The 144,179-nt window shown below is 38.6% G+C and overlaps 4 protein-coding genes across 4 annotated transcripts; all 4 read right to left on the bottom strand.

The window, feature by feature from the left end:
- Nucleotides 1-7,681: 7,681 nt before the first annotated feature.
- On the bottom strand, nt 7,682-22,418 carry LOC309572843 (coagulation factor XI-like; the record flags this gene model as incomplete). The annotated part of the gene is made up of 14 exons (XM_082281324.1): nt 7,682-7,837; nt 9,058-9,197; nt 10,475-10,570; nt 10,877-11,052; nt 11,429-11,603; nt 11,948-12,063; nt 12,193-12,352; nt 12,433-12,542; nt 13,352-13,511; nt 16,433-16,542; nt 17,102-17,261; nt 18,807-18,910; nt 19,576-19,738; nt 22,361-22,418. 14 exons carry the CDS (start codon nt 22,416-22,418, stop codon nt 7,682-7,684), a joined length of 1,884 nt encoding a protein of 627 aa, XP_082137450.1.
- A 5,924-nt stretch (nt 22,419-28,342) lies between these two features.
- On the bottom strand, nt 28,343-42,412 carry CYP4V2 (cytochrome P450 family 4 subfamily V member 2). The gene is made up of 11 exons (XM_082282624.1): nt 42,150-42,412; nt 39,748-39,860; nt 39,098-39,183; nt 37,405-37,595; nt 36,931-37,000; nt 35,813-35,939; nt 33,958-34,149; nt 32,081-32,183; nt 31,608-31,742; nt 31,263-31,442; nt 28,343-29,682 (listed from the first exon to the last, which is right to left on the bottom strand). The coding sequence occupies exons 1-11, from the start codon at nt 42,361-42,363 to the stop codon at nt 29,507-29,509; spliced, it is 1,587 nt and encodes a 528-aa protein (XP_082138750.1). The 5' UTR covers nt 42,364-42,412; the 3' UTR covers nt 28,343-29,506.
- Nucleotides 42,413-50,099: 7,687 nt separating this feature from the next.
- Nucleotides 50,100-75,558, bottom strand: FAM149A (family with sequence similarity 149 member A; the record flags this gene model as incomplete). Its single annotated transcript, XM_082282576.1, has 14 exons — nt 50,100-50,173; nt 51,040-51,121; nt 51,508-51,636; nt 52,311-52,431; nt 52,745-52,963; nt 53,170-53,273; nt 54,384-54,538; nt 55,949-56,139; nt 57,553-57,729; nt 57,887-58,012; nt 58,794-58,936; nt 60,439-60,571; nt 61,527-61,637; nt 75,299-75,558. The coding sequence occupies 14 exons, from the start codon at nt 75,556-75,558 to the stop codon at nt 50,100-50,102; spliced, it is 2,025 nt and encodes a 674-aa protein (XP_082138702.1).
- A 4,316-nt stretch (nt 75,559-79,874) lies between these two features.
- TLR3 (toll like receptor 3) lies at nt 79,875-113,961 on the bottom strand. The gene is made up of 5 exons (XM_082281778.1): nt 113,940-113,961; nt 85,739-86,187; nt 84,335-84,526; nt 80,919-82,744; nt 79,875-80,149 (listed from the first exon to the last, which is right to left on the bottom strand). Exons 2-5 carry the CDS (start codon nt 86,180-86,182, stop codon nt 79,921-79,923), a joined length of 2,691 nt encoding a protein of 896 aa, XP_082137904.1. The 5' UTR covers nt 86,183-86,187; nt 113,940-113,961; the 3' UTR covers nt 79,875-79,920.
- Between the last annotated feature and the right edge of the window lie 30,218 nt (nt 113,962-144,179).

Here is a 144,179-nt window from a genome sequence, read left to right as displayed (position 1 = left end):
TACATACAGCAACTATCACATACTCAGTCCTTAACTGAGAGAAGTACGATGTTGATGCTGGGTATTCCAAAGATCCTCTTGAAATTATCTTTTATGCATTTTATCATGGTGTGTTTCTCTTCGCTTACCAGTCAAGTTTGAACAATGCCCCCCAGCCCTGATACCCCAGCATGCTGTTGTTTGTTTAACAGTGGTTCTCTTTGGCCTTTACCACACTCAGTTTCCCATCACTCAAGCCAAAAACAGGTCAGGCAGCAGTCACTGCTTAGTTTAGCACTTCACAGTGTTAAACTAAGCCCCAGCCAGCTCAGGCTGAGGCACAGACAAGTGCTGGGTCCCTGCATAACCAGGTCAGTGCAAAGCCTGGTGCTTCCTCATGCTAGTGGCAAAAATCACATTGAACAGGACAATTAACTCATATCTTTATATTAGTCATATTTAGGCCTGTTTTATCTTCTCATTTGCCTTTGTTCCTTTCACTTTGTTATGATTTTATATGGAGGAGACTTCTAAACAAAAACAACAACTCTTGAAGCAGGGAAGAAAACGAAGTCCATAATAAAAAATTCTGTTGCTTGGAGGAGAATGAGAACCAGTTAAAGAATGGGCAAGCAAAACAAATAGACAAATATTCAAAAAGACATATGTACAGGAAAAAAAATGAAACCTATGATTTTGTATTGCTTTTCACAATCATAGGCGGCAGCTGGAAGGTCCAGTCCACCACCTGTGCAAGGCAGGGCCAGTTACACCATGGTGTAACCTAGCCCTAAATACTTCCAGTGATGGAAGCTCCACAATATCCTCAACTTCCCCCTATCCACTGCTTCATTCTCTTTACCCCAAACAGTTTTTCTCAGCATCCTTCTTGGTATAACTTGAATTCACATGTTCTTTAATTCACAAATAGCTCTAAATCTTTGGTTTGTTCATTGATGCATAGAAAGAGCATTTCTTTCTTCCTGCGTGAGCAGTCTAAGTTTTACTAAGATCAACAGCCACTTTGAAATGATAGAGCTGTAGTAGAAGAGCAAGATATTATTTATTCTTCTGCTCAAGAACATGTGGTACCTGGGACATTGTTCTGCATGGTTCCCTTTGGTTGTGCTCAGAGGTAATGCTGGACACTAATAATTCAGATTATCATCTCTTCCCAATACTGAGCAATTTATCCATTTCAGAATATCTCACTACAGGTTTTTCCAGATATGAAAATCAGACAAAGAAATTTTTAACAGATGGGTATGGTTTTGGTGGTAAGAACCATTCATACATTATTAAAGTTCAGTCTATATTTGTTTCAAGTTTATAAGGCACAGTAGTGTGTGAGGGCCAGGCTCACACAAAGCTCCCCCAGCTATTTCCCTCAACCCCATCGCCCAAGCTCCTTGATTCAGGGCCAGACAACTGCACTGAGTCCAAGTTGGCCTCAAGCCAAGCCCCCCAGAGAAAGCAGATGTGCTCAGGGCCCTGACTGTTTCTTTCAGTGGTTTTATGCATATTTATTAACATGTGAAATACTGTGGGGTTCCATTGGCAGGGAGCTGTGGGCAAATGGCTTTTTTTTAACTTGATTTTGTCAGCCTTCATGTCCTGCTGTCTTTTAATGTTCCTGTGCCAAGAAGAAATGTGGAGCTAAACATGTCTGATGCCTTTGAATTCTACAAGTTCCACAAATGAAGATGGAAATTTAATTATTTATTTTTACATATCAGCTATAGAAATAAAAATATCCTTTTAGATGTTCATTTTCTCATCATAGCCATTAAACAGAAGACAAATTAAAGCTAAAGCGCCACCTAGTGACAAGTTATTGAAAGTTATTTTAGAAGACATTAAAAAGTTGCTCTTTTTCCCTGAAATTTTTGTGAAAGTTAAAGAAATCAGAGGTTTACTGAGAGCCATAAAAACATTTCTGGAAATAAGTATATAAAAGAAGTTTATATATATAAAGTATATAAACTTACTGGAAATAAGTATACAACCTCTTTATTCCATTTCTTTCCTGCGTTTATAGTAATTCTAGTGCTTACACCTGTCCATTCTGCCAATATTAAAGTTTGAAGTTCAAAGTTTTGGATTGTGTGGATTCATTCAGTATTTATCAAATAAATGTTTTATTAACTGTTCAGCTGAGTTCTTCCAACAATAGGGTTCAGAAAATTAGTTGGGATCAGTCAGTATTATGGCTCCAAGTCATCTGTCAAAACAGACACATCCGAGGAAGACAAGAAGAGAGAAGCAGCTCCTTTGTCACTCCCCTTGTACATTTTCCCCCTGTCCTCCATGGGATGACACTGCTCCTCCCTCCTTCCCCAGTCACACTGAGCAAATGTTGAGTGTGACTTGTTCCCTACTCAACATGTTGGGCACAAGGTCAAAACCAAAATACTCGTGCCTGAATTTCTTAAATAGTGAACCATGCACAGGAAAAGGAAATCACAGCAGAGAAACATAGAAGATTCAGACGTTATGGATGATGTTTCCTTAAGAAGCACCTTTCCATTAGCAGCACTCAACTAACAGGAATCATTCAAAAAATGATGCTGTGCTAAGGGACAGGCAACACAGTAAACTTCAGGAAGGCTACATCACCCAATAACACCTCAGAACAGATTTGTTTAGATCTCCTGTGATACTTAAAACCATACCATCCTCCAAATCACCGTATTTGACTTCAGGGACAAAAATAAGCAAAGAGGTTATTGGGAAACAAAATCTACCAGATGGTACAGTCAGCAGAAATGGGAGTGGAAGTACAGATATGGGGCTGACAATCGAATCTGGTACCTCAAAGTAGAGCAGCAAATCATAGCACAGTTGTGTGATGATAAGCTCAGATCTGAGCACAGTACAGTCATGTCTGGGCAATGCTTCACTTCAGATGATTCTACAACTTCCTAGCACAGAAAGACTTCCTGTACCACACACATCATTTAATTTTCAGGTCCTGAGGTACAGTTTTGTGGGCATGGAAAGGATGCCTAGGTGTTCCATCCTATTTTCAGTTCCAGGTGCCCAGATGTGTATCTACTGTTTAGGTTGGTCTTTCTTCAAGAAACTGATTCTTGTTTTGTTTGTTCCAACTCACTTTTTTAGTTCCTATCAACTCCCCTTAATCTCTTGCATGCCCTGTGCATTCAGTCCTCTTCCTTTGGTATTATTGTTCCCACACACACACCTCTCTAACCCTTACAAATAAACAAGCCAACAAAAATATGGGAACTGACTCAATATTTGCTGACATCACATTGTGATGGGAAAAGAGTATCAAAAACTTAAGGAGTAACTGCAGAAAATTTCAAAAAAAAAAAGGCAAAACAACAGAAACCAACCAACCAACCAAAACCAAAACCCATCACAATATCAAGGAAACCCCAAACTCCACTGCATACGACATGAAAAAATTTCTTGTGGTGTGCAACAATCCACAGTAATTCTAACACATCTATACATATCTGTAATGTGATTTACAACACAAAGACCACAGGAAAAACAATCAATTTACTACTCCAGGAAATGCTTCACTATAAATATGTAGTATTGCATATCTGCTATTATTGCTCAGAAGCAAAATAATGTTGCCTCCTATTTGAAGTAGAAATGTGTTTTGAATGTATTTTATGCAGATATTTCACTTAAAAAAAAAGCACCTAGCAATAATTTTTCAAAGAATCCTCCATACATACTGGAAATTAGGCAGAGAATAAGTATTCACAGTTCTCCTACTATGAGGAATGCCACTGTGAGTTATTTTAATTCCATCCAGTTTGCTATTTTTCAGCATTGGAGATTCATTTTTCATTACAGCAGAAAAATAATTTTTCACAGAACAAATTAAACTTACACTAAGAGGTTACACCAAATTGTTCCACTCCCATCTGCTGGGAAAGCAGAGGAAATGGGCTTACTAGGTGACCTCTCTAGATCTCCACTGCAAGGGTTTTAAATTCTCCCAGCAAGAAGAAATGAGAGGCTTTACTTCTTGTTCACAGCTCAGGTCATTTTCAAGAAGTCATACTTCAACCTCAGACCTTAGGCAAAGCACCAGTAGTGGTAGGAAACACTGCATTGCTAGTTTAATGGGAAACTGGGTGGTTCTTTTGTTTACAATTTTATTAAAATTATTACAGAGAAGGCTATTACAAGTTAGAAGAGTCCACTTGAGAAGCAAAAGAATATGACTTTATTTTATGACAAGTTAGTTGTTCTCCAGACTGTCACAGCATATATGAAGTGTTTCATCGGTGCCTGAACAAGCCTGAAAATTTCTGGGATCAGGGATCTTGTTTGTACAAAAAAATCACACCAGACTAATGCTGCCATTCAATACATCAATAATGGCACTTGCCCCTACCAAAATTTCTACCTATCTATTGCAAGTAAGATTATGAGATTTATTGACATTCAGGACAACCAGAGACACTTGCCATCAATCAAAATAACAACTAAAGCACTGATGTATATCTTCTGTTCCGAAACAAAATGAGGAAGATTTAAAGTATAAGACAAGGCTTTTCTTAAATGAGATTGAGATAGGTTTTTTGGTTGTTGGCTTTTTAAAAATTACTTTTCCCCAGGGAGATAGAGGAGAAGTGAGAATCAATAAAGGTCATAAACTGCCTCTCATTTAGTGCAAGTTACCTCTTGATACCAGAAAATCCAAGCGACATAACACTCAATAATACCAATACACTTCTATGTATGACTCTAAAGGTCTCAATGAATTACATATCACACAGGTGTATAAACCCACATAAAGGCCAGACATTCCCTCATGTAGTTCATCTTAAACAAAGTCATAAGGACTTCATATAGGCACCATGAACTCCTGAATTCTCCACATACTCCTGGTACTCACTTCTAGCCATCAGGAATTTATTACAGATGGACCAACAACTAATGCGAAACATCACTGAAGAATACCTACTCTAGGTGAAAATATATTGGAATAAGGTATTTTATCTGGTCAACAGCTACTCATTAAGGATGTCTGCAGCCATTGAGATCACTTATCCTTTCCAAAGGAACAGCTGAGTTTCCTTTGGCATATTGCTGTCACCTGGTATACCTCTGAGAAACAAAACATGGAGCTACAGAGGTCTACAGAGCACTGCTGAGCTGCCATTCCTCTTTGTTACTGCAATACTTACAACCTGAAAAGTTATAGCACAAAAAAACAAACAAACAAAAAGGAGGGAAGGAAAAAAGAAAAAAAAAAAAACCCACAATATATTTTTTGTGCATTTCAAAAAGCAGATGACAGCATTATTATGAGAAAGTATTAAAGGTTGTCAGATTGACATTACATATACTCTTTAGCCTACACAGTTTGAGTATTGGCAGACAAGTATTTTGGACGGTCTCCTGATGATTCTTGTTTAGAGAGCTTCAGCCTCTGCTTTCGTACTGAAGCAATTCCTTTTTTTCCTTCAGCAACTCTTTTCCAGCTGTCTTCATTCCTTTCCCATGGGGACAGAACCACACTTGAATGCCAAGAATCTTTCTCTTTTTATCCCTGTTTTCTATTTTTTCTTTCTCAGTCCCTTATTTAAATCTCTAGGTTTTTGACAGCATATCTGAGGTTTGCTGTTATTTTAAACCAGCTGTGGATTAAACAGAGCTTGAAAAGGACATCGGCCCCCACCTTTATCTCCTGTTCTGCTTCTGCAGTGTTGGCAAAAATCCCAGCACAGTGATATGCCTTCCCTCTCACCCTTGGCCCAATTCCCCCAACACACACCAGACTTTTCCTGTTGGCTCTCTGAACAGCCATGGCCTGCATTAAGGACTCCCAATGCATGAGAACTTTGGTACTGTACACCCCCAGTGACTCCAGCCCAGGTCACCAGGAGTCCACTATGGGGCAGAGGGAAGGTAGAACCTCTCTTTCCCCAGGTGTACCTGCAACAGCAGCATTACCTCTACCCTACTGCTAAGTTTGCACTGTTTTCATTCCTTCTCTGAATTCTGATTCTCTACAAATAAACAAACTTACTAAATCAACTCCCCAGCCTTTGAATACAGCTTTGGGAATTCAGGTTTGTTGACTGCAGTCAGTTTAGTACTGCACACCCTGACGCAGATAGGAGTATAAGCTTGTAGTGTGGAATTATATTTTTTTCCTCAGTATTATTTACAAAGAAAGCATAAAAAAATTAAAGACAAAAGTAATTTTCAGCAGCTTGATTCTTTTCTCCCATAAATTTGATGTTTAATTCCTAAGTTTCATGACCTCATTTACTTGCAGAGCTGCTCCTGCTGTTTACCTCCCAGTGTGGTGTAGGGCAATTATGAATAGCACTCTGGAACATATTTGCAGCAATTATGGTAATGTAGATTATTAGGAAACAAGTTCATAAAGTTTGGCAAAGATGGTGCTACTACTCTACTCTCCTTTCTGATGCAGTCTGAAATGCTGCTTCTTATTATGGGAAAGTAATTAATTTCTGACTCCTGTTTCTCACACTAGTATTAATTTTAGCTGTGAAATATGTTTGCTACCTGACACAAAGTAACAAGAAATGATAAAAGGAAATAAGGAGAAATAGGAAAAGGATAAAATTGTTTCTTTAATCAAGGAGATTTAGGTATTTGGAATTAAAAATATATTGTGTTACAGACCAATGGTATGATGTCTCTAAAAGGGGAATTCCTTTTTTTTATTTCCTGGATATTCTTCCTCAAGAGAGGTAGACCCCCATTATCGTTCTTATCACAAAATTTTCCACAGCAATTAGAATAATGTAAGTGAAAGACAGCTCATTGGGAGCAATGGGTTAAAAGCAGAAGAATGCTGGGGATTGTAAACACACTCAAGTGACCTTGCAGCTGGGAAATGCAAAAAGTCTGGACAGTAACAACATAGAAAAAGATATACTTTATGCCTTCTGCTGTTTACATTCTGTGTGCCTTGAGAACTACCTATGTGTATAGATAACATAGGTGCTTGGTAACTTGGACGCACCTTAAGGGACAGGTGTGAGCTCCCTGCCTTGGTCCTGAGAAGATCAAAGCCCAGTGAAGATCACAGCATGATGGTAAAGCATGCATGTGCAAACCCTAGGCAGGCAGCTGGGAACAGCAGGGCAGGATCTTCGAGCATGAACTGGGCGTGGTGGTGTCTGCATCCACGTGTGTCCCTCTGCCAAGACCTCTGGGTTTATTTTCTTGGTTAGTACTGACACTTCTTTGGTTAATTCCCTAAGGAAACTAGGTTTATGCAACTGTTTATACATCTCCATGCCTCAGCTTCCCTTCCCCCAGCCCTTTAGTAAGTTTTAAGTGGTTTGCCCATTTTAACTACATTCAGACAAGGGAGGGAAATTTCTTTTAGCTGTGTTGCAGCCTCCTAAGACAAGAAGTAGTACCCAGCTTCCAGGTCCATACATGTCCTGCTACCTCCTTCACTCCCATTTTGTGCTAGCAAGGACAGAAGTCATCCATGGCTCAGCTGTATTTTTTCCTGCCAAATCAGTGATCACAGAATTTATTGTTATTACTGTTTTTTATTTAGTAAAAGGAAAACTCTTTCATTCCTGCTTTTCTGCATTTTAAAACAAGTATTTTACACTCCAGGCTAACAAAAACACCCTTTAAAAAACACTAATACACTTTATCACATTGCTCTGAGGGTTGTTATTCCATAGCATCATGTTGAGTGAGTCAGTTAATGCTCATACTATGTAGTTTTTTCCAGAATCCAGTCTGAATACTCAGCAACTTTGGTGTAGACTCCTGGCTGCCTGGGGCGAGCACACCCTTCGCCCCAGCTGGTGATGCCCACCAGATACCACACCTCCTCGTGCCTGCATGACAGTGGCCCTCCTGAATCTCCCTGTGTCACAGGAAAAAAAGAGCATGCAAGGAAGAGGCCTCATCAGTATTTCTATCACAAAGAAAGCCTTGAATAAAATCAGCATCATTCACTGTTACCACCAGCATAACAGTCTATACTTCAATCACTTTCACTTACGACTAATTAAGAGAGGACTGAAGCAGGTTTTCTGATCTACCAGTAAATTGGTTTCTAAATAGTCATTGCAAACAATTTCCACTTCCCTTGAAGGTTCAAAACGACTGGCTTTTTTTGTTTTCTTTTTATTATTATTATTAACTTATCTAAATACAGTGATTTAAAATCCAATGAAAACTATGTGTGCAAGTAAGAAAAACAGCCAATTTGGCAGCATTTTTTCTCATGACCTTGTTTTTAGTATCTCAGTTCTCTACATGCCTTATCTTGTTTGAGTGACTCTGTCACACTCAGGATAAAACACCTTTGTGTTTTCTTTTCCTATTCCTAAGCAATCTTTCTGAACATAAGATTCTTTAGAGAAGCTGTTATGGGTTGTTAGGACAATAGGAAGTGTATTATTTTTTAAAAGAACATCTTCATGTTCTGTTATGCTGTATCAAATAAAGAAAGCATAATTGGCATAGAGGAAAAATTACTTCCCAACTCCAAGTATTTTTATTCCTAACCACTCATAGCAATAATAATATTTCAGCATACAAATATTAATGCTATTGTGACATTTTCAATTCTAATTACGAACAGAACAGTTTGGACAGTTTGTTTTTAGCCTTCTATTCCCCATGCATTTTAATAGCATTGCTAGCACCCTCCCTTCTGGTTTGTACACAGTGGATGCTTTAAAATAAGATTTTATGTACTGTATTTCATGCCAAGAAATAAAAAAAAAAAAGGAAATCTGCTCTTATTGGAGAAATGCTTCAAGATACTATACTTGCACTCTCTGGATTTCTGATAGTCTGAAGGAACACTGTTTTGCTCCCTAAATGGATATCTATATATCCACACTCAGAGTTTCCTATCCATGGAATCTACCCCTAAAGATTCCAATGTCATTTAAGAAATATTTTCCATATTCCTGGTTTTCTGTGCTTTTGACAACCTAAAGGGACAAGTTAATCAAGAGCTCTGTTGATAATCATACTTTTTTAATAATAGTAAGTAATAATAATTATAGTATTCATTTATATATTTGAACATATGGTTGGAATATACAACTATGCACTACTGTTTGTCATTACCTTACAAGCATCCCTTCCACCTTCATCATAGCCAGCACAGATCACTTTATCACCTATTCTGCGCTTTCGGTACCTTGCCTGGCATTCCTCTTTTGACATGAAGGGAACAGGAGCCTTCTGAAGAATATCTTGTACCCGACCTACATAAAAGTCAATATGAGCAGAGAAATGTTTGATTCTAGCAAAATAAAGGTTAAAATTCGACTCTGGAAATCCCCATATGTTGATACTACAAAGTGGGAGGTCACTGTTTCTAGAGTGTTAATAGGTGTTCATGACACCGATTTTCCTTTCTTCGTGTTAGCAAACAATGTGAATTGTCTTCTAATTTAAATGCTTTTATAATGCCATCTTCTTTTTCATGACTGGAAAAGCTTCAAAACTCCCTTGTGATTTACAATGAATCGTCATATATGAACGGCTCTCAGGACATTGGCCCTTGGAGCATTGCTTTGTGTTAGTAACTATTATTTCCTAGTAAATTGTTGCAATAGGTTTGGAATCTCCCAGTTGCCAAATCTGTGCTGCTCTCTATCCTAGTTGTTTTTAAGATGGAGAAATTTGCACATAGACTAAACAAGAGTATTTGAGGGCAGCCTTTTCTCTAGTAATTAACAGAAGAAATTTTTCTATACAGTATCTGCCTAAGTTTGTTAGACTTCACATTGAACTATAATTTCAGATAGGCAAGTGTATAAAGGAAAAGGTGTATATACATCTATATAAACATATAAAAATTACACACAAAAATATAAACAAATAAATAGGTGTAAAACCAGAGCTTGATAATTAAGAGCTTTTTGGCCTACCTCCATATAAAATCAGAGGAGTTCAAATCTCATCTACTATCAAAACACAGGTCATTGGCATGGTCTATAATCAATCTTCAGAATAATAAAAGCAATATACTTCAATCTCCAATTTATAAAGTCATATGAATACAGTCACATAAAAAAAATCATGGGTTATGTGCAGACTATAATTCAAAACAGTTCAGTGGTAGGTTTATTGCCTTTCTTAGGCAAAATAAAAAAGAGCGTGCAAAACCCAGATATGTACTGGGGTTTGCTAGTAGATTAAGCTAGAATCTAAGGAAAAATATTTGCGTGTTGTACAAGATATATTTAAGATTGAATTGTCAGGTATTTCAAACTATTGAACCAATTTATAAAATTAATTATTGCATCAGAGCACTGAGCTATTTAAGGCTAATTTCATACATCTTTCATTTATGTTTTATGATGTCTTAATAGAAATCAATTCGAATAAAAAATTATATTAAAGTACTGTCTAGAAAGAATAATGGTAGCTAAGAACAGAGCAGAATTTTCTCTTTTTAAAGAGGAGGTTTCTTTTGTCAAACACATTAATTTTAAAAATACAAAATTTCACTGTTTAAAAAAATATTTGTCTGTACCTTTTTCTTTTCTGTAACCCCATCCAATTACCCAACAGTCAGTATAAAATGTGTTAGTGTCTTCTTTTGACGGCAGGCAGATAGGTAGCTGAAGATCTAAAGTATGAGAGAAAATATTAGTTTGACCAGCAGAGACAACCACAACAGTAAGGTTTTGTGGGCACCCACATGAGCCCTGATGACAGCCTCCATGTTATGCTTTGTCCCTTACACTATGTATCATTCCCATCACCTAAATTAAAGCCACTCATTTTATTTTCGAAGCCAACAGAATAGATTCTCCTCAAACCCCAGTAACTGCATATAAAAGGAAGCTAGCCCAGGTGTCACGCACTGCCACAGCACTGCCAGCCCTGTGTCATCCTGCACGTTTTCAGAATTCCTCTGCAATACACTACATACCAGTAAAATTCATAGGCTTATCAAGTTTCAACAAAGCAATGTCATATCCAGTCTGTGCGTATTCATACTGAGAGTGAACAATAATCTCTTCCACTTTGAAGAAGGGCGTATCCTCATTTATTTCTGATTGTCTTAAAATACCAGCATAAACACGCCAAATGTTGGGATTCTCTAGACTGAGGGAAAAAGACAAACAGTCAGTCTGTGACTAAATAGCCTAATGCAGTATTACAGTAAGAAAATAGCTCATATCGCATGAGAATGTCTAGGGTTCTGTAAGTAACTTGTCTACTTTAGAATTTCACCTTCTAGATTCATTAAAATAATTTAGCGTCAGCAGTACAATACTATGCTACAAAGGGATAAAGTATGGAGTTCCAGTTACATTAGGAAACAATAGTCTACCTGAAAATTTCACCTTTTTTGTTACATTAAAGCAGTTCATCTAATTCTAGTTCTCATTGTTATTATCCTGAAAGGTACATCTCAATTTATCTTGCATGCTGGGTTAACCTTTTGGGGCTTATTTGTACATTTACATTTAGGCCTCACCTCGTGACACAGTGAGCAGCTGTGAGGATCCACCGGTTGCTGATGATGGAGCCCCCACATAGGTGTCTCTGTCGAGACAACTTGGCATGCAAGCTGACCTGCCACGGCCATTCACCAGGGGAAGAGTCTGTCCCACCAACGATCCTAATAGTTCTTGCAGAATGCTGCATACACACTACAGAAATAATCTAAAACAGAGCTCAAAGACAACTTGCACTCACCAATGAAAAATGAAGATGAGACTACTGGTGACCACTGAATATGTGCCACCCATTGCGAAGAAGGTGATACATGATACATTTTTCATGATTTATGATCATAAAGTCTATTAAAACCAGATTCACAGTGCTATTCTGGGGTTTACAAGGTGAAGATCTGACTGACTTCACTTTTCCAGAACACTCTAACTTTACAAGATCACCTACTGGGACAATGCAACCACTTTACAAAAACATGGTTTGGCCTCCTACTGAAATCAGGGAAGCACTGGCTATTTTTCATGAAAGAAGTTTTACTTACCAGTACTGGCTTTTTTTTTGCATAATCTTAGTGAGTATCCAGAGATACTTCCTGGCCCATGTACTATTTTTACTGGAGATCCATTTGAGGACATTCTTAGGTGACACTCACACTTTCTGGTAATGAATTAATGCAAACACTTAGTTTGTATTTTTTTCACTGAAGAGCACATACATTACTCCCTCACCACATCTCTGGAATGATTATTTCAGCAATCTTTGAACATTTTAAAAAATATATCTCACCCTTCCTCATTGCATGAACCTTGGAGGAGAGAATAGGAAAAAAATTGGCAGCGGATCATGTCTGTGCAAACCTGCTGACAGGCTCTGTGTCCTTTAGTATAAGTGACATTAAGTCCATCTCCCAAAAAATCCATATGCATGTAAGTGCGAGAATTGCAGGCTGTAAGAATGATTGCATTCAAAGCATCAGAAAGTTATTAATCAGATTAAATTTTTTTTTAATTGTAATTTATTGTTTACCAGGTAAAGATCTTCTGCAATTTAGGAGGCCAAAGCCTGATACGGCATTTTCTTGTGATATAAGTGCTTCTGGAATTCCACTTGTTGATGTCTTCAGAAGGCAAAGATTTCTAAAAGTAAATATTTTTTAAAATAACTAAACCTGTTATATAACACCATAAAAATAATTGTTTAGGTACAGGTAAAAGAAGATTCTTTCCTAAATACACTCTTTTCTCCCAAGTCTCAATCTGTAGAAATATTTCATATGAAAATGCATTCACTAAGTTCACTAGTTCACACAAAATTGAGGCAGTTTTTATAGTGCTGTGAAATGCCATACAGCTTACCAAACCTACTAAAGGTTTTACAGTATTCATACATATAGAGAAGAGGTGATTTTAGATGATGCATGCCATCTCAGCTTTGCTTTTCCCTGAAATTGCTGTGAAATTTTATTCTTCTCATTTGTGTGGAATATTGATTTTTAACTATTCTCACTACTGTGTATGAAAGAAGGAAGCCAAATAGAAATATTTTTAAACCCATTAACCTAACTGAAAAATCTTTTCAGGTAAATAAGTTCACCCTGCCAGGAAACCAGATGGCTCTTTTGATAATGTCATAAAATTCAGCCTTAAGTCTTTAAAACAATCTGGAGGCTCACTGTACTTTTGACGTGTATAATTCTTTTCAGATTAAGACCAGATAAGCAACCACAATACAAAAGCCCTGATCACATTGGAAAACAGTTGAAATGCCCACAGGAAATTATAAATTTATGAGCAAAAACCATAGAAACCTGTGTTTTACTGAAAATAGCTTTTCAACATAAATTTACATACTTATAAGAAATCTGTGTTTAAAAAAAAGACTGTGTTTTTAAAAAACAAATTTTAAAAAATCTATATAGATAATTGCATTTAATTGTCATAGTCACCTTTGAGATTCTATTTGCCATTTCCTGGTAAAAAATGTAAAGAACAAGCACTTTGGAAAATATGTACAAATAGTTTGGCAGACAGAAATATCAGGAGTGAAAAAACTTGTAATATTAATTCCTGAAAACTCGTGATCTTCAAAAATGTCCATTTGACAATCTGTATAAAACAAGAACAAAATAACAAAATTCCAGACTTTAGTATGCCATCAGAATATTGAGATTTACAGATTGCTCATTTCTATCTTTATTCCTGTTTTCCTTCTCTGATTGATCAATTGGAAAGATAACACAACATTTTAACCAAAAACTATTTCTCAAGAATATTTTTGAATATGTAAAGTCATAGAGAGAACTACTGAAGAGGGATAAGGTTCATATAGAGGAAAAACTACATGTTACAATAGAGATTTGCTAATCTAACAGGGAAAGGTTTAAATTAATTTTTAATGGGTATATCAGGTTCATAGGAAGACTAGAAAAAATATAAGGTGATGTTCTTCTTAACATTTCTTTTACTATTTGAAAAGTAGGCACAGTAAGTAGGAATGCTGCCCCCTGACATGGCCAAAATAACACAACAGAGGCTTGTCAGGATATTTCACACAACCAGACTATGGATATAGAAGTTACAGGAAGTATTAGCATGTTTAAAAAGAGATAAATGAGTTTCCTTCTCCAAAGATATACTTGAAGTCCTGGTTTGAATCCTACTGCGAGAACTTAAAAAGAAAAAAATGGAAGCATCAGTACAGAGGATGTTTCCTGAACTTACCAAGCTGCAGAGATAGTAAAAAATAGTGAAATGATCCAAAAGATAGGATTTGGTGGCAGCAGAGAATGTGAGCTCTTGAGAAAGTACAGCAACAAAATCAGTACTGCCCAGTGTGTTATAGAAACATACGGGGAATATCTTACTACGAAAGGGAAACTAACAAGAGGCAGAGCTAAATGTGACTCCTGTTAACCTGATGAGGTTTTCAAAAAACATAGGCAAAAAGTACAATACTGGGCAGTAATTATACAATAAGAACAGTAAAAAAATATAATCAGAAATCTGGAAAATTAGAGTCAATTAACTCTGGCAGTTAGTAGGTAAGATCCTATGTTAAGAGGAAACAGCATTCAGGAGAATGGATAGTTCCTAAAGGAAATTATATTTAAAGCATAAATGTGGATCAGAAACTTTAGGGAAGCAAACCTATGATCTCAAGGATCATGTTCAGAGATCATTTGCTCAATATCCAGTGATCCCAAGGAAGGTACTTTGCAAAGGGCAGAAATATAGACAAATTGCTATGAATGTGTAATAGCATATGTGCACAAGGATGAAGTCAGAGAGGCAAAGGCACAAAATGAAAGGCCACATAGAAAGGAATAAACTAAACAAGGCCAGAAAAAAACCTCAAACAAATGTTGAAATAAACCCATTTCAGATATTGACAAAACAAGGCAGAAGATGTTACTGAGTTTTTATGACTACATTCTACAGATCTCTGTCTGGACAGGTATAGCTGATCTGTTTTAGATTAGGACAGGTGACCTCCCTAGATGACCTCTTGATCCACTAGTGCTGTCGAGGCTTCTGTGATCACAAAATTTATTTCTTCTCTCTCTTGCCTGCTCTTGCCTCTTTCACAAGACACAGAAAGTAGGGAAACAGGCAGGAACAAGATTGATTTTCTCATGTTGTCATGGTTTAACCCCAGCCAACAACCAAGCCCCATGCAGCCACTCACTCTCCCCCACCAGTAAGATCAGAGAGAGAAACAGAAAGGTAAAAACAGAGAACTTGTGGTTTCAGGTAAAGACAGTTTTATAGGAAAATCCCATGTTGGGCACCAAAAAGGACTTTGGTGTGTTGACCTTGGCTAGCTGCCAGGTGTCCAGCAACTCGCTCTATCATTCCTCCTTCCCAGCTGGACAGGAGAGGGAAAATGAGACGGAAAATGATTCATAGGCTGAAATAAGGCAAAAGCAAAAGCTTGCACACACATAAGCCAAGAGGAAAAACCCAATAATTTTATTCTCTACTTCCCATCAGCAATTGATATCCATCCACTTCCTGGGAAGTAGGGCATCAGCATGCATAGTGGTTGCTCCAGAAGGCAAACACCATAAACACCTCCTTTCCTTAGCTTTTATAGCTGAGCTGACATCATGTGATCTGGAATGTCCCTGTGGGAAATTTGGGTCAGCTGACCTGGTTGTATTCCCTCACAGGATCTTGTCCACCCCCAAACTATTGATGGGAAGAATGCTGGGGAGAGAGCACTGATGCTGTGCCAGTGCTGCCCAGCAGTAAACCCAAGCACAGATTTGAGAAAGAAATATACTGATATAGTCTCTACAAAAAGTGATTTATAAAGGAAACCTAGATTATCTGTGAGATAAAATAAGGCTATATGAAAGCAGAATAACATCATCATCATTAAGAAGGGAACATATCACACAGTAAAACAAAGTGGAGATAGATTTAAGAAAAAAGAAAAAACTAGAAAAAAGTGAAAGATGTTTCAACTGAGAACAAGAAGGTTTAATACACACTGTTTGATTCTAGACTCTTGAGAATTTTGTCTGAGTAATGATTGCAGGAACAAGCACTGACTTTTTGCTTTCATGGCAAATCACCCACAAAATGCATAATATATCCCTTCCTATTAGCCAGCTGTATTAGAAAGCTGCAGATCTCCATTAAAAATTTTCAAGTGCATACACAGTATACAAACAGAGTGTAGAAAGCTTTATATTTCCCCTGATCTTTGAATTTGATGGGCTTATATCTTCCAGTTTTGTATCCATGATACAAAGATAACGTACAATATCATGAAGCTAATCTTATGAAAGAATTCTTTAGATCTTTAAAGAAGGGAACTATTTCTGTAAGACAAATGATAACATGAAAAAAAAAAAAAAATAGATGAACCTCCTTTGTCCCTGAGTGTAGTAACTATATTTTAAGAATAAGATTATATTGGAATTATTCTACATAATGAAACATTTATACATGTCAGTGATAGACTGCATTTCAGGATACATGACCCTTAAAACTAAACAGAATCAGAGATTTTAAATAGTTACCTAATTCAGAAAGCTGGCATGGCTTTAAAGAGAATCCAGACACAACCTCATCAAGCATCTTTATGCTGGCTGGAGTTCCAATACTGGTATGTTTCAAGAAGCATTTTTTCCTGAATGACAAAAAGTAAAGAAAGTGGTAAGAAAACAGGGCTTCTTCCTTGGATTAAATCACCTTCCTGAACCCAGAAATCCTGCCATTGTGCATGGTCTGGCCATGGGCCAGAACAATCTCCAACCTCCAGAGCAAACTTCAAATTATGAACAGAGCTAGCTGAACAATGTTTAACTTGCAAAATTGAGGAGATTAAGAGCTCAAAAATAGGTCTCATAAAATGAAATCATTTCTGTGGATGCTCTGATGATGCTATTTTCAGAACAATAATCAGAGCAAGATTGAACATAGCAAAAATGCAGCACAGCTACCAATATAATTTGCATTTCAGTCTCTTCAGAGGATTTTAGTTTTTTTCAGGGCTGTAATAATCAAGTTTGTCTTTCTCACCAATGGACAAATGAAAGTCAATTTACTATTGATATTTTCCTACCTGCAAGTGTGAACAAACATTGCAAGGAGGAATAAATTGAATATTCTTGCACCTTAGACTGCCCTGAGATTTATTCTACTTAGGCATAGGGTTGTCCAGAGAAATGAATCCAACCTGTATTTACCAAAAGCTTGCATTGTGAAATGTTTCAGAGGCATATGTAAAAAAATGACAACGGTTGTCATTGGTACATCTTTTTTGACACTCTTGATAGCTGTCAGCCATTGAGATATCAAAAATATTCCCTTCCATATCCAGTCCTACATGGACATCTGGGCTGCAAGCTGTGGAGAAAGAGAGACCAAGTTCTAAAAATGTACTTCTATTCTTTTCTCCATCCCATGCCCCAAATTGCCCAAAAGATAGCAGTTTGTATGACACAGCCCTCATAATCCAGATGCCATGTCCCACACTCACTTCAGTTACATCATACTTTATACATAGATCTAGCACCAAATCAGAAATGCAGGCCTGGTGTAGTACCTCATGGCAAGGGGAACAACTGGCAGACTTTGTCAGTGCCTCTGCCTACATGAGAGAGGGGCTCTGACCATTGTGGCTGACTGAGACCAGAATGACATTCACCAAAGCAAGAACTCAGAATCAATACTAAAATATATTTTCCCAGTTCCAAATTCATAGAGCAGTTTAAATGGCAAAGTCTGTCCTCATAAGCTACAGACATGTCCCATTTGAGACAGAATATTACATTTACACTCCACAGAGGGAGGATTGCAACTGTGGGGGTTGAAATGCAGGTCATTGGGGTCTCCACAGAACAAGAGTCAGCCAATGATTGGAGGCATTTTTAAACATGTGTGGATAGATTTTCATTTTAGTCGGATTCTAGTGTAATTCCAGTGATATTAATTAGTCTAAACAGCATAAAGAATAACATTCCACTGAAATCTCTTTTTCTAGTCCAAGATACTCAGAAATACAAACATGAAGGTTTATTGGCAGGAAAGAGCTTTGAAAGGGCCAGACTGCTCTGAAGGGCAAGTGGCAAGCAAAAGCAAGCACTGCTTACTTGATAATAGCTACAGTGGAGAACCTGCAGAAAAACCCATTTAGTCCTGCCATGCTGAGATGCTATACCAATACAACTGAAGAACTAGTCTGACATCCATAAGACACTATTTGTCCTCAAAGGCAGGAAACAAATACTATATTCTTCCTTATTCTATTTTTCTAAAGTACATGCTATGCTTAAAGTTGATCTCCTTTTAATGACATCATCATGACAGTGCAAGTTTAAAACATATATAAATTAACACATTTAATGGGCTCTTAATATGCCTGGTGATAATTCACAGGTATGGCATGCTGACATTAAGGCTTCATGTAAAGCACACATACCCTAAAAATGCAGCTGCTAAAAAATTATTACACAGAATCACAAAAGTACTAGCATCACTTTGTGACAATGCACTTTTGCTGTGTTGAGCATCTGCACCTCAGGGGTCACACATGCCACTTATATGAGCCACTTTCTGGAGCAGAACTGTAGTAGTAAATTAATCTTTAGAACTGGAGTCAGCAGTTAAAGCATGGGCTGCCATCTGCCTCTAGCAAAAGATACAGTGACTGCAGGAGCATGATTTCCCTGTTACTTCATGTGGGGAACCTGGATGGTGGATAGGTGGGCCTGAAGAGTAAAACCAGTAGAGTTTTTGTCACCTATGTTTGAAAGCAGTCTGGCAAAGAGCACACAAATCACTTCTTGGCTGCTTCCCTGATTCTATTCCTCTTTTTAAAATGCTAATTTTTTAACAGCTGCTACACAATGCAGAGCATAAAATACAGGCATGTGAATAACCATATCTTACCACTAATTTGGTTACACTGTTTTAAGGAATGTCCAGAGATAGCTCCTTCCATATTCACTTTCGGCAGCATTTCTGTATCGCTGTCTTTTAAATAGCAGGAGAACCTGTGTTTTAAAATGCAGCAATTCACAGCTTTTGCAGTACAACACAGACTTTCATAATTGTTTCTCAGGTGAAATGCAGCTGTCCAATACACCTCAACATGAACTTTTTGACAAGTGTGATTGGAAGAAAAATAGGGTCAAGCCTTACACGCTTGGTTGGCACTGGTGACAGGTGACAATACTTCGTGTTTGTGGGAGCTCCAAGAGGTCTCAATAAAATGAGAAACAGAGACCGGGCTTGGAGGACAGAAATGCACTGGGCATAGAGAGGAAATACAGCCTCATTCTCTCAGGCTACTGAAATTCTAAATTGTGAGAAAAATATGCTAAATAGAAAGGATGAGGAACAGTATGGGAGACCATCGGAGATGCGAAATTATTCACATTGTCCCTCAACAATAAATACATGGCATAGAGGAGGGAGTGCAGAGTCAGTTCTCTTTCCTTGAAAGGGCTGGTGTGTGTGTGAAAATTTGGGCATTGTCAAATTTAACCTTTTGAATTCAAGCAATTACTCTTAGATCACCAGTTTTAGACATACATGACATTGTTTTCCATGGCAACCCTGTACCTCTCCCTGCGTGGCTGTGTTCTGTCAAAATGTTACCACGTTTCTAAATTATCACAGGAGACCAGCAAAAGACACAAGGACATTAACCTTCTACCTTTTTGCAGGATCTTTAGTCCATGTTGCTGGCAAGTAGGTGAAGAGCAGACAGGTAGGATGGTAAGTACACACTACTTGGCAGTAATTGGCAGTCGGTGTAAAAACTGTAGTGAGGTCTCCTCCTTGGAAGAATGTATTTTCATAGATCTGAGTCACACATTCTGACATGGAATAACAAAGTGTGTCAATTGTTAGAGATAGGAACACCCAGTTCACCAGGAGACGATGAAGCCACTGCTCCTCTTTGTCACTGACCTTGCTTTTAAAACAGGCTTTTTTCAGGAAAAGTGGATAAGGGAGGGTCAGTAGCACAGTTCTTCTGAGAGCCTCATCTTTTCACTCTAGCAGAAATAATACTGTCTAGGGTGTCTCCCTCTGTTCCCTGTCTCATACCCAATGCTGAACCAAGGTAAAAACCCAAGAAGCTGGATGGGCCACAAGGCAGATCTGCATAGCAGAGAGGGAAGGTACCTTCTCATGGAAGATCTCAGGAACAGCAGAAGCCTCTTCTGAGAGAGACCAATATAGACCATCATTATGAGGAAAACCAGGAAGAGGAAGTGCAGAGACCGAAAGGAGTTAGAAAGTTGTATGTAAAGACAATCCTACTTTTTAGGGATGCTCTGAGGTCAGAGTCACAGGTGGTGCCACTCTGCACAGTCTCAATGGCTCCCAGCATTTCATAGACCTTCAGCTCTCTCACACTGCACCTTGAACCCCACAAACCTTCTTCAAAATGAAGAAAACACTGTTACAGGAATAACATCTCAGGAACAGTCTAGAATAAAAATGAGTTCTACTACTACGTTGCATCTGCAGGAATTCTTGGCTCCGAATGACATACTGAACTCTGTAATGGCAACCACTCACGCTGCAGAGCTGTGCAGCAGAGGTACCTAAGCAGCAACCTGCTCCCATCTTTCAAAATGAAGGCACTTGTAAGATCACAGAATCACAGAATATGCTGAGTTGGAAGGGATCCACAAGGATTATTGAGTTTAACACCTGGCCCTGCACAGGACCATCCCCAAGACCATGTGCCCAAGAGTGTTGTTCAAACACTTTTTGAACTTTGTCAGGCTTGGTGCTGTGACCACTTCCCTGGGGAGCCTGTTCCAGTGCCCAACCACCCTCTGGGTGAAGAACCTTTCTCTAATATCTGACCTAAACCTCCCCTGACACAGCTTCAGGCTTTTGGTCCTGTCAGTCTCAAGGCTCCAAGCGGTCTTGAATATCCGTTGTAGTAGAGAAGCAGGGTAGTTTGTCAAAGGACTCTAAGATCTCTATATTAAAACATACAAGAGAGCTGTCTTTACACAGGAGACCCTCTCTCATCTTGAACTTGCCCTCCAAAAGGAGTAGCAAACCAATAAGATGGCTATTTTTATCCCTTCATCTACAAAAGTGCTTTTTCTTGGAAGAAAGATAAAGAGAAAATAATGTATTTTTACAGACTGGGAGGAAACCCAACCGAAAACATTGTATCTAGTGGCTTAATCTGTTACTATAGAGTGATCATCCTGTATCAAGTGATATTTAAAATAAAAACAAATGGAAATATCATTTTTGTGGATGGAATTCATTTTACAGTTTTAAAATACTACAAGTGGATCTTATTTGTTAATATGATTATAAACTATACTTTGGCAATTCAATGTTTCCTGCACACAGGTATAATATATACTCTTTTTGTTGTTGTTTAAAGGACTAAGTAAGGAATTACTAGGCATATCTGCTAGATGTGCTAATATCTTTCAAAGGTTAATTCCTTATTAGCAAAAAATTAGACTTTATAAACATGTAAGTTCTCTGGTATATATATACTTTCAAGCTCTTTCTCTAAAAAATTGTATTTATTATTCTCAGAGGCGTTTCTTTGTCCAGCTTTGTCATTAACAGAAAAAAAATTTCTATTCTTAGAATATTCTAAGTGAATTCTAAAGCTAAAAGAAAAGAATATTGCAATTATTTGCTGTATCAGATATTTTGGATCCTATTTATCTTCTTCTAGCATAAATTAACACCAAAAAAATTACTTATGCTGTAAAACTATGCACCATGTAAAACTGTGCTACTTCTGAACATTTTAATTTAATAAAAAATATTTTCTAGGCCTCAGAAATTTTCCAAGATTTTAGTTTTGCTGAGATTTAAAGCCAGCTAAAAATACTACATTTATCTATTAGATTTTGCTAAAAAGCTGTTACCTAATTGTTCTCTGAGAAAACAGTTAAAACATTACTGAACTTATACTTGTGTTAGGCCTTAGTTATAATTTATCAGGAAAGGGAATTTCAGAGAAGTGCAATGCAATTTTTGTAGTTTAACTTGTGCTAGCAGAACAAAGTAAATCATTAACACAGAATGAAAGACATACACTACACTTGACCTCCTGCACCCCAATCAGCCACAAAGGGCTTCCTTCCCCAGCTGCTACTTAGGCTACTAATCTTGCCACTGGGCACAGAACATGGAGCATCACACCAATTTCACGGTTACAATGTGGATGCAGTCTCAGTCCTATAGAGAAAACTTCCTGTGGCATGGTCCCATGTGTGCTGAGGGGGGTGACAGCATGGGGCGTGGCGGGACAGTGCCAGCAAAGCCCCATTAGAAAGTTCCCTGTCAGACAACAGGGTTATGCCAGTTACCCGAACTTAACTAAGCTCAATAAGCAGAACAAACAGCTCTCTCAGGAGCAGACTGCAGTTACTAATCTTCTCCCCTTCTACAAGAGTTGCTTTACACTGTGTGTAAATCACAGGAATTATACATTAACTTACCGCTGTAAACTGAAGCAAGTAAGAAAATGAAATAAAAAGTCCGATAAATCCAATGCATCCTAAAAGCCACAAAATCGTTCTTTAGAATATGTTTAATAAAGGGTGCATAATTAGTTTTATAAAGCACTGCTAAGCTTAATGCTGATTTACACTTGTACTGTTTCACCATTAATTCAAAATTACATTGAAAATTATGATTGCAGCTGTGATATGCTGTTTTGGCATACCTTTTAACAGCAGAAAATTCATTCTTGCTCAGACTGGGAACAATATTCCATTGAAACGACATTACTAATACTGACTCTCCATACAGATTAGTAGATACTGTTATCAATATAGCAAACAAATGACTCACACTCACTACTTCATATGCTATATGAATTCTAAACTATTTTTCACATGCAAAAACTTAAGCTGTGAACTAAATTAACCACAATACACAAGCCATAAATACTCAAACTTACACTGTCTTGTTGCTATGAAAACCTTTCACTGAATACCAGCCACAATAATGATTACATACCTGAACACATAGTAGGTCTGGAAGCATGGATAAGGTTTGCACTCAACTAAAAAAAAAAAAAGTCAACTCTTTGTGTTAAATATTACTGCCTGCAATGCTAACTCATCTCTGTGTTTACTTTGAATGAGTGCTCTTTTTGTCAATATTGTTACTGACCTTGGGACACATTTTCAGAACATCCATCATCCACACTGCACTGGAACTGGTCCTGTATAGCTACGCGTCTGCAACACAGTCTCTCTTTTCTCCCCTATAAAATGATGGTAATATTTTAAACCCCTGGGAAAATTTTCACCTTTACGTCAAATTGCAGAATTTTCATCGTTCCTGAAAGCAATCACAAAACCTACTCATATCTGAATATTTACAAACAAAGCAAGCTGAACTTAGCATTTTTTGTGTTGCTCAGCATGTACTAGCATTCAATTAAAATAATTGTTTTGCCTCTGTGTGTGTGTGTACATTTCAATTGGTGGGACAAAGGGATTAGAACATTTGTCCAAGAACTTAGTTTCTTCACTTTTTGTTTCTCATTTGGGCTTTCCATTTCAGATATTGGGCAGTTATTCCAGTCTTTTACTGTTTAAAAAAAAACACAAGCAAACAAACCAAAAAAAAAAATCTCCAATCATGCACTTTTGGAAAAATAACGTATACCATTCAAAAAAGTAGAAAAACAGAGCAGATTGACCATAAATTTTATGTGTCAAGATCATGTGTGTCATTCATGCAACATGTATTCATACCCACATTCATCAGAAGCTTTTGTAAGATTTCATTTCTATAATCCATTATTATCTATATTTTAGAATTTTTTCTCAGGAAGGGGTATCTTCTGGTGATGGGTGTATATTTCCGAAGCAAACTAGTGGGAAAAAAAAAAAAAAGAAAAAATACTTCTTTAAAGTGTCAGTTCTCAAATTTAGATATCATACTCTTTCTAAAAGCAAACATCATTTTAATTACATCTGTAAGGGCATCAGTTGGATTGGATGGTGAAGCTCAGAAATAAGGCAGAAATGCTATTCAAAGAGAATCATAATGAGCATGCTCACTTTGGAAAATAAATGCATTTTCTTTCACTGGGCCTGCTATTCACATGATGTGCTCCCATTTACACTGCTGTGCTGTTGCTCAAACCAATAAAAATGTACTTCTGTACAGAGAAAAAAATTTATTATGGACTCTATGCTGATGAGTGAGTTATTGTTTATTATAGGAGAAATTACAAAATATGCTGAGACAAATTCTCAGCTGGTATAAGTTCCCTAAGCCCCTCTGAAGTCCAGAGATTACATGATTTAAACTAGCAGTAGAGGTAGAAATTTAAAGTGCATAGAATGCCAAAACCATCTAATGCTCCTTAGGCTCATGAGGGCTCCACATATAAGGTTACTGTTGGCCTTAATTCCCTCATTGTATCAATTTAGCTATCAATATTCTAAATATTAGCTAAATCGGGATGTATTTAGGTAATTCATTAATTCAGATACCAGAAAGAAAACATTTTTATAAATGGAAACATTTTTGATGATCCAAGTTCAAAGTTTATTTGAATCATCTAAAATACAATGGAGAGCTTGCTTCTGTTTGACTCTGCTTCATTTTGACTTGGTAGTGAAAAGAACCAAAACCTGCTTCAGCCTAAGCAAGTTCTTTATGATTACATCTCCCTGGCAGTGCAATTGCCTACTCTCTTGATACTGCTTTCTGCTGATTTCCTCTGTGATCCATGCACTAATCTCTTTCATCCGCAAAGGTGGCAGGACTTACTGAACTGTTTCACCTCAGGAAATGAATGACTGGATTCTAGCCTGATTTAGGTTCTAATTCTGCCTGGCAGAACCAAATCCCACATTTCTTATGGCAATTCTATTCAAAAAACAGCTTCAGCATGGAAGAGGATCTACTCTGTGATGAGACAACACCTGCTGGTTGTGATGTGGAGCAAGAGGAGAACTTTCTCAGAGGAAATGAGGGAAGGAAGGCACCAGTATGGTGGGAACAACCCACATTCTCATTTTGATTTGGCTTTGTGGACACCTTTCCATCTGAATGAGGATACTATAATAATTCAATGAACCTGAATGTTCCAGTAGGAAAAAAGCAACCAACCAAAAAATATGCTGAAGAAGTTCATGGCTATCATTATGTATATGACAAAGGACAGAGAGAAATAAAATACCAAATGCTGCTAAAACAAACTCTAAATCTAAATCTTGATATTTTCTTCTTACAATCAACAATCTACAGCTTTTTCATCTGAGTCACAATGCCATTATCTGAGTGAAGAATCCACTATCTCACTAGGGCAGAATCTTCTGTTTGACTTGATACCATCAAAATGTCTGCAAAAAGATGAATAATTTACTGATTTGTGAAAAGTGCAGCATTGTGTATTGTATCAAAATGAAACAGTTTACTAGTTTCATGTCCTGCAATTACATGTCAACAATAGTCTTCCTGGAAATGCAGCCCAGAAAAAACTGCAAATCAGATGTCAAATAAGAAATCAATGCAAACCAAATTCAGGATCATATTAAAAATAATAGAAGACAGTTGCAAATACTAAACAACAAATAGCTGCTAAGTCTGTTATTTCAGAGGTCTTCTTTGATTTTTCTCTTATAATCAGATTTGCCTTTTTTTTTAATAGATGGAGAATCACATTACTGCCCATGGCCTTACTTTCTGTAGCTAAACCACCTGATGCTGGTTATCATTAGATATTAGAGAAGACAGAATGTTTCAACGTATACTGAAGGGTCCCAGTATCTTGATCAAGGCTTGTAAACTGTCAAACAGTAACCCTTGAGCAAGTTGTATGTGTCCCTCAATTACTAGCCTGGAGTGAAGTCATTTGAGCATATGCCAAATGCTGAGTCTTTTGCTAACTGATAACTTTTGCCTTTCTTTGCTCAAAATATTTTGCAATTTCAATGAACACTTTATATCTCCACAAGTTATACTCCAGGCATCAAATAGAAAAGTCCATTTGTTGAACAAAAGATGGAGTTACACTTAGCAGAGTATACCTGAGACTCCCATTTTAAGAAGACTCTCAGATGTATGTATTGGTTTGGTTTAGAAAGTGAGTTAATTTAGTTTTTAATCTTTTAATCCATGCAGACTATTAAGGTCATCTTCTAAATATGACCTGAGTATAAACTGAGGTACTTCTATACTGGGAGTTTTGCCAGGGAGTGGCACTGATACTCTTTTAGGAAGAAAATTGGGGTAGGATTCTCTGAAGGCTCTTTGAGTCTTTTAGCTGCTGGAAGAGGACATGACGTGAGCTCAAATACGGCAAAATGATCTGTTTGTAGCAGTGTACTAACATTTATATATATGAGGTTTTGTCTTTTTCAACATGAGGATTAAATTCAGGAAGGCAGGTGGATACTTAGTAAGCACCACTATTCCACCTCCTGCATGTGTCCCAAACATGCAGATTTCAGAGGCCAAAAAGCAGTTTGTGTCAAGGTAGCTGGAAACTTCTACTGCCTCTGAGGCACCCACAGTTGCTCTCAAGCAGAACCTCCCACCAGAGGGAGGTCACACATTGTTTGTTGTCACTGTACCTCCTAACAGCTGTAAACCATGATCCAGAAACACTCACACACTCCATTTCTGTTATCCCAGTAGAAAGCTGTGTCCTTTCTGACACCATACAAAAAGGATCTTTACAGAAGGTGTAATATTTTGCTCTAGAGTTCAGCTGCTATGTTAATACCATCAGCAGATACCTAAAACACAGGAAAAAAAATCACAAACAGCTAATATGCACATTTTTTATTATGCACAGTTTTTATTACACAATATTTTATTGTCCCATTATTTTATCAGGAAACCTGGCAAGGCTGTGCTACATTCCTCAGTCCTACAGGAAACCCGCACACACACACACACAAAACCCCAAAACAAAGAAACAAAAACCCAGAAAAAAATAACAAAAAAAAGCCCCACACCCAGAGGGTTGTTGCTGATCACTACCAAATGATTACTACATATCACATGATTTAACCTAATAAAAGCACACTACACAGTGCTAGGTATTTAACAGCTACCCTGCAGGCACAAAGTTCCCTGTATGTTTGGTACTGTTTTCCCCAATATTTATTTCCTTAGCAGCCTCAGATTGCTTCAGAACAAATTTTCACAACAGAAGATAAGAGATCACTGCCATTTCAGAATACAAAGATTACAGGATTACATTAGTGCTCATCTTGGCAGAGATACTTTGTGCATCACTAAATAGGGACTTTTCACTTTGGCAACCCTGTGCCAGCAGTTGAGCCCATGCACTTTTCATAATGAGTTTCTTATTATAGTTTTATCCAGTTTTTGTCTCAATTATTTTCTTGCTCATTTTGGAGAGTATAAGGAAATTATATGAGATATACACACATTAGGTGAGAAGAGCATGGTACAAAAGCAAAGTGCAAGAAAAAATATTGGTCAGTGTAGATAGAAGTCATAAAAATTATCTTATGGAAAAAATTGTTTCCATTTGGTCTATTTACAAACCTTTTCCACAAAACATACCCCACAAAAGAAAAGGAAGTAATATTAGTTTTCATTTGTCTTGAAAGTCCTCAACTTAAGAACATAGCTTATGACATGAGGTACTTCTCCAGGTTTCAACTACATGCCAAATCTCCTGGCAAACATATTCTGGATGCCAATCTTGTTTACCTTGAAAGTTCACACTGCCAAGTACCCAAAAGCATGAAATAATTCCTTAACTTAGAGTCTCTTTGGAAAACATGTCATTTGTATTGTATGCATTAACATATGAAGATGATCTCAAAAGTTATCTCATTATAAAGAAGACAATGTTTACATTCAGCCCTGTAAACTGAAATTCTTGTTATTATACAGCAGTGAAACCTATCTTTGAAAAAGAAGGCTGAAGAATGCAAGTATTACTATTGTTAAAGACATTTTTTTCTTAATGGTAAAATAAAGGTAGCAATTATAGACTATTTGCAAGCTCTGTGATTTCATTTACGTAAACTAATCAGTTAAATAGTTTCTTTTTAGAAGATCCTCAGAAAATGGTAAAAAATAGGCTTATCAGAATATAAAGAATTGGTCAGGTTCAAGGAAACCTCTAATTTACTTGTGAAACATAGAAATTATTTTCTCTTTATTAAGATATTATGCAAAGTACAGCAGTATCCCAGGTATTAAATGACTAAGTGTTGTTAAAAGGGCACATGGAAACAGACAAAAGAAAGAATCTGTAAATTTCAGCAAAACCAGTAAGGACAGATTACTCCTTTCTTATTTTGTAACACATTAATCATTAGAGTGGACCAGTCTATGTTGGTTGTATCAGCTCTGACCTCCAGTTTCTCATCCAGTTCCCCTATGCAGGTTGCCCACAGCCCAAGAACAACCTAAAGACAACAACACACCAAAAGCCCTCACCACCAAGTGGCAAGAACAGCTAAAGACACAAGTGTGGTTATCGGTGGGCACCCCTCTCTGTACAGCACCAGGCATCGTGCTGGAGCAACTCATTACCAGCCAAAAGGAGCCCCAAAGCATAGGGCACAAGTAAAGGCCAGACCAGCTAGAGGACCTCAGCTTGGTCTAGCACCACCTTTTTCTTCAGAGCTTGCAAAAATCATGGAGAGGCCATTGTCCAGATGGCCTGTAGCAGTTTTTGACCTGTGCTGAAGGTACAATCAGACAGAAACTTTCACAGGCACCTCATTCCATCACTGAAATTCCTCTTCAACATCAATTATCAAAAAACTCTGTATGTTGCCTTCAGGGCAGTAGAAGGCAAGAGAACACTGGCTCATCGTGTCAGCTTTAGCACAGTAAAATCTAGTTGATTGATCATTGTAGAGGAACTCATGCTAAGAAGTAATTATCTATCAGTCATTCACCTGCACACAGGCACGCAATTTCAACAGATACAATTTCAGTCCACATTGAGGCATAGTAGAAGTTTATTCTTAAAGTATGTAATAATAGAGTGCTTCTGTCATTATGAAATCCTGTGTAATTTGCACACTGTCTAGTCCCTGCTATGGTTATACAGATTAATGCTTTTGGTACAGTTTGCTAAAAAATAATTCAGAGCGCTCCCTTCTTAAGAATTACTGTAAATGTTTACCAAGGAGAAGTGAAATTATCAGAGATTTTTGCTTGGTCTTTACAGAGGCAGTCATCACCAAAAAAAGGAAAAATATTGTGCCAAGAGGAAGAATGATCACTTGTATCTTTCAGAACCAAAGAAACCTGAAAATCTTACAAATACTTGAGACTTCCAGTTACCTGGAAAATGCTATGGCATGTAAGCTAATCACTTCACCACAGGCATTGCTGTTGTTATTACCACAGTTTAAGTTTTTGTGGCCCTGTGGCAATAGAATTGTTTCATCTTTGCAGATAAGGCACAAAAATTTAAGGTTTGAAGACTTGCATTTCAAAGATTAACAAGACATTCACAAGCACTACAAAACTAGAGCAATTAGGACTATTACTACATCTTCTTTAATTAAACAGTAACAAATAGTTTTAACAAATTGCTGGACTGACATCAAAATATTTGATTTTAAAATATATCTCAGCCTAAATAGATTGAAAACTTTCAGAAGTAAACTCTTTCATTCTGATCCAGCATTTGGTCTCCGCTTCAGTTTAATCCAGATGCCATTATTTGGACGAAGAATCAATTCTCCAGATAAACCAAGCTCTTCTGGCTTTTGACATGATTCCACCCAAAAGCGCCTCAGGATGAGGGCTAGAATAGTTTTCTCCTCCATTTGTGCAAAGCGCTGACCTATGAGTTACAGGGCAGACAAAAAAAATAGTTATTGTCAGGCTGCATCAACTCTTGCCACACCTGCATGCTCACAGGACTTAAGAACAGAACTAGCTTTAGGCCAAAATCGAGTTCATATGGACACAACTAGCACTAGCAGTTTTCTCTGCCTGAAAACTCTGGCCTTCTTGGAAGGATACACAGCACATCCTCTTTCCCATAGTACAAAGAACTCAAACAGCAATGTGGAAACAGTCAACACTTCGTACGGAACTACTACAAAACACAGCCTGGTCATGTCTCTTGGATGGACTACGCAGGGGGCATGGATGGCACACCAGAGCAGAAGATGCAGCACAGGGACAGTGGGGAGAGAAAAATCTCATGGTTCCATATATGTAGAGAGGAGCAAAGGAGATGCAATTGCAACAGAATGACAGACAGACCTTCCTTCAATGGTCATTAAGCCTCACACAGACTGATGATTTGGTAGCACAGAGGGCAAAGTTCGATTTGCACTTCAGCATAGGTGAAGGAGGAAACATGAGAACAGAGAAAAGTGAGGGAAACTAAACCAAGTGCCACAACCCAGGCAGTTCACAAAAACTAAAAAATGGAGACAGGACACAAATGCAGTGCTCAGAAGTTTTTATGTTCTCCCCTCTGTATCATATACATAGATGGAAGTCCCTACATACAGATACACGACGCACTTCTGCAATGATATTAATGAGCCACCTCTCCTGCACATCATCCTGCATACTCAGGAACTAGCTAGACATGGTATATTAAATTCGATTTCTCTTTAGAACAAGGAAAGACCTAGTTTACTGCTCTTATGGAAAAGGGCACCTGCTACCAATGAGACAAATCAAAACAAATAAATCCCATCCCCCAAAAACAGAAACGAAACCAAACAAACAAAACCAAAGAAACCAAAAGAAGTAATATTTCCCATTCTTGTAAGTGGCATGATAACCTTTGGATGTTCCCCATCTGCATTTAAAATCAGTGTAGGGAACAGTCGTTTCACAAGTTCTACAATATAAACAACAATGCCTCTACTTGGAGCGCACATAAATGCCAAGTGTCTCAGTGGCATCTGAAATGCTAATGAGTTCTGGGATAACAGTGAAAACACCAAACCAACTACAGTGTCAGAAATAGGGAAAGACTACATCAGTTGCAGATTACATGCTTGGGACATCCAGCTCAGATCATGAGAGAGACAGATGAGGTGTTTCCAGAGCAAAGCAGGTACAGGACATGTGTCTTCTCTCATTCTGTGTTGCTGACACTAAGGATGAAAAATTTGGAAGCAATCATGTCCTAACACAGGAGCCCAATAACATGCTTCCAGGCTGCAGAGGCAGTGAGGAAGAAATATCAGCAAGATAGACACTGGTCCCTAGGAAGAAAGGAAATCTCTTGGAAGAAACAAATCTAGTAGTTAAAATACTAGGCTTGCAGGGCACACAGTGCCCAGAATTCAGGGACTGGGAGTGAGGAAGAACACTATACCAACAGTACTTGTTGCTGTCTCAGTTACCACATCCAAAAGAAGAACTGTTACAAGGGCTTCCTCTTCAGATACGCACCAATGCAGTTCCTGGGACCAGCTGAGAAGGGCACATAAGCATATGGGTGCCTTCCCTTACAATTTTCAGGGAAGAATCGCTCAGGCCTGAACTCCTCCGGTTCAGGGAAGATCTCAGGGTCTCTGTGCAGGGCATAAGTTAAAACAAGGACACTTGCACCTCTTGGTACTTGATATCCCTCTAAAGAGAAGAGAGAAAGGGAGAAGAAGAGTCAAAACAACAGCAAACAAGTGACTTCCTATACACAGCAGAACAGTAAAAAATAAAACAATGCTGCCCTTTATTTGGGAAACAATGCAGAAATGCTAACAGGAGGGGAAATGGCAAACACAGAACACTACTTACGAATACAGCAATCCTCTCTCAAGGTACGGGCAAACATGGGAACTGAAGGGAAGAGACGAAGAGCTTCTTTCACAACACATTCAAGGTATCGAAGATTCTTCAAATCATCCATTGTCACAGAACGCTCAGTGTTGTCTGTCCAAAAACAAATAGAGGGATGACCAAGAACAAAACTCCCCATCTTTGGCTAAACAAACTCATCCTGGATCCCCTCAGAAACTCTCATCATGAACCAAGACTACATACAAGAAGGTGCTACAAATATATTGAACATGCATATCTTGCCCCAAAGACATAAGGTTGGTTGTACACCCCTACAGACCTTCCCGCACCCATCCCAACAACCTCTAGCTGCTGAAAGCTCCAGAAGGGCCACAAGGCATGCTCTTAAATCCCCTTTTACTTCTAGGCTTTTAACACATTTGCACTCACAAATGCAGCAAAACCCCAGTGAAGGGGGAATGGAAACTTACCAAACACCTCGTCCAATTCCCTGTGAACCTTCTTCTGAACTTCCGGATTATGTCCAAGCAAGTACAGGACCCAATTCATAGCAGCTGCTGTTGTATCATGGCCCTACAGGTCCAGATTTACAATGATATTCACTTCAACTCAATTCCCATGCACCAGTGGGCTTCGTAAATACTTAGGTGTGAAGGTAGTATGAAGAGACTTATTAGTCCCATGACCATGAGAAAAGCAAGAATCAAGAATGAATAACTCTATTCCACACACTAGCTACCAAGGTAAAAGATGATCCACGATTGTGCTGAAAACAGACCAAAAGGGAAAAGTATTGAAATAACCTAAGCAAAATCCCTCTCTTCTGATTCTCAGGAGCTGCATGAACTATCATTATCTACACAATGAATCAGATGCATATTCATCTTTTTGGTTACTGTCCAGTCAACATCTGGGGGGGCCAATGACTATCACAGGAGAGATATAATGGACACAACTTGCAAGCTTTACAAAACTATCTAAATATGGTCTAATGAGACATAGTACAGTAGCCATAGGAGAAAATACTTGGTTTTATATGAGAAAGAAATCAACCACTAGTTCCCAGCACTGTGGGAAGGAGGAGAAAGGGGAGATGAAAGGTGAACAAAAGAAGGGGGGGAAAAAACACAAAAAAAGGGGTAAACAGGAAAGGGAAAAGTTGACCAAAAAAGGATTTTGATACTAAAAAAGCACACTTGTGAAGTTCAGGATGCAGCTGTAGTACAGACATGGCAAGATGAGAAGAGAGTTTCTCTAGGTTACAACGGTATTAATACAGTTCTATGAAATAAGCTCTTCTGAGATAGAATTCAGGTCCATCTAATGGAAGGGTGTGGAAAACTCAAAAATCTTCTTTAGATCCTTCATTAGACAGGAAATCAGACAAGAAGAAGAGCCTCAAAGATGATCAGAGGGATGGAACACATCTCCTATGAAGACAGGTTGAGAGAGTTGGTTGTTCAGCCTGGAGACAAGAAGGCTCCAGGAAGACCTAATTGTGGCTTTTCAGTACTTAGAGAGGACTTACAAAAAAAAAAAGAGGGAGTGTGACATTTTACATGGGCAGATAGTGATAGAACAAGAGGGAATGATTTTCAACTAAAAGAGAAGAGATTTAGGTTAGATGTTAGGAAGAAATTCTTTACTCAGAAATTAGTGAGGAACATGTTGCCTTGAGAAATTTTTAATGTCCTGTCTCTCAAGGTGTCCAGGGCCAGGTGGGATGGGGCCCTGGGCAACCTAATCTAGTTGATGACATCCCTGCCCGTGGCAGGAGGGTTGGAACTAGACGATCTTTAAGGTCCCTTCCAACCCAAGCCATTCTATGACAATATTCTACAAGAAGACAAAGCAGTGATGCACAGTGGACAACAGAACCAGAAGAGTGCAGCAAATGTAGCAAGGGAAAAATATGAGGAAACATGACAAAATGCAAGTCAAAAAACTAAAACTATTTAGAGCTCTCTTCAGTGTTAATGAGGTTTGCAACAAAAGCCAAGAGCCCACGGTCCATGTCAGCCACTAAGCTTTTATTTCTCACCTGCTTTCATGAGTAGAACCTGCTCACATAGGCAGGGCCTGCCACATATGCATTGTCCAACATTTTCCCAGGGCACACCGATGTTTCTATCCTACCACTTTAGGATAGAAACATTCAGATTTCCTCTTAGGCTTCCAGGGCTAAAATAAAATCATGCTAAAAGCAACCTCCTGAACTAAGACAAGAGTCACCCCCTGCAAATTCAGAATCTCGAGTTTGGAGGTAAAAAAACAAAAAAAACCCCAACAAACAAAAACATCCAAAACAAAAAAAAAGGAGCAATAAACCAATGAGTTCCTTGGTTACCTCAAACATGAAAGTATCCACTTCTTCACGAATGTCCCTGTAGCTCAATTTGTTTCCTTCATCATCTGTGGCATTCAGCAGCATGTCCAAAAATGCTTTTCTCTTTTTGGGACCACTTTCTTCAGAGCTGCCATCATTATCATGTTTGTTTTGCCTGGTGCTTTTAAGTTCTTCAGCTTTTTCTGCAATGACCTGAGAATAGAACCATTACATGAGACATGATGAATTCAGCACAAGCATGCTATCTGCCTCATGCAGTTTTGTCCTAACTTATCAAAACAACAACATCCATCTGTAGCAATCTACATGAGCTAGTTAGCACAGCTGTCAGCATTAGGTCATGAAATTTAACTGACTTTTTGTATTAGTAGTGAATTATGACCAATCTCTCTTGCCCCAAGCAACAGAATAAACCTTGAACGGCCTTCGTGTGATCAAGAAAATAGATAGCCAAACTACATAAACAACTTGGGGCTCATCAAGAAGTGTAAACATGTCCAGAGTATCTGGAACATGCCAATCATGAATGCCAACAATGGCAACAGCATATCAAAAAAATCACCACAGTGTGAACATGCTAATTAGCAATAAGATCCTCTCCATCCTATCTGATAACTAGGGAAAGATCTCACTTCCAACCTCTGAAAAACTCAGAAGAGAAGACAGGGTATCCCATAACCTTGCATCAAGGCTACACATAGTATCACTGAACCCACTACACTAAAGCTTCCCAAATTTTCTCCAGTATGAGAAAAATGGCTGAATTTCCCTTTTTTATGTCAAAGTACAAACCCAATAACAGACATAAATTTCTTATTGTTGCCACTGTTGTTGCAAAACCAAAACAGAACCCTTCAATAAACTGGCATTGCTCTTAAAACCAACAAAATATTTTAAAAGGGTGTGGAGTATGCAATTCTGTTTGGTGGAATCACTGAATGGAAGAAAAAAATACAGTTCCATATACACACATTGTTTTCCTGACTGAACTTGCACATGTGTCACGTATTGACCCATCCTTCAGTGCTTGCTGTCAGCTCCTACACCACGTGACATTACTATTTACAGTCCTTTGTCATCTTCTAAGATTTGGCTTCTTATATTCAGTGCACCAGCCCAGCATGGGAGGAGTGCAAGTGTTACCTTAGGTCCTCTTAAGAGCCTCTCTCATGCCTCACTGCTGCAACTTCCAATAAAAGGGAGCAAAACATGAAGTACTTAAAAACAACACAGTCAATGTCGCTGATAATATGTAGTCAAAGTTCATAGGAATTATTTGGTGAGAGAAAGGGCTGTTACTTCCACAGTCTAACAAGGTGAGAGAAAACTTCATTTCATGCCAAGTGAGTGATGCATGCTTAATAATTTCTGTGTGAAAGTGCCTTACTGCTGATGTGGGAACCTGCATGTGTTTACTAGTCTCAGCAGTTCTGCTCTGAATAGGGGAAAATGAATACAGGCTTCAGTTTCTGATGGCTGGACTAAATGGCACTACCATGCAGAGCCCTATGCTTACGCTCCAAACCTGGCAGTGAGCTGTTGTGGGTGATCCAGATGTGGAGCTTTTGGGGCAGAACAAGAGTTCCACGAATTTCTCTTGTTTGTTTCAGTTGCAAAGGACTTGCAAGTTCTGACACTCCCTTGGAGTAGTCTAATTCCTTGTTTAAATTCAACAGAAATCTTGAAAGGGAAGTCAGCTCTTGCCTTCTTTTCAGGGAATTCCTCAGCATCCCAATAGAGAGATAGCATAACAAGGAGGCTGAACCTCACCCTCATTTGGAAGCTCTGACTGCAAAACTTTGCTCCAACAATGAAAATTATCATTATAAAAAATTTTTAAAAAAGGACTCTATACTGTATCTGTGAAATTGTGAAGGATGTTGAGGTTCCTCTTGTGCTCTCTTCCTTCTTCGAACAATATATACAAAAAATCAGGCCAAAGCCAAGGGCTCTTCTGTCGCTGTTGGATTAGATCACTCATCCTAGAGGCAAAACCATTATATCATGTAACATTACTTGACAAAAACCCCCAAATTATAGCACATTTCAAGAAGAAAAAAAAAGACTTCTACCTATCCTAATGAAGTAGAACTTAACATATTGTGTAGGTTTAAACCCCTAATTTTAAAGGAAGGCCATTCACAATTGTTTCTTGATTTTACACCATCTCAAAATTTCTGTTACTTGTCCCAGGATCACCATGTTTTATATCTTTAAGCATTGATTTCTGAGAAGGACAGCATATTCTCATTTAGTTGAAATCCTCTTGAAACAGTCCTATTAAGTCATCCAGTCCAGTCACACCCCACTTCAGTAAAGCACTGGCCGTGTTGTAAAGACTACTCATGACAGGCTTCCAAAATATCTGCCCCAAGAACTCAAACAGTTTCTGAGAGCATTGCATTCCTAGTTGAATGTCCAGATACCAGACCACATGTAAAAGCACTTAAAATGTATTTAAAATTGACAATATGAGACTTCAAGAATGCTCAAACACAACTGGAGTATATTTGGAAGGGCTGATTGTCATTGCTATTCAGCTCTTGCACATGCTTTAGCTGCAGAGGAGTAATTATTACCAACTTCAAGCCCACTTGTGGTACAATTTGGAAAAGGCCAAGGAACCGATGATAATCAAACCCTCCAGGTCTTACTCCTGTTTTGTATCATACCTGTCTCAACAAGCTCCATCAAAAGTCAGCATTGAGACCATAGAATTTAGGTTGGAAAAGACTTTTTAGATCATTGAGCCCAACTATTAACCTAGTGTTAAGCCAGAACAGTCCATTGCTACACCATAACCCTAAGTGCCAAAGGTACATGTCTTTCAAACACCTCCAGGGTATTTAGTGACTCAGGGTTAGTCTGTTCCAGTGCTTTACACCCCTCTCTCTCTGACACCCTGGCCTTCCCTCCTGACACCAGCAGCATCAACTCCAGCTCAGCTACAAACTAAGGAAAACGTGCCTTTACCTGTAAATAGCAGAAACATAGTCAGAATCCTTATTCTTCTGAGCACCCACATTCCTGCCCATTGCTGTTTCTAGGAGGAAAACATCAACATCTCACAAGTGCAAAGCGAAATGCAAGCATAAACAGTAAGCTACTACTGCTCCCAGCTTCTATCTATCATCACACCATCCCTTCAACAAGTGAATACACATATCCCTTTGCAGGGAATGAACTTTCTTTGTATTTCTATATCCAGGAATCCTGCTCCTCAAGACAACTTTACTTTGGACTGCAACCTCTATCCTGCCAATCCCACAAACTCACCTGCTCAGATGCACTTAATAAACCCTGGGAAAAAGGCTGGGAAGGATGGAAATGCATTTAGCATATATGCAGGGACATTCCTCTTCAATCATCTTACACAAACTGGCACAGCTGAACTCATGATCTTCTGCATCATTCACAGTCCCACCACAATAACTGAACAGGACTTACCACAGATGATATCAAGGGCACACAGAGTGATGTCCATAAAGACATCAAATGGTTCCTTGTCAATATGCTTCTCAAGTTTCTTCACCAAAATATTTCCTTGTTCATTCATGACCTCTAGAAAGTCATTCAAGATTGCAAAGTGGAATGTGGGAGTTATCATCTTCCTCCGTGACCGCCACTTGTCTCCAGTGCTGTAAATTAATGGGGAGAAGGAAGGCCAAAAAACTCCGAGTCAAAAATAAAACCCTCATCATTACAGGAAGTACACAGTAAATACTGCAGCCTGGAAGAGGTGGACACACTGTAGATGTCTCTTCAAGCTGTTCATAGCACTCCACAGAAGAAGCAAACGTAAATATTTCTTGTTTCAGATCTCTTGGAAGCAAAAGCCACCATTTCTCCAGCTGGTCTCAACAGAGATGCCAACAAGCCTCCAGACAATACATCCTTGTTGGCCAGTGTACAGGCTCAGAGGGACCAAGCAGAAGACAGCCAGAGGCCAAAACAGCTATTCAGCATCAAGGCCTCAACCCACCCCACCATCTCTCTGAATCAGTAGTTATGCTTGTCTTTATCTGCTGACCATGAAATGAGGCCTGCAGAGAACTAGGGCCTAGGGAAGTTGTGAAAATGACTGCCTCAAGGCCTGGCTAAAATCTACTTCCTGGAGACAAGCGATCACTTCCCACATGCCAGTGACAAGCATGGAGCCACAGTGAATGACACCAGCTTCCTTGGGGTCCTTGTTCACTTTTTCTAAATCACTTGCCCCACAGGCACACAGCTGGCACTTCTGCTTACATGGTAAAACCATCACACCACTGCCCCTGTTAACTTGCTATTGAGGCACTCCACAGGCCAGCTTATCTGCTTGCTGTCTGCCACTGCTGCCCCTAACCAGCAGAGGCTGGAACATTCTCTTGCATTACATTTTTGCAAGCACAAGGAAGCCAAAATACCTCTGTAAGAAGGAAGAAAAAACAACGACTAAGGAAGAACAGTGAGGATAAACCATGCCTGATGCCCGTGGACCTCACCTCTGCACATTGCTACTGATTACTTACTGCCTTCCTAAAGGCTGTAAACAAAACTCAGATTAAATGCATGCCTCATCCTCGAACAGGAAGTTGCACTTCCCACACCACATGATCACGGCTGGCTTTTACAATACCATGGTATTGTAAAAAGAGAGGAATCCACCTCTGAGGGCTCCAAACAAGCAACAAAGCTTCACTACTAACATGGAGACCTTGACCTTTTTGCAAAAACTCAGAAAAGGTTCAAAGGTACCAATGCCACTCTATACTCACCTTGCTCTGACTCTTGAATATCTCCATCATCCAGACCAATCCTTCCTTTACTCTTCCAAGACTGGAGGACACCAAACCCTTACACCACTGCTCCTCTGTCTCTCCATTCCTGACTTATGCTCTTACTCAGTCTCACTTCTCATGATCTTTCACTTCATGAATGAAATGAAGGAAAGGGTGCACTCTCTGATCCTAACCCAAAGCATCACCAACCTCAGGCCCATCCTACTGGTCTGCAGAATGACCAGCTGATATAAGCAACGCACACGATCTCTTTGTTCAGAAATACACACAGCATTCCTGCCACCAAGACCTCTTCTTACCATATATCCTGATCATTTCAGAAAGACAGCAGTGCCCCTGCATTTCATTGTACATTATACCTTGTCAGAAGTCCAGTGCCCAGCCATGGATGCAGGAAGTCATACAGGTACGATTTTTCTATATGTTTTGAACTGTTCAGGATAACCTGTCAGAAAAAAAATGAACGGAGAGGAAAAAATATCACTTGTTAGATGGAGAGAGATTTCTTCATTATTTCTTCAATAAACACTCCAGCAGAGAAACAATACTGTCTTCCTAGTGCAAGGACAATCACTGTCAACAGCAAAACTAATGACTACATTTCATGGCATCAAAACAGACCCACCAAGTTCTAATGCAGAAGTCTGTCAAAGAGACACAAGCATAGCAACCTGAATTTCATGATGTTCTATTCTTATTTCAGTGGTCCCATCTTCCCTGCTATTTGTTTGCTTGGTCTGATCTCGCAAGCAGAAGCTATCACACATGTGAAAACAAAGCTAAAGGAGATGCTGCTTTGGTGCTGGTCATCTTCAGTATTCCCCCAATCCTCTCTGACTAGGCCTTCTTATATTCCTTCCCTTTATGCCTTTCTTTAGCACTAACTCAGAGGACCACCACAAAGCAAATCAGTCCAAGCCCTTTTTAACAAAAATTATGTTAACAGAAACTAACAGCTTGGACACCGCTCTGCATGACAGTGGAAGAGACAGGAGACCAGCACACTCACCTCCACACTGTCAGGGTGATACAAAACCATGACAGGCAATGGTCCTATCCAAAGTTTGAACAATGGCCAACTTCTGAACTCTTCAGTATAACATTGAAGCTGTTTAAAAAAACCTGGAATAGAAAATCAGAGTAGAGCTTCAACAAGGGGCGTTTATAAAATAAGGCTTCTGTAATGAACTCTTTTGTACCACATGCCTTGCAATTTTGATTTTGTTGTAGTTTTAACCTGCTGCTATGACCAACCAGCATATTTTGCAAATGTGGATTTTACCATCCAGGTATCCTAATCTCTTAGGGGACAGACTCACAGCATCATTTCTGCCACAGATCAACCCAAGAGATACCACTGCTGTCCAGCTGCCTGTTGGACTTCATACCAGTGAGCTCAGCAACCCAGCGAATTCTCCTCCCACATTGTTATACACTTATCCATTCCATGTCTTGTCAGTTTAGCTATACAGAAAGCATGGAGATAGCTGAATCTGTTGGCAAGGGAAGAGTAGTAGATGGTGCTTTATTTGATTCAAAAAGGCCTTTGATACTATCTCATCACAGAGGACAATTCAGGTTCATTCTGCAATATTAGAGGTGGGGGCCACTCTCTGAATGTTCAAGGATTAAACACTTCTTTGCCCTTTCAGAAACAAGCTTAAACAACAAATGATACCTTTACAAGCCTCTGCAGAGCTGAAAATTCAAAGGTCCCCAAATCAAAGAAAAAAAAAAGGAGAAAAAAAAAGAAGTTTCCTAACAGATGCCCACATACAGTTTTCCCTAGTCTTAGGAAAAGTTCTAATGACACCTAATCCAACACGATTAAGAGTGTCAGATTATTTTGCTATTTTTTAAATATTTTTCCTAACATTGCCATGATTAAAATAGCACATTTTCCAGAAATTGTCTACCAATACCAACAAAAAATTCCCCATCATGGGAAAAGTTATTTCCCTTTCTTCTATAAAACCTTATCCTTTTTTAAAGTTTTTTTGTCATATTTTTAATGAAAAAGACTACAAACCCCAAACTTCACTCACTTCTACATAAATAAACAAGAACAAAGATGGCTGGACATGGGAGCTTTGTGATTCCTTAATTAAAGCATAGGAGCTATGCAATTCCTGCTAACAAATGAGATTGGAGACTACACAGAATATCAGAGTTTCCACGCTTTCTGGAGAGAGAGCAATGTTCTGGTTTGGTTTGTTTTTTTTAAGAAGATTTTTTAAAAAGAGGAAAAAAATAAAAAAAGATTCATCTCTCAGTCCAGCTCGTATGTACATCCTATGATCCTCCTACTGCTTCCTCAAAATCAACTTTGTGGAAAGCTGCTTGTCCTCACATCCACCACAGATCTCTCATATTTGTACTTAGATATGGGATTGGATCCCGAGGACAGATATGACAGTGTGCCTTGTGAACAGAGGCACTGTGTCTCAGCATGGGTCAGCACTGGGCAATTTGTTTGCCAATGCTGTACTCACACTTGACTCCACCATGCCCCCATGGCCCATTATTCTCTTTTCTGGCAGCATACATGGTAGCACAGCCAGCAGCCAGCAACACATGTGCACAGAGCAGAACTGACTTACACAGGCATCACAAACACACACAGAAGAGTGTGGGCCACTGACAGCAGACCCAGAAATGCTTTCATACCACAAACTCCTTAAGAAATATGTTCCTGTTAAAAAATGAGTACCAAATGGAAAGGGAACATCTAGCACATTAGTGCTCTCTCAAGCACCTGGCAAAAAGAAGGTCCCATTAATCAGTACCAGAACAAAAAGATTTGCCTTTGAGGGATGTACTGTAAATACTCAGCAAGTTCTTTTGCATCTAACACATAAATCTAAGTCACAGATGATTTGGAAACGAGTCTGGGTAAAAGCAACTTGGCATGCTGAAGTCCCTTGCACATGTTCCCTTGGGGGAAGATAATTGTTTCAAGTTTTGTTTGGATCACAGCAAAGAGTCATGAGGACACAGCGTTTAATTTTGTGAAACAGCACTTCCTGCAAGAGCCCCCAGCACACCTCCCTCTCGGAAAAACACATTCCACAGCATTCATGCTCCACCCTACCAACAACTTAACGGTCTGAGCCCAGCAGCAGCTGCTGTCAGATTTAAACTCTAGTTAATCTTTGAGACCAATAATAATGCCACATTTACACAGTTCCTCTCCTTTCCTCTTCACTGCCCACTCCTCACACTGTTCCCCTCTGCAGATTGCCCACAGGCCCAGAGAGACTTAAAGGCAACAGTATATCCTCTGACACCCCACTTCCCTTCTCCAGCCAGCCACAACTCAGCCAAACAAGCACCTCACCACCGCTGGCTCCTCCAGCAAGCCCAAGCAGTGCAGGGACCTCACAGCTGGGCTACAGTGTAAGTTGGCATTACCTTCTCCTGTCCTGTCTAAGAGCAGGGCATTTCCCAGCACAGGATAGCAGGGGCTGATACCCGGGATTGGGTTCATCATCCGCCATCGCCTCCAGTATTCCATCAGGGAGGGCAGGGAGCACACAGTCACAATTGTCAACAGCAGAGCGATGACTCCAGCTCCCCAGGGAAGCAGCTGGGGTCTCCCTGAGAATATTTCCATGACCTCCATCATTGCCTCTCAGCCTCCAGCTCTGAGCCTTGATCCCTGCTGCAGAACTGGCGCTGCCTGTACCCGGCACTGCAGTTGCAGTAAGCCGAGTGCGCAGAAAAGTTGGCCAGAAAGAGCAGGAGGCGGAGCTGCCACACAGGCCACTGGCATAGCTTCCTGCCGAGAAAATACACAGAGTCAAAAACACTCATATGGAGAGGCTGCCTGCTAGCATTTCCTGATGGCAGGCTAGCCAGAGGAAACAGTGCTACTTTCCTGCCCTCACTTGGCTTGAGCCAAGTGAGGAGTGAGAACCTTCTTTGCATGCCTCAGAAGGAAAAGACAAAGCACCATCAAGAGAAAAAACACCTTTTTGCTGATTTGGGATAGATGGGTTTTCTCAGTATCATCTTTCTCAATCTGTTTTCAGGTGCTCAACACCATTTTGCCACAGAGAACTGCTCCAGTGTTGTCCAACATGACAACTGAAGGGCCAGGTAGAGAATACCTTTTTTCATCTGGGTTGGTAGCTTCAAGGGCTTACAAAAACCAGAGCCCATACAGACCTCTGATTAACAGCAGCACTGCAAAGCACACTGACACTTCTCAGCTCAAATGGCCTTTACTGATCTAACTGTGGAATGCTCAGGCACAGGCTAAAGGGTGCCAATAACACAACTGGCAGCGCCAGCACTTGTGCCCCAACTTGTAAAGTGCTTGGGTAGACACAGTACCAAACCCACCATAAACACTGCTTCCCCTCCTACCTCAAGAGGATCCAGGGTCTCTTCTCACTGCTGCAGGACTACTGAGCATCTGTTTCTCAAAGAGGGTGCACAGAAACCTTTTGGTCAGAGTTTTGGTAGAGGCAGCATGGTTCACAGCCAATTCATGAAACTTCACCCCCTGAATAAAGCACAAATGGTATTTATGGCCATAGTCATATTTGTCCTCTTTGCTTTGTACCAAAAATGACTGCACTGACTGCACAAGCATTTTTAGTAAATCAACAAACAGCATAAACAAAACAACTAAGATAAGAAACACAAACAGAAAGCTCAGAACATCAAAAGTAAGGTTTTTGTGACCCTTGGCATCAAGGGGGGTAAATTTTGGCACTTTGTTCCTGCAATCTCCCAGCAGATTTTATCATAAATGCTGACTTACATCTTTCTGCACAGTAAACAACTGGAAATGAACTTTGTCACTCTTGCTGTTGTTTGTAATGGTTTGTGACAGAAAGCAGGAGATATATAACCAGTCTTGCAAACACATAGGCAAATTACACAATCATCAGTCCCCTCTTTTTTTCAGGTGACATCCTACGAAGGAGGCAAACACGCAGGACGAAGAGACTCACCTTTGTCTTTTTAAAATGGAAATCAGCTGAAAAATTATACCCTCATATTTACAAAAAGTCTTGCAGTTTGTTGCCTTCATTGGACCAATAATTAGATGAAGTGACTATTTGTGATTCTGAGTCAAAAATCTGTACTTCTAACTGCTGATTACTCCTTCTACAGGAAAAAAAACAAATGCCAAAAACACCTGTGAGACACCAAGGAGAAGATGAAAAACCATTGGGAAAGCAGTAGGGAACACTGCAAAACAAACATTTCAACATCCTGCCAGCAGCTGGCAATGGTGATGATGTTAATAAAAGGCAGAAGAAACATTGCAGTGAGACAGAAAGATATATACCCAAGAAAGAAGAAATTAGAGGTCTAGCATCTTTGAGGCCTAATTATGTCACCGAGACTTAGCATCATAACAAACTTTGGAGGATGTTCTCTAGGAAATTAGTTTTCTACCAGATTGTGATTAGCATTTCCTTTTCACCCAGCGAGCTATGTGTTCAGTATTGGATTTCTGTGAGCACTCCACTGGTTAGTGAATCTTTGCTTTTACAAATGCTTGTAACAGTGAAAACCCACTTTTATTCAGTCTCTTGCCTAAGTGGAAGCCTATCTGCCTGTGCTGACAGAAGACACACAACATGTTCGGCAGCTATGTCAGCCAAGAGACACAATGACAAGACAGGCTTCTGATAGTCCATAGAATGCAGCTTGGATTCTTCAATAAAATCATCCATTACAGCAAGAAAAAAAAACCAAAAAGCAAAACAAGGCTAAAGTGGATCTGATACAACAGAAGGACAATAAAGAAGTACACAATTCATTCTGAAAAACTGTTTTTCTTAAGAAAGGCTTTTCTTAGCAAGAGCTTCTCTCTTTCTAAACACACACCATCACAACATGATTAACCTTTATGCAGAAAACTATTCTGAAAAAAAACAGGCTATTTGTAGCCCCCAACAGCCCTCATCTACACAAAAAAAATATAACACAGTATGTCTCAATTTCAAAATATATCATCAGCTGGACAGCTGCAGAGCTCAGAGATCTCCCCAGTCATCAGAGAGGAATTTTAGGGCCTGATACTAAATTTCATGCCCAAACTAGGCTACTATAGCTTCATGCCCAAAATCTAGGCTTCCAAGAACAAATCCTGAGGAAGACTCCAGCTTAAAATCCTTCTGTGGACTCTTTCTCACACAGGTATAGAAGATTAACAGCATTTGTGAGACAGAGACCATAGCTGTTTTTCAGAGACAGACCGATTGCTTTGATGCCACCTCTATCAAGCATACCTCGCTTGGTTTCTGCAACCTAGTGCTCACTAAACAGCAACAACTGCTTTGTTCCACAGCCATCATTTGGGATCCTTCACTACAAGACATTTTGCATGAATGAATTATCCCGAATGGAATACAAAAGCCTGCCTCCTAAGAAACCATAATCTTCCCTACCAGGATAATATGTCTTTCAATAACAGAAAATCAGTGATGTTGTAATAACTAATAGACATTAACGCTAAGTAGCCACCAAAGCACGGCACCTATATTCATTCATCAACGTGTCAAGGAAAATGCACGCTCCCAAGATGAATGATCACAACTCATCCAAGGTCACAAGTGAAGATTCCACCCACTTCTCTGTGATTTGGCTAGATTCTACACAGCCTCCTCCTTGCTAAACTCCAGCAAGTTAAAAGAAAGCATTTAGCAGCATGCAACACACCACATGAAGTAAGCCAGAGGTCATGAAGAATGAATAAACAGAGCAGTTTAAGATCAGGGAAAACCTGTAGGTCACAGAAGCCCAGTGCTGCAAATTGCTACCTGCATTCTTGCAGCATGGAAGATTTGGTACCAGTATTTTCTCTATGAGGTTCTTTGTCCACATTTGATGTGCCTGCACATAACACAGTCAGAAAAGTACAGCCTGTTAGAAGGTGTGGTGGGTTAGCCTTGGCCAGCATTCAGACACCCACCCATTCATTCCCCTCCTCAACAGGACGCAAAAGCTTATGAGTCAAAATAAAGACTGGAAGATTGCTTATTGGTTACCATCATGGGCAAAACAGACTCAACTTCAGAAATTCAAATTAATTTGTAGAAAATTAAAAACAGATAATGAGGAAGTTAGAAACAAAGGCAAAAGTTCCTCTCTAGTGCTCCCTCTTCACACTTTTCTCCTGCTCCAGCTGCTGGTTTCTCCACAGGCTGCTGAGGAATCTCTGCTCTGGAGCCTGGAGCACTGTTTCCTTCCCCTTCACTGACCTTGGTGTTTGCACTGCTGTTTCCCCTCCTCCCCCCCAGCTCTACCCCACTCTGCTGTCTGTTAAGAATTTTTTTGTACACTTGTAAATACTTTTTCACAGAGGTGCCATTGCTCCACTGCTATGTCCTGCAGTGGATCCATTGTGGAGCCAGGAGGAACTGTGTTCTCCTCTCTAGCCTTTTCTCAGAGAGGCCACCACAGCAGCAGCCCTCTTGCTGACACCAAAGACACCTAGACTCAGCTGAAAAGCCTACCATGAAACAATCACAAGACTGAAAGGGAAAACAGGGGTGAAATGCCCTTCACATCACCCCCTAGTGAGACCAGAAATGTCAGTTCCAAAATGATGGATGCATGCAAACTATCAATAACATTAAATATTTGGAAACCATACAGGTGCTTTTCTTACAATGTTGAGGGAAGTATCGCTCAGGACTAAACTTCTCCAGGTCATGGAAAATCTCAGTAGGGCATAAATTATAACAAGAATATTTGTGCCTTTCAATACTTGATATCTTCCTGAGGAGGAAAGGGAAAGGGAGAAAACAACAGCAAATAAGCAGCTGTCTATAACTGCTTTAAAAAAAGAGAAAAAACCTACACTTTACTTGGGAAGCCTTCTCAGTACTCTATCCTGCAGACATTCCAGCACCCATACTAACCACCTCTAGCCACTTAAAACCCTAGAATGGCCACATGGCACATTCCTATCTCCATTTCTTCAATCTTGATAAAGGAATGGAAAACTTACCAAACACCTCGTCCAGTTCTCTCTGAACCTTCTTCTGAGCTTCAGGATTACATCCAAGTAAGCACAAGGGCATTGAGAGGGTGTGCTGAGATGCAGTTAGAAAAGTAAAAGCTCAGCTCAAACAGAAATCTGTCAGAGATATCAAAAACTACAAGAAAGGACTCTTCAGATACTATCATGGTTTAGCCCCAGACCACGATGAAGTACCATGCATATACACCCCACCCTGGTGGGACAGAGAGGAGTATCAAAACAAAGATAAAACCCATGGGTTGAAGTAAGAAAAGTTTAATGATTGAAATATAGTAAAGTAAAATGGAAATAGGAAAAGAAGAGAGAGGAATAAAACCCAAGAAACATGAGCAATTACACAAAACAATTGCTCACCACCCACTGACCCCAATCCACCCATGAGCAGCAATAGGCCCCCCCCAGTTCATATACTGAGCAGGGCTTCTGTGGTATGGAATATCCCTTTGACCAGTTGGGGTCAGCTGTCCTGGCCATGCTCTATCACAGCTTCTTATGGACCTTCTCACTGGCAGAGTACGGGACACTGAAAAGTCTTTGATGTAGGGCAAACACAACGCATCAAGGACTAAAACATTAGGGTGTAATCAACATTATTCTCATACCAATTTAAAACACAGCACTGTACCAGGTACTAGGATGAAAATAAATTCTATGCCAGTTGAAAACAGTGCAGGTATGTAAACAAGCAGAAACAGAAGTATTTTCCTGCTGTTTAACAGGAGAGATTAATTAGTCACCAACAAGGCTGAAAAGGCAGAGGTACCCAACACTTTCTTCACCTGTGTCCCTTCACCAGCACCAGGCCTTGGGAACAAAAATTCTGGCTGATGCAAACACAGACCTATCATCTGTGAAGGAAGAGTTGGTATGTGAACTATTACAGGAGCTTGATCTCTACAGATTGATGGGCTCTGGCAGTATCCAACCAAAGACAGCTGGCTGATATAACTGCGAGGCCACTCTCCATAATCTTCGAGTTGTGGAATTCGGGGGATATCCGAGAAGACGGAAAGAAGGCTAATGTCACTCCTGTCTACTTGAAGGAATTAAGAGAGGATCCACAAAATTATAGGCCCATCAGTCTTACTTCAGTCCCTGGGAAACCTACGGAACTAATTTTCCTGGGGGCTGTTACAAGTCAAATGAAGCCCATGTTTAGGAAAAGCCAGGACAGACTGACCAAGGACAAATTGTGCTTGACAAACCTGACTGCCTCTCATGACAAAGGAACCTACTTGGTTGATGTGGGGCAAGCAGTGAACATTGTCTACCTGGATATCTCCAAGGCTTTTGATATGGTTTCCCACGGCCTCCTCCTACAGAAATGTGCATGTGATGGTGTGGATGGGTGATCCGTGAGGTGGGTGGGGAATCGGCTGACCGGCCACACCTGCAGGGTGGTGGTAAATTGCTCCCTTTCACACTGGCAGCTGTCACAAGTGGAGTCCCCCAGGGAATGATACTGGGCCCAATGCTGTTTAGTATCTTCATCAGTGGTTTGGATTATGGGATCAAGTGTACCTGGATGGAGTTTGTCAGTGACACCAAACTGAGTGGGGCAGAGGACACTTTGGAAGGGAGAGACACCCTGCAGGAGCACCTGGACAGGCTGAAAAATTAGGCTGACAAGAACCTTATGAAGTTCAATAAGGAAAAGTGTAAGGTCTTGCACATGGAAAAACATAATCCAGGAGAGCAGCACAGGCTGGGGATCTACCTGGCTAGGGAACAGCTCCATGGAAAGGGACCTGGGGGTCCTGGTGGACAAGCAGCTCAGTGTGAGTGAACAGTTTGTTGCTGCAGCAAAGAAAGCCAAAATGAGACTTGGCTGCATCAACACCAGGAGAGTTAAGCCACTATCCCACTCTACTCAGTTCTGGTCAGGCCACATCTGGAATGCTGTGTTCAGTTTTGGTCCCTGCTATACAAGAAAGATGTGGACAGGGTGGAGAAGGTGCAGTAAAGGGCAACAAAGATGACCAAAGAACTGGGTAGCCTGTCATGTGAGGAAAGACTGAGGAAATTGAATTTGCCAGCTTGGAGAAAAGAAGCTTAGGCACACCATATCACCATGTTCCTGTCGTTGAAGGGTGGCTGCTAAGAAGATGGGAGATTCCCTTTTCATAAGGAATCTTATGGAAAAGTGAGGAGTGATGTGTGCAAGTTATGCCTGGAAAGATTCCAATCGGACATAAGAGGAAAACTTTTCACAATGAGAATATTTAGCCATTGGAATAATCTCTCCATTATGTGGGAAGTGGTGGCTTCCCCAACATTGGACACTTAAGATTCAGCTGGACAGGATGATAGGCCATCTCGTCCAGACTGTGCTTTTGCCAACAGGGACCAGGTGATCCTTGAGGTCCCTTCCAAACTGGAAGGAGTCTATAATGATTATCAGGATGTAAGATGACCAGTGATTCTGTCAGGTGCCCAAAAACTGACCAAAAGAGAGAAGTGTTAAAATACTTCTGGTAGACAGCAAACATCCCTCTTCCCTCTCTCTTGCCACCTGAGAGCGATCCATTGCTGCTCTAGTAATTAGCAAATCTTTCCTTTTAAGCTGCAGAAGCAGATGCTTACTGTTCTGCTGTTCTCTTCATTTGTACAAGAAATCTCAAAAAGTGGGAATGGTCTTAAAAGACTTGTCAGCATGCTGGTTCAATTGCTCAGCATCTATAAACATGTTTAGCTTGGCAGGGAAAACATTACATGCTGTAAACAAAGTTTATCCCAGCAGTTCCTACTGTTACTAATGATTAGAACAGCATAAGTAAAGGCAACGAATGAGATTTCAGAAGAATTAAAGGAAGAAGAAAAAGTAGGTGCAGACAGTATTAAGAGATCAAATATTATTATAATAATAAGCAGACAGACTGAAAAATGAAGAAATGTTAAAACAGCAGTTAAAGGGGAAGTACTGCAAACTCCTGTTTAAAAGTATAAATTTTATATATGGCTGATATTTACATAGACTAGAACATCTTTAAGGAAACAAAAAAGTGGGAACAGCACTTTATGTTCTAAACATATCTTATTTGATAGGTAGAAAAATAATTCCCTGGGAAAGGCAGAAAAAGGAGGAATGCCTGAGAAGAAAGTGCAGCCGCAGTCTCTTGATACTGCCAACAGAGCCGACACCTCAACCATTTATTTCATTTTGCTCCAAATTTTAATCTAACCTCTGGTCAAATAATTTTAAAAGAAGGTAATGCAGGCATCCTGAGGATTGCAAGGCTCAGCAGACACCAGCATAATGCACACCTTCTTTGTTACACAAGATACTAAGTGGCAAATTTAGTGCTTCAGTCTTTCATTCAGTGCAGAGGGTTTCTATTTCTTCCTAAAACAGGTTAAGAAGCAATCTGAAATCTCTTCCTTGAAGTTGGAGGATTTCTCTGAAAGGATCTGGAGTAATTCTGTGAACCTGGAAAATAGAAACGTTGTTAATTGTTGTAGTTTCCGAAAGACACTCCAAGATTATGTATGAGTTACTTCCACCAATGTGCTCAGATCAGTATTTGCTAACCTGCCCTTATTCTTACATCACCTGTTATATGTCAATTACATAATTATTTAAACTCAAGGAACTTCCAAACAAGTAAAGGCTACATATAAGGATTCAAATACATCAGGAACTAGCCAGTCAGCTTTATTGTAAAAATGGAACAAAATGAGCCACATAGGGTTGCTCTCTTTTTTTGGTGTTGCAAATTCAAGACAGAGCTGCAAATTAGTGCTGGGGGGGGGGGTTTTAATGAGAGCTTTATATTTTTGTGAAAAACGCACATTTTCAAATCTACTTTTTCTTCACACAAAAAGTTGATTAATTTCAGAGCTAAAATAAAATTTGTTATGAGCAGCTCACAAGCATGCAATTGTGTTACCACTCTAGCAACCGCAGAAATATCTAGCCTGTACACCACATACCCTTGCTGTAGTTGTAAATATGTCAAAACACTGGGGAAAAAAAAAAAAGATGATGAGATGAGATGAGATGAGATGAGATGAGATGAGATGAGATGAGATGAGATGAGATGAGATGGAATTCTTTTCCTCCCATGTCATAACAAGAAAAAGAAGCTTCACAGGATTCCTACCCATAAGAGTTAGGACAACCTCAGAACAGGTGAGAAGAAACTTCAGAACCAAACTCAAAAGATCCTGCCAAGAAAAATCTATTCTTCTTTTATGCTGAGATAGCTCTCCCTAAGCACTGCACTTTTTGCTGGTATGATGGGTTAATAGGTTCTGTTGGCCTTTTACCTTCCAAGTGATTTGTACTTTGCCTACCTGTTATCAAAAATCCTTGACCCGTCCTTCTGTGGTTAGCAAAATTCGTGGGAGTCAGTGACTTCTTCTGAGGTGTGTCTCTCTGTAAAAAAGAAAGATATACTCTTAGCTAGTGTGTGATACACTTATCTACTGAAATGGTTTGGTTATGGTTTTTATTATCTAGTCCAGCAGACTGAATCCTACCAAAGTACAAAGCTCCAACCAGCACGAAAAGTGCACACTTCTAGCACACAGACATCCTCATAGGAAAACTTTGATGCATTAGACCTGGAAAAAAAAATCTTCCTCATACAATAGTCCCACACCCTCCCCAAGACTTTAAAGAACCTCCTCTCTATAGGGAGCAGGAATCCCTGTATATCAGAAATCAGGGGAGACCCAGAAATGAGACCTTCTGTAGACCAACAGCAGGCATGAATGAAAACCTCTTCCCTTTTCCATGTCTCCACTTACACTGTAACATACCCTGAATGTATGAGTTGTGTTGGGCCTTGAAAATTGATCAACAGTAACAGTTCTTTCTCTAAGTGGCTGTTGCTCTGTCCTGCCAGCCACTGCACTTGACACTCTGCTATGAGCATATCGTTCTTGATGCTGAGAGAATTAAAAAGAACATTAAGAGAATGCAGCAATTGAATAAATTAAAATATTTTTTTCTGTTGACATACAAAAGTTCACAAGAAGGAAAGAAAAACACATTTTCAATAACCAAAAGCACCAATTTAAGGGTTTGCCTGTTTCTTAAACAGCTGTTAGACTGTTTCTATGTTGGCACATTGACATATCAACATGCCAATTTACTTTCATTCTGGTGATTCATTAATTCCCCAACCTTCAAAAATAGGCCAATATAAGATCTGTTTTTTTCAGCTGGTATCCTTTTCTACTTCAGTTAGCATAATTTTCTAATTCTTATAATCTAACATTAGTGAATAAAACACTGAAAAGAGTTATTTAAATCCAGATGCACAGAAGTGCCAGGTTACTATCTTGTTGGTTGGTTCTTTTTATCTTTTGTTTTTCTAATCAGATTTTTCTGTTGTCAGAGAAGTCTTACCACTGTGATCTGTCTGTGACGTGAGGTTTTACACTGCCTTCTCTTGCATTGTAATTGTACCCCGATGTAACACACATTAGCATGTTAAATCTATGTATTAAATACAAGCCAACACAAGCTGTAAAATTACTCGTATCAAGCAGTGACATAGAGTAATTTATTTCTAAATAGCTTGAAGTTCTTCACCAGTAAAAAAATGAACACAACTTACAGAGCTGGGTTGCATTCGAGGTACTGTAACATACTGTTCAACAGCCTCAGAGTTTATGGGTGGTAACTTGTTCCGGGTTGCAGGCACACGAGCAGAAGATAAACGATCCCAGCCACCAACCCTACAGAATTTTAAGGGTTCCTCTTTTAGAAGAATTCACATTACAGACTTCTTCATTGAAGTAACATGAAATTATTAAGTAGCACATTTCTGTATAAAGCTCAGCTACAGAAAGTAACAGCACCTAATACAGCAATAAAAAAAAACCAAATGCTTTTCCTCAAAATATCAGGGCTCTGTTTGCTTTCTTCTTCCCTCTGAATTCTACAATTAGTAATAAATCATGGGTTAGTTCTCAAGTATTTTGCAAAATCCTTCAGTGGTGAAATTTCAGTAAAGTTTGAGAAAAGAAAATAATAAAATGAAAAACTCACAATTTCATCCCCTTATGGATTTCATCATTGTACATATTAGGAACTTCTGAGCAGGGCTGGTCAGAGGTGAGAGAAGGTAACCTTGGTAGTTTCCTAGAAGATGCCACCAGTGCCAGAGATGATGAAAGAACACTCTTATCAGAAATTCTTCCCAGCCTAGCATGTGCTGAATTTGGAGCACTGGAGGTAATGCTATGCTGTTTGTCTTCTTGCTCATTCCTAGGAAAAGAGAAAGAAATAAGGAATTAGGATCAAGAAAAGCAAGGTTTTAACAGTGCATCATTTCAACCTCTGCAAATCACTGTCATATCAGTGATCCACACAAACAAGATCACTGCCTTTTTATTGCCTTTTTCTAATTGCAAAACATTTTTTATATAATGGGAATTATGTCACATTTTTAAAATGTCAGTATCAGCACCCACGGTATTTTTTGTGCTGTGGCAGCTTGCCTCTGTTGGAGTGGTTTTGCTTGAATTGTCATCACACCATCCAAATCATTACAGAAGTTGCTGGAGAAACGGTGACCCTATTAAAAGAAACAACTATGTGTTAAGCTTTACTTTTTTAGAAGGAAAACCTCAAAAAGCACATAGTTAAGAGGTGTTTTACTTGTTTACAAAAGTTCCTTTTAAGATGGTTCAGTACAATTCTCAGGAGTAAATGGGATAACTATCCTTTTTTCTTTTGCTTATTTTAAACAGGTTTTATAAACACAACTTGTGTAATTTAGTTACTGAATTGCAACTCGATTTACAATATAAGTTTCAGCTGAAGCCAGAGTTTGATTCTTCAAACTCCCCATTCTCCCTCAGCACAGGGGCATGATTTATCGAAGCATTTTACTTCTTCTGGCTGCTGAGACCGCTACAGAACAAAGCACGCCAATGGGGAGAACCAAGACTGCTGTGCTATCTTTTCTGTGTTCCTTATCTCACTGTTTAGCAAGCATGGAAAAAGAGCCAATGGAAGAGAATGAAGTCGCTTGAACTCAATAGAAAGAGACAGGAGAAAAAAAACCAAACAGAAGCAGTGGCTGAAAAAGGAATTAAATGTGCTAAACAAGAATCAGGAGACAGAGGGAGGAGACAGCAAGAAGGACATAATAGGACATTTTATCAATATAAGCATGAGCTTCCACAAAGACAGGTAATGCGTTGTGCCAATGTGCTGGTGGATGTACTGCAGAATCCCCTTTCACGAGAGGCAAAGGAAAAGAAAAGGAATGGGAGAGTCTGAAACTCGCAGGGTTGGGATTAAAGCACTTCAAGTTGCAACTCCACATCCCAGTTAGTCTTCTTAATTTTACTATGAAGAAATGACTGGACCACAATAAAAGCAAATTAGTTTTTAAGGACAGAATAGAATTTAACAAGACTTTGCAAATCAATGGGAGCAATGCCTGAGTGATAAATTGTACCTTTAAGGACCACCAAAGAAAAACAAATGACAATAAAAAAAATAAAGAACATTTAATTAAACCTCATTTTAAATCAGATGACTTTAAGTACACCTAATTGGTATAAAGAAGAAAAAGAGGAAATAAAGACAAGGAGCCTTTTCATGTTTCAACTAAGACTGTCCAAGGTTTGAAGAAAAAAAGAATAGCATTTGACAGAAAGGTCTGTTTTATTTTTACCTGTGATGAAATAGAATGAGCCCCAAAAGATACACTTCGTACTTCAGAGCCTCTGGAAAGAGGAATGCTCCCGGCATCTGTTGTAATATGAATGACAGGCAAATGCGGCAGTTTTGCTGTAACAGTTTTCAGTTTTTCTATTTGTTTGTCACACTCTGCACAAGAGCAAAAAAAGTACAGGGAATAAGAAGTATTTTCTATGTTTACCAGCCATCATTTGTTGGGATTCAAACAATATTACACAGTAAATAAAGACTTTCATATAGCTTTAAGTTTCCACGATATTTAAAAATCTAACTAAATTATGGGTTTTTGAAAACATTTCCATTTGCATCTATCTTTTCTCTGACACTGACATACAAGCTAGCCTATACAGGTAGATTTTGAGGTGCCTCTTTAAAAAAATACAGCTAAGACCCTAGAAATGCTGTCTAAAAATCCCCAGACTTTTTTTTTAAGTATTAAAAAAAAATTAAAAATATGTATTAATAAAAAATCTATTGATACTATCCTTGTCTGACAGCAGCTATATACTGTTTCATTTTGGGTATATGCTACCATCTTATTTCTATTATAAACCCAAATTCTTTTCCTTCCTAGTTGAAATACTAGTTATTTGTCATAAGCTTATGACCTCCAAAAGGATAAAAGAGCAAACCTATCATAATACTGCTAAACAATCCTCCCTAAACTATAATACTGAAAGCTAAACAATCCACCTGCGGTGTAAAAAGAACTTTTAAGTTACACTAAAACCTGAAATGTTAAGTTCTGATGCTGCAACCATTCAGAGAAATTTTGCCATTTCTCACTTTGTTGTATTCTTATATTTGAGACTGAGTGTGCCTTACATTTGAGCTAACTTCCAAAACCCACCCTCAGGTATTCTTCTGTTACTTCTGTCCCTTTAAAATACATTGAAAGAACTGGAATTTCCCTCAGCTTCCAAAGATAACACATACCCACTGAATAGGTTTTCACTTCTAGTTAATTTTCCTAGCTTTTTCTTTTCCTTGCTACAGTCTGTTAGAATATGAAAACATAAAATAAAATTACATCTATCACCTTTTCTTCATCCTATAGTAAACTCATGAAGTCTGGCACATCAGCAAGACTGTCTATCTCACTTCAACAATCTGACTACCCAAGGGTTCTTTTTATTAATAAAGCTTAAACAATGAGGACTAGGAGACTTTGATTCCTAGGTTCCAAATTCAGATCACATTGTCACTGACACCCTGTTAAAAGCATCAATTTGCATCTTCAAGCCAGTGATTTTTTTTTTTTTTCAAACATGCTCTCTTGCAATGAAGCTATTTCAGTCAGTATTTTTCTTTTTACACCTCTCATACAAAACTCCCTGAAAATCTTCAAGAAAGTTTCATTTTAGGTGCATGTGTGTGCACACATTCTCATGGCAAGTCATTACATATGTTACCATTCTACAGCAATGGTTATCTTAACTAAAGCTTGGAAAATTTGCTTAATTTAAGGGGATAGGAGAAGAAGACTTTTCTGAATTAGATTCAACAAATACCATATTTTCAAATGAAAATATCAAATACCTGGGACACTAGTTTCCCAAATTTTTTTAATCAGTTCCTCCAATATTCCAATGACATTACTCCAGATATGATCAAATACTTCAGAAGCCACAGCATCTTTGATACAGGCATTGGGAGAAACAGGGGGAATGCCACGCTTACACCTCTTCTCAGAAAGACGCGTTTTCTTTTGTTCCCAAATCTCATCGTCACTAATAAAGGAAACAAATTCAAAAGAATTCCCATGGGGTTTGACTTTCCCCCCCCTCCTTCAATACAGAAACATACATATGGAAGAAAAGGCAGTCAGCTGGAGATTACCAAAAAATTCAAACTCAAATTCACCTAAGGGAAGAGAACTTATCAAATACATATAATGATTTTCTCTTTCATTTGCTCGCCGCTGAAAAATTTAAAAATCTCAACAGGGCATTACAACAGAAAGATCTGCAGGTCTAGGAAAAAGTTTTATATTTGAGACTAAATCCTCTGCTTTTTACAATAACATAGGTAACAACTGTTGTATTTGTCAAGAGGATTCTCACATAGAAAATTTCTTTCTTAGTACGCCCTGTGCACCTGCACACATCTGCAAGTTTCCACCATTGATCAAAGATGAAATAACTTTAAAGGATTTCTGCAGCTTGACAAGAATAATAGAGCCCATAGCCTTACACATACATTCTTCCTCTCCACTACAGCTAGGACAGTTATGCTTTTTAATTTTTTTTCTGTTTCTCCCTATCTAGGGAAGCATGTTTTAGCAACATTTCCTAGCTTGGTCTCCTAATACACTCTCTCAATAAGAAAGTTTTAACCTTTTTCTTTTTTTAATGCTATCATATCTTTTTCTAAGGAATGCTTTTTTTTCTTTTTTTTTGTGATCACAAAGATCATTTCAAATTCCTAGCAGTTTCTACTCCCTTTCTCTTCTCTGTCACTTCTTCACTTCCTCCTCAAACCAAACTGCATAATTCTTAACTCTAAGTGAGATGTGGCTGAGTGGTTCCAGCTGACAAAATGACGAAGCTGTTCTCCTGTCAGGACTAAACTAAACCTGTCAGGACTTATGTTATGGAAAACAAGTTTTTTCAGAATTTTACGAAACAAGAAGCATATGAGGGACACAAAAGAGAGAAACACACCTTCACACAAGTCTCCCTCCCAAATTAAGTTCGCTTACTCAGTAAAACAAAGAGAGAGGACTACTTGAGAGCATTCTTAAACGCTTCCCAAAAATGCAGCAACCCCAGCCTTCTCTTTCCAAAAGAGCACTGAAAGGGTCTCTGTCTGGTTCCTCAGGTTTTCAGAACAACCATGTCTTTGTTCTGAGTGTGCATAAGGCCTTAGCACAAAAAGCTGTGCTTTGTGCCCAACTAGTCCTACCAAAGTTTTCCCCTTATAGACAGGCCTTTTAGAAAACAGCACATTATGATCTTTCATCCACCCAGAAGCCTAGCTCCTGGAACATTCATGCCCAGTAAGTGTTCTGACCACTGTGCTACCGAACACAGGGACAGAAGGAACTGTATCTTACAGAAGAGAAACACAGTTTATGAAACCTGACTCAGTTCACTGATAATTCTTCATTACATTCTTAAAAAATACATATATCTGTTATTTACAGTTCCTTGTTGTCAAAGGCAAGATATTCCTCTATTTTTCCATCCTCATCATAAACTTCTTCTTCCAGGAAGGAATACACGGCTGAGTCTGAAGCAGAAATCCTAGTGGAACTTGAATCCAATGTTTTATGTATTGGAGATGTTGTTGGGATCAGTTTAGAGCCTGAGATGCAGAGCCTGAAAAAAAACATCAAGAAAATGAGAATTAAACATTCAAAGAAAGAAGAAAGTGCATATTTAATTATACTGACACATTTCAGTAATACAAAAGTAATATTTGTACGTGTTTCTGAAGGGGGAAGACCAAAAAGAAAACTTAAAAAAATTAACATACTCTTTTGTATTACCAGTACATTCAAGGAGGCCAGGCACACACTTAGTATCAACATGGGCATCACTTCTGCTTTGAAAATGCTGAAAGCCTTCATCCTTTGGCACTAGGAGCTGCTTTCCTAGAATCCTGAATAAAAAGAGAGAACAAGCAGTATCTTAGATGAAAACCTAGGCCATATGCAAATATCCAGAATACAAACACCTGGAAATGGGAGGCAATGCAAAAGCACGCCTTACATCTGCTTTGAAAAGCAACTCATGGAGGGGCCAGAGCCTCATGTACTACCTTAACATCACCTAGTATTTAAGTCATTAAAGTTAAGCTGATTTACACAAGAATGAGATTCTAGTTTATAAATTTTAAGAGCAAATAGTAAAACTTGTTAGATTGTTCTAAAGGCAGACAAAAGTAAACACACTTCCTTTCTTATCAAAAAACTCTGTAGGATACATTTAAAAATGGATGCAGAAGACAAATATCGCCTGCTGTGACATCACTTATCCAACTCGAGTATCCATCAGTGTGAGTAAAAAGGGGGAATCAAAAATGTTTACATGGAATGTTAAGGCTACAGTTAAAGTTCAGAAAATGTGCAAACTCCAACATGCATGATGTAGAGAGGAACAGAGAAAAGGTGAAAGCAACTCTAATAACTATACACAAAATTATGCTATAAAATAATTTGTAAACACCTTTGCCTGAAATAATTTTATTAAGCAAAATAAGGGGCATCAGTTGCTAAAGCACCACTGCCCAGATTTACTGAGCACCTATGGCACAGCTCAGCCCCAGAGATAGAGATCCGAAAGCACAAGTATTGCTGATGCCCAAATCATACGAGGGTACCCCAAAAATTCAAATTAGAATGGTAACTGATTAAAACTAGTATTAGCAAAAATTTCCTTACCTTATATGAGGAAATTGCTCACCCCAATCTGCACATTCTGCCTGCAGGTTCTCTGTTTGGGAGGTCACTTTTCCTTCAAACAGCATTTCATCAATCTCCCAAAATAACTGATGCACTCTCTGTGTGTTAGCTTTATCAAATTCCTATGTTTTATAAAGTTAATAGGTGTTAGCAAATATGCATGTATACTAAAAATTCCATTATATTTAAAGAACAGAACAACTTGAATCAACTTGGCTGAGATTATCAGAATGCATGTTCAGACTGTATATTTTGGACACAATTTATATACCACAATGCCAAAAAAAAAGCCCCAAAAAGATCCCATATAGCTGGCCTGAGCAAGTTGATTTGGCAAGAAGGAACTACAAGACTATATTTCTATGACATTAACATATACAGCTGCCTAGGATTAGCCCACATTAAAAAAAAAGAAACAGTTATAAGGTGTTTGAACTCTGAGCTTGTTCCCTGTGCCAATGTGAAACATGCACACTGTATCTCTGGGACCCAGGACACCAAAGCTCCCGGCTCTTTCAAGAAGCGCTCTTCCTTTCTGAGTACCACAGCTAAGAGGGCAAAGAGGAGGCACCTTATGCCTGCGTCACTCAGTCTGGTGCTTAGGAAACAGCTGTCAGTGTGAGAAAGGCTCTTCCACACTTCTTCACTGAACCTACAACTCAGTGCAACTAGAGACTAGGTTAACACAGAGGCAAATGAAAATAGTAGAGAAGTGCCTGATTTTATCCAGTGATGAGGAGACAAGCACTTGGCTGAGGGTTCCTCAGCTGGGGCACTGTTCGTAATGACATTTGCCACTTACATTAGATAATATGATACACCAAAAAACCTGGTAATACTCAAGGCCCAAATTATGCTTGTTCACTTCCAGCTGAATGCCTTAAAGCACTTCAAGCTACAGAAAGGATCACACTGAAAAGGAATGAGAAAATAACTCTCACACAGGTTACTGTATAATCCAGTCAGACTTTCTCCTGAAGGATTGACAGTGACAGATGGGGTCAGTACCCTAAAAGTTAGGACATTATGCAAAAAGAATGGCAGAACTACCGCTACAAGTCAGAGAAGGCTTTCTAAAATGAAAGTGGCAACAACTGCAATGCTTTTGGATTTATTCAACACTGCCAGCCTGCACCAGGTATGCCTCAGAGGTCAGCCTTTATAACAGGTACGACCTCTCTCTGCATCATCCACAAAAAAGAACTGAGTTTACATAAGAGCTAAATATTTACCAAGACTAGGAAATTTATATGTATGTTCATGAATGTGCTTTATAACTGAAAACATTGAGAACAGTTCAATTTAGACATTGCCTGCACTATGCAGTGTTTGAAAAGGCATGTTTTATCATTCACTTGGACTCAGAAACCTAAGTCTACCTTCTTCAGTGAAACAGGTTTGTTTTCCCCAAACTTCATCATTTATCATTTTATTCTGTTTTCCTTTGCTACATATTAGCTGCACCAATACCAACTCGCAACCAAAACTATTTTTTTAAATATTCAATTAATGCACTTAATCATAAGGCTATTATGGATGAGGTGCTACTTGTCCAATATCACTAAAAACTAATTTTTTCTACAATATTTAGAAAAAGAGTACTGTAAAAGTTTCTATGACATACATCATCTCTCCAGGAGTAAACCGAACTTCTTTCAGTAGACAAACTAGTAGTATAGCTGTTTATTCCAGACCAAGAATTATTCAACTCCGTGGGTGTTGTACAACTACTACATGAAAGTGGTGAGAGCGTTTCACTGAAAAGATGAGAAATTAAAATGAAGAACACAATTATTTGCTGTATAAGCATTTTTTAAATAAAGCAACCAATCAAATAATGTCCAGTAATATGTATTCCTGTTGAGGGGAAGAGGTGCAAGCATATATTTTCAAGCAGAGTGAATACATGTTCCTATTAGTACCATTTACATAAAGGCAATTCCTTTTACACTACTAAGCTTTTGTATGTATATACACCATTGTAACTGTATGGGCATACCCTAAAGTGTATGTATGTATTTGAATATATATATACACATGTATCTATATTTTCAGCTCTAACAATTATTTTGGTTTCTCCACAGCAGCAAGTGATCACATGAAAAACACATTAAAGATAACATAAGCTTTCTTTAACTCTTTAACATTAAAAGCTACCACAAGAAAACTTTTGCAAAACTACGCACAAGATCTCTACAAATGTTTCAAATAGCACTGAGTTATATGTCTCTATGCAGTGTTTTTTATGTGCACTTTAAAATTTGATCTCCACCAATTCAAGCCCCCAAAGTTCTGGATGGTCCCTTCCAGCTACAACCCACCCTCGGATGCCAGGAAAGCAATGGCAATTGGGTGTGCAGGCCAGGCAAATCCTAACCAGTGTCATCTGGATTGAAACTTCTTGAAAGTTAACTAACCTGCAACATTAGTGAGCATGATTTCAATTTAATCAAGAAGTTTGATTTCCCTTCCAGAGCTAATGAGTGTCCTCTACTACAGTCTAAAAACACTCAAATCCATACCACAAACCAGGAGTAAAGTTCAAACCCTTTAAACAGCAGGTTAGGTCAATTTGTATCCTGCATTATATTGTACAATAGTTATTATCCATAAGAATGACTAAAAGAATGATTAGTGAAAATTAATTCCAATCTGAAAATATCTAAGTCAAAAGTGAGTTAATTAAGTATTATTTCAGAAGTACATGCATACCAAGTATAATTGTCAATGGCTTCTTGCACATTTCTTGCAAAAACTGATGGAAGAGACACTCCACTTTTTCCAGAGAGACACCGATTTGGGGAACCTCTGGACAGTCCTTTCCTATAAATACAGAAACACAATATTCTATAATTTTAAATAAAGTTAATTCACATCTCCACTGGAAGAGGGGCTGGGGTGGGCAAGGGAGAGGAGGAGAGGAGGAAGACAGCTACTCTGTTGAATTTTTCAATTTTTCAATCCTATCCATCAAGACAAACATTTGCTTAAAACAAACTACCTTGTTTTAAAATAGCTTTTATTTACCTTACTTACAAAGGTATGTTTCAAAAAAAACAAAGTACTTTTACTTTGAGACTTGTTTTACTCCACTGGCATCCTCCTTAGATTTTGCAGTTCAAACTTTGCGAGAAGCACACACAACTGAAGCAGCACCTTACTACTGCAACAGCAAAGGCACAAACCAGTAATTGCCCATACAGCAGTTTAATGAAGGAATGGTTTTTACTTTGTTTGGGGTGGGCTTTTTGTTGGGTTTTTTTTAGATGGAAACTGTTTATAATTACACAACTGCTTATAATTACATATTACATTTGATATGTGGAGCTGGGTCATTAATACGCTACACCCACCTCTTCAGAACATACACAGATGTGTGAGCGTTCCTTGAAAACAGTTTTACAACAATAGATTGCTTCACCTATTTTCATGCCATAAAACTCTCACAGTAGCATGATTCCATCGAAGTACATTCATGAATGAGTAACTACAAGAAAACAGCTCACAGTTCAGGAATTTTCTTCATTTCTTTAGACAAGAACTGTAGAGCGGCCCTGCAACAGTTAGGATTGCTCTGTCTTCTTTCTATCCTTTTTGATATTTATCTTGCCATTACACATATGTCAAAATCTAACTCCCCACTCAAATGGACCAATCACACATCCAACTCCTATGTCTTGGTTATGAAGACACCAAAAACCTACCATAAGTTTGAACTTCTTATCAGGGAAGACCTTAAATTTCAATTTCTTGGAGGCTGGTACAACAGCAGTGGAAAGCATTTCCATGTGTTTGCACTACATATCCTATCTATTCCCTGGGCATCTGCTTTTGGCCAGTAAGCACCAGGAGGCTCTATGAATATTCATGCAGTCCAGTCCCATGATTTGAGTCTCATTTTGTGGTAATACCAAGATCTATCTCCCACGAAGTAACAGTGAGCTCATAATCCATCTTCTACATGTTTTCTTCTGTTCCTGTACATCCCTCTCTGTCTTTATTTGTCATGTTACTGTTCAGGCAGCCTTATAAGATCTTTCAACTTTTTTCATAGCTGACCCTTGTTCTCAGTATTTTTCCACAGCTTAATACCACCACCAAGGTTTCACACTTCACTGCTCATGACTTTTCCTGCTCAAAGCGCCCAGGTCAGATTCCCACGAAACACCACTGGAGGAGGAAACCATTTACGGTTACTTTTCTGCTTACTAATATCCAAGCTAAAGCTCCCTAGGTGCAACTTGAGGCTGTGTCTTCTTGTCTTGATGTGAGATGGAGCAATATAGTGTTTCTGCCACGTTTTTTCACTGCATGTTGTTGTACTATGTCTCCTGACTCCTTGGATCACATGCCATTAGATGTGCCAGGAAATTATTGCAATAAAATAAAACGAAAATAAAAACCCCTCCCATCATATCTATAGCATCACTTCCCCTGCCCTGGCAAGCGAACGCCAGGAACTGGAGCAGCTCCCGGCTGCTCACCGAAAGCTCCGCAGTGACGGGCATTAAATGGGGACGGCAGGCGGGCCACGGACACCGCCCCGCTGCGGGCCGCAGCCCCCGGCCCCGCCACAGCGCCCGGCCCCGCCGCCACACTCTCCCCGGGACCAGCAGCCCCCGCCTCGCCGCCACATTCTCCCCGCCCGGCCCACCGCCACACTCACCCAGGACGAGCAGCCCCGGGCCCCGCCGCCACACTCACCCCAGGACGAGCAGCCCCCGGCCGCAGCCCCCCGGCGGGCCGGGTGCCCGCACCCTGCGCATGGGGGCGCGGCGGGAGCCGCGGGCGCCCCTCGCACCGCCCCGGCGGCGGCGGCAGCGCGGCGAGAGCCGGCCCGCCCGCACCGCCCGCTCCCAGCGCCCGCCCGCGGGGCTCCCCGCGTCGCGGCAAGGCCTCGCATCCCTCCGGGCCTCCCCCCAAAAAGCTAAAGTCTCAGCCTGGGCGGGAGCGGTGCAATCTCCCCCATTTCTCTCCTCGCAACACGCAGCCAAAGAACGCCGAGCTTGGTCTTTCCGAGCCGAGGTTTCCCTCGGCTTCGTCGATGAGCAGGGTTATGCAATGCTGGCCAACTTAAATAAAGATTTTTTCCTTGTTAATCGAGTTCTCCTCTGAACTACCCGTTTGCACATCACCGATCTTCCTCAGCACATGTGCCAGCGCACAGCATAGGCTGTCAGCTGCAGATTTACACTAGCTGCAGTAATCCACTACCTCCATTCATCTCTAGCTCCAGTACATAAAAACTCTGCCGTCTGCATATTTTGCGGAAAGCCTCTCTTAAAGGAGGAAGCAGATCTGCCAATAAGTAGAAAACAAAAGAAAGACAAAATAAAAGAAAAGCAACATTAAATATGCTGAAAATTAAGACTGAAAAAGCATGGCATATGAAGCCTAACAAAGAGCAGCATTTAAATGACATTTAAAGTTTCATAACCAAACAAAACATTACTCACTAAGGAAGGTATACAGAAAATGACTATGCATTTGTTGTCTGATAATAAAACATTTTTTTTTAACCTATGTTTGGTAAGAAAAGTTCCACATTCTTCAAAGCCCCATTCTTCTGTGTCAGTAAATCATGCATGTGTAAAAACAACTTTCCTCGTCCTTGAATAGCCCAAACCGGGCCAAGAGACACTTCGGAGACAGAGTCCAAGAAAGCGGGTATTTGCTTTATTCGGTGCCGGGTGCGTGGGGAATCGCTCCTCCTAACAAACACACACGGCACTTCCTACAACACAATACTATGGGTAAAATTCATGAATAGTCATCACATTCCTTGGGATAGGAGTGGTTATACAAATTAGTTCTTGGAAGTTATTAATATTATTAGCATATGTGTCACACATGCGTGGTGTGTCCTGGTGGTCGCATTGGGGAAGGCTCCTCTTCTTCCTCGGGGGTCTTTCTGATGAAGATCAGTAGTCTTCATCACAATGCACTTTTCACTTTTATTTCTGGAGCATGTGCAGTCCTTTGTAGAATGATTCAGCAGTTTGTGTTGGTTTCAAGTAAATTTTTGATCCTCTTATCTTGATAAGATTAAGGTGAATCCTTCTTCTTAGGTTTTGTGATCAACATTTGCTGTCTCCCAATAGTTAACTGTGCTTACATGAGTTAACTATTGACCAATCTTATCATCCTTAGCAATCCTTCTATAGGAGCAGGTTTGTCCAACATCTCAGACACATGTGCACACATAGGAAAATAGAGTACTTTGTCAAGCAAAACTTATCCAAGCAGATGAAATCTAGAATAGCAAGTTATGTCCTGGTTAAGAAAATGCTATTTTAACCTTCTACCTTCTCCTACATTTCCACAGTGTAAAGACTGAGACCAAGAGTTAAATTTTGTGCAACCCTGTTGGAAGGCTTTTTTGTCATTGCAGTAACAAGATTCAGCCATTGGTCACCCCCCACACCTTACCACCACAAAAACCCACAATATCATTTGCATTTCTCTAAACCAAGTCCTTTCTTCCTCCTTTCCATCAACACAATGATAATTACATGGATAAATAATTGTGAAGGAGTATATTATTAGTACTAATACTACTCCCATCACTCTAACTTGAAACTGGAGAGAACTATCAAAGGACATGCCAAAAAGCATTCAACCAGAGGAGTTTAGAAAAATAAATTAACAGAGAAAAATGCTAACTTTATCTGTCATACATTCTATGAGACCTCTTTAACAGATGGTTCAAAGTCTATTTTGTAGCCACAGCCTCTGATAGAAAATATTTACTATGCTTGGCTCCCTGCCAACAATGTGTAACAGCCTGATCTCTAATAAAGTTGTTGCCTTGTTTTCTGAAATAATTCATATTCTCAGATTTCACATCTTTATATGTTCTTTACTATTTTGGAAGCATGATTTGTAACAAATGTAAACATATTAACCACATCATGCTCTCATAACATGAGACATGCTTTATCTTTTAACCTACCACTTATAGCTGGGGCAGTTAAACCTGGAGAAAAAGAAGGCTCAGAGGGGACCTTATTGCTCTCTACAACTACCTGAAAGCAGTTTGTAGCCAGGTGGGGGTTGGTCTCTCCTCCCAAGTAGCAAGTGACAGGATGAGCAGAAATAGCCTCAAGTTGTGCCAGAGGAGGTTTAGATTGGATATTAGGAAAAATTTTTCACTGGAAGGGTGCCCAAGCATTGCAATTGGCTGCCCAGGAACGCGGTGGAATCACACCATCCCTAGAAGTGTAGATGTGGCACTTGTAGACATGGTTTAATGGTGAGCACATAAGTGCTGGGTTAATGGTTGGACTTAATGATTTAGAGGTCTTTTCCAACCTCAGTGATTCTATGTTCATCTGCTTGTTGTTCTATTCCACACTGTTGGGGTGTTAGGAGCTCTCCTGGTTTTCTTCTTCTGTTAAAGGAATTTTGCCCATACAGGTTGCCAGGGGAGCAAATGGCTGGGTAGTTAAGAAAAACAAAAGAGCTGGCTACAGAGTGGGGCGCATCTGGCTACTCTTTTGTTTTCACCTGAGTGTGTGGGGGCAGTCGGTCTCAGCGTTCGGACAGAGAGGGAAGCTGCTTTTTCTTCAACTGCTTGTCCTTCTGCGGGAGAAGCCCTGGGATCTCAAAGCCCGCCTTCCCTGCCCCGCTAGAAGCCGGGCTGTGGCCGCCCCGCCCCGCTGTTGCTTCGAGCCTTCGCTACGTTGTAGCCCTGCTTGCCCTGCCTGTCCAGACCTCCGGGGCGGGGTTCTCCGTTTGGATACATCGCGTCTGCCACCCGGGATTTGTGCTCGTCCCTGCCGCTCCAGCCTGCCGTTCCAGCCTGCTGTTCCCGAGGGTCCGGCCGGACACCGGGGCCAGCCGTCTGGGGTTTGTGAAGCCTTTGTCCCATCCCTTCCCGGGATCCCAGGGCACGGGTGCCGCGTGCTCCCCGAGCTCGCTCCGGAGCGCCCCCTGCAGCCGCGGGGGAACCATCGCACCTGCCCTGCTCACCGGGAGCCGCCAGCGCCCCTGCCGGCTGCGAGCGGAACTGCACCCGAGGGGAAAGGGCCCGACAGCCGAGAAGGCTGGCACTGGGTTTGTGTGTGCTGTTACTGCCAGAGTTGTTGTTGTTTTGTTTGACTGGTTATATATATAATAGTAAAGAACTGTTATTCCTATTTCCCACATCTTTGCCTAAAAGCCCCTTGATTTCAAATTATAATAACTCGGAGGGAAGGGGGTTGCATCTGCCATTCCAAGGGAGGCTTCTGCCTTCCTTAGCAGACACCTGTCTTTCAAATCAAGACACACACTTTGTTTGTAAAACCGAGAGATAACTATTATTTTTATGCCAGATTTCTATAAAGTTTTGATATGAGTGAGAATATTAAAAAAAAATCAAACTATAAGCTCTCTCTAGCCTCTCTAGCATAAATGTGGGAATACATCTGTGGGAAAAAGTAGATTTTGAAATCCCACCAACCTTTCCTACGCTGGTCTGGGACAATTACCATGGAAGTAATATCTTATTCTTCTTTGATGTGGTATAGTGAACAGAAGCTGTCACTCCACAAATCCAGCCTGCTCAGATACTCCTCCGTAAAGGGTTACTCTCAACACAGTGCCCACCTGTCAGGGGCATTTTCATGGAAGTGAATAGACCACTCCTGGTCAGTGTCTTGTTCACTGAGCAGAATGTACAAACTTTGTTACAAGCAACACTGAAAAACCATCACTGCACAAAATGGTCCTTCCACATGTTCACCAGCTAATGCTGCTCTATCTTTGGAGCAAGCAAGAAGCAGACGTGACATGACTATTTTCCACATCCATGATGTATGACATTCCAGGCATGCATCGCAGTATTGTAGTTGAATATTTATACCACAGAAAAGCCTAAATTCATAAGAAATACACACATCCTTTTCCCTCTAGGTCAGGTAGTCATCTGTCCAACTTGTTTGCAGTCAACCATGGTAAGATCTCCCTTTATTGCTTGACAAAACACATTTATTTCAAGATTGATAGGATCTTTAGGAAGATAAGAGCACTTTTACTCTCTTCTAACAGCTTCAGTGACCACAAACTGCCAGGTATAACAGACAGTATTGAATGTCATTGGCAGATCCTAGAGGAGGTAGTACTATCTGAAGACTCTGATGTAACCCTGATCTGTGCTCAGGGTTGAGCATTCTTACACTTGGTTAATACAGCAGCACCAAATTCTTCCTTCAGTAGTCTGGACCTTTTATGAGACATATCCAGTGACTTTTACAGCTCATGAAAGCAGTTAGTTTGGCTCACCGTTTAAGCACTTATTGCAGCAATACAAAGAAAATCCAGGTAGATGAAAACAATGCCTGTCCCTGCTTATAGCCTCTCTGCCTCAGCTTTCTCAAAGTCAAGATGATTGTGGCATATCTTAAAAAGGCATCCCTGAAATAGTTTAGCTGAGGTAACTCCAGTAGGTGCATTGTAAATGAAGCAGAATCATGAGAAATTTAATAGAACTTTTCATCTAGCTTTCTGCAGAAAATTATTTTAAGGCAGCTATAATATGTTTGGCTTCTTTGCTTAGAAATGACATGGCTCAGTAAGGAGAAGGAAAAAGAAAACCTGCCTTGAAAGGTAATATAGTAAATGTTGACATTCTTAGCTTCTAGCAACACATCATATTTACCATTACTGTTACTGAACATGCCAGAGGCTTGACAGCTAGCAAAAATACACTCCAAAACGGATAGCACGTCTCCGTTGGTAAGTGTCACTCCAGACTTGGAGATAATTTTCATTTTGCTCTCATCTCTATTCATGAGCACTGCCAGAAGTGTTTCAGTGCTTTCAGTCACGTGGTTGTTGGTCAATGAAGTACTTACTATATCTGAAGCATGAAAATACAAATCTTTATCTGAGTTTTTCCACTGACAGTGTTTAATCATATGACCTGATTGGCCCTTTCCTTTTACAAAAATGTCACTTACTGTCTTTGAAGCTATGTATGGATTACTGATGCTTTGATGATCAAACTACCTGGGGAGCATTCATACAGTTGAACTCTTGGTCAGTTTTTCAGGTGACTGTCTTTTTGATCTGACCAAATTACCATAATTTGCCACAATGCCAGTTTTATTCATATATTGCTAAAATTCTATTCCTAAATAAACATGAAAGTCTCACTTGGTTCAAAAAGTAGGTACCATTGGAATACGTTGTCTTAAGCTCCAGAGAGAAGGTAATCTTGAAAGACTTTGCCAATGGAATATCATTGCTCATCAGAGCAATGCTGCTGGTTAATATACATCCTCATTATCCCATGGTAACACTGCACTGACTATGATTTATGTAGGCAAATAGCCTCCAAGAAGACTAGGATTTGATCGTCTGTCTCAGTTTTGGGGAACAATTGCACAATAGCTAAAAAAGGAAAAAAAAATCTTGGTCAGCAGTATGTTAAGAGTAGGGCCCACTGCAGCTCAGAACTGCCACTCCTCTTTGCTTGCAAGTACCAGTAGGTTCTCTCAGAAGCTGAATTCTAAAGCATGAAAGTTTCTCTGTGTTTGCCTGCATCACCATCTACAGTTCGTCAGTCCCCTGTGGCAGCCTCCTGCACAGAGTGCTCTCTAGGTGCACTCAAAATCACCTCTTCTACCCAAGACCTGCTTCCCCTTAGGGTTAAGGTCTTCACTTGTTATTGCATCTGGAGTGAAGAAAATTAATAGAGAAGTGAATGTAATTATTTTCTTAAACCACTGACAACACTAAAAGCAGGCCATCATTTTTAATACAATCTCAACCTGTGTACATACAGCACAGCATCTCAGGTGACTATTTGTAGTACATATACATAAGTGCAATGCCTACTATTAGGCATTTTCATATTGAATCCTGAAACAGATTTAAGGTTTTTCCAAGCATGATCTGTGTTGATTTCTGTTCCTATCTTTATAAAACAACATAAGAATAAGCTGTTCCAATTTTAAAGACAGGCTTATTTGTATATAGTAATTTTATTCTTCTGTAAATATTAAAGGCTTTATAATTTTGAAAGGTATTCAAGATGGCATGAGCTTGCAAACTATTATATATATAATTTTAAATGTATTTGTAATTTTGATTCACTGTAAAAATGTTACTGCAAGTATAATTTTTGTTTATAGGAAATATAAACAATTTCTGAGCACAAGATACTATAGAAGTAAATCTGAATTTTTAATATAAATTATGAATCAACATTGAGAAAAATACTATCATCTTAATTAACTGCAATAGTAAAGAATGCTAATTAGTGTCTTAGAGAAGGTGTTTTATTTCTTTGGATCTGATAGGAGGCATTTACTGCTGCAGGATCAAGTGTCTGAACAGACAGGAAGGGAGTAGAAGGGAGTAGCACCCTAACAAAACAGTTGGAAGTGATCCACAAGACTTTCCCTGTGTATTCTTTTAATGTAAATTTGGAAATCCGGTAAATATTTTTTTTAAAACAGACTTCTTTCAGCAACATAATGTCATAGAGACTTTTTTCCCTTCTGGTCATTGATCTCTAAAGAAAATTGCATATATAATGAATCACTGAGAGCAGGTGCAGAACTTGATCCTCTCTGAACACTGAATTTAAGAAAAACCAAAGATAATCTGAAATGTTGTGTGGCAACCATTCTATAGTACAGAGTGAAGCAATGCAAGTGTGGGGAGACCTTAGTCTGCATATGTTCAGGCATACTAAATACTTTTGTCTTTCCTCTGTAACCACAAACACCCCTGGCTTGAGGTGTCAAGATGTGTCATCATATTGCTAAAAGCTTCTGTAATCAAACAGATTTGAGGACCTGAAAGTTTTCTTCTATTCTTGCTATAATGTGACTTCCATGGTGGTGTATTGGAAGAAAGGCACTACTGAAAAACAAAGTAATGACCCTTTATTTATCCTACAACCACAACTCTTTTCCTAAAAACTAGAGAGAAAGAGAGAGAGACAGAGAGAGAGGGAGAGGGAGAAATAAAATGCAAGACAAAAAGCAAGCAATTGCACAGTACCACTGCTCACCACACTGGTGTGTGGAATATCCCTTTGGCCAGTTCAGGTCAGCTGTCCTGGCCATGCTCCCTCACAGCTTCTTGCGCACTTCCTCACCATCAGAGCCTGGGACACTGAGAAGTCCTTGACTTGGGGTAAGCACTGCTTAGCAACAACCAAACACCAGTGTGTTATCAACAGCATTCTCATACTGAATTAAAAACACAGCATCTAGTCAGGAGACAGAAATCATCAGAGTAAGGATGTAAAAACTATCCCATGCCAACTTGTGAACATATGTTTTCAAGTGAAGGACTCAAAACAGCACAGAAATCCCCACTCTTGTTATCCATATAGTGTACATACATGCACAAGTACACATTCACACCACATCGAAACTTTTCCAACAAGACTGTAGCAACAGTGAGAAAAGACTGACTGATTCAGTCCCACGTTCAGTATTTTGTGAGACAAGAAATCTCTAATTCCTTTAGCACTTGAAAAAACTGACAGGAATGATCTCACCACTGAAAAGGCCACAAATTTTCACTAAGCTACTGCAGTATCCAAGAATCTTCTTTCTTACCAAAAATATTGGTGAAGAAAAAAAATGCCCATTATGGGCCCAAACCTTAACTGAAAGTGTGACCCCACGAACAATGCATGCTGAACTCTACATTAACAAACAATTAAAAAGAAATAGTCCCCTAACTCACAAAATTTTAGAGGGGTTCATGTTGAGAGTTACAACATAGACTGAGGGCCCTTCCTCTTCTTTTCATGGTTGACTTAGTAATCCTGTTTATTGAGCACAGGATCAGAAATAAAATGCCTGGTTGTAAACATATCTTCTTAGTTTCCTATAAACAACACAAGTCCTCTGCCTCTAAAAACAATTAAAGGACTTAGAGCTAAAATGAGATTCTTTGGGTTTAGGGGCTTTGTGGTTGCTTTTGTTTTACATTTATTCTCCAGTTGATTGGCTTGCACTGCATCTAGCTCTTGGACCCCCAGCATAAGAAGGATGTGAACCTCTTGGAGCAATTCCAGAGGAAGGCCATGAAGATGGTCAGAGAGCTGGAACACTTCTCCTATGAGGACAGCCTGAGAGTGCTGGGATTGTTCAGCCTGGAGAAGAAAAGGGCCTGGGGAGACCTTAGAGAAGGCTTCTGTTACCTCAAGGGGGCCTGCAGGACAGCTGGAGAGGGACTTTTTACAAAGACATGTAGTGATAGGACAAGGAGGAAGGCTTTAAACTGAAAGAGAGTAGGTTTAGATTAGATATGAGGAAGAAATTCTTTACTGTGAGGGTGATGAGGCACTGGACAGGTTACCTAGAGGCATTATGGATGACCCATCCCTTGAAGTGTTCAAGACCACATTGGACAGGGCTTTGAGAAACCTGGTCTAGCAGAAGGTGTCCCTGCCCATGGGGATTGGGACTAGATGATCTTTAAGATCCCTTCCAACCCAAACCATTCTATGATTCTCTGACTTGTTGGAAGTCCATAAGGTTTTGCAAAACCTAAAGTTTATATATAATATTACTAAACGTTAGTAATTGTTTTTTGTTGCATCCATCTGGAGAGTGTAGATGAATGTGTAGTACCATGTGAAATTCAAATTTACTTCTGAGCTCTGGTACACTTAATTGCAATGAAAAAATAGACCATGGCAGACCACCACATTACTATATTTACTCTTTTAGATCAGTACAGTAGTGGGAGTGACCAGCTTAGTAAAACTACAATGCCCTACCTAGGTTCGTATGCATTACAGTGTGAAAGAGATCTATTGCTTTTAGTGGGTAAAACAGGAGACAGGGAATCAGACTTTCCACCCTCTTCTGCAGCTCATCAGGTTACTTATATCCATGTTTTCAAAGTTAATAATTTTGAAACCCAAAGCTTGATACCTGTACATCACAGATAAAGCTATACTTCTAATACCAAGTTCACAAACATTTTTTTCCATGTGTCAGAATCATCCTGAAAATGGGGAGCAGTAAAATTAGTTTCTACAAACTATTACCCACTCCCAAAAAAACCTAAGTTAAGCCTTGCCCAGTTTATCTTTAGACCAGATAGGGGTTGTTATCTCCCCTTCCTATTGCAAAATGTTGGAATAGCAATAATAATGTTTCTTTAAAAAGGAATCTATGTATCTTGGTATCATTAGCACATTGTTGTAAGTGTAGCATAAGGCATCTTCTTATCCTTTCAAGAAATTTCATGGTCTTTTATAGCAGAATATATTTTCTTTCAAATAAGAGTAAAAAAGAATGAAATTTTTTCTCCATTAAAATATGAAGAAAAATATTTTTCATTATAAATCCTCCTTCAATTTGTTTAATAAATATGAAATTTCTAGGTAAATAAATATTAAATGTAAACTCTCGCAAAGTACTGCCATAGTTTAGCCCTCTACACTATTAGGACAAGTTGTTGGTAGTTGTGGAAATCAGAAAATTTAGCATATCTGGGAAAGATAGAAGGAAATCAGTACCAGATTTTCACTATTCTGCACTCTTCAAGTATTTTCATTGCTATCAATTTGTCAGTACCTAAGAAAAAAATACTAAGACATAAAATGGATACTTTCTTTTATTAACCAAGTACTCATAGTTAGATTGCTATCAGTGAAAATACACTGGCCATTGATGTCTTCTAACACATTTTGAACAGCAATAAAATTTGTCATGAAGGAACTTCATTTAGGTAAGCAAAAGCTTTCTGTCTGTAACTATCAATAATATATTATCACAGTCTATAACTCACAAATTCTAATCTCAACTCTATGCAAGGAATACTAAAGTTTTCAATATTTAATTAAGATGCTTCTTCTAAAAGCTTAAGTGAAGCCATCTAATTAAAAAAATGCTAATGTGGAGGTATAGACTTTCCTTGTCAAAGGATGTATCTTATTCCTTCTTCAACATTTTTCTGGTTTGCTTTTGGTTTTTTGAAGACAATACCTTAATCAGTATAACCTTTACTGCTATGAATAAAATGTTTGAAATGCCACCATGCATACAAAAGAATAAGTTAGGGGATAATTAGGTGATATCAATTAGAAGTGGTTCAATAGCAAGTCAAAATGAGTATTTTGCTGGACACAACCAGTTTTAATGTAATTTGGTTTATTCTTCATCCCAATACAATCAGGTTGTTTTGAGAGTGAATTCCGTTCTTTAATTTTTTTAATGATAAAAGTCATCGGCATTTTACTTGGCTTTATTTTTGGTACTGAAAAAAAAAGCAGCTGGGGGAAATTACAGGGACATAACAGGGATTTGTTCTGGTATTGTTTATATAAAGCACCAAACATCTTATAAACAGAACTCTGTTAATGTATATTAAAGCAGATAAACCTCCCTGTTCCCAAAAGGCTACTATTTTACACAAATACAGTAAAGGTTTAAGCCTGAAAGAGCTTACAATAAATTCTGAAACAAAATAAAAAGCTCTAGATTGGAGTAGGAGGAAATAAAAGAAGTACATCAAGGAAGATTTGTGGTCCTACTTTAAATATTATGCTAAATGGAAACCGAACTTAAAGCAGAGGTTCCAAAATCCATCTGAAAATTCAACAGTGTACTAAAGAGATTTCAGTCCTAAAGAGTTAAAAACTTAATTCAAATATACATTCATTTCTATCACACCTAACAAAACATTACTGTTCTTCTGATCATCAGTAATAGAGATTAGCAGTTTAGTACTACAGAAGCAGCAATAATAGATGTTCATATAATATGTACAGTAGCTTCTCTTTTTTTTGTAATAGTATGAAAAATTCCACCAATACAGTAATGCAACTATTGCTCACTTTTATCAGCTCTTCTGCTTTAAATGTGCTAAGAAACCACTTCAGTATACCTTTGCTGTAGCAAAATATCACCAAACGGAAGCACACATATTCAACAGTTTTCTTTTTTCTGCAGCAAACCCTAAACTTTTCAAGGTGAGACTTTAAAATTAAACACAAAAACATTCAAAACCAAGTATCACACCTGTTATTGACATTTTAGAAGTCCACAAGGCAGTGACTGAAATGTCTGCCTTAATTTGCAGCAGCAGCTTCGGGACAGAACTTGATAGAACTCACACACCTACATGAGGTATCTTTACGATGCCTACCCAAGCTCACTATCCCCTGCGCTTCCTCTGGACCTCGGCTTCTCTCCCTGCGCATCCCGAGGTGAGGACGGAGCAATTTTCCTCCGCCTATGCGGGGCCGTGCTCGGACTCCCGTCCCCTTCCACGCGGAACCCCGAGCGTTCTCCAGCTCTTCGCCCCTTGCTGCACACAGCCCCGCGCGAGCCATCGCTCCTGCCATTGAAGGTGCGCGTCCCTACCTATGGAATGCACCCGGGGGAGGAAAACCCTGCGCAGGGAGATGTTCGGTACCTTTCAGGACACCCAGAGGCAAAAAAAGCCAGGTGGAAGGAAGCCACAGGAGTGAGGGGCGCACACCTCCCCCGTACCCCCAGGTTTGCGGGGCGCTCACTCACGCGGGGCGCCGTGGGATACCCGCCGCCTCCTCGCCCTCGGCCGCCGCCTCCTCCCCGATGTCGGGCAGGGTGATGAGCAGCCCCTTGCCCGCCGCCCGCCCCCCGGGCTCCTTGTCCGCCGCGCCGGCCGTCGGGCGCGGGGTGCGGCCGCTGCTGCCCGCGGCGCGGCCCCCGCCGGAGGGTGGTCGCTGCCTGGGGGCCGGCGCGGCGCGGCGCAGCCTGGAGAGAAGCGCGCCCGCCCCCAGGGCCGCTACCTTCATGGCAGGGGCGGGAGCCCCTTCCCGGCGCCGCAAGCCCTGTCGAGGGACCAGCGGCCTCGGGCGGGAGCTGCCCGCTGCCTGCGGCCCGGCAGGCGTTGCTAAGCGAAACAAACCCCGCCGGGCACGCACCGCCCTGGGCGGGGAGCACCGCGCCGGCGGAAGGCCCGAGAGCAGCCCCGATCAGCCTGCGCACCTGCGGGGCGCCCGGCAGCAACTTGCTGCAGCCGGCGAGCCGGGAAAATATAGCGTGGGATTTCCCCTCCAGTTAGAATACCATCTAATATTAAGGGACGGAAACGAAGGCCACCTGCCAAGGCAGCAGGGCCCTCTTCACACATCTGTGAATAGGAAGGGCTTAAACAGAAGTGGGGAGTGAGAGCGACCCAACCCAGCACATCTTTATCACCACGCCAGGCAGACGCAGAAAGGAGCTGTGTCGAAGCAACAACTCACGTGCTTTTAAAGATGCGCCCAACCATCCTAGGCGGTTTGGAGAGCAGTACAGGGTGTCAGTGGCACAAGCCAGACAGCTGGAGGCACACGAGTGGGGAATAATTAGCTTTGCCCTAGCTTTCCAACATTGGCTTGTCTGCCTGGGTGAAGAGAAATGTGACCACACCAGCAGCAGTTTGGGAACACTGTAGTGCTTGGTATTAAGGACAAGGCAAACACTGTGCCAGCTCAGAATAGAACCAGTCACGTGGCCCTTGGAGTGCCCAAAAGAACAATACAGGCTGAAGATTAGCCCGGTTGCTCTATACATATGAGCCCCAGGATCACACATCAAGCAACTAGTTGTACTCTCAATTTTAAGTTGGCAGCTGCTGGTCCCCAATAACCAAGGGTACAAAGTGAGGAATTTTATCCTTGTTTTCCTAGCACATCAAGGAGTGCAATAAGCTGGCAGAGACAGCCCACAGAACACCAAGTAGAGGACTGAGATTTGAAATTGGGATATTCCTGGCCTTTTTCTCACAAACTGGAATAAATGTGTTCTGAAAAAACCTTATGGAATAGGTACACTTAAATCTAACAGCAGCACAATCTGCATTTATTCCTACCATGGCAAAAACCCCTGACTGAGCCTCAGTGAAGGTAGCATAATTGAGCTCATCGGTGATTAGTATATTTATCTCAGCTATGTATGAACATCACTGTCTGTAACTTGTTCATTACTCCCTGTGTCCTGGTTCTGGCCAGGATGGGGTTAATGTTTGCAGTAGCAAGGAGGGGCATGGCTAGGACCTTGAGATTGTTCTATATCACCTCACATCATGCTCAGGGAGCCGGGGTCCTTTCTGGTCGTGTTCCACATGGTGAGAATTCACAATCTCTACCTTTTGTGCCTCCAGTTCTGCTCTCCAGCCTGCCAGAGGGAGGGAGGAGTGAGTGAGCAGCACATGGTTTATAACACTAAATTGGGGAATACTATTCCTAAACCGTGACACCCTGTCATTCAAGATCTGCAGAAACAGTCGGGTTCCACTTCAAACCTCCAGACTTGAGCATTCTGCCTCTCTCAAGTCCTTTACATATTCTGCTTTCAATACAGATGGCTCCTCTTTAGTCCTAGGTAATATCTTTGATATGACGAGTCTGGAGCTACTTTTCATTTATTTGGTGTTCAACTCATCAGCAAATCAGCATAATAAAATCTGATTCTGCCCACTGCAAAGAGACTGCCCAGCTCAGATATAGACTGTGAATCCTGAAAGTACTTACAACTCAGCCGTGGTAAGCCCATTTATTTACTCTCAATAAAATTGTCAAACAAATGTACAGGAGCAGTGCAGAAGTGGGTAACTTCCAGAAAAAGAGGGAAAAATTATAGGAAAAATTTACTTCTGGTATAAGTGATGGTTACCACTGGCCCTGTGATTATTACTTTTGTGCTTTTTTTTTTAAACATTAGTCTAATACTCATTGTGAACCTTTATAATGTCTTTTTCTGTGGTAAATTATTTTAAACTGAATCTAGGTACTGAAATAACTGTTTGGAATGTATTCATCATATTTTTATAATTTAAAGTGATTTTTCACTCATCACCAAGTACTTCTTGTTTGTATTCTTAGCCGTTTACAAAACTAAGCATTCAAAACATTTTTTTCACTGTTCTGAAACCAATTTTGGGGGCATTCATAGTATCTAGAAAAATCTTTAGGAATTTAGATATACTGTCATTTGTCAGGCTCTTAGGGTCAGAAAAGGCTGTTTGATCATCTCGTCTGACCTCTTGCATCACATTTCACCCCAGCATTTCTCCACGCTTTCTCTTCACCTTTATGTCATTTTTAATATCCATGTGAACTACTAGCATTTTCTAAACAATCTATATTGATGTGGAAAGAGAAATTCTGCTGCTATGTGTCATTGCAGATTTAGGAAACATAGGAACTCTGTCACAGGTTAGTCTTTAAATAAGAGAAAGAACAACTGACATGGTGCATACCTGGTACACCATTATTACCAACTTGCCTCCTCAACTTTCATGGCCTAAGCATGAAGAAAGAATTTGTCACTTTGCCTGAAAAGGTCAGAAAGATGAGAGGAAGGCATCACAATAGGGATAATCCTGTTACTGTAATTAGGGAATCATCACCTATCACTTCAGCTGTAAACAAAGCCTATTTTGTCTTCACTCAGGACTTCCCAAGTAAGTGAAGACATCTGCATCCCCTTTGCTATTCCAGTGCATGAAAAATCTATTTCACTAATTATTTGTCTTGTTTAGGTTTTATATCATCATGGGACATAGGAAACCTATTAAAACCTCATCTATGCATATAGCAAATCATGAGAAAAGCTGTTTAAAATGCTAAGTATAGAACAATTTGCAAGTTGTTTTCTAAAGCAGTAAAAAAGCATTATTGTAGCAATAGTGGTATTGAAGTTGATGAGGGAAATGCTAGGGGGACAAAGCAATTTAAAAATATTACTGAGCTATTGAAGGTTCACATACCTACTAAAAGCTGACAGTTTTAAAAGGTCCTTGAAGCAGCAATTAAATATTAACAAAAATATGCAAATGACTGCCTTGTGTCTAATTTATAATAACCTGTGCTCAGACTCACCATAACATTTTAGCCAGTCCTAAACATTATAAACACCCTTGCAAAGCACATTTTGCTCAGTCTCAGCTCTCTCTCCAGATCAAGCTGCTAGCCTGTATGTTTGAACGTTTATGTCCTGGCAATTGCCAATGAGCCCACGTTTCTGTAAAATATTTTCAGGAAATAATCAAACTACATTAATATACAAGAAATTAAACTACAGAATTCTATCTATTTCTTTACAGTTTTCTTTTTAGTTATCAAATTCAAAACTATGTATAAAAGGAAACAAAATATTTGAAATTAATCTAGTTTTGACATTTTTTCCCACTCTCCCTCTAACTGTAGTCACAATAATGTTTCTGATACCATTTAAAACTATTTCTTTGGGAAGACTTTGTTTTTGTTGTTGTTGTTTCACCAGTAACAAAATTTTTTGTAATGAAATTGCAGTAGCACCACTTTCTCCACAAAGTTGTCTTCTGGTTATAAAAATATCTATGCCTTTTCTCATGTATAGAGGTGCAGCAGCTGTGCCTTAGCCATGTTTCACATTGATTTCAAGTTCTATGTACAGGCCCACATGCAGTTTTATGTGCATTCTAAGAATCAAATACATCTCTCAGTATTAATGTCCTGCCAGCTCTCTGAATTTCACCAGGGAATAGCAAGAAGGTTTTTTTTCCAAATACCAAATTTATTAAATCAGTTGACTCATCAGCCTGAAAGTCACTCTTTGATAGCAAACAGTATTAGCCACCCCAGAAGGCATAACCACAAAGGTTTTAAAACTCACTTTGAAACTGCTATGTTTCTTGGTTTGAATTACAGAAGTAATTTTCCATGTTACTTACTGTGTTTCAAAAGGAAAGCTTTCCAGCTTGATGCACTGAATCTCCCCATGTTTCAAAAGCAAGCAGTAGTGTCCACTCTACCTTCTACAAAGAATTTGCTGTTTTATCATTAATGCATTTTCTTTTGTATATCCCCTTAGAGAGTCTGTCTTTTCTACCCTACATAATTTCCTAGAATATCAGTCATTCTCATTGCTTTTCAGAATTTCTACCACATTTTTAATACACTGACTGAAATGACTATCAACCATGATCCCTTTTAACATCACTTCAGTGCAGCTGAATTAAAATATCAGCAAAAACATGAATATAGACAAATAAATTTAAATTGTAGTGACTCTTACATATCTTTACAGAATGGCAAACTTCTTCAGATTTTCATGAAGGCTTGCTAGTTTTCCAATGGTAGAAAATATACAATAAAATGACCCCATAATTCAAATCTGTAGTTGAAAATTCAGTGCACTTTACTATTAGATTTAAGTGCCATCACTAATTGCTGATGAAATGCACTGACTCGTTCTCTCTGGGCTGGCCAGTTCAAGATGCAGCGAGATCTGAACATTCCTCTTCTCAGGTGAAGTGCATGATACAACTTGTAATCTTGGATATCATTAAGAAAGATCAGTATGATGGAGTCCCGACTTTGTTCAATAGCTTGCTGAAGAGCATGATACACCTTGAAACTGAAGCAAAAATAAGAAAAAAATCAATATTTTATGTGAAGGAAAAAGGAAAGTCAAGCAGTTCTTAACAGGGGTCTTAGTGTCTATTTTCTTATATACAATTGTTATTACTTTTCTTAAATTAGTTGTGTATAATTAAATAACAATAAATTCATGCTTTAAAAATATAACCTAAGTCTACTGTCTTGATACAGATTTTTTAGCAAAATTGCTTCCATTACAAGACCACTACACAAGAATGGTGAAAAGACTAATTTAAAGGCAAACAAAAATCATCATTTGATGTTACTGGTCTCACTCGTTGCTCTTCTTCAAATGTGTAATTTTAAGGAAAGCAATCTGCAAAGGTGGCAGCCTGACTTTTGGAAAAAACCCCCAACCAAACAAAATAGAACAACCCCCCCCCCCCCCCAAAAAAAAAACCAAACCAAACAAAAAAACCCAACAAAAAACCCAACACTACCAAACAAAACCCCCCAAAACAAACAAACAAGCAAAAATTACCCACAAAAACCACCCAAGAAAATGCCTAAAACATTGACTGAGGTATTCAAATATCCACTACTGTATGTGTGGAACAATTAACTTTATTAATTTAGGAATTATTCTGACACTACAATGTATTAGGTAAATATATTAAAGTAGATTTTGCATGGGTGTATTTCATTAAATGCTATTTTTTAATTAAGTTACAATTAAAAAATGATCTTGTTAAAATATCTCTTAAGAAATTTTCCCCCGTAGAGATAAGATTTTATATCCTACTCACTTTTTACACCAGGGATCCTGTAAGAGGTGTTCAGTCACAACAAAAATAATCTTCCTGCTCTTTTTTATACTGTTAATTGTGGCTTCAAATTCAGATACACCTGCTTCAAAGTCCCGTTCTTCTAAACAAAACCTAATTTCAAAGTGGTTATTTTTTTCCAGAGACACGAAATTTTTGGACACCCAATTCTTGTCTTCTCTTGCATGAATAACATAGGCATCATAATAAAACTCTTCTTGTTGTCTCTCAAATTCTTTAAAACCAAGCATTCGATTAACTAAAATATTCCAGTAGAAAGCTATTCTCCACCCTTCAAAATGGATGGTAAGGACAATAAAAATGAGTAGCGTCACAATAGTGGCAGAGATCACAAAAAGAAGTTTAAATGGAGCACTGTCTTTGCAGGCTGAACTATCAAAATACAAAACCAGAGAACCATGATATTTAGGTGGAGTGTTGCAAATGTACTGGGACCTCAGTCCAGGTATATCTGCTTGGGTCACATTAAGCCATTCAGCAAACCAAGCAATGCTTTCACAGGTGCAATCAAAAGGATTGGAATCAATCTCTAGTTTTCTCAAGCTCTTGAAAGGTGGGCCAAACACTTTTTCTTCAACTGAGGTAATCAGATTTTTCTGAAGGTTCAACGAATTCAGAGTGGCTTGGTCATCAAACAGAGTTGCTGGAAGCAAATTCAAATTATTCGATCCTAAATCCAAGTGTTTTAATTGAAACAGACCCTTGAAAGCCTGAACTGGAATTTCATCCAGCCCGTTTGATTTTAAATTAAGAATTCGCAAATTGGGAAGACCTTTTAAAAAAAGAACAGGGCCACCTGGATTTGCATGTTTCCAAAGTCGGGCTAAATTATTGTGCTGCAAATCCAGTATGTCAAGATTGTCAAGTCCATCAAACAAGTCTTCTTTTATGTTTGCTATGTTATTATTGCTGATGTCCAGGATAGTCAGGTTTTGTAGAGGATGAAAAGGTGAAGGAGAAAGTGCCAGATTACTGCACCCTACCTTCCTCAGCATCAGTTTTCTAAGGCTTGGGACAAAAATGAATGATTCACTTTGCAAAGTCAAGTTTTTATTATAGGAAAGATAAATATCTTGTATATTATTGAGACCTTTAAACTCATGACCTGTGAGCTGTTGATTAATTTCATTGAGACCAATATGAAGAATTTTCAGGTGTCCCAAGGAAGAAAATGCCCCACTTTCTATTGTAGAGATTCTGGTTTTTGTGAGGTTGAGAACCTGTAAGCTAGAATTAGCAAGTGATGAAAATGTTTTATTAGTTATTCTTTGTAAGTTTAGGTTGCAGTTAGAGAGACTCAGGTATTTCAAGTTGTTCAGACCTGTGAACATATTAGCAGTAATTCCTGGAAAATTGTTATTATCCATTATAAGGTACTCCAGGTGGTATAAGCAATGAAAAGAAAAATCTTCAATTTTCCCAATAAGTGAGTTCATGAGATTCAAATATTTAAGGCTGGATAATCCATAAAATAAATGTGAAGATACATTAATATTATTAAGCTTCAGGTTTAAGTATTGTAAACTTGAAAGCCAGTGAAATGAGTCATTTTCTATGAAAGAGAGAGAATTTTGGGAAAGGTTTAAAATTGTAAGATTTGTTCCTTGCAGTCCCTGGAAAGTTGACTTGCCAATGTAGGAAAGTTTCACATGGCTCAGTGAGAGGTTCCGAATCGCTGTGTTTGATAATTCTGTACAAAGTTTCTTTGTGCAATTTTCACCAAGTTCAACATTGTTCAGTATGAGGCCAAACAGATTTCCAATTGTATGTAAACATCCTGTGTGAAACTGAAAGGACAAGAGAAAAAAAGTCTTGGCCTAAACAAAAGGATTATGTAAAAAAGTTGACTAACAAAACATTTGGTTTGAAAAGGTTTTCAAATGAGATTTTCAAGCAGAATAGAACTTTTACACCCAGACTGTTTCACTCCCAAGTTCAGACGAACACTTTTTGGAGTTTACACTTCTTGTGACAATAGTTCTATCACTTATAACATGATTATCATAAATCTGAGTAGTATTATTTTAGAAGAAGATAGAAAGTGGCTTAGTGAGATGCAAGTTTGAATCCAACTACTGAAACTCTTTCTCTAGAAGTATCTTAAAATTTGTGATATCATTCTTCTTTTATTGGTACCTGCTAGGTATACTAATTTACTAGTTATTAGGTCAGCAGACAGACAAGAAGAAGCCCACTTTCTCTGTGCAAGCAGAAGCTACTATGAAATCTTATGCTACACACTTGCTTTCACAATATGGATCACAAGCTTCGCTCATAGTGCTCAGCCCTCATCTTGATTAAGAGATCAGCTGAGTGATTGAATACTCCATTTGTCAGAATGATTCAAATGCATAAAGGCTGCTTTTTAGGTAGCAGTACTGTAAAACCAGAGCAGCTGAAAGTGGCACAAAGTAGCAGTGCCCAAGAAAGGAGTACTGCCATTTACTTACCCACACACTGTATCCTTGTGCCAGAACAGCCCTACATGCAGTCACACAGTGAACCACGTAAGAACCAGCATGACTACAAGCTAACTGAGCCAAAACATCTGTAAAGTTTCCCCAGTGATCCAGTGCATAGCTTCATAAAAGCTGGTATCAGAAAGAGGGAGGGATGAAGCGGCCAAGTGAAGGAGGATGGTGCAATTCACTCTTAGCACTGATACAAACTTATACTACCTTAAAATATTCTTGTAGGTTCAATGTACATATTCTTTAGAGATCAGTCAACTGGGAAACAGAGCAAAACAAACAAACAAAAACCAAACAAACCAAAGGAAATTCAATGCGTATTCAGTATTTGTATGCTGATGGTCAACCTATTTAGAATTGTCATACTTACCATCACTCTTCAAAGAATCATAACACCAAGAAGCAGATCAGAGAGCACAGTGAGGAAGGTGGAAGAGAAAACAAACACCCTCATGGGTTTTTTTAAAAGGAGTGAGTATACTTTTCTGGAGTGATTATTTCTCTGGGGTTCCTATAGATGCAAGTGAATGCTCTGTTTGATTAACAGGGAAGTGAGATCTTTACCCACTTGGAGAGTATGTCAGCCCTTCACCTTCAGCGCGTACAAAAAAAATTCTGCATAGAAAATACCCAGTAAGGATTCTCAAAGCATCCAAGTCTTGCTTGAGACCTCTGATCTACATGGAACAAGCCTCTATGAAACTAGCCTGTGCTGATTTCAGTGGCAAAACAATAATTCTCTAAATCACTACTGGAGGTTAGGAGTAATGCTGTATAGAATAGAATGGGTTTTGGACCTCAGTGGATCAAAATTGTAATGCAAATGCCATATAACCATACAGGGTAAATCAGGATAGTTCCATTTTATACTTACACCTATTGAATTTCTGTTAACATGCTTCCTACCTCTTTTAGTGGATTTGATGACAAATCAAGACTATTCAATGAGGTGTTGCTAAGAAAACGGAAGTCTTCTTTTTTCAACTCAGTGATTTGGTTGCTACTCAGTATGAGCTCATGGAGTTTCTCCAACTGTTGCTCCAAACCTAAATTGGCTGACTTCAAAGAATTATGAGATAGGTCCAAAATATTCAAGTTCTGGAGAGAAGATGCAAGAAAAAAAAGTATAATTTTTTTTAATATATAATACACACAAAGAATTTAGAAATATTTCATTAGAGTATAACTGATCAGAAATTTGTTGCAATACTACACTTAAACTAAATTTGTAATAGAGGAATGGCAGCTTTCAAGCTCCTGCGAAGAAGTATTCTGTATCTTTCACACCAGTAACTTTCATGGTATTCATGGTATTAACCTGCTAAAGTACCTACTGGAAACCAAAAAATTACTTTAGCTAAAGTTCCTTAATTCACTGAAGGCCCTCCTGCCTCAGATAAAATGATAAATGCAGAAGACTACAGCTGGCTGCTGTTATAACTACCGCAGTACTGAACATTACATTCTGCCCTTTTTCAGCGTGGTCCAGCCCAGTAAATGGACATGAGGAAGGTGAAGTTCCCAGCATGGAGGCTGGCTGCACTCAATTTTATTTAGTTGTGTCAGCAGTCCTACAATGCAAGCAGGTACACTTTATGTAACTGAACTGAGTTTAGCAGAAAAGTTCAGACTACTCAAAATCACATGCACATTCATTAGAACACTGAGTGACAATTAGTACCCACACATTGTCTTTACTTTACTTTCTTTTGTCCTTAGGCGCTTCCTTTTGCATGATTTCTTGCCTGGTGAAAAGACAGTGGAATAGTCCTTTCCTGCCTTCTGTGGTGGTCCCCCAATCTCTGCTACAGACAAGAATATTTAACCCCATATAAACTACCAGGGAAAATGAAGGTACAATAAAAACCTTTTTACTTTTTCTCAGTTCTTGAAGTCCTGACAGACACTACATTCGACCTAAGCACTGGCCTTCCTGGTTTGAATAATTACACCTCAACCTTGAGAATTTAGGCTTCCAGCTACCCAGGCAGCTGAGATTCCACACCACCCACTTCGGTGTTATCATCTGCTGCTGTTATTCTCTCAGCACATATCCTGTATGGAGAGGTGTCTCAAAAGGATGCAATAGGAAAAAGGGAATGGAGAGAATTGACTCGCAAAGATTACTGAGACTCCAACGTGCTTTAACAGAAGAAGCCACAAATCCTCTGCTTCAGAAAAAATCAGTGGAAGTTTATATGTTGGGTATTTTGAGATACAAAGGCAGCAGTTCTGTACACACATTGGAAAATACAGTAAATTCCCCATTAATATTTTATTTACATGAAAAGGTGCACTTCTAAATCTTACCTTCAGGGTTTTGAAAGGATCATTATTTATATTTAGTCTGTTGTATCCTAGATTGAGCTCGGTCAGGTTGGTGCAGGAAGAAAAGACTTTGTCAGGGAGCTTAGACAATTCATTATGGTGTAACTTCAGAATCTGCAGCAGAGGCACACTTTGGCACAATTCTGGTTGCAGTTTAGAGATGCTGTTGTAGCCTGCATTCAAGTAAACCAGCTGGCTGTACTTGGTCAGATTTGCAGGACCTAGCTGTCTTAGCTGATTATGAGAGATGTCCAAAATTGTTATATTGTTTGGAAGATCAGAGGGAATTTGAGTCAGCTTTAGGTGACTGCAGTCAGCTGTTTCATTTTGGATATGACATTGCTTTCCAACTGATGCACATGGCCAGAAGACAAACAACAGTCTGACATATAAGCTGCTCCACCAAAGAATGGCATTTCGCATCATTCTATCTGCAAAGGCAAAATGAACGCTGCAAATTACAATCATTTTGACACAAGTTGCATCTTAAACTGAAAGCTAAGCAAGCAAGGCTTAAAAACTATGTTATGAGCAAACACTCGGTGTTTCTAACCCATATAGTAGCATTCATTTCTGCAGAAGAGTTATGTTTAATAATCTTTCTAAATAAAGACTTTTATTTAAAAGCAATATTGTCTTACATAAAAATAGGTATGTTCAGAAAGCCGCCAACTTTATCTATTATCAATGAAAATTTCCAATCACTTTCTCTTTTCTGATTAATTTTGCATTGCTTTAACATGCATAAAATACAATAAGTATGACAAATTCTACACAATTCTCTCAATGTTAGCCATTGAGCTCTGAGCTTAACTGCATGTAAAATATTTATAGTTATATGCAGTAAAAATACATAGTGTGCCACTTATTTCTTTTACTGTTCTTGACAGTGTTTATTTTACAAGTCAATCACCCAAAATTCTGTCTTTCCATCTTATAGAGAAAGAAGGAATACCAGGCTATAGAAACATGTATGAGACAATAAGAGCACACAAAATAAATCAGTACAAACCTAATCAGAGAAAGAAATGGAGAAGAGCCAAGGTGTAGAGAAGACACTGCCTGTAGGTTCAATACATTTATCCATATACTTTCAGGAAAACTTACACATTTGAGAACTTATATACTCCACCCTATATCTTTTGGTCATTTACATCAACATTGAAACTAATTTTCAATGGCTCTACCTGTTTGGTCATTACATTTCTAATGAATCTTGGGCTTTTTCATAGTTTGTCCACTGACAATTTAGTATCCATTAGATTTAAATTCACCTGGTAATCTTGTAATGAGACTACTGCACAAGGAAGAAAATTAATTCCATATAAATTCTGGCCAGAATGGAGCTGTAAGAGCTCGGAAGGGTTTGACAAGCCTTCTGAGTCATAGAGCTTGTCTAATTAAATGGCATTTCTGCTAATCAAAAGAAGAGTCCTCTGTATTTTCCATATTTTTCTCTACAGAATTAATCTTTAGTAGAGGGACAACATATTTTGTGAGTGCTTTGCAGAACGGTTTTTTCATGCTTTAGCAGAGGGCAGTAAGCTTAGGTTCCTGTCTTCAATTTTTTTCTTCTTTAAAAAATAAAACGCCTATAATTTCAACTCGGAAGCTTTAAGTGTCTCCACAATTTTGATACACACATATCTGTATGGCCTTCTGCCAATAAACTTGGAACCTACCTAACAACCTCAGTTTACCAATGAGTTCAGTCTCAGCAGGATGAGCTCCCAGGCAGAGAAGGTCATTAGTGCCCCAGTACAGAACAGGCTACAGATGGGGATAAACCTTCCTAGACTTAACAGGAAGCTAGAAGAGCTTCTCAAATGAGTAATTCACAGGAATTATGAGCTTTCTTACTTCTACAACTCCCATTTTCCTTTGCTAGTGTGAAAAACGAGGTTCACTCTCCTGTGAGAATTTAAAGGGTTTAATATAAAGGCAATAAGAGACACATAAAATAAAGCAAAGGGGTAACAGCCGGGTGCCTTGGCGCTCTGCCAAGAGCACACCTGATGCTAGAGGTGAGTCCTTTTTATACCATTTTTACTGTCTGTTCTCTATTTATATTCAAACTTTTCCCGGAGCTGTTCTGCATGGCCACTCCTTGGGCCCGCCTTTTTAGAGCATGCGTAGTCTTCTGCCTTGCGGTTTTATTTCTTTTGATTCTTGGGGTTGGGCCCGCTTGGTAAGAGTCGATGGTAGGGTGGATCTCTTAATTCTCCAGACAGGCAGGGCTGATTGCAGCTTTGGGCCTCTTTGTCCCCCGGGCAGAGCAGTGATAAGGGCTCTCAGACCCTCCTGGCCACCCGTTCTCCGGGCGGAGCAGCCTGTGGGCCCTTTTGTTCTCTGGACAAAGTGTTGATTAGCAGCTCCTTGGGCCTCATCCTCTGCTCGCTTGAGAGGTTATCTTACTTGCTCACACTTGCTAACATTCTTGCTAAAAAGAGAGAAAACTACATCCACACAGCAAAAAGCATTTCTAACATTATATAATATCTACCTTTATACTTGCGAGAAGCCAACATTATAATATATGTCTATAACACTAGGAACCTGTGTTTAATTAATATGATCGAGCCTTGACAGAGTATTGCACATTAGCAAACAATGAAACAAGAAATTTGAAGAGAAATTAAACCAACACATTTGTATAGAAAAAAAGAAAAATTCTTCATAACTGATGTTTTCTAAAGAGATGGATTTCCACTAGCATAACAAAACACTCTAAGGAATTGACACGGTAACCTGCAGCCAAGCAGGAGTTGAGCAGGTCTGACCCCAGCAGAGTTTGACTCCATAGCTGACCTGCCTTTTCAGAAGGGACACATTAGGACTGCTCCGGTGACAAAAACGTCACATTATAGTGGCCAGAGGGGAACCACATGACTGCCTTTGTGGGAGCAACCTGGCCATCTAAGGAGAAACATTTGTAAAATCCAGTGCGAATGGGGATACAAGCAAGGGACAGAGGGACCTGAAACATTGCAGAGGCACACACAAAGGACTACAAAAGATGGTTTAAAATAAACCTTAATGAAAAAACAATTCCCTGCTGGGTACTGCATGTCAGGGTGACCCACATCCTGCAGCTCCTATAGCCTGTTTCTCCACTCATCTGCCACTGGCTAATGGGGAAGAGCAGTAAACTCTCAGTCCTGCTACAGCTGCTGCCAAACACAACATCCCTGTCCCTGTAGCTGAAGAAAACAAAGGACCGTTGTCCTACCTCTTTCCTCTGCACCCCAACTGCTGGAAACACTAAGGAAAACAAAAGAGAAGCTTGTCTGTGACAGAAGCTTGCATCCTGATCTGCATAATTCTCAGGGTTTGTTTTAGGGTGATCAGAGAATCACCCAGCAGTGATTGCTGCTGGGTTCTGCAGCAGTTGTTGCCAGCTCATCTTTAAGTTTGAAAGGCAGAAGAAATGTACTGCACAATCACAAAACGGGTTCTTTAGCTGACTTCCAGCAAGGCCCAATGGGTTGCCTTTTCCTGTTTTTTTTTCATTGCAAGAAATCTGGAATCAGCTTTCGGTGGTTTAGCTTTGGCTGGGGATCCAATGAAGAAAGCACACATCCGTTACCAAACTTCAAGGACAGCGTGTCAGATGGGCAAAAGAAAGAACTACAGATTTAGCATTACGAGCAAGAACTTTAAAATCTGGCACTGACTTGGCTAACTTGCAAGTTAAGAGAAATCCAGGATCAAGGAAATCACCCAAACTCCTGAGCAGCACTTTGCCTTTGCACCTCGATATTCACATTTATTACTAAGAAGTGAAGAATTTTACCGACTCACCTCTGCAGGCTTTATCTCCTTCTGTCTGGAAGCATCTGCACTAGTTCCTCAGCACACGAAAACCATGAGGAAACACTCTGCCCACTGCCGGAAGAAGTGAAACCGAAAGTGTGGCCAGGCGCGGCGTCGGCAGCGGGCGAGCGGGGGGGCGGCTCCGCAGCTGGCGGGACGAGCATCCCCCGGGCAGCGGCAGCCGCGGCTCCCCCATCCGCCCCGAGCCGTCCTGGCACGAACGGTTTCGGAGGTGCTGAGGGGGGAGATAGCTCCTAACCTCAGAGCTGGGCTGCTGCTTGTGGTTGCTGACCACAAGGAAACCGATTTAAGCATGCAGATGTGCACAAGTGAGCACATCTCACGATCCTATTTAAAACTCAGTTACAATTTATTCCTGGCTATTTCCAATGTCTCTGAAAATCCTCAAGGGCATATCCTGAAAGCAGATATCCTGACCAACAGATTACTGACATAGGAATATTAGTTTTTAAAGTCGAAACACAGCACCAATGTTTCCTACAGAGCCATGTACAGTATTCCTTTTAAAAGGGAATTTGATTATGTGAGAGAGAAGTATATTTCATGTCTAAGAGAGAAAATAAAATATTTTGTATTTAAAAAGATCAAACCAACAAATTGTTTTTAAAAGTCCAAGTTAAAGTTTCAGGTTCAGCTTTCAGATGTGTGTTGTCTTCATACTGTTTGTGAATTTGTGTGTCCCTACTTTCCCAAGGACTTGACCATCAGTTTCCTGGCGGGGACTTTCTCAGTACCACCTTCTGGACATGACAAGAAGTGCTATTGCTTCAACTACATTGATATTCATAAATATTCTGCTGAATTCATCCAGCTGTACTTAGGACACACCAACACCTGAGGTCAGCTTACATTTTTAGGTAGTTGCACGGTCCCCTTTTAAGTGAAGAGCAAGTAGCTGCAGACTAACCCAGAAAATAATAAGCTTGGGCTTTAATTCTTCATTGGAAGTGTTTGAAATTATAACCTACAGGAATGTGTTAACTGCCTGCCCATCAGGAGCTCTGGGGAGGGAGGGACCTTGTGCTGGTTTCTACACTTTATCCCATTAAATCTATCTATCAACAGATTTGCTGTGAAGGAGGCTGGCTGGGAGATAGGCTGGGTGACTAAGAGGTTGCAGCCCTTACTTCCTACTTCTCTTCTCTGAATTCTTTCAGCAATTGCCGAATATAAATTAATTTTTATTCTTGGAGTTGGGATGCAAACGGAGACCAGAACCAAGTTCCTTTGGAGCTGAAAGGCTCTAAAGCCTTTCATTCCCATTTCATGAGTAAACCTTGATCCTCTCTTTCCTCTTGCTGTGGGAAGGGTAAATTCCTGTTCCGTGCTGTCCTGTGGGCTTGTGTCAGGATAAGGTCATTTGATCAGAAGCACAGCCACCTGAAGTCACATTAAGTTAATCTGAAGAGGATTTTAGCTTTGTGTATTGTAATTCTGTTGCTTTAGAACATAGAAGATCACATTGATGGTAAGAAACATAATAATTAACAGCCTTTTCAGATCACTATTCCAACATAGCAATACTGTCGGGTATTTTATCTCTCCCTACACCCTACTCATACTAGAGATAAAATGTACTCTTTGATCTCACCTCACAGTTTATTGCTTCTCAAACCTCTCTTCCCTGTACACATAGGAGACTATTAGGAAGCTACAGTTGTCCCAGGCACAATGGAGGAAAACCATCTAATGCTGATGAAGCTGTTAATTTTTTCAGTAAGGCCTTTTCAACACTCTAGCCTTACAAAAATATCAGTGGCTCAGGGAGAGAACAGCACATGGATGTTCAAAAGCTCCACTCTTTTGGAGCTCTTGCACTGGGGGTAAGAACATTTATTTTTAGTACAGAAGATTTCAAAGCAATGAAGCTCTTGTAAACATTTTGCAGTGTGGTTTACAAGAGCCAGCAGATAGTACTGTGCAAGTTACACTCGGGGTATATGGAACCAGTACAGATTCAGCAAGTATGGTTGGCAGTTCTGAGGCAGACAACAAAGTGGATACATCCGTGCTTATTTCAGTGGTGTACAATCTCATCAGGTTCCCAAGTTGCCATAACTCCACCGCGTAACTTACTTTACCCCATACTTATGTTTTCAAGTGCTGAAAAGAACAAGACATCACATAGTGAAGGGCATAGTCAAGCAATTCACATGTCCAGAGAATAATTTAGTATACAAAAGCAGCACAAAACTTAGGCAAGGCTCTCACATTGTGCTCACGGTAAGCTTAAGTGAGGTGGTTCTGAATAGTGACAAAACACAGTCAGGCAAACAACTGGAGATGTAGCCATTTCACTTAGGTGTTTAAGAGCAGAGTAACCAGCAGCTGCACAGACCCAGCTTAAGCTTATTCGGGCTATAAACACAGGAGGGTGGGGATGTATGTGCAGTGTCTCACGGAACACTCCCGGAGCTAACATGCCTCCAAAACTGAGCCTAGGAAAAAAGGAAGTCTACAGATCTTACCTGATCTTCAGATACGAAAAAAGTGTATTAGCTTAGCACATGGCTGATGGGGCTTCAGTGTTTTTGTAAACTGCAAATCATGCTGCAAGCATCAGGGGGAAGACCCAAAATGAACCCATGTCGACTCTTCCAGTGACTGTCAGCCACTCAAAAGGTGAAAGCATTGTGGTTGGATTCAGACATCCTATGCAGCAATGGACAGGTTCATGCAAACAGAATTTAGAGACATCTGGAAGTGAGCACAGCTACCAGGAGAAAGAAAGCAGGAAAGAGCAGACCTGAACAGTCTTGACAGGAGACTTCCTGCAACAGCAAGGCAGCTAGAAGGGAGGACAGTGTGGCAGATAGATTTAGCTTGGATCTGCCTCCTGAGACAAGAATAGATGCTTCTTCTCTTGTTATTACATGAATTTGGCTAAGTTAACTGTACTGTTGAAGTATCTAGCAGGTCACATGACTTTTAGTTGCAATAGTTCCTCTAAGGCTGCTCAGTCAATCTGCTAATTTACGAGTTGCAAGAATTAAATTTCATTACCTTTTTGTTGACACAAAAGTGGAAAAGAGTATGTGAGGATTCACAGACAGAATATGTTCATTAACGTTCTCCCAAACCTCAAAGACAGAAGAATTTCTTCCATGAATTTCTTTTTAAAATTCCTTTTGTGGAATAAAAAAAAAAAAAAATTGTGAATAAAATCACATGACCTGGGCAGGTAGCTGAGAACTCCACCCATTGTTTGGAATTTAAACTATCTCATAGCCAGCCAAGAGCAGTGGCTCTGACTAAAGTGTTTGTCACCTGGAAGCAACATTCAAACTGCTAGTGAACATCCACAGATAAAGTACAGCATTGTCTCATCAGCTTTGACACTGTGGTGTACACTTTTCTAATGTGTTGCACTGGCTGAAAAGATCAACTGCAACTGCAGAATAGGTCACATTACCTGAGCAGAACAGGTATCTGAAATATTCTGGCCTGTAAGAGCATTCACAAAAGCTCATTTCACTACAGTTAGGTTGCTTTGCCCAGCCTAGCCAGGAGGCAAATTAGAGAACTGAGAATTCAGCTCTAGGATGGATTCCTGTTCAACCACCTCTCCTCTCTTTATTGGGACAGTTACAAAAGCAGCCTTTGCAACTCTTTTCTCTTCATCTTCCACTGCTCCAGCAAGGATGCATCAATACTAGCACACATATTATGTCAATGCCTTTGCTTTCCATCTAGTGCATTCTAATCCCAAAGAGAGAACCCTGGAGCCGGACAAAGGAGAAGTCAGTAACTTTTAAGTTAACCCTTTAGTTTAGAGAAGATGAAAAGGATTAAAGAAGGGCAAAACATTTCACTTCATTATGTCACCATTTTATAAAAGAGGTCTCTCAATGTTTCATGTTTGCAGCAATGGATTCATTTATACTATTGCTCTTAAATGTTTTAGCCTTTTTTCATAAGGAAGTAGTAAAGAAGCTAGAATTTAGGACTTAGATATTCTTGTGTTGTGGAAATATTTTTGTACCGCCAAGAACTCTCACTAAAACGTGACAGCCTTCCTAAAATCTTGTTCTTATCCAGATTTCTCAATTAAGCATGCATATTAAACATTGATTTGCAATAGTTTCTATTTAACAGCATCTCCCCACAGTATTTAGCTGTCTGGTTTCAGAATCCCTTCCTTTTTTTGCTGTTCCCCCTTTTTCTGGCACATTGTCATGCATGTTTTCACAGTATATTTCCAACAGGAAATCTATATCCCATTGCAGGTTATATACAGTGGCTGCCATGCCAAGTGGTTTCACTGTGAACACAGGAAACTTTAATAATAAAGTAGAAATTCCATCATTTGATTTATACTCACACTTGCAATGCAAATAGCAAACATTAGGACAAGCCTACCACTTTTAGAAATATTTTCCCACTATGCTTTGAAGGCAATGTAATCTCTGTCTTCTGAAAGTAAGCTGTATTTAAAAGAGCCACAGCTGCATTTTAGCTTTCCATTTACTAAAACCTCTATCCAGTTATATCCAGTATATTTTTGCACTGATTTTTTTTCCTGAGGAGTCGGTGTGGCCTCAAAGCCCTAAATGCTCAGATTCCCTTCGAGCTCACAGAAGGTAAGATGCACAGAAGTAAATAACTGTGCAAACACAGCCAGATTGTCCACACTGTTTAATTCCTCACCCCCAGGAATTATTTGGCTGGGCTGACAGCTGACTTCAAATCCAAAATTGCTTCTTTAAAATGGCCCAAGTACATGTCTTGTCCACACCTATTTTCTAATGTGTCTCATGAAAATATGGAAACAGTAGCAAGAAGTTATTCTTTAGATTTCTTTTCTCATGAAAATAAATATATTTCATACCCTGTCAAATTTCAGTGGTATGAAAGGAGGCACTATCAGCTGCCAGGTATTAAAAAGTTTCTAAGGTGTATCACAACAGACACATACACAAGTTGCTGCATCTAACTTAGAAGGTAGCAAGCAAATCATGAGCATGCTTTTAAATGCAGTGAATATTGATTGTGAGCCTTCTGCAAATATCATTGTTTACATGGACTTCCTACAGATGATCCTTCTTCTGTGTATTCTACCTAACTGTGTGGGATTTTTGGCAACGCCTTGTTTAATTGTGAAGAATATTTGCACATTGCTCTCAATAGGTTTTTTTTGTCTTAGATTAACTACTAAAATCAACATAATACAATTTTAGTTGTAGTTTTGAGGTTGCTGAGCAGGATAGCCAAAGAAATTGTAACACTCCTTAGAAAACCAGGTATTTTCTGGTATCTGAACAACCATTTGGACAAAGTTTTTGAAGAAGAAATACCAAATAATTTCAACTTCCTCATTAAATTTTGACATGTTAGAATTTATTTTAGTGGTGGTAAATATGACGTATATAATCTTAAATGTAACAAATATAACACAAAAATTATGAATTCAGTAAAAGTATAGGATGAAGCACCATGATTCAATGTTCTTAAAACAAAACTTGTGTTCTACACATATTTAAAATTTCTATTTTTCATTCTGAATCCAAGAGAACACAGCAGCTATTTGAATCCAATGAACAGCTATTTTAGGTCCATTGTCAACAGTGCCATTGTAGCCCACTCTTTGCAAGACAAACCGTTAGAAAATCGTTCACAAAGAAAAAAAGAAAGGTCAATTGTAGATACAAAAATGCTAGTAGCAAGGATTTTCTTGCTATTTTCTAAGTCCGAGAGAGGCTTTTCTCTCTCACAGAAGAGGTAGCAGAGTTATGTAAACAATCAAATACCTGCAACCTTGAGAAGTCTTGTTTATAGTATAGTAGAAAAATATTTTGACAATGGATGTTTTAGGATTTTAGCCAATCACCCCCAAGGGGTGGCTGATCCTTGTCCAATTAGACTATGAAGAAAAAAGTCTATAAAAGAGTTTTAAAAATAATTAAATAAAACAATCTTGCTGCACAATTCCTGCCTGCTGGATCTTCTCTCCTCCTCCTCCCTATGGCTGAGGGACATGGTGATATACCCTAGGGCCCAGGCCTGCGGTAGTAGTCAATCATAACTTCTAGCAAAAATATCAGGCTTTAACTATAATCTTGTTAGATTGTGCATTAGATTATTACCAAATTCATCTACAGACCTTAAACATCTATTGTTTTTCTAAGATTAAGAATGTGAAAACTTTTATCCATAAATAAATCATGAAACAATATCTTTCAATTCCTTTTCCTAGCCATAACAAAGGCACAAAAATAGAGAAGTGTGTCTTATTGTAACTGGCTAAAAAAAAATACTAGGTTTAACAGTTGATACACACAATTTCATTTACTTAGTAAGACAAGTTTTATGTAAGTAGTGGAAATATGACTATTTTGGACAGCAATTTATCTATTAAAATTTGTGAAATTCAGGAAAACATTTTAAAAACAAATTATAAAACACAGGGCCTGATTCAATACCTTGAAACTAGAGACTTTTACAGTTTTTTTTCTGTATTGCACAAAATGCATTCCTTAAGGTCAGTTTCCTCTTGCCTGCAGCTTATTGCTTTGAGCATACAAAATAAATTTTAAAACATTTGTTTGTAAATACAAATAGGCATTTGCATATAAATATGTTCCCATGCATGGTAATAGCTGTGCTGCTCTCCATTAGCCATCCTGATCAGGGGATTTAATTACCTAATGCACCAATAACTTAGCTGTAATTTCAACCCAGTGGGGAATTTAGTGGAATAACAGCATTACATTCAGTCTAATTTGCATTAGGGAAAGTAAAACTGCAGAACCATGTCAGGGAAGTGTGAGTCACTGCTCTGTTCAGCGCAGCTAAAACAGCATGTCTGTAACATTGGAAACTGGTTATCTTCCAGGTTTCTATTTTCTAAAGTATCAGGAGGTACTTGAGGATAATATAAATGGGCAGAAAAGGCAAAAAGAAATCCTGCAGTGTGTTGTGCATCTATGCAGACAACAGAAAATGAGATAGAGTTTATACACTTAAAATGTGGGTCCTTGCTGTAGTAATGAGGCCACCCAGGCACACAGAAACATAAGCATAAGGACCAGGGATCAGAACAGAGCATATAGAAAAATTCCATCTAAGACTGGCATCTTGCTCCACAACAGGTTACATTGGGTCAATTCTGACCTAATTTACCAGAAATAAGGATTTATCATTCGCTGCTAGTAACACAGGAAGTATCCAAGATGATCTGGCAATTGAAGGTCACCACAGAGACTGCTTAAATCTGCATAATGAGTTTTTAATATCCATGTGAAACCTTGTGTTATGCAACCAATTGCTGATCATTGTTAATTAAAAAAAGATACTGGGAGCTAGAAAGATTCGGCAAGAGATGATTTTATATTCTGCAAAAAATCTTGCCAAGCAACACAGCCAAATAAAACCTGTAAGTGACAGTCCATGTCATTGGGATCTGCTTCCTGCTTTTACAGTCTAGATCAGGAGGATCTGCAAAACATCTGCACAGGCCATTGTCACAGACCGTGAAACACTAACCACAATGTAAGGAACCCCAAACCTGCAGTACAAATTTAAAAGCAAAGGGAATATTCCATGGGAAGAGTGCAGGAATGAGAACATACATTTACATACATAGTAGCATCCTACAGTAAGAAAATTTGTTATAGGCCTGTCTATAATATATACAAGGCATAGAATTATTAGAAAAATTGTCACATGAAGCAAGGCATTGTCTCCTGTCAATTGATAGCTTGTTTATGGTGTACAGATATTACACCATACACTTACTTGAATTTCTGGGTTGCTCAACAATACAGAGATTGAAGTATTACTTTTCCAGGAAACTAAAGCTATTTTTAACAGAAGAATGTGAGATTTTAGAATCCCTGTATTCTATTTCTCCAAAAAGGAAAATGCAAACATGTAACATGTTAATCTATTGGTTGTAATTATGTCATTCACATTATGCACAGTCGAAAACTGTCTTTTAGAAAAAAGTTTATAGGCTTCTTGTCATTTGATCAACAGAAAACAAGCAAAAACTAGCAGTCTGATATTTTTCTGGATGTGAAGATAGCCTGAAAAAAATTCTCTATCCACTGATTTAGTTTAGTATTTTTTGTTAAGGTTTCAATTCTGTCTTCTGCTTATTGGATTATAAACACCAGGCTACTCATTTGGAAGTTGCTTAAGGAGAAAGCAAGTGTAAAAAGACAGACAGCAACAGGAAATTATGAGAAGAGAATGAAAAAGTTCTGTGAAAAACTGTTACATTAATTTTATAGCATTGCAGTCTGTAGAAGCAATACGACAGTGAAAAAAGAAAAGGGCAACTTGCCAGGCAGTGCTTTCTGGACTGTCTAGAAGCTTCTGAAGCAGCAGTTTCTGCATGTGTCTTGCAGGCTGAAAATTTTGAGAAAGATGTGATGGGTTTCACCAGCCTGCAGCTCGTTGCCCTGACATCACTACTGAAGAGGAGGGAAGTAAACCCAGAACATTTAGCCAAAACACCATACCTGTGTTCCAGCCTCCTTGGGGCCATTCCCTTTGGAATATTGCCTTTTTTGACTGCCTCAGCCTTAGTGCAATTTCTTTACAATGTTTCACTCCCATGTTTGTACTGTTTCTGATCGTGTACACATGTGAGAATAGGATTTGCACACAAATATCATTGACAGTTTAAATTTACTACATAGGCTGACCTTCTGAAGGTCATGTATTAGGCAGTAGGAGTTCTTACATCTTTGCCCTAATGCTACCCAACTGAATAAACAAAACCCATCAGGAATTTCTTATTAATTGTCCAAAGATTGTCTACAATTATAATTTTGCCATATGCACCTGTCTAGTTAATAGCTCCAACCTTTTGGACATCCTGGAATTTAGGTGAGAAATGAAGTCTCAGTATATCTAAGTAACCTACTTCAGTTCAGCATGCATGGCTATGTCAAGCATACAGTATAATCCATATTGGGGAAATAAAGTATATAGGCTGTGTTGCCTTTAGTGACCTCACATTATTTTTTCATTGAAATTACACCACATATGTTAGGTGTTGTATTATGTTCCTCATGCCAGGCTGCTCCTGATCACACTGGGAAACACTTTGTAAAATCAGGTTCATCTATCTACATAAATATGGCCATAAATCAAATTAATTTCTCTTCAATTGAAGTTCAGCATCTTTAATCTGTATACCTAATATCTGTACCTGCAATGAAAATAAAAGCATGTGTATATAGCATCAGCCAGAGTGTCTCAAAACAGTTACTTGTATCCTCCAAACTACATAGCTGAAGTTTCTCTAACTTCTAAGAATCTACTTTGAAAGTGATATCCCTTAGTGTATTTTATAAAGAGACAGTGGATACTGCGCATCTCTTCTGATCTGAATTCCTTGTGTTACCAGTATTGGAAAAAAAAATAAGCCCAAACAAACCAAAACCTTAAATTAAAGCTCTGAAACAAAAAATGAGCTTTTCGTTTGGAGAAACCATAGGAGGCAGTAAAGACAGCAGATTTGATCCCAGATAGTACTAGCTGGCCAAATATATAAGCATTCATACAAATACTGAATAGGTTTCTTGAAATTCCTTGAGATTTTGAGACCTGGAACTATTAGTCACTGCTTTATTATGGCTAATAGTTGAAATACAAATAGATAGATACAAAAATAATGGATCCAGAATAGTTTTTAAATGTTTTGTACTGCATTATTTAGCAACTGACCTAGTAATGGCACTATGAGAAATATATTTTTGTAGGTATTTTAATTATAAGAAAGTTAGGAAAAATGCATTGAATCACTTTTTCTGTACAAGAGAGTAAAATCATTTCAAAAGCATAGAGCTGCAATTGGTGCTATTGGCACTATTCCACCCCACCCCTCCCAAAGAAAGCTATTTATAACAGGAAATGTCACATTTTATTATTTTGAAAAGGCAGCATAGATATATCAGGTTAGCAGTTGCCCTTACTCATGAAGGTGTCAAATTTGTCAGGGTTTAGTACTCTTAAAGAACACCACTAGATGTCAGCAGTAGCTTTCTGAAAAATGCAAACGAGCCGGTTGGTTTCTATTTAGAAATCGGTACAAACCCTTAAGGTAGCTCACTAAGTCCAAAGTTCTTTACGGAAAATGTGTAACTGATCCTGGAACTGGTTCAGAGTCAGGGCTACACGGCTGGCATAACTCAATTTGTAAATTTAGAATTACGAGAAATTCCACAATCTTATCCTTAATAACTGAACATTTAATATAACTAGAATGAATCATTTTATTCAGCTACCCCAAGAAAAAAAAAAAAAAAGAAGGCAGGACCACAGCCTATAGAATCTGATATATGTACTGCAATCACTACTCATAAGCCGTCTGCTGCTGCTACTGAATTTACCAGAATTTTATCCAAATAACATAAGGAGTAACATATGGACAGTTTTATAACAGCATTTTAACAGTTTTATAACAGACTATGTCCTGTAAAATTCAGAGGTGCGTCATTATGACAGTGCTGAGATACCTAAAATATACATGGCTTATTATTCCTAAGGTAAAAGCCTTAACCTTCCCCAAGTCTGCCCACAAACTATTCATATGATTTTCTGGTGGTGGATAAATTACAATTATGAAAAAACAAACAAGCAAACAAACAACAACAAAACATCAAACCAGAAATCTGCAAGTACTTGGGAGGGGGTTTTTTTTGGCAATAAAGTGCCTGAGAATTTCTCTCCTGATTCAGCTAAGTGTCTCTTCTATCTGCTCACTTTACTTATTGCCATGAGGATATATGAATTACTGAAATGGCTTTGACCTGTTTTTCCTTTCTGAATTATTGTGCCAATTTGTAGAAACAAGCAGATCTGAAGAGCAAATGTGAAAATTCACAATGTAGGAACACTTGGTATTGGAATCTAGACTTTTACACTGCTCATCAAAGCCAGCTATGAAATCTATTCATACATGGTAATGATAAGTTGTTTTGAACTGGTAGTATAGGTAGTAGAACATTTTTGTACTTGAATTTCAATACAGGTTACTGTATCTAAGAAGACATAAATTGAAGGCAAAAATGATGAATAATTTTGATTTAATACTTTAGTTCCAAATAATCTCAGTAGGAAGTCATGTTATTAGTTTAGTTGCAGATAAGGGTAAGAGTATTGCAAATAGTATGCAGCTCATAAGAAATTCTATCCTTTGATCCTCCCCTACAGTGTAAGCCTGGGATGGCTATTTTACTACCTTTTTATCATTTTCTCTATCCTATAGGTGGAGATAAAATTTATTTTTCATTTTTAGAGAAAGTATGGGCACCTGCAGATAGAATGTACTGCATATTATCACCCGTATTTGTGCATGCAGTCAGGAATGAGCAGCCTAGGACTGAACTAGTTTTCCAAATCAGTTCCTTCCATGAAATTTTTCCCACCTGTGTTGAAAGTGAACTGACCATGAAATCTGAGGCCTTAACAGCTTCTTTAAGCAGATTATTATATTGGTTTTTTCTCCATTCTCTCCTGTTCCGTTGAAAAGACTGTTACAGACAGTTGGGTATTGTGTGAATAAAGTCCTTTAGCACAGAGAGTATCTGAATTTACAGAGTGCCTGACAGCCTTAAATTCTGGACATTACCAAAGTGTTAGTGCTGGTTGAAAGATTCAAATTTGAAATGTCAAAAAAATCTGCAAAAGATCCACAGTGCAAGCTCTACAGTCCTTGGAAGTTCTATAGTCCAGGAACACTTCAGGGCATGCAGCAGCATTGAGCTGTCTTACCTGAGTCACATATCTTAGCTGGACATATCTCAGCACACAGCAAAACTGTTTGAGTCAAATGGTGCTCACTTGACCTATACTGTTTAACTTCCAAATCAATTCTGCTACCAAGGCCATTACACTAGCTACTCAGGAAACAATATGTAAGAGACAGCAAATCCTTCAGATTGCCAATAAAATCACTTCTGTCAAGAAGCAAGACGGTTCACAGTACGGTTCTGTAACTTGTCTGCTTTGTAGACAAGTTCAGAGGTGAACTGCAAAAAAAAAAAAAATTATGGAGGGAGACAAAATATTTACAAACTTAAAAATAAGGTGATTTAAATCTTATTTTAATTGTCTACTAAGTTACCTGGATAAATTTTTGCTACAAACAGTTATTAGGAGAAAAAAAAAAAAGGATAAATTTCACAGAATCCAGGGTCTTAAAGCTAACATGAGTTCTATGCCTTGAAATAATGTCTTTTCAATAGGTAATATTTACTTTAAGTTAAACAAGTACAAAAATTAATCTAGTGCAGAGCAGCACATCTCCCCGGTATTGCCAACTGCAACCGTGACACACACATAATTTAGATTCTCAGAAAAACTTAGCTTGGCTTGAAATTGACCTTACACCAGGAGTAAAACTTTGGGCTAAGAAAGCCTTATTTTGCATATTATTCCAATTAAGTTGACAACTGGGAGCTCTTACATAAATATGGCAGCTAATAAATAACCTTCCCTCCAAAGAAGATGAAATTGTTTTGTTTTGGTTTTTTTTTAAGAATTATTCTTAAAATTATAGCTTTAAGCACCAAACAGTGAGACAAGCAAGAAAGCTATGGATCAGGAGCATCAAATATACAGAAAATGTTTGTATGTTCTTTCTACACTTTAACAATGCTCATGTGTTTTTAAGTTATCTCATGCCTCCTGTTACAGAGATACTTATTTGTACATTCTCAGAGCAGCTATTCAAAAGCAATTTCTCTCCATCTGAAGCCATGCCCCTCACAATATTGACAAGGTCAGTGAGGTCCACAGGAAGTCATTTGCTGAGTAAGTGCTAGTCATGCAATTTACAGCTGCTCGGATGAGCTGTTTTAATTTACAGCACAGTTTTTCAAGTTGTCAACCTGCTTTAAAGAAATATGCCTGAATTATTCCCATCAATCTTGTTGTATTCTCTCCACAAGAGAGAATGTTATCTAGATTTTTAATGCCAGATATAAGTAGGATTATGTTTTTATGTATACCAGGAACTAGAATAGGAAATAGTGCCCACTTCTTTTTTACAACCACTTTTCATTCCTGTCACATGTAATATGAGATAAAGAAATAAGATATAAGAGCTCTGGAAGCAGTTCAGGGACATAATTGAAGGAGTGATTAATGCTGTTGCGTAGACAGGATCTCCTTAATCATTTAGATACAGAATAGATCGTGACTTTTCAAAAATACTTATAGCAGACATTAGAGCACTGTTCTCTTCTGGTTACCCTGCTTTGTTTCACAGAAGTTTTACATCAACAACTTGAAAAGTTGAAAAGGGTGAGTGGGGGGGAAGGTCAAAGGATATAAAAAAAAAAAAAAAAGATTAGTTCTCTTAATAAAATAAAACATTGTGTGCATAAATACATTCCTGAACAGTGCCTGGAAACACATCACAGAAGGGTTCTCTAATAAAGTAATCATATTATTCATTAACATTTAAAAACTATTCCAGCACACTGCTCTGTGGTATGTTCTCAGCCTGCTTTGCTGCAGTTAAGAAAAAGGTCCAGGGTTCACAGGGGAGGGCTTGTAAGCAGCTCACAAACAACGTGCTTGAAATTCCTTCCTTTTGTAGCAGGAGTGCAAAACTACAGTTGAATAATCAAGCTATTGAACTAGGATTTATGCCAAAAAGACTAATTTGTAAGCTGTGTCCAAAGTGTCTGGGTTTGAAGTGATTTGCATATTTCTTCCTCTGTTATTCTAGGAATGCTATGGGAAACTTGCTACCCCAGGTCTCAGCAGTAGGTTTCTCATGCATACCTTTCCAAACTTGTCTTTGGAAACATGAAAGCAATGAGTGTGACAAGCATCAATGTTATATTTGTGTAGCTTCTGAATACAGGTATTCATGAAACAGGATTCTACCTTGAAATTTCTTACAATGTACAATGAGATTCTGTTTATCTAGGTCACATTAGAAACCAATCTTAATGATTTATGCAAAGGCATAAGGGCTGTGATAAACATAAATAATGAAAGCCTGCCAAAGGTTTATATGCCAAGATAAAAGGCAGACTTATAGCTGTGAAATAGGAAATAGTGATGACACTGCGCCGAATGTTGGGCAGCCCTGGGCATTCCCCAGCACAAACTTATTATTCATACTCTTCTACAAAGTCTACTCTTGTAACTGGAACTGAGCAAAAGTAGAATTTGGCTGTGATACTTCAGTATTCACATTATGTTCCTTATTTCACTGCATAATAAATTCACTAATTTAGTCATGGGAAGTCATTAAGCTAGTAGCTTAAAACACTCATCCCTATGAAATTACTTTCAAATGCTACTTTAAAGAATGGACAAAAATTATGGCAGAAGTATTCACTTAGCTCCAGTCAAATGATATTGAATGGGAAAGCTAATGTACTGCAGTGGATATTCAGTTTCAGTAAAAGAAACAAGCAAACAAGCTAGGCACTAAAGGCACGGTTGGGTATAAGCCTTTTTTATTTACTTCAACCTACACATACAGATGTATCTTCTTGCAGGGTTTGACATTTTACGGGGATGTTTTGCTTTTGACATACTTTACTTCTTGTATGAGCTATTATGTTTGTATCTTCTACACAGACTGAAGCAGAATCCTTTGGAAAGAGAGTGGATGATAGGCTCCTGAGCTGGAGGGCAAGTGAGGATGCCTGATGGAAAGAAGGTTCAGGACACTGCAGAGCGCATCACAGTGCTGCCTCACTGCACTGACCTGCCACGCACCAGGGGCAGGGAACCTTTCTAGTGCCGGCGAGTGTGGTGGGGAATGCATTCAGTCATCCCTGGCAGGTCCCTGAGATGCTAAAAGATAACCTGTCACCACCTCTTTTCACTACCAACCTTGTTGTGCTGTGAAGAACCCTTCTACAACCACAGTCCATTAAGGAGGTGAAGTTACAGACCCTTAACTTCAAAGCACAGCAACTTTAAGTTAGTCCTCTGAAAAGTCATCTTAATAAGACTTATGCTGTAAAGACAGCCTCATGATGTTTCCTTATAACTTAAATAAATATAGCCCATTAACTGGTTAAAAATCCAGAAGCTTTTTCCTCTGCATCTAAACTGCTGCTTGAACATCTCAATTATCTTAGTTGCATTGTTATTTTTTATTTTAGAATGTCTCAAAAAGATGCTTTCACAGAGGTTTGATATCATGTTTAGCTTCAGAAGACAGAGCAATATAACAGTCAAATTCTTTGCAGCTTGTACAGTATTTTACAAATTTTTGCTGCATTTTTTTATTGATCAGCAAGTTTTTCCACAGCTTAGCTGCTTAACCAAACCTACCATGCTTTTGTCATTGTGTAATGCATTGAAAAGAATTCAGGGCCCTAAGATACAGTCATCTCATCTCTTGATAGCGATGAAGCCATGTTAAGTCTTCCCCAAGTACTCAAGATCTCTGTGCAAATCTGTCATTGCAACAAATACATGTGTTGTGGCAAATGCAACCTGCTTAACTAGCTGGCTTTCAAGCCCTTTAACTTTCATTTTGATGCTCCAAATGCTCTCGCAATGACATACAACAAAGACAGCTTTCACTTATGACTACAATAGTACCCTGGATCGAGCATTAGTAAAAGGGAAAATATCTTTATAGATGCACGTACACATGTGGCCAGCAAGGATAGGAGAACAGTGACATTACAACTAATAATTCAGACTGGAAGCATAACCTAAGATCATGGCCAACAGCTGCATGAAAAAACAAAACAATCACAAGAAGCTGATTTTAGATATCCTAAACAGGACATTTGGAGTTTTTTGGACCAAATTTTAAGGGTGGTTTTGGTTAAACATAACCTTTGCAGGAGCCAAAAGCCCATCGTGTGGTTTGGAATGAAGTATTCAAAGATCATTGCTTGAATGGATTTTGGCAAGGTCAAGGCAAGGTTCCAACAGTACATACCACCAGTGCCACCCACTTGCAGCACTGCACAAATAGTTTTAGAAAATAAAATCTGGGAGAGGCACTTTGTACAAAACTACCAGCCCTCACTTGCAAACTTCATTTTCTAGGAAGTAATAGGGAAATACATGGTGGAATTAGGATAAAGTGACTGTCTATATAAACTCATTTTACGTCTGTACTTAACCACAAGTTTTGATTTAAGGTTGCAGTATTTGGAGTTGGCAAGGTCATAATTTGTTCTTCTGATTCCCATAGTTCTGCCCAAATCCAAACAATTTTGCTGTTGAAGCTTTATGTAATCTCTAAAAAAAAAAAAAAGTCTTTTATTTATACTTGAAAAGTATAAATACTTTTCAAGGCTAATCCTGATAATCCAAGGGATGTGCAAAAATCCTTCACCTGAGGAGGAATAACCCCAAGTACCCAAGCACACAGGGGTGCATATGAATGGAAAGTGGCATGGCAGGAGAAAACCTTCATGGAAAACAAGTTGAACCCAACCTGTGCAGCAAAACATGCCAACATCTTGAGTTGCATTAGCCAGCAGGCTGATGGAGGTGGTTCTCTCCCTATGCTCAGCACTGCTGAGACCACTGTGTACAGGCTGGGCTCCCTGACAGACATACACACACCAGAGCAAGGGCAGTAAAAGAAATTAAAGGATTACAGTGTTTTTCATACAACAGTTTGAAAGTACTAGGAATGTTCAGCCTGGAGAAGTATCTGATGGGAGCATGTAGATTCTGTACCAGACTCTTCTCAGTAGTAGCCAGAGAAAGGATGAGGCATGGACACAAACTGAAATACTGGAAATTGTTTAAACAAAAAAGTTTTTGCTTAAGACGATGAAACACTGGAACAGGTTTCAGAGGTTATAAAGTCTCCATCCTTGGAGATATTTAAGACCAGACTGGACATGGCTAATACCAAGCTGCTCTGGGTGACCTTCCTTTGCAAAGAGGTTTGACTAAATAGTCTTCAGAGGTCCTTCCTCGATCTTCTACTCTGACTTCACATAATGCATTTCAAAGAGACCAGGCTAACCTAGTTTCCTTTTAATGTGTTTTCGCTTGGTCAAACCTGAGTTTGATTAAAGGAAAGCACCAAAAGTACCACTTACAATGAAAGCAAATTTCAGGCTCCCCTTTTCTTTACATGTCATACAGGAAAACATTTACTGATAATTTTTTTAGAAAGCCATGAGCCTTAACAGAGATCTTTACACAGTGCTGATGGGAAACTGAAACAGTCAATGCCAATGCATTTATTTCTACATTTAAGCATTATTAAGCATGCATTTAAACAGTGACAGTGTAGACTGTGCACTACTGCAGCAGACTCAAATGAATTGTTGCAGAGAGGTAGTTTACCTCTGTATATTCAAATTTGGATTTTAAATGTAGTTGGTCTTATTCCAGCGGGAACAGGTTATTGTGATTCATTTGAAATCAGGGGTTAACATCTGCTCCAACAGTCTGGAATTTTTGCTGTAACCCATTTGTATTGCACTGGTAGCCTAGGGTGGAGAAATAAATACCCCTTTCAAAGTCTGGCAGTAGGTAAGAATTAGAAAAGTGACCTAAAGTGTGGTATTTTCAGGTCTGTAGAGCTCTATATGAACTAGAAGAGGGAGTAAGTTAGTTATATAGTCCTTCAATTTAACTAGCCAAAGCTGTTAGTACTGTTAATATCCTGAAATGAGGGCTTCTGTTGACTGTTCTCCCTGTTGGAAGGGCTGGGTCCAAGATTACTTTGCCTAGAACAGCTTCTCATCAGCTCTGAGTACAAATGCCAAGACTCCTTAACATTCTTTGTCTTATAGTGTCCATCATGTAGAGGTCTTCAAAGTCATCAATAAAGAAATTAAGTTAATTATTTAAGAACATACAAGTTAACATCAGTAAAAGAAAATATATACTTGCCATTTGCTTGCTGTAAATCCCTGTGCACTAGAAAAAGGTGAGGGAGCAAGGAGGTTTCCTCCACTCTCATTTTTCTCATCATTTTAGCTTTCAACTAAAATACAGGGGAAATGATACTATATAGTATATAGTAAACCCATAGAATATATGTACATCAATATTATTGCATTAGAAGACTCTTGGATTTTTAATACTTATAGGTAGGTGAAAATAAAAAAATTAAAAATTTTAGGTAACAAATATATTCAAATAAATTATGAGTAATATTTGATTTTGACACTCTTCCAAATATACTTATTATATACCCCAAATGATGCACATATGGGAAAAATATGATCATGTAATAGAATAAAATTCTGTATATTGGCAAAGCCAAAAAAAATTACTGAACTTTAAATGCCTGACTTTTCAATAGAAGGGAACATATTGACTATAAAGTGTTCTTTCCATCCAAGTGCATTTATTCCTTCTAAAGAAACTGATAATGTAACTCTTCACAGGCAACCATAATATGGTGTCTTCTTTATCAATAGCAAATTTTTAACTCTGACCATTTTACCACACAGCACTAAGCAGCCAACACATGCATAAGAAATCTGATACTTGTTTTGTCTTCAGTCCTAGAGCTGGACATCTCCTGTTCCATTTCTTCTGAGCTGATATTAGATATTGACTCTTCATGCTGGACCGGGGAACAAATGTACAGGAAATAGAGCTTTTCTCAGGGTTCTGGTGCTCTTGAACTTTATGGATGCTCTGGTAAATGAAGAACCTAATTTCAAGTGACTGGTAGTACTGACCAGGCTGACAGTACTTACTGAGCAGAGGAAAATTAAAACAATTTTGTTTATTCGGCAGCATTTATTGAAGCCTGTTGCAAGCAGTACTATGCAGCCACTCAAGATAAAACTTTGCAAGACTTCTTTTCAGCAAAACCTGATTGTGGGATGGTAACAGCTCTCTACCCAGTACCTCATTGTATTGTAAAGGCTCAACACAGCCCTGTTGGAATCAATGGGGGTTATACCCATTTGCATCAGCAAAGGATCTGGCTGCAACTATTTAGTGATCAACAGCAGCTCAAGTATATTCTAAAGAACTTGTTTGTTTTGCATTCTCCTGACTTTGAAAACCGTTCAGTTCATGTATAAAAACTTGCACTGTTCTGGAACATGGATCTATTTGCAAGAGGTGACTCATGCTTTTGCTGAGGACAGAATTAAAAGTAAAACAAACTGAACTTAAGTTAGAAAGGAAATAAATACACTGGCAGACAGAACTAAAAGGCTCACTGATGTCACGCTATTAAGTCCCAGAAAATTACTCTATCATTCTGCTGCCTGAGCCTAGGATTCTTTCCTTTCTTTTTAATCTCACTTTCTGGACATTATCCAGCTTACTTGATTCACCTCTCAACTTGTAGCCTCCGTCAATCTTTAGAAAAATAAGCCCTTTGGATTTTTTTCCTTTCTTCTTGTTGCCAAGGATTCTGTTTAAAAAGCATGCTTGCTTGACTTTCAGGAATTTGCACCAATATAGAATAGCGATGAGTTACAGCATGTTCAAGAAATGCACACACTTCCAAGCACAGAAAGAGCTGATGACCAACAAGGAAGCTATGGTGGTATGGTGCATATATTGCACCATTTCCTTTCTATCAGCAAGAAGATTTATAAATATTTAGTTGTATTTGTTTGAAACTAACCAACCAAGATCCTAATAGGCCTGACAAACATTTCAGTATGTGTTATCAAGTAAAATATTACAAGCCAGGTGGATATGAAAAGTATGTCTGGAAAGTTAACAAACTCCTGCTTAAAAACAATACAGCAAAGGATTTCAGTAGAAGTAATTTTTCATTGTAATCCTCACAGTAAGTGGGCATGCTGTCAAATGTTAATTTTCAAGGTCATGTCTATGTATTTTATATTCCAAAATTTCTCACTAAGCTGAAGCATAAATCAGACTTTCAGTCTTTTGGGGAAAGGAGGTCGAAAGCAGAAGAGATGGACAGAGAAGCAGCCTTCCTTCAATTTTTTGCATCACCTAGGACACAACCTGTGCCTTCCACAGAGTGGGGTTATCCTATGCACCTCACTTGGCTAGGGTTTGTCCCCGTGTCTTGTCCTGGAACTATCCTTCCCTATGCAAATTACTAAACATTTCCAACAGAAATTACCATTCCTGAACATCCCATATCCCTGGACACAGATTGAAATTAGATTAATATTCTCATCAGCCATTATTTTATTTCTGACTGAAGTGCTCTCATATTTTCTATCTTGACAGTCAAAGACTCCCTGAATAAAATTTTTTTGAAAAAATTCTTTCAATTTGTTTGGGTTTTTTTTAAGTTTGCATTTTCTGCTGGAAATTCTCACTAAACACACCACCTGCTTCATATTTTAAATATTCACTTTCATGCCATGAGGAAAAATGCTGCTACAAGGTATCAGATGAACTGTGTTTTTAAATACACCATTTCTCCAGTCACTCCAATATATGAACAACATCATCCAGTGTAAATTTCAGTAACACCCTTTAGTTTTAGTGCTCCCTGCTCTTTGGCCTTTGGCCTCTAAGTATGTCCAATAACACGTTTGGTGCATGGACATAGGTGAAAGGCAGTAGCAGCTTCCTTGGCATTAAAGCTTCTTCTCATCTTCATTAATGTAACTTCCCTTTCCCAGGCATCTATCTTTTTATAATCCTAATTAAGAATAATGCTTCAAGTTAATGATGCAATTCAGACACTGAGAGCCAAATCGATTTCTGATGCGTTAAAAGCAGATTAAAAATCTGGTTCAGAATAACACTCTAGTCTAAATAGAAAGTTCTTTATGCTAGTTATCCCACTGTCAGATGTGTATAAATTCCCCACACCCTCCCTACCTCAAGAGTTCTGTGTAGGTACCTCCCTTATTGTGAACAGAGATTTAATGTAATAAAAGGGAACCCACCTTCCTGCTAAATTTGCCAGTTACAGAGATTAGAATAATATACCTCAGCTTGTCTCCCATCATCTCACAAACTGCTAGGTATGCACAGGAGACAGAACACTTTTCAGAAGAGATATGCTTACTGCACAGATCGCAAAAATCTTCGCTACTCCATTTTGGTCTTTGGCAGGGAGAGAAGGTCAAGACTCTGTCAAATAAGTAGCTACCATCACAATATAGATTTGGCCTGTTGCTCATTCCTTTGCCAGGCAAAGAAATTCTTGGATGGTCAAAAGCAGGGTGCAAGCCAGGTGAATTACCTTGGCAGCCTGGGATATGGCCCATGGACTATTACATCACTATATTTATCTAAGTGTAAAGTCATGTAGGGAGTACAAGGAAACACCTGGGCATAGATAAAGCCTGCTGAAACCTAACAAGATCTTTCTCTTTTTGCTGTACTCAGAGCTTTCATATTTTTCCATTGTCCAAACTATATAAAATATTCCATATTTTAGTACTACAAATTATGAAAAATTTTTTGCTTTCCATTACTCTTAAGGAATATCAATTTTTCCTTCTAAAACAGAATCTAATAGATTAATTGTAGTGCAGGAAAAAAAATCAAAACCACTTTCCTACCCAAAGTGCATGAACATGTATTTACTTCATTATCATATTTCATCTGCTACTTCTATCCTTGAAAATGACTACATTTCATTCAGAATTTCATTCAGGCTGCTTGATGTCAGATAAAATCTTGCCGAGGAAGGGTTTCATGGAAACAAATTGTTCATGAATAAAAGTGTACATTACCGGGCATCTCAGCCTACCAGAATTTTATTTGCTCTGAGTTTCAGGGTATTAAGCTACATCCAGAAGTGAGTCCTATGAAATTGCTGACTGGGGTTAAACCACAACACTTGGCTTTAAAAACAAGATATAACACACTGAAAGAATCAAAACAACTTTGAAGCAACCCATTGTGAACAACACTTAATCTTGTTTTGCTCTGTGCCAACAATCACTCCGGAAAATATTTTGTGGATAATAAGCCCAGCTGTGAATTTGACAATAATTTAGGACACTGTTCTTAAATTATATCAGGAGTTATGAGGACATGTTTCATAGAATTGAAGGAGTCAAATATGGAAGTCCCTCTAGGTTTTCTATAGAAAGAATATGAAGCTGATAGATTGAATCAAGATGGACAAATGGAAAAATTACAATACAACTCTTGACAAAAAAGAACTAAGTGTCCTCTTACTCTTTAGTGGGACATTTTCAAGACACCATATAAGATTAATCCATCATCAATAGAAAATTTTTATGCAGAGAAGTGCTTATAACAAAGTCACCTTTATCTTTCACAGTGAAAAGGTCAATTGTCTTCAAAGATGTGGCAATCAGTCACTACTCTTATTAATCTAAAAATCTCTGAACCTTGTTGCTAAGCACCATTTTTTAGATACACTTCAGCAAACACAGCACTCTAACTGTTTAGCAAACATTATGATGTCAGTTTTTGAGTCTTTCAAAAGCAATGTACAACTAAAGGAATCCTGGTAAAGAGGAGGGACAACAACATAAAGGTAAAATTGGTGTGTGCGTTACGAACATTTTCCTCCTTGTGTACTCAGTAATTACTATCTCTGCTATTACTGTTCACATCAGATAGCAGCTACTAGCAGAGACAAGAGAAGTAATCTGGAGATCTAGGCAGAATCCATTGCTTTCTAAATATGTTAATAAACACATTCTGGATATTTGATCCGTGACTATAATACATCACAGGATCTTTCCTTTCTGTTATGAAATTTATACCAAAACATTATTTAATTGCAATGTAAATATCCTTAATCAAGCCAAAGAATTGTAACAATGAACACCAAATTTTGTCCCTCCCTTGGTGTTTCTATTGGCTCCTGTAATCTTGTACATGTTGAAAGGTCAGGCTAGCAAAAATTTGTTACAGTGCTTTACAAAAAAATATTGCTCTTTAGAAGAGTCACTAATTGTGGCATGAAAAGGCCAAGCTGAAAGTGATACATTTGAGAGCAATCATCCTTTTTATCCAATTGTTACTCAAAGATTAAGCAGGACGGAAGAGAGTAGACTCATCAGTTAAAATAGAAGATGCCCAAATGCAGCTTTCTATGGAAGCTATACTACTGCAAAGAAAAGAATCTCTAAGTCTGCATTGCCCAACTCAGAAAGGATTATTTTAAACTTATTTGGTATCAGCTTAAAATTCTTGAACTTCTTCTGTATCAACAAAACCAAAACAGCTACAGAGAAAGACAACGGAGAGCCTACATTCGTACCAAAAAACCCCATTAAAATGGTAGCAAAACAAAAGTAAGAAAATGTTCTGCTTTGAGAAGGGAAGACACCCTTAAAAGATAAAACAAATTTCTAAATTGCCTCAAACATATTTAAAAGGTGCCCTCTGTAATTTATGCTTCATCCTAGCCCCAGGAAAGATGTAAAAGCTCCCATGTTTTTGTGCTGGGCCAGGAAGGAAGGGTGTTTGTTGCAAACCATTGATTGCTGTGGGAAGGCATCTGGTTGTCTCAAGCACTACACAATTACCTCACTTCTGAACTGTTCACCAAGACAGGATTGCTGATGGCAGCAATATCTCCTTTTCATAAGCTCCACTTTGCTATGGTTCCAGCTAAGTCATTCATGGACTGCTGTCTTCCTAACAGGCAAGAGTAGACCTCTGAGGCTGGCTTACAGCTTTCTACCTCCCCCAGTGAAACCCTTAAAAGTATAATGTAGGCAACAGATTGTTCACTCAGCTCCTTTTTAGATAAAAAACTCTGGATGAGGAAAGCAATCTGTTCCAATAAAAAAAGTCAGTGTTAAACAAAACCATTGCAACTCTTCCTACTGACTGTTGTATCACCAACTATATCTGCAGCCACTGAAGTTGCCTGAGTAGATGTGAGCGTAGGTGTACTCACAAGCCTACTGGATGAGCAGGATTGCCATAGCAATCACAGCTCCCAGAAGCACTACCTTGAGGCATTTAAAGATAAACCTGGCTTTGGTGGAACAAAAATTTAGCAGTACATGCCAAGATCACAGCAGTCCAGAGTGCACCACACCAGCCAGAATCAAGCTCAACAGCTCACAGGGCACTTCTCTATGTCATTAAACTGGGTCAGTATCTGTGATTCAGAAACTAGATCTACAAACACAGCATAGCTGAGTAACAGCCAGCAGAGAGAAGTCTTCAAAATTTTGTTGTTAAGACAAGAACACTGAAACTTAAAAATCAGTGTTTACAACAGGTGACAGATCCATCTTTACCTGTTGCTGCAGCCAAGCACCAACAACTTAATTATGTCTAAGAGAATCCTAAACAGCCATAAAAAATAAACTAATGTAAAACAATATTATCTTTTAACTGCTATAACAGCACACACAGTATCTCTCACAACCAATAAATCCATACAGTTATGAATTACAACATTCAGCATGAAGACTCTATATAATAATTCCTCCAGTGCTATTACTCTTGGTAGGTTTTCAGAAGGATGAACCTATAACCTACATCTCAAGTAAATACTGTTTAGGTGTTAGAGTGCCATAGTCACTTGTCAGATTTTCCTCCTTCTCTTCATTTCAACTTTTGCCCACCACCTCTTTCCTCTGCAGCAAACAAAAAATTTGGACATTATCAGTCACCTTTGCCCTGTCTCTGAATACCCCAAGTATAACAGTGTGCTTGGCGCAGCCAGCAGTATTTGGAATGAAAGTAGTTTCATACCAATCAAGTTAAATTATAACCCATACTAACCTCAGTCCAAATTCTAAAAAGACCACCAGCATTAGACAGAAAAACATCAGGGATTCCTAACCTGGGAACTACAGCCAGCTGTAGCACACGAGCAGAGCCTTCCAGGCATCACAAGTACTTGCAGCTTCAGAGAATCAGCTTGCAAAAGCCTAACTGTACTGCTTTATCCTCCTGGTTCCATCTGGATTGTGGCATTAAGGCAACAGCAAACGAAAATCCCTGCTGAATTGGAGTGATTGGAAACAGGTAGGTGCTGTGAGGGGATATGAGCTGGCTGGGCATGGTGTAGCTTGTGCCTCTGCTAGACAGTAATAAAGTAAAGAAGGATGGGAAAGAGAAATGACAAATTAAAGTGTAATAGTCCTAAAAACATGTGTTCTAAAGCAGGGAGTTAGAAAAGTCAGAGTAGAAGCTGAAATCTGAGTTGGGCTACAGCAGTTTTCTGTGAACTTGTTTCAAAGTGGGTCTCAAGTCTTTCCAGAGAAAGGTGATCAGTTTAAGCATTTAGGAGGCAGCTAAGAAAAGTAGCACTGAAAAAGTCCATAGAAGGTAAGATAACACATGATTTTAACTTTCTCTAAGGCTGTTTTTTTACTTTGCTTCTCCCTGTAAATAAACCTAAAATGTGGGAAAGGGAGGTGGGTAGTTAACTAAGAAGGTCATGCACAGAAGTTCAAGTCATCCCTCCTGCAGCTTGTCATTGTTGCAGGCATCTTCCACTCACACGAAAGTGACGCCCACTATCCATCCCTGCTTGCTGGACTGGCCTTTTCTCAAGATGAAACTCCCTCTAACATAAATCACTGCACTCATCACACTGTTGCTGCCTACAAGGCCCACACAGCAAATGGACGTTGCGCAAAAGCAGTGGCCACTCCAGGACAAGGCTTTCTCCTTACTCCACAGAACATGCCTTTTTGCATAGCTACAAGCCTGCCCCAACAGGATTCACTTTGCTCATGATCACCACAGCAAGCTTTTGCCCGTCATATCTTGCCTCACAACCCCATCACCCCTAGACAAGGCTCCTCCCAACACATCCCCAGCCCTTTCTTGAGAGATTTTGTCCCACTTACTGGTGGCTACTGCTTTCCAAATAACCACTTTTCATAAGACTAGAAGCCTGCTTCAGACACGAGGCACTCCACTCATGGGTAAGGGCCCCCCACATAACAGGTCCTCGCTTGGAAGACAAGCCCACCAAAACACGAGGAGCTCAGCCCATGAATAGCATCAGCACACTCTCCTGCCACCCCCACCACCTTCACACCATATGGAAGCTGCACACATGCATGTGCAAGTCTTTCAGAAGGCTGTTCTTCCCCCAACAACTCACTTCTCACAAGACCACAAGCTTGCCTCAATTAGCCTATGGACCTGTGCTGCCAGAGCACGTTTCACCCTGCCACCTTCAAAGGCATCTGCTCCTTCTGGACAAATCCATTCGTCTGTTCCCAGCCATCCTCCCTGCCCCCGATCCCTTTTCCATAGACAGCAAGCCCACCCGAATGCTTATTCGAGGCACTTTGTTGGTAAACACCATCTGTTGTGCACCCTTTCTGTGGAAGGCATATACTGCTCTGCACTTTTCCTGTGGAAACCTTTCTTGACATCATCCAGTGAGTACCTTCTCCACAAGCCCACAAATGTGCTTCAGAGGAGACCCTCAGCCTCTAAACACTGCTGTGGCCACATTCCTACTGGTCTCACAGCAAGTGGAAACTGCTCACAAGCGTGTGTCACTCTGGGCCAAGGTTGCACTGCTCACTGGCAGCTGACTTCTCACAAGAGCGCAAGCCTTCCCAAAAGCTATCCCCTCACTTTAGGAATACCACCATAGAATCATTCCACCTGTGACACCCACACAAGTATCTGCCAATCCTTAAGAAGGATTCTGCCCACCCCCGCAGGACATACCCACCACTCCTGCACAAGGCCTTCTTTCTCCATTTCATATTCTTATTTCTCTAACTCCACAGTTTACTTCAATTGTGATCACAGTTTTGAGCAACATAGAATTTTGTTTCTATGCGTGCAGCTGCAAAATAATTGTAACTACAACAAGCATGAGAAGTGACACAAATGTTTATTCTTGGCTTTTCTTGGGGTGTTAATGATTAATTCCTAGTGTTTCACACTTCCCCCTTAAAAGATTTAATACAGGCCTGATAAATAGAGTGGAGTTACTAGCTCTTTGATGACTATTTCTTGGTATGATAATAGCAATAAAAAACAATCAAGTAAAGGCTTGTTTTGAAGAGAATTTTAACTTAATTCCTAGAAAGGTTCCATCACTGCTTTGTTTTATATCCTTTTTTATCTTGTCAACCTTTTGACAGTTTCTTTAGCAGTAGCATGCCAAAACTAAAGAATTGATGTCTGTTAGAAAGCAATAACTTTCTAATCTTTTATAATTTCTTTAAAAGTTTTAATCTAGTAGCTATACGAGGGGCTAAGATTGTTTGAGACTTAAATATGGAGACAGCATACAGATATTATGAGATAAAGAGCCACACCAACTTCTATAATCTAACTGTATCCTTTACTTTCTGCAAAATGAGGGAAGTGAGCTTTCAGTATCTTTAAGGAACACCTTAAACCCTAGAGAACACCTTAAACCCTAGAGAAACTGAGCTTTTCAGTGAGAACTTAGTGGGTGTTGCTGTAGCATTAAAATAAAACACCTGTTACAGTCTCCCATAAAGCAGAGCATTTAACTTTGGTGGTGTTTGTTCCTTGTGGAAATGAGTCCAACTGTTTGCTGTAATATCTACCCAATAGCACACAAGCTTTGGAGAACCAAGAGCTATGAAATCTTGTTTCAAACCACAAAAGCTATGGACCTTGAGGCTGAATTGTAGTCATGATTAAAACTCTTCTTCTTCCTAAAAGTTTACTCAGTGGTGTGAATGAGGCAGGCTTGTTTCTGCCCAGTTCCCTCCTCTTTCAAGATTTTTCAAATTATGTGGATATGTGATTTTTACCCTGTTTCTTTTTACCACACCTTCCTAATTACATTGCTGATGAGATTGAATAGAGTCTTATTTTTTCTTAAAAGGAGAGAAGTTTTATGAATGAAATTTAAATGTATACCATAATAAGCTTTTTATTTGCTGGCCCTGGTAGATTGCCACCTACTTAACTTTCATATATTTTATTTAAGTCACTCTCTGAGAAATTATTTCTGTGAGTTTTCATTTCAATACTGAATGGAATTAGTGATAGAAGCCTTGAGTTGGGCTGAGAACATGGTGAAGATGTTTTTTTCCATAAAAATACCTACAAAACAAACAGGTGTTTTATGCTTACTACTGAGGAGAAGAACAGCTTCAGTATCTCTTCTAGTATTTTTCCAAGACTAGACTTTTCTTTTATTGCTTTCATAATATTGGATTAAGGAAAGCAGAGTCAACTAAAAAAACACAAATTGTATGCTTACCAAAATACAGTAATCCGAATACAAAAACCACATTGCACAGAACAAGACTAGGCTTCACACTAAGTGTAGACGAAATCACTGTAATATGTCAAGAAATAGTCAAAGTCAGAATAAGAACTATGGTTATCTTCACCTTGGATAAAGCATCTGTAGATGAAGTTTTGTTTTGCTACTATGAACTAGTTGTATTTTCTATGGCAAGTGTGCTTTAAAAACTACCTGATTATTGCTGGTAGAGAGATTTTTGGTGCCCATGGCTCCTGAACTTTTGAGAGAGGTGAGAGAAAACTAGCAGAACACTAACTTTTTTTGCTGTGGCAAGTTAGTGAAAATTCAAACTCTGCTTGACTCATAAATTAAGTTATAAGTTAGCCACACAATTGATCTCAATGTAATCCCTCTGCCTAGTGCTGCTGGGCAAGGCACAGGAATTAGAGTGTAAACCATTTATTATGAAGCAGCTGAATCCTTGTGGAGTGGAATATGAGCTGGAGTTATTTGCGCAGTGTTATTGGCGCAAAGCTAGAGGGGAGTTTGCTTTTCATGGCAACTGTATCAACTTTGGAAGAGGAACAGAACTTGAATTTCTTCAGAGAGTCTTACATCTTTAATATTTTCATTTTCGAGGAAACAGTGAACTGTTTCAGTGAAGATTTTGAAGTGCAATGTACATGTAAAAATATCAAGCCAACCAAATACCAATTAGATGCCAAAATAAATGATAGTTACAACTGCATTTACTACAAGAAATGTAAGAGCAACCTTTCAAAAACCAACTGATAAGTGAAAAGACTCTGTAATAGCACTCAGAGTAGGTATTTTCAGGTATTTCTGCCTGTGCATGGCTTAATTGAAGATTCTCTTACACTTCACTGAGACTACTGTTTCAGTCATACTGCTGTAACGAAGTTAGCTGCCTGCTTTCCACTTGTTGGGGGTACAGTCTTGGAGTTACATTGTCTGGGTACAATCAAGTGAGGATTGGAGGCAACAAGGTTTAAAACTACCATGGTAAACTAATTTCTCATTAGATGTGATAGGATAAAAAGTAACTTTTAAGTCTTGGAATCTGCCATAGCATCTGCTGACAGGTAAAGACGAAGCACAGTTTGCAGTCCAGGTCACCTCAGGTAGTCCACTTCTGTTTAATGATATAACTAAATACTAGAAATAATTACACCTTATATACTGCTTTCATTTATCCCTTTTGAAGATCACCGGCCTCCTAAGAACTTCCAATGTAGGACATTGCTGAAAAGAGAAGAGATAGAAAAATTCATCTTCTCTTAAGTCAGGAAATGCAGTTCTGGGTGAAGGAAATGCCAAGTGTTTACTGTAGTATAAATGGTATTTCAACACAACTGGCCACAAACCTCAACTGATTTGCTGCCAATTTATTCTTAACTGGGGCGAAGTGCTACAAGTAGTCTTACCTGCTCTTCCTGTAATTGCCCATTCTGCTGTTACATTCCTTGTTATCTCTGGGGCATTTTTATCTAGATTGACCCAAAGCTTCTTAGTGATAAGGGAAAACTGATGTATCAGAAGCAAGGCTGTAAGGAGAGGAACTGTCAGGTCTGGTGCTTCTGCCATATCAGTTGTGAATTGAGAGTTAAAGACTTAGGTTTTACTATTTACACAGTTTTAGTATTGTGTAACTTTCTGTTCAGACTCTTTCCTCCCTTTTGTCTCAGAGGCAACAAGTTTACAAGTGCTTCCAAGGCTCTGTCAAGTTTGAAGTAGGCAGTGAAGACTGATACTATTTCTGCCCTAGACAGCTGCTTGGCTCTGCCTTACAGTACTCAGCTGTGACTAATAGTAAGTGGAGGGATATAATGAACAACTGGAAGCTTGCACAATAATGTTATTCAAAGTAGAGTGTACCATTGTCAATATAAACTCAAATATATTCAGTGCTATCATAATAACCTAGCAGCCTTCCAAATTGCCTGGTAGACTCTGAAAGCCCTCCTTATTGAGACTTTGTAAAACCCTGGCATATCATATTAAATAAATGGATGTTCTGATCTTAAGCTTTTCTAATGGAGATTAAAATCTTTGTCAGTTTTGCTTTCTACAGTGTAGCCTCGCATAGGGCCATATGTTGTACTTGAATGTGCTAAAGAATCTAGCTGAGATTGGACAAAATGTCAATCCCCTGAGGATCTGAGCACCTCTTAGGTTTTTCCTTTAATCTCATAGTTGTACTTTTTATTCATTCTTTGAAGCAGCTGCTGTTTTTTCCGACATTTTTCATTTCAAAACTTGGGATACTAACACAGACTTCTGGTCAAGGCTTTGCATTCCAGCAGTGTTGAAATTTGGCTGCTAGTATGTCATGTACTTTGAGGTTGGGTCCCATGGATAATGTACAGAAACACTGTATTTAGTAGCAGGGTGCTAGTTCCACTAGCTGTTTACCTTTTTGAATGGAAGGTGCCATGAAAATAAGTGAGAATTGTTTAGAAGAGCTTACCATTTAAGAACTACACAACTCAGTATTTGGTAGCCTAAGGGTACAAGAGATCAAATTTATTTGTGGGTATGAGCTTGCAAGTGATGGCTACAGCAGAGAAAGGAGGCAACAAATTCTCCATTACAAATGAGTTGCAGATAAATTTGTCTGTGCTTTCTTGAAGCCAAACTGCCTCTGGCCCTCCTAGCTCTGGAAGCACCCCAGATCTGCAAACAGGGCTCGTTCTATGCAGAATTGAGTCTGCTGTAGGACTAATGCCTCGGATAACAGTAGCATGTCAGTGTCAGTAGCTTTTGGCCTGTTAACACACTAACTGGAGTTTTTCAAGTGTCCTTCAAGTAGCACGTAATGTTCTTCAAGGAAAAAATAGGATAGAGGTCACAAAAATAGTGGAATATTGACTCTGTTGAATACTTGTAACATTTACTTGATCAGTGATTGTTTCAACTCAGTAACGCGCTAACTTATGATAAATCTGGCTTTCACTGGAAGAAATTGGCTTTTTTAACAGTCAGAGCTTCTAGAATCATATGACATTTGACAGTCTTTCTTTCTATCTTAAAAAAGTATTTCTAGTTCATGAAAACATAAACCGAAGTGCACTGTAAAGGTGGTGCAAAGACTGGGGTAATTGCACACTCATTATTAACTTGATCTGTTTGGCAAAGGGAGTAGCTAATCTTTGTTTTTAATGTTGAGATTTTTATTTAGTAGTGCAAGAAAATTAAATTGTGGCACATGGTTGTTTTGTTTCTGTAATGCTTTTCTTGTGACTTGAGACATGTCTCCTGTGTTCTTACATGATCTGTTATGATTACAGCCTCGTCTTCACTTCTTCATCCTGCCCTCCAAAACATTGCTTAAAAAAAAAAAAAGCCTCTTTACATGAAGCCTTTTAGATTCATTTTCTCAAGGCACCTTTAAGAAAAGACATTGTTTTTGTTTAAGGGAACTTCATGAGGAAGACTGGTATAACTTGCCCGAAGTCACTTAGAAGTCAATTTAAGCTATTTACAAACATATGTATATTTGTCATGCCTAACGAATACCTGTGCCAAAACTTCTACCATATATGAAACTGCTTGAAAAACAACTTTAAGTAGAATAGTGAAAAATAGCGGTGTACTGAGATTAATATACATGTTCTTTCTATATTAAGGTTTATTGGAGGGCTTTTATAGATAAAGCTCTTCTTTTGTCTTGATGTTTGATCTCTGTAATGAGACTAATGAGTCTAAATTTTCTTCTGGTTCTATAGATGCTGATGTTATCTGAGCTAAGCATTTTAATTTCACTTAATGTACTTGCCTTCGAATTATGTGTTTTATCACTGGCAAAGAGTCCAATTCATATTCTCCACTGCAACTTTCTCTACTGAATAGAAATGAAAGTGTATATGTGATCTACCAAACACAGATTTAGAATGCTAATTCTAATCCCCCTTTCCTTCTAGTGCTGATTGAATTTAGCCTAAGTGAATTATACTGCTGTTAGATTTCAGTTCAGTTACTTTAAATCCTGGTGGATGGTTAGAATGTGCCCAGATATTGTCAGCGCCCTGCAGCTGGGCAAATGTAGCCAAACATTTCATTAGGTAACGGGTGACCTAGCACAGCTCTGTTATACATAAATGCACAAGGAAATCTTCAATTATGTAGCTCTCTTTAAATAGTTGAATGTAATTTTGTAGCTGAATAAAATGCTTTGTTTAGTCTTAAAAAGGCTGTGAAGTAGACAAGTTGATTCCTGGTCACTTTAGATTTTCTGGAGCAGCAAAAGTAGTAAAGATGTCGAAATTATTAGCAAATTGTATATTAAAAATAGTTGTTGGGTCATTCACTTTCAAAAATACAGACATTGAAAGATTTCGAAAAGCCTCAGTTGTACTTTCAAAATCTAAAGTTTACGGAGACAGAACTTTAGATGTTAGGTGCTCCAGCTGGATTAAACTGTCCATGTACCTTTCAGCTTTATGTTGGAAATCCTTGAAAATAATTTGCAAGCTGGTTGCAAAATGGGATTTACTTCAGTATAGGCATCTAAATTCAGAAAAGTGATTCTGGCAGCCAGAGCTGTTACTCAATCTTCAGTTAACCTTGGGAACTGGGGTTTGTTAGTCTGGGGATTGTAAAGTGGAGGGGGGGAGGGTTAAAAAGGGATATTGTATGGCTTTTATACATACCGAGATAGCATTGTAGCTTTGACAAGTCTCAGCATATTAACACCTATTCATACCAAAACCCAAACAGGATTCATAAATCCTTTCTCTGCCTGGAAGCTTGTTCTGGCGTCTCTCCTCAGAAAGCACGTTTAACACTACTTCCTGGTTGGGTTTCTAAACCACGGGGAAGGTGCATAAAGGCGCCTTTACAAGGTGGCCTGGTGCTAAGAATTTACCTCCTGCACGTGAGTTGAGGTTTTTCTCCCTTTGATGTGACTAGGCTCTTAACCATGTTTCGCACTTCATTTGTATACAACTAGAAGTCTTTAAGCTAATTTGACTTCTTGTTGAAAACTCTTTACTGAGCTGAAAAATGTTTCACAGGAAGAGAACACGGTATTGGTACAGGAGTGGAAGCTTGAGGCGAGGTTCCCACTCCACCTGCGTGCACCAAACAGTGAGATACCACAGACGTTTTCATCATAGCTATGGTACCAAGAACATGCCCTTAAAAGCATGTTAATAACTGTTGCATGTATGAAGACAAGATTGTTAACTTACATTTGTATTACACACTTTGCAGAGGTGACAGTAACAACGTGTAGTAAGCTTTGAAGGGCTTGGGGGTTTTTGGATTTTGTTTAAAAGAACATCTGAGAAGTCTGTACCACAATATTTGAGGGGTTTAGTAGTAGAATTCTCATTCTCCCTAAATAGATACAATATGCTGATTTTTAATATGCTGCTATATTATGCTATTGGTAAGCATTCACTATGTACTGCAACATCAGGAGAATAATCATTTTTATCGTTAAAAGATCTCCATGAAAGCCTTTCAATATCAGGAAATATCCTGGTTTTTCTCTAAAAAAGTGAGACTACTAAGCACGTATTATGTGCATGCCATTGGTTACATTGTGTTGGTAATTTCATTTAGTCTTGTAAAATCAAAAATAGATACAAGAATGCTATTCTTGTTTAAGTGATGCAATTCATAATACCCTTCTAAGATGGATTAGGTAACCTTATTTAACTCTATCCTTTAGAGGTCTTTAATAACGTTAACATATCTGTCATTCCCATCTGTTTTAATTTAAGGCTGATTATGCTAACATGCTTTAAAACTGCAAACCATCTGACCATTCAATATTGTTTTAAGCAGATAGAGCTTACAGTATTTTCGGAATATAAACACAAAGCTTGCTATTGTGAAGCAATTAATTTTATTAGGCTTGTCCTTGTTTAGTCTACATTTAGTCTATGTAAGCTTGGAAAGCTATTAACCTTTTTTGAGAAGCTTTTCTTGGTTTGGAATTTCCCCTCCCCCAAGCGAGCTCTGCTAACCTGCTACTGTTCCTGTAACTGTCAGTTTTCTGAATGTGTCTCCTGGGAAATAAATGAGCCCTGCTGAAGGTTAAGGTGTGAGTAGTGAGCTCAGCAGCTATCCTGTCAGATGGGCAAGGAGGTAAAGGTTTGATGCTTCCTAACAAGTAACAGATTTGATTATGCTTCTTCACTGTGCATGGATGCAACACATACGTTGTACATGCCTTATGGGGCAGTAAAGGCTGCCATGCAGGTCAGAGGAGAAAGGGCAACACTGGAAGGGTACAGGCATATTCTGTATTATAACCCTGCACATTATCTGGCAAGCAGAGTGCAACCCTTTTTTGCTGGAGTGTTCTCATTTCAAGGTATTCATATTTTCATTATAATTGAATGTTTCTTTCAAAACAGAATTATTGGGACTGCTATACTATTGATGCATTAGGTTAAATCATGTATTTCAAGAAAGTTTACATTACATTTTTTATTGTGGCTAAATTGCTTGTATTGGTAATTGATATCCATTGAATATTTTATATCTCGAAATTTAAAATAAATTGGAAAAGATGGCTAATTACAGAAGTACTTTGCTGCTTCTATAAATTGGTTTTGTGTATTGCTGTGAAACAAGCAGCATTAAATAAGTAATCAGAATTGAAAAGAAACTGCTGCTGGGGTGGCAAGGTATATCTTATTGATGATCTACATGAGCATATTTAAGGAATGGTGAAAGAGACTGGAACCCAGAGACTAATAACTGAGTCAGACCATGATTATGCAGTGGATTACAGTAATGGAAATGGAAGTTTGGTGGAAGTAGACTGCTTGAAATATGCTCAATGGCAACACTGAGTAGGGACACGAGGGCTATCATAGTATTGTTGTTAAGAGTTATAAAAAACAAGCGGGTATTAGTATGTTGTATATTTTTGCTTGTTTCAGGACTACTTAAAAGACAATTCAGTAAACTGAAGCTAAAGATCTAGGGAAATTTAATTGACCAGAAGCTCTATAGGGTTTTTTTTCTTCCCCTGAATGTCATCTTTTGTCTTCCGTCTGTAGCATCCACCTATCAGCACAGATAAGCGTAGTGTATTTGAATAACTATGGTACTTCTAAACTGAGGATGGCATTTCTTGTTCTGATAGTTCTGTTGTTGTGATATTGGAAGGTAGCAACAATTGTATTTAAGTGAGAGTTTATAAATAAAATGTGACATATGGTTAATTATGTCGTCAGTCCATGTGTGCCACATGTGGGTAGTGTGTATAAGTGTAATACAAAAACTGATGGCCTGTTCTGAAATTACAGGGACAAATCAGAGTTCTGATCTTTGCTAACTTGCTAGGATTGCATCTTCAAAGCTCATTTAAGTTTATAACATGATGATGATGATATGATATGATGATGATATGATATATGATATGATATGATATGATATGATATGATATGATATGATATGATATGCAGGGACAAATTTGTTAACTGCTTGTGTCTGTAATTTTCTCAACTTGAACTACTCCATATTCTTACCAAAGCACTGGCATGTCTGAAGTTCAGTAGATACAGGTTATACCTTGTGTTACTGGTCAAATATCTTATATGTGAAAAACTCACCAATCATTATGATAGATTTTCAGTTCCAGATGCTATACTTTCTTTTAAAGGCTTCCAAATGAACTAAAGTATACTCTTTAGTACAGCTATACAGTCTATAGATAGTGTGTTCTCGGCTGAACTGCTAAACAGACAATTTTATTTATCTCCCAATCAATACTGATCAAACGTTTTTGTTACCCTGCTTTACTTCTGATGCCTATCCATTTCCTCATGTTTAAATACTTTGTTCTTTCCACATATTTGTGGATTCTCTACAGAAAAAAAAAAGAACTTGTCATTGTAATAATTATAAGGTAGGAAGAGTTAGATATAGACAGGACTTCAAATAAGTTATATCTAAGAATTAGACTATGTAGATAGTGCAACCTAGATGTTCGATTCCTTTCCTTCAGACATCTTTAAGTGGAAAGAAAAAAAAAGTCTCTGTTTTTCCAGCTCTTCTGGAGCAGTTTGGAGTATTTCTGTTTCATATATATGTATATATATGACTATATATATATATTCAGATAGCAGGAGAACTGGGCAAGTTCTTAGCACTTTTTTTTGTGCCAAGCTAAAAAAAGTCATCAATGATTTACACTTCATAAAAGCAGTGCTGGGAGGAAAATGTCTTGGGGTTAAGTAACTTTGAACTGCATCTTTATGTGAAAGAAAAGCATTAACTTTAAATAAATTTAAACTTTTTTTTTAATGTTCAGCTTTTTCTAAGGACCACATGCCTTTGGCACTGCAAAAGGGAAAACCTGATCTTAAATAAACATTAAGAAAAGGTTTGCATGAGCCTGAAAACTGATTTCCTGGAGTGAGTGGGGTAAGGGTGAAGATGAGTTATTTAAAAGAACAAATGGGATAAAATAAACAAAAGTACCAGTCAGTACCACTTAGAAAAGTTGATGCACTTATTTTTTGTAATTGTATTTATCTTCAAATGTTTTTTCTTTGCGAGGGGACAAGGCTCATGGGAAGTTAGTTCCAGAAAAGTTGCAGAGACTAATGGACTAGAGGTGAGCTTAGGCACTAAGTTTTACTAGTTTTGTGGAGGAGACTCCACAGTAAGTGATTGTTTCACAACCATCTTACAAATGTGTCTTTCTAGTACAGCTTCTTCAGTTCATAGGCTGTTTCAGTGTGATAACTGGGCACAAATAGGGTCTCCTTTTCCTATAGATCTACAAGAAGAAGAAGAACCATAATACTGCAGTCATGGAGTGAGAGGTAGGAAGCACGGGATGTCTTTATTAGAGCCTTACTAAGATACTCCATTAGAAAAGAAAGTCAAGGCAGCTGTTCCTATTTCATCTGCAAATACTAAGATCAAGAGTGTTTATTTATAGCTCTAGTTAATATCAATGCAAATATAAGGTCCCTCTATTAATGGCACATAAAAAAATAATTTTTGGAGTAACTTCAGGTGTTTCCATTAACAAATAATATAGTTAGACAAGATGGATCTGTAAAATATGGAATGCCATGGTTCTGTTATCAACACTGCACTTAGGGTGGAAATACTTCACAGGATCATGCTAGAACTAGCCTGGGTTGAGTGAAGCAAGATGGTACATCTACCACAAAAAAACATGTAATTTGTGTTATTGAGGGATACTTGTCAATATAGATAATAAAAGATAAAATTCAGACTTAAGAGCATATCACACACTAGGTAATCATAGTTCTGTAAAGTGAGGCTTTTTAGATTTCCATATGTTTTCTTACTTGTGTAGACCTTCAAACTAATTATCACTCATATCTTGATATAGGCACATGTAAACTGATGCATCAGAGATTAAAGTCAGTTTATAATGTCAATTACTTAAAATTAATAAACTAGAATACCACCTTAAAGAAATACTAGCAAGTCTCTGTGTAATCAAATTCAAAATAGCTAATTAAGAACTACCAGATAGTTATTTTGTTCTCTTAATATTTATTGCGTTTTAGCTGTTTGAGTAGGCAGCTATTGGATAGACTGTTTCTATTAACTGCCTTCCTTGAAAATATATAGTCTTTAAGTAATTTAACTATCACTAGTTAGGAGGGGAAGGTCAATCTTTAGGCAGAGCAGTGCAGGATAAGTTGACATAATCATCAGTGCCTCAGGGCTATCAGAGAAATACATTGCCTCAGTTTAAGTAAGGCCAGATTTTAATAAAATTTACATTTTAATTTTTTGTGCTTGCTAGACTTAAAAACAGGCAGTGTTTTTTATAGACATAAAGGCACTTCGTGTGTACTTATTTGGATATTGAACACATGTTCTCTTTCTGTAGAAATGTGTTTGCTTGCAAGCCTGACGGGTATGACACACAAGCTATGCCAAGCTGGTTTTATATAAAGGTAGTGTTTGCAACTGTGCTGTAACAGCTTGAAAACTGGGCCCTGTGTTTCTCAGCAACGGACATGGGGAAGCAGAGGTTTGAAGCCCTTGCCAGAAAGTCTGTGAAACACACTAAAAACTTCATAAAACTATTTGAATAATATTTATATAGACTTCGAGTTCTAGTGCTTCAGGGAGTCCTTTCATAAAATCCTGTTTGTATTTGGCAGTAGTGACTCTGTAGTGCTGTAGGTATCAAAAGAGCATTTAAATATCAAGGAATTAATCTTCAAGATTAGTGTATGGAATAACTAGTAGGAATAATGTAGAAATATTAATATCGCTATCCACTGTACAGATGAAAAATTAGATGCATCATGAAAATTTAGATTTAATAATCTGATATCTAGAAAAGCAAAACTGCTTTAGTATTCCATGCAATTGCTGTGTTCTACTTGAGGTAAAACTATGAGGAATCTTGCCAGTATTGGTCAGAAAATTATCTGTGTCTAGGGATTTTAAAAATATTTCTCAATTGTTGGATCACTTTGCTCAGTTAGAGTGTTTAGGTAAAGGTGTATTTGGGAGGGGCAGTGAATGAATGGTGTTCTTGATGAATGGTGTAGCAGTGCTTTTAATTTTCCCGTGTGAAAATTGATGAGTTTATTCTGAGCTATAAGTGATGTGGGGAATGACTCAAGTGTGAAATGAGGGGTTGCCATAACCTCGTGAAAAAAACCTGCTGTTTATACTAGAGGGGGGAGGGCTGGTGGGGGAGAAGGTGTGTAGTCCTTCTATATACACCTCAGTGCTCTGCAACAAGAAAATTCTTGCCAATCTCCACTAAAATGAGGAAATGTCATTTGAGTTAGCTTGCTTTATTAGCTCATGCTCTTGAAACAACTGAAGTGTGTTTTACTGAATTAGCCACAATCCTTGCAGTATTGCTGAGAAAAGGTAAAGCAGACTGAACTCATACCATATAATCGTAATACATTTTATAGTTCATTTGCTGTACAATGAATATAATCACATCTTGTCAAATTAATGGAAAATTATTTTCGGAAGTATTCTAATAACCAGATTTTTTATTGTTTATTTTATATTTCCCCAGAAGATATTGTTTATTTTTCATTTCTCCAGAAGATATTTCTTTTCTTATGCTATGTTCAAAAATATAGAAATCATCTGTGTCTGAAGGCCACTACCACAGTTGCTGTGAAGTACAGGCTGACAAAATTAAGTAACGATGTCATGTCTTCTCAGCCATACTGTTATATATAACAACATCAGAATAATGCAGTATGGTATTCATAAACATGGAGATCATAAATATACATTTTATTTAGAGCACCATAGCTACATGTGATCTGTGCACTGGAATTTTAAGTTCTTGCCCTTTCCTAATGTCAGCATAGCTTTTGGTGTAGTGTTTTTGCACTTGTGCATCTTGTTTGACGCACTCAGGATAATGCTTGCTTGTCTTCAGTGAAGAATGTGGCCAAGATGCTAGATCAGAACATAAAGGAAGTAGAATATACTATGTACATGTACAATGATTTAACTAGAATGTGCTAGTTTTGCTTAGAAAATACAGTCAAAAACAAATTAATATGGATGTAATGCTCAGTTTTTCTGATGGAAGAAATGAATGTTAGCCAGTTACCCTAAACTACCTACTCAAGGACCCTGTGAGGTCACATTAGGTGACAGATTTGATTAGAATAATGCTGTAGAACAACAGAGAACTCAGTTCTACCTCCTGCACAGAACTTTGGACCTAAAACCATTTAGGATTAAAATTTTACAGTGGTCTTTGTTACTTAGAACTAAACACCCTAGTCTTTGCTCTAATGCCATTATATTCAGGGCACTGTGCTTGGTCTTAATTCACAGTGTATAAAGAAGAATTTGAGCCCCTAGAACTAAAATTAGAAAACATCTTGAGCTGGTACCTGGAACTATTAGTGAAGTGTTTCCTAGGATGACAGGAGAGTATCTTGACCCGTGAATGAAGGTGTGCCCCAAAAAGCTGGTTTACAATTGTGAGAACTCAGCAGGGAGGAACTTCTACTGAAGGTCTAATAGAAAAGGTTTTACCTACAATAAATGACTTTTGCGTCCTGCAAATGAGTTGAAGTGATGTAAACACACCCTTAATGTCCTGTAAAACTGATTAAGATTATTGACCAGAAATGCAGAAATATATGAATGGCTGAAGCTTACGGGTATCAGTGATTAGAACTCCAAAAAATATCGATTAGTGTGTACCTACTGGGTTGTAATGCTTAATATTTTAAACAGTTGTCAGTAGCTCAATTTTCCTTTTAAAAAAAAAATTCTTTTAGTACTTAGGCTTTAACACAGCTGTTGTTCTGAGATTTTTTTGAACAGCCGAAAATTTTACACTTGCCATTTTAAATTAGGGTAATTGTAACTACTTTTATTTTCTATAGTATCTCACCTTAAAAGACTCAACAGAAATAATATTTTGCAGTTTCCTATTAAATGAGAAAGATCATATTGGAAAGCTGAGGCTGAAAAGAATTTGCTGCTTTCAATTCATTGTGAATTGGAGGATTCAGATTACATTAAGTAGCTATGTAATAGGTTGCAAAGGTGGAGAGCTAATGAATACACAGATTCCAGGACAGAAGACACTGTGTGCTGAAGTAAACTGATATTCTTGAGCTTCTATTAAACCATTCCCCTGAACAGACCTGAGCTAGCATCAGAAATTGTGGGAACTGACTTGCATTCAGGATTCCGTTTTGGTCTATTCATATTTTGTGAAAAGGGGTGGATGGGGAGAAACTCTTTTTTATGCAGTGTAATGGTTTACCCAGAAGGTATGAAAACATGAATAAAGATTTTTTGAATTGAGATGATTGAATGAAAATACACATGCTTTTGAGACTGATGGTCATAAGCTTCTTCTAGCCTTATGTTAGCTTTCAGATGCACCCAGAGAACTGACTTAGCTTCACAAAAGCTAACACAGAACTAGAAGCACTTAAACAGAATTTATGCTGCATTTTTGCTAGACCAATGAGTCTTATTGACATCATTACACTATGTCCACTCCCTGAATATCTGAGCTCTGAGAACCAGTTTATTATGCTTTGGGTATTTCTAATGATATTTTTCTGCATGGCCCTTTTTAATGCAGCATTCTTAAGACAAGGCATGAAATTATTTCAATCCTGAGAATAATTCACTTACAGTAAGGCCAATGGCCTGTATCAGCAATAGTGTAGCCAGCAGAACTACAAAAAGGATCTTTAATGATACTGTGTTCCAATTGTACTGACCTTTTTCATGTATAACTACATGTAGAAATACAGTTGTTATTGGAGCCTGCAGAATTTTTTCAGAGAGGTGTCCCATAGGAGAAGAGTTGTAGTGCAGTAATATATCTTTAAGCACGGTCTCCCTGCAGGGGACTTGATAGAAACACCATCTCAGTTACACACCAAAGTCATAGCTTGGCCTAACTACTAGGCTATTCATGGAGCTGGATGAGCAAGATATTTTTCATGGAAATAACTACTTTTCAGGATTCAGGTTATAATATTCGATGGTACATAATAGCTCTGCAGTTTGTAAAGGTGTATAAATATCTAGTGTCTAATCCTGGCCTGCTGAAGTTGTATATAGAAAGCTTAGTTGTACACAATAACTTCAGCTTTTATCACAGCGATCCAGCCAGGTGAGCCAGGAGTTCTGTATGTCACTCCATGATTAAGGTAAGTCAGAAGCACTGCAGAAATAGTCATATCAATATCCCTTCAGTTTGGGTAGCATATTCCTGAGTTGTACAAAAAGATGTGTGCATAGTTTTTAGTCCTCCTATTTAATCTGAAATAGCATCAGGTACACAATTGTGGAGTTGCTTTAGACAGAGGTCTGCCTGAAAAGCAGGAACAGTTTTAAAGATTCGATTCAGACTGAATAGTACATTGAAATGTAGTTTATGCAGAGCACTGTATGTGCCATCTGAGCAGCTAAAGTTGCTCTGTAATGCATGGACTGACATGAGCTGGTGATGCCACCATTATAAAAGAGTAGTGTGAATTGGATGGGATGAGAAGGTACTTCACATGTGACACTGAGCCTATGAAGGACTCTGCACCTGTTGCTCTACCCACTCCCCAAGTCTGCAGAACCTAGCCCCCTTCCTGGAACTTAAATGTCTACACTCCTGAGAAAATCCTGTCTGCCTCATGTGCTTCATAAAAGGAGAGAACTTGCAGAGGCCTGTAGGTAGCCTGCCCAACTGTGCCCAAACAGTTCTTTGCTGTTATTTGAAAGAATTTGGTAGTCTTCAAAATGAATCAGATTGCTTAAGTCTGACATTTATGTCTTCACTAGAACACAAGGAAACTGCAGAAGATGCTTATCTGTTTCAGAAGCATGCCCATCTGTTTCAGAAGCATGGTAGGCTTCAAGACAGTTTTACCTTAATATGCTGCTTAGAATGTGTATTGGAGAGTTAAGGATATCGAGTATCCCTTTCTCAAATAGGAGAATCTCTTAGAAGACGGGTGAACAACTTTGGAGATACTAATTTTGAGTTATCTGCTGCTTTTCTTTAAGATTCGGTATTGATCAGATCAAACCCAACTATTTTCCTCCTACTTAGAGTGGGAAATAATTTGAGGTTTTACTTGCTGATGACTACTAAGAGTAGTCATTGTAGCTGACCAGTAGTCTTTAAATTTGGAGCATGAGCAACTTCCAAATACTTTAGGGAGTGAGCCATTTTTTAATGAAAAAGCTTTATAAATGATGTTTCAAAACCTGCTTGTATGAATTCCATAAAATTATTTAAACCAACAGGTAAAATTACATGTGTGTAAAAACAAAGAGTATAATGCTGAGTCTGCTGTCTCAAGCAGACCTTTGTTTGCATGTGATGGATTAGTTTTGATGAGTCAGATTTCTCTGCAAGTGAGCAATCTTCAGAATTGTCTTTGGATAGAGAAATTAAGGCATTTTGCTCTCACTCCATTAACATCACTATTTGGAACTTATACTCTAGCCATAAAGGTGCTTGTGTCAGGAACTTTTTATTAGAATTAGGGTATCACTGTCGGAAAGCTGTATTTACCATGAGATTTATTGGTGCGAGTCATGTGCTAGGAGTGTTGACTATTTTGTAATTTCATATGTAGTACACCTGGCAAGTCTGTTCAGTAGCTTTCTCTTAGCTTAATTCCAGCAATATTAATTAGCTGCACCTTGCAGCAGCCACATGTTTCCAGGTTTTTGAATATCACTGTACTGATTTAAGTGTAGTACCACATCTCTGTACCAAGATACAGCACACCTTAATTTCTTCTGTAATTAAGTCTTACCTAAGCTTTAATGTTCAAAACAGAAGTGGCATCTCTACAGTTGTTTATCTTCAGAGCACAAAGGAACAGAACATACATTGATATAAGTTACAATACTTAAATCTTTATATAATTTCAACATCAGAGGTGTCACCAAGAAAGCTGTGATTTATAAGTTTGATAGCCTACACAAAAATACTCTATTTTTCTAGGACGTGTACCTTCATAATTACATGCAAAAGATGAATCTAGTGGAAGCTAATACAGAATTCTTCAGCACTAATTAGGGGGAAGAGGCTTTAAAGAAACCTGGGATCAGTGGTGTCATGAGACTTACTTCCCCTGGGTGCACTCTCCCAAATGGGTACTTGTTTGTGATGATGATCCTAAAAATGCCCTACTTGAAAAATGTATCTGTTAAAGACAGAGTGAGTTTTAATGCTATTAGTAACTTATTTCAGGGTCAGGATTGTGTCAGCTGCTGACATTGGTGGTAATGAAAATACAGCAGAATCTGAAAACAAGTAGAGACAGTGGCAGCCACCTACATGGCCTTTCCGCTCTCAGTAAATTTTCATGCAGTGATTTCAATAGAAGGTAATTTCCTAGTGAAAAGTAGGAAACTTGTCATTTTAACACAAGTTGGCAGGCAAATGGTTGAAAGTCTGTACCCCAGTTCAAACGTTTCCTAATTAGTTGAAATGTTCCCCTTTTTCCTAGTGTGAACAAGTCCCAGAGCGCAAAAGTCTGGTGAGCTGAGAACATGGAACTGCTGAGAAAGAGATGGAAGAGGCTTTATTTTCTTGTATAACTTGCACTTTTTAAACAAATTTATGATTTCTTTTCTATCTTACATGGCAGGGAGCAAACTGGGATCCATAAATATTTGTAAAATAAAATGTCTCATCAATAGTACATTATTTCAGATATTAACTAACTGATAATTATAACTAAGCAGGCGTCCTTCTCCTGAATCTTCAAATTTATCAGCAACCTCAATCTCATGTTTTCTGTTGGTTTTTAATACTTTCATTACTGTGTTCTATCTTTGCTATCTATCTTCTGTAACCTTGTTTATCCTTGGATGAACTGAATGTTTATGACCCAGTCTTGCTTAACAGGGAGCATGCCTCTTATCTCTGTCAGTTTTCTTTGACCTCATCTTAGTAATGCCTGAAAGATTTTTCTGCTGTATTTTTGCACAACTCTCATAAAGCAGCTTCAATTGGTTCTGCTGTTGCTAACTCATCTGTAGCTTTTTGTGCCTGTGTCAATGTGCCTTTAGGAGAAAAGTCTGTCCTGCCTCTAATATGACTAACCTTTCCTGAAATGAAGCTTCTCTGCTTATTATCTGATTGTCCTAAGCTTGACTGAGACCTGTTTCTACTTGAATAAAGTATTTTAAGTATTCCCAGTTCAAAACAAAGGGCTAAATTCACACTGTCTTCAAAAAGGACAATGTTTCATTTTATTTTTTAAATACTTTATATAAGAGAAAACAAAGTCTTCTTTCCCAGAAGAGCAATGAAATGTATTGGGACTCGCAACACAGAATAACAAGAAGCCCTAAAGAATGACAAACTAGAAGCCCTAAAAACTAAGCTCCCAAATTACTGGGTTCTATGGTTCTATAACCACCTATGTGTCGTTAGGAGCTTAAATTATCATCTGAAGCTTCTTCTTCCAGATGTGAGGAATGCAATCTCTCATGGTGGCTGGAGTGACTGGAAATCTGCATTCCACAGCTGGTGGTGAGGACATAGGCAGATTTCTTTGATCTGAGAAAGCTCATCAAAGTCAAAATATTATTGTCAAATATTGAAGCATCTATTTTTTTGAGTAAGAAACTATGTCGGAAAACTTTGAGCCACTCTATTTTCATAAAACCTGGTTTTAAACAGTTATTTGAAGGGATCCTTGGGTGCCAGTGTGTTGTATTTACGTACTGACATTTGTATTTCTGGGAGTTTGCATGTTGCTTTATGTAGTACTTACTCTGGAAAGCTTAGTCTCAGGTTGGATAACTGTTGGACAAGTGCCATTACTCATCTTTTTAAATTAGTTCACCTCTAGCATAACAGTGGACTTTAGAAAAGTATTTTTCTCATGTTCTGTTTATTGTACATCTCCTGCCATGTCTCTTAACTTTTTAGAATTTGTCCAGAACTTAATTTCATGTTGATAATCACATCAAATTTTTAATGTAACTCCATTTGCTTCTTTGCAAAAAAACAGTTTCTTTCTGCTGTAATTCTGACTACTTATTGAAATGAGTTTCATTTCAGCACAGCTGGATGCATCTAAATTAGAACTCAGCTGCACGTTGAAAAAAAGACAATATTTCCCCTGTGTTGCTCTAGAAACTGAGGTATGTTAATGATAAGGTCTTGATGGCTTTATAGGTGAAATGAAGTCTCACTATAAGAAGGTATTTCTGCCTGCATTATGGCATGATTTCATTTATTATTCTTGAATAGAAATGTAATATATGGTTATATTCTACATTATGAAAGCTACCTAACAATACAGAGTTCATAAAAGGCAGGTTTGACAGTCAAAAAGGTCTAAATCAAAGCAAATGCTAGAGCAGCACTTTATTATTTGTTGGTTGGTCGGTTGGTTTTTAGTCACCGCCACCGCCACCACCACCACCACCAAGTGATCATTATATTTACTGGTGTAGGTAATATTCTGAGACACTTAACTAAAACTCTTGCTTTGATGGAAAAGTTCAGCATCTTTTGTAGAATCTTTGAAAACGCTTTTATGAAACCTTGGATTTATTTTCTTTTTTTCGCTATTGAAAATTAAATATTTGCAATTAGAAAAGTTTTGACACTGATTTCTAGATCTGTTACTGCAGAATTGTAATCCAGAGTAGGAATGGTAGAAGCTTTCAATTGCTGTGGGTTTAGGGCACAATTACTTTAACCTAAAGTATGAAGCTGAAAGGACAATTTTCCAGCTTCAGTTAAATTGTTTGTTTCCTTCATATGCCTTAAACTTGGCAGCTGTTCTTATAATCAGTGGGTCAAAGTATGTTCTTGGCTATGTTGACCCAGCTGTGTACTGTTACAGCTTGTGTGGAAATTGGAAGGAAGAAAAGAATCCTATCAAATAGCTTATGGAAATTGTTCATTTCAAGCAAGATGACTAAATTGCAAATGCATGCTTCTTTGCAAGGTAGATCACAGTTCTCAGTGTGGGTAGAAGGAACAACCCTTAAAAAAAGGAAAACTGCTGCTGAGGGGCATAGATGTCCTCTATTACTACCACTGACAATTGCCTGAAATTAGCTGTTTGTGAAGCATATGGTAAGTGGTTTTATTTTCAGTATACTTGAGGAATTGTTTTGCTTAATGAATGAAAAAAGTTTTGCTCACTTAGGAGTAGTGATTTGGTTAATGAAAGTACCTCCTAAATAAAAACATGTCAAGGAAGCAGTTACACCAATCTAGGCCTGTTCAGCAAGTGTTGTTATGTGGATTTGGTACAAAGAGCTTTTGGGAGTTTGGGAGCAAGAAAGGATCGCTAAGGCTAAGAAGAAAAATTGCCAGGTGGGCAAGAAGTTTCATGTAGAATGCTGCCTGATTGACCAGACTGACAGTTTGATGCATTTGACCTTCCTGCATTTGAACACTACACCAAGTGAGGACAGATCCATAAAACAGCTCTGGGACATGCTGTTAGGGTTACTTAATACTCTAATTCAATAGTGATGAAGCCTTTCTGTAGTACCTCCAAGTAACTTAACAGTGTTTTCTTGTGTTAATTTTTATTCTCATGCAGTAAAGTCTGAAAGTTGTAGATCAATATTAAAAACCCGAGAAAGTGTGTCCTGAGAGGAATCTTAATCATAATAATTTTTTTGTAAGAGTGAAAGTAATCTATCAAGAGTTCCTTGCTTTTTAATTTCTACAGCTATAAGAAAGCCAATGGATCACAGGGATATTTAACAGCAAAACAGAACTACAAAATGTACATTTTCTCTACCCAGCAGGACCATGAGTACTGCCATTCTTCCTCTGCCTGTACCTTTCCCATTTCTGGATGGGGTAAATACCCAAATCACTATTGTGTAGGTTGGTCTGGTGCAGAGTGAGGTGTAGGAAAATCACACTGCAATCTTATGTAGCTGGAGGTTTTTTTACAAAATACTGTTTGGTTTGGTTTTTTTTTTTTTTAGTCCAGAAGGTAAATGTAGAATATAATTACAGAATGGCTGGCATTGAAAGGGGTATCTGGAGATATTCTGGTCCAACTTTTCTGCTGTCAGAGCAGATACAGCTAATGCAAGTTGCCCAGGACTGTGTTAAGATGGGTTTCAAGTATCTCCATGACTGAAGTCTCCAAGATCTTCCTGGGAAGCTTGTGCCATTACCTGATTATTTTTAGAATGAACTGTGGAGCTTTTGTCTTATGTTTCAATTGAATTTCCTGTGTTTCAGTTCATGCCCTTTGTCTCTTGTCCTATTCCTTGACACTACTGAGAAGACTCTGGCTCAGTGTTTGCTTTTACCTCGCTGGGGACATATATACGTAAGATCCCAAACGTGAAACTTATCTCCAGGCTGAGCAGTCCCAGCTCTTTCATATGAAAGATGCTTCAGTTCCTTAATCGTTTTCCTGGCCCTTTACAGGTCTTCTTCTAGTAAATGAGGAGCTTCTATGTAAATGAGGAGCCCAGAACTGGACCCAGGATTTCAGGTGTGGCCTGACCAGTACGGAGGGGAAGGTTCACCTCCCTTAGCTTATTGACAGTGCTCTTTCTGCTGCAGTCAAGGGTATTGTTGACCTGATTTGCAAAGATGCCTTGCTGGTTTGTGTTCAGCATGTTCTCCACAAGGATCACAAGGTGGTTCTCTGCAGAGGTGCTTTCCAGCTGGTCAGTTCCCAGAGTGTACGAGTGCAAATCCTCCTCAGGTTCTGTATCTTACACTTCCCTTGGAACTCTCTTAGCTGCTTCTTGGCCTGTTTCTCTAGTCTGTTGAGGTCCCTCTGAGTTGCAGTGCAGCCAGTTAGCAATATTGGCCACTTTCCCAGATTTGCATTGCAGGCAAAGGAGCTGAAGGTGCCCTGTTTGCATTGTCCAGACTGTCAGCGAACACTGACCAAAGGGTGCACCCCTGGTGACGTGCTGTGATCATGCTGATGATCATAATTCTTTGAGCCTGGAAGTTCAGCAAGTTTTCTAGTCTATTTCATTGACCACTTGCTTAGTCTGAATTTCATTAGTGTGAGGATTTTTTAGAAGACTGAAAGAATTTGTCATGTCAAAAGAGCAACTGCTGTTCTCCCCTCATCCACTGAACCAGTGGGTCACTATCAGTTTGCTAAGCATGATTTTCCCTTCATAAATCAGTAATGAATATTTGTAATCACATTATGCTTAATATGATTGGAAGATAGAGAAGCTAAAATACTTTGAATAAAGTTTGAAGATGGGAACCCTTCAAGGAATCTGATCCCTGTGATCTTTTTTAAAAGATATTGTCAACCTTATTGATGTTCAAACTATTTTAATCAGGGTTGTGTGAGTAATGTGAAGTGATCCTGATATATTTAGGCTGCATAAAATCCAGGGCAGAAAAAATGTTGATGCTACTCTTGATATTAAACTGATGCTTGCTGGGTTTTATAGGTACATGAGGAAGAATCTACCTTTACCCTAGAATGATGAGAAATATTTCAATTCCTGTCAAAGACAGCTGGAGTTCTGTTTCTGGTGGACACATTGATGTCATGAAGGAATTGTATTTTGGTGTCTAGCAGTCATAATTCAAGTCTTTTATGTTTTCCCTTTCTGTAAACTGGAGAATTTTAAAGTTTTGTTGATATCGGTAATGAAACCAGTTACGTTTGCTACATACTTTGAAATAGAATTTTGCTTTGACTGACTCAGGTTTGTCACAGACATACTAATCCTGTAAAAGGATTGTTTGCAATAGAGACCTTCCACTTTTTCTGTAAAAAATAAAGGAAGGCAGAAACTACTTATCTTTTTTCCTTCCAGTGTGATATCGTATCTTCCATTGCAATTTTTTAATGATATAGGTGTTCTTGTAATGACATACATTGTGTTAGCTGTGTTATTCTTCAAAGGAAGGTAGGAAGAAATGTTAAGTAAGCTTTTGTTTAAACAGATATATTTTTGCTTAACAGTATGGGAAGGAAAGAAAATAAGAAATGGCTGGCAACTGACATTAAGGGCTGAAAATCAACATCATGAACCAGTAATTTGCAAAACATATTTACCTTAAAACATTTAAAAATCACAAGCATTGGGGTATCAGCTCTGTGAACGGAGGGAATTTCTTTATATAATCTGTTGATTTTACCATCCACTTACCTGCTAGCTTACCTTGAGACTCCTTGAAGACACAGTTGAAGTTGTATTGTGAAGAAGCTTGTCAAATATGGGTATTTTACAGCCCTTTGGTCACCCATATACACCTTCCCTTTCCAGAACTTGAACTCCCTATCATATCTGTGAGTGGCACCAAATGACCTCCAGCTGTACCTTCCACCCAGAATTTTACTGGGTTTTTTTGAGTAGTTCTTTCATTGCTGCATTGAGGGATGCAAAAAATGCTGGTGAAAAAATCCACTAACAATTCTCTTGCATAGAAAGCTTAGCAGGGCGTGCAAATGACCAGACAGCCTGAACAGTACTTTCAGCTGGTTATTATTGAGTAATTTGTGAAGGCTGTAAGAATAACAAGGATGTTAAAATAGATAATGTAGTAAATGTTGGATTAGACTGGCAGATAAGGACCTATGTCCAGTGTGCAAAATGTTGACGAATATATCTTATAACATAGTTCAGTGGGGTTTGTATTAGATTCTTCTAGAGCACTTGGCTTAAAAGTTGCTGCCCTTCAAGCAAAACTTTCATGATGAGCTTGAACACTGGTCCTGCAGAAAAAAATACAGAATACTTCAGTCTTGGTTTTTTGATACTAAAGACTTCTGCTGCACTTCAGTTAGTTGTTCTGAGGGTTTTATGTGTGAGGTAGAAGACAGTGCACTATTTCAGGCTTATATAATATCACCCTTTTGTAAAGACTTAAGGAGTTCTGTTCACTCTCCATGTTGTTTTGTTTATTTGAGTATATGTTGAAAGCTGGAAAACATATAGCACTTGTACTGAAGGTAAATCCTTTGCAGAATGGGAAATCTACCTATGTTTAATCAAGTCAGAAAACTGGGAAAATTCCCAGCAGTAATTTCATTTAAGTTCTTAATTTTAGTCCTTTCCATTTTTGCCTATTGCACTGACTTTTTCAATGCAAATAAATGAACTTTTCAACTTCTACATATAAGGAAAAATCTAATGATGTATATCTAGGCACCACTGTTCATGTTACTATTTGTCCATCAGCGGTTTTTTTAGCAAGAAAATAGAGCAAAGCACTCAGCATTCTACTTTACATACAAGAAATTGTTAAGAGGAAGTGGCTATTAATGCAAATGAAATAATTGAGGATACAAAAATTGTTCTTGTTTCAAAATAAGACTCTCACGGAGATTTTATTCAAGCAGGGATTCAAATTTTTCTTCTTGTAAATATTGCATCAAATCTGTCACTATATAGACACTTCTGAGAAGTATGGATGTACTAGGTGCAAAGGGATGGCTTTTGCCTTATCATCAAAACATTCAGGGAACAAGATGAGTTTACCAAGAAATTGCCACCACTGTGCATGTAGCTGAGTGTTGTAGATCTCAGTTTAAGTGTAGGTCTAAGTAGGTCCATTCTACCAGCCTGATATGAGAATACATATGTGTAGTCTTTTTGAGAACAGTGTCATAATTATAAATGATGTGTGTTTGGGGTGCATTCCAAAAGCCATTCTGTAAAAACACTACTTGAATTTTAAAGCTCATGAGATTCAATTAAAGGAGATTAAGATTACCCCTAAAAAACTTGTAGCAGTTGAGTTTCCCTGAAATGTGCTCTCAAGGCTTATTATTCAAAAGATGGGTGACCTTAGATAATTCACTTTTTACTTTTTGCAAAGCGCATTCATGTTTCTAAGTAGACTTTGCCTTGATGGTTTATTAAAGAACTAGTAATATTAGCAAATTCTGACAATTGGTGCTTAACAGTGTGTGTTTTCTGACCACAATGCTATGGTCACTTAAACTGCAGTATAAAATTTTAGAGTTCAGCACTCTGAACATGCAGTAAGTAGCTTAAAGTTCATTATGAGCAGCATTATAAAGAAATGGATCTTTCTTTCAACTAGAATGACTTCATAGCATCATCTGAAATTACTATTCCACAGCTACAAAATCTGCTAGTTTTCTGCAATATTACCTTCTGCAGGAAAATATTTCAGCTACTCTGGACTTGGAACCTTTCAGCTCTGTGCTGTAATGTCATAACTATTCAAGTCAGACTAACGTGTTCCCTTTGCCCAACTAGGAATTAGTACTGAAGATTTAGATAACCTTCTATGGCTGATGAAAAATATAAATGTAGGGAATGCGAAGCTGTAGACCATGCCCTGGAAGGGTAGGGCAGGAGGGTTTACTAGCTGAAGATTTAGCTAAAAGTCAAGTGGATTGAGGAAAGTGGCTGGAAGATGAAATAGTGAAATACTATCAAATTTTTCTGCATCCTTCAAGCTGAGGATCTCTGGCTGATTAATAAACACTGACATCATTCTGAAGTGGGAAAAATTCCTTTAAAAGGACATTTTATGGAGAGAAATTTTGGATGTTGTTGCTGTCTTGATCCAAAATATCTCCCCTTTCACTGAGATTTGTGCTTAAAGCTTTGAGGGATGGGATGGTACTGGTTGGGTTAATATGTATGATGAAGTATAATTGGTTAATATAACAAAGAGAGGAGATTATGTGCATCAATAACTGGAAAATGTACTGGAATGTTGAATGTAGATTTTATTATTCTTACATTAATTCTTCATAAATTGTTATATTAAGCATGACTCTTGTCCTTTTTTGTCATGCCACGTGCTTTACTACCCTGAATTTCAATTATCTAGTTGCATTAGAAGCTTTAACTTCATAGTTAGTCCCAATTTTCTTTCTGAAGGACTAATTCTGTGTGTTTACTAAACTTTGCAAAGTTACACTTTGTTCTTTATCGTAAGTCAAACATCTCTGCTTCTGGCACTGTGTAGCTCTTTTATTCCAGCCTGAATGGTCTATGTACTCTCTCCTCCCATTTATTTAAATACATTTATTTAAATAAATGTATTTAAATAAATGGGAGAGCTTTCTTTTCATCTGTGGTTACTACACTAATATAATATTCCCTTTGGCTTTTTTAATTAACTTCAGAAGGCTAAACTTTTATCTACCAGTGCTTTGGCTATCATGGGGTTTTTTTGTATTTGTCCTAAAATCTCTGGGAAAGCAGTATGAAAGCTGCAGTTCTGGTATTTGAGTAAAATATTTGCTCACTGTCCTTTTTCCTAGCGTTGATTTGAGTTTTATAAATTGTACAGTTCACATCAACAGTTTTGTAAAGCTAGTATAGGTGGTCAGCATGGAAGCTTCAGTTGCTGATGACTTCTGTAGGGGTGAAGGCTTTTTAACCTTCCTTTCATGTAAAATTTTATCTACGACTTCCAAAAATCTGAGTTACTCTCCAAGAAAAGCCAGTAACATTTACAGTGCATATACAGTTGTAATAGTCTCCAACTATGGCATGTCTATGCCTTGCATCATATGTATGCCTATAGTTGAACAAAACTATGAGGGTTCACATAGCAGAACAGTAGAATAATTCATAACATCAAAAATACCGTCTAGTTTCTGAAAAACTAAGGAGGCGGACTTTGATCTGTAGCTATTTTAAGTGTGTGAACACATGGGCTGAGATATTCCTATCTAATCATACTGGAGGTGATTTTCCAAGGGCAGTCACAAACTATTTCACATAGTTCTTAGCTAGAATGGACAGATCCTAGAAAAGATAGAGCGTAAAGGGTGGTAACAAAACTATTCGTCTCAGACGTGGGGATGAAAGTACTCAAGACAAGAGGTCACATTCTGTACAGAGAATTACTGTTTCTTGATAAGTCTGATTCTTGTTAGTGGCTCAGCTCTTAAAATAATCCTGGAAAACAATGGGAACCAGAGCACTGTTGCAAAATTGATTTGGATGTGCTCTGCCAGTTATAGCAAATATACTGCAAAGGTAACCAAAAGTCACAGCAGAAGGCTCACATTCATTAATCCAGTTCTTTTTGTTAAAAAGACCTTTAAAAATAAAATAATCTAAACCCACAAAGATACAAATATGGAGAACACTGATCTCTTTATCCTACTTACAATTATAAAATACCAACTTTTGTAGCTTTTCCATGAGTATTAAGAAGGGCAGAGTTTTTTTAACATAGCACTGAACTTCTATTTGACAGATTTAATTAAGCCAATAGGGTATAGTAGACTGATTCTCAATAGCCCACTTTAATGTAGACCAAAGTTTTGTGATGGAAAGACAAAGACAGACCCCGGCCTTGAGAGAGAAATCTACATACGTGTAGTATTTGACCAGCTCAGACCCCTGCACTTATGATGCTGACAGGAAAATAGGAAGTACTGACATCACTCTGTTCAGACAATCCTTTCTGTGGATCCAGCTGGACACTGGCGAGAGCCTGTTTTTATTTAGGGTAGTATGAATTTTAGTGTTAGAACAGAAAGGTTTATACAGTTGTATGAACTAGAGATTTTTATTGTAAGAGAGTTTAGAAACTGTTTAGTGAGACCAGCTTCAAACCTTAGAGCAAAACTTTACTGAATTCAAGCATTAACAAAAGAGTATGTTTTTGCCTGTAATGATAATTCAACTACTGTATGCATCAAACTGGCCTTTAAGTACATCTTACGCTAGCTGCACATATACAATATCTGAGAATTGATGAGCTAGGTTCTTAGAGCTGGTGGTAGTTGTCCTTGATGCTCTTAATCAAGGAAGTCAATCAGGCTTTAATTCTGATAGAATTCAGAAATAGAGTGTATTTCTTTTTTTCCTCTTCATTCTTAGTTTTATACTTCTTGGTATACTATAAAATGGAGGATATCACCTGCTCTTTGTCTTGTTTATGGATTTTTTTCAGACATTTTTCTTAGATATTTGGCAGGATATCCCACTTCTTTACAGTCCTGTGTACTTATCTTGTTCTGTATCTTGGAATTTTAACTCTAATGCCTCCAAAATGCAACTACATTGATGATCTGAACAATGGGATCAGGTGCGCCCTCAGTCAGTTTGCAGACAACATCAAGCTGTGCGGGAATGTTGATCTGCTGGAAGGTGTGAAGGCTCTGCAGAAGAATCTGGACAGGTTGGATCAATGGGCTGAGGCCAGTGGTATGAGGTTGAGTA

The sequence above is a fragment of the Coloeus monedula genome, assembly GCF_965178545.1.
Source record: "Coloeus monedula genome assembly, chromosome: 5".
NCBI lineage: Eukaryota > Metazoa > Chordata > Aves > Passeriformes > Corvidae > Coloeus > Coloeus monedula.
The sequence above is the reverse complement of the archived record's forward strand: the minus strand, read 5'-3'. Positions and strand labels throughout refer to the sequence as shown.

What these genes read in the sequence shown, in the direction of transcription:
- TLR3 (XM_082281778.1), bottom strand. Translation starts at nt 86,182, where the DNA reads ATGATGCGAAATGCCATTCTTTGGTGGAGCAGCTTATATGTCAGACTG. An exon ending in CATCAAATCCACTAAAAGAG is followed by an intron (nt 82,745 to 84,334) that starts GTAGGAAGCATG and finishes TTGTCCTTTCAG; the next exon opens with TTTCACACAGGATGTTTACA. An exon ending in CAGGATCCCTGGTGTAAAAA is followed by an intron (nt 80,150 to 80,918) that starts GTGAGTAGGATA and finishes TTTTTGCTTCAG; the next exon opens with TTTCAAGGTGTATCATGCTC.
- CYP4V2 (XM_082282624.1), bottom strand. Translation starts at nt 42,363, where the DNA reads ATGATGGAGGTCATGGAAATATTCTCAGGGAGACCCCAGCTGCTTCCC. An exon ending in CTTAGACAGGACAGGAGAAG is followed by an intron (nt 39,861 to 42,149) that starts GTAATGCCAACT and finishes TTTCTATTCCAG; the next exon opens with GTTTTTTTAAACAGCTTCAA. An exon ending in TGGTCCCAGGAACTGCATTG is followed by an intron (nt 29,683 to 31,262) that starts GTGCGTATCTGA and finishes TGTAACTCATAG; the next exon opens with GTCAGCGCTTTGCACAAATG.